The sequence below is a fragment of the Vipera ursinii genome, assembly GCF_947247035.1.
Source record: "Vipera ursinii genome assembly, chromosome: 2".
NCBI lineage: Eukaryota > Metazoa > Chordata > Lepidosauria > Squamata > Viperidae > Vipera > Vipera ursinii.
In genome coordinates this window covers 171,281,080-171,425,258 of record NC_139513.1, presented here as the reverse complement: position 1 = coordinate 171,425,258, position 144,179 = coordinate 171,281,080, and the positions used below count along the sequence as shown (strand labels likewise).

Genomic DNA, 144,179 nt, shown 5'->3' with positions numbered 1-144,179 from the left:
CTTGGCAGATCCACTTTAAATCTGGACTGAAGGGGATGTCAGGGGAACACAAATGAACAAGGGAGCATTTTCCAAAGCTCCCCAGCGAAGTGATCAAGTGGTGGCCAATTCTGGTGCAAGAGGACATGTAGAAAAGCAGCATCAAAGGAAGCGTGCTTTGCCATTTTTCATGCAACTTCCTACCTTATGGTATCTTACTGTATGGTGCTGAGTAAGGCAGCCTGGTTCATGGGGAGAGGAAGTGAAAGACTGCAAAGTTCAACAGAATAGTGAATAGTGTACATTCATAGCAGCCTACTCATTAAAAGAAAACCGATGATGTCATCAACAATTTCATGAACTTTGTTTGGCCAGAGGTACTTTAGGCAATCAGAATGTGCGATACGTGGAAATGCTGGGAAAGGCATTACTAAGAATAATTCCAACATTACTCAGAATGTTAGGTAAAAAGTTCAATTATTGTTGCTATTATTTTGATCATGATTATTGTTGATGAAGGTGGTTACAGATAGTCCTTGACTTACAACCATTGGTTTAGTGACCATTTGAAGTTACAACAGCACTGGAAAAAAGTAACTTATGACCATTCCTCACACTTACGACCATCACGGACTCCCCAAGGTCACATGATCAAAATTTGGATACTTGGCAACCACAAATAATCACAACTTTTGCAGCATCCCAGGGTCATGTGATTGCCATTTGTGACCTTCCTAGCCAGTGTCTGAGAAGCAAAATCAGCGGGGGAAGCCAGATTCGCTTAATGATCATCTGATTCATTTAATAAATGTAGTGATTCACTTAACAACTGTGGCTAAAGTCATAAAACAATTCACTTAACAACTGCCTTGCTTAGAACAGAAATTCTGGTCCTAATTGTAGTCGCAAGTCGGGGACTTCTCTATTGTTCTTTAGTATCAGGAGTTAGAAGGCACCAACTATTAAACCATCAGAGCTGAGCACGGTGTACCTTAAGACTTAGTCTAGAGTAGGGGTAAGCAACCTTGGCTCTTTTATGACTTGTGGACTTCAACTCGCAGGATTCCTGAGCCAGCCAGCTCAGGAATTCTGCGAGTTGAAGTCCACAAGTCATAAAAGAGCCAAGGTTGCCTACCCCTGGTCCAGAGAGTTATTTTCATTGCCAGAGCTTGGATTTTGAATATCGCAAAGAAAGAATATATGAAGAATGATTTTACGGTATTATTACAAGCAATTTCAATGATGATGGGAAAAGATTTAACAATTGCAGGCCAGACAATTCAAACTTTTTTTCCCCTTCATTCACTCATGTCCACATCTCAGAGACTACCTGGACAAGTGCCTGCAATATTTTTGGCGAGGTTTTTCAGAAATGATTTGCCATCGCTTTCTTCCTAGGACTAAGAAAAAAGAGACTGACCCAAGGTCACCCGGTTGGCTTTTTGCCCAGTGTAGACCTGGAACTCATGGGCTCAAGTCCTCCTATTGGCATCAGAAGGGTCATGTAGTTTTGGGATGGTTAGAAGAGGGAAGGTTGTTGTTGTTGTTGTTAGTTGCGAAGTCGTGTCCGACCCATCGCGACCCTATGGACAATGTTCCTCCAGGCCTTCCTGTCCTCTACCATCTTCTGGAGTCCATTTAAGCTCACGCCTACTGCTTCAGTGACTCCATCCAGCCACCTCATTCTCTGTCGTCCCCTTCTTCTCTTGCCCTCAGTCTTTCCCAGCATTAGGCTTTTCTCCAGTGAGTCTTTCCTTCTCATTAGGTGGCCAAAGTATTTGAGTTTTAGCTTCAGGATCTGGCCTTCTAAAGAGCAGTCAGGGTTGATCTCCTCTAGGACTGACCGGTTTGATCGCCTTGCAGTCCAAGGGACTCGCAGGAGTCTTCTCCAGCACCAGAGTTCAAAGGCCTCAATTCTTTGATGCTCAGCCTTTCTTATGGTCCAACTTTCACTGCCATACATTGCAACTGGGAAGACCATAGCCTTGACTATACGCACTTTTCTTGACAGGGTGATGTCTCTGCTTTTTAGTGTGCTGTCTAGATTTGCCATGGTTTTCCTCCCCAGGAGCAAGCGTCTTTTAATTTCTTGGCTACAGTCCCCATCTGCAGTGATCTTGGAGCCCAGGAAAATAAAATCTGTCACTACCTCCATTTCTTCCCCATCTATTTGCCAGGAATTGAGAGGGCCGGATGCCATGATCTTGGTTTTCTTAATGTTTAGTTTCAACCCAAGTTTTGCACTCTCCTTCTTCACCCGCAACAAGAGGCTCTTTAGTTCTTCTTCACTTTCTGCCATTAGAGTGGTATCATCTGCATATCTTAGGTTGTTGGTATTTCTTCCGGCAATCTTAATTCTAACTTTTGATTCATCTAGCCCTGCCTTTCTCATGATGTGCTCAATACAGGGACTAAAGACCTGCAGAAGTCAGAGGTATTGGCAATTAAGGGGAAGGGGATGGATAGCTTGGGCAAAAGAGCTGAGCATATTTTGTGTTGCTGGTATTTCCTCTCTTTTCAGTATGATAGAAGAGAAATATGGTTAAAAATGCACAAGCATATGTCTTTCATTAGAGTACAGAAACAATGTCTTTCTAAATTAGATTCTAAACTGCGGTGGCTGCTTATGAGATCAAGAACAGAAGCCTTTGTCTTTTGAAAGCTCTTGTGCTGCTTCTTGCTGTCTCTCCTAACGAAGGCATTCGGTTCATTTTAGCATTTCAGTTCCTTTTTCCTACTTAGCTCAGCCAGTATTGTTAAAGGCTAGAAATCTGAGCTATCACCACATGCCAGCAAGTAATATTCTTGCACAGACATAAAGTATCAAGCCATTTTGGTGGAGCAGTGGGCTAATGCCTCCTTAAGTAACACCAGCTGCCTGCAATTAGTGCAGGTTCGAGTCCCACCAGGCTCAAGGTTGACTCAGCCTTCCATCCTTCCGAGGTAGGTAAAATGAGGACCCAGATTGTTGGGGGCAATTAAGCTGACTGTAATAATGCCGCTTGGTGTGTGTGTGAAAGCCCTAATAAGCAGGCGTATACATAGAATGAAGGCTACTGCTAAGCTTGTAAGCCGCCCTGAGTCTTCGGAGAAGGGCGGGATATAAATGGAATTAAAATAATAATAATAAAAAATGTTTGTGCTTTCCAGCCCTCCTCATCTCGTCCTGTTCTCGCCAAACATGAAGGGATCCAAAATTGCCATGACATGAGGACCTTTCTGGTAGTTAGGCTCAAACCTTGAGGGAGAGAAATGAAACTGAAGAAAAATAAAACCACTAGCCATTTGCAAAACCCAGAAGGGAAGCTATGCCAGTGAGGCGCAAATAACAAAACAACAGAAGAGTTTGGGGAAAACGCAAAAAACTACAAGTAGACCTCAATTGACAACCGCAGTTGGGATCAGACTTTCCATTACTAAGCAAGGAGGTTATTAAGTGAGTCGTGCCCAATTTTATGACCATTTTTGCCACGGCACAGTCGTTAAGCAAATGTGGCATTGCTTTTTGGAAGACAGCTAGAAAGGTTGCAAATGGTGATCACATGTTCTCAGGACACTAACTATCGTAAACCACATACCAGTTGCCAAGCGCCCAAATTCTGACCATGGGGATGCCGTGATGGTCGTAAGTGTGAGGACTGGTCGTGTCACTTTTTTCAGTGATGTTGCAATTTTGAAAGGCCGCTAAATGAATGGTTGTAAGTTGAGGACTACTTGTAATGCATTGGTAGTAAAAGAATTCATAAGCCACACAGCCTATAAAGAAGCACCTGTTACTGTGGGTTCAGCTATATATATGATTATGGCAGTATGTGAACTCTGGCTTATAAAAGTTTATGCCACTAAATATTGGTTATAACACAATCTTCTGTCTGTCATTTCAGTTGATTTCCCCCATCCATATGCTATCTAGTGCCACTCTGCCTCCCCCCCCCCCCCACTGCTAAGCTCTGCTCAGTATTGGCTAAAAGTGAGGTCCCTAAAAATTGAACAGAACAGATTTCTGGCTAATCATATGTAGGACTGTAAAACATGTATTTAGACATTCTTAATATATCAGCTAAAACAGTGTTTTTCAACCTTGGCAATCTTGGCTGGCTGGGGAATTCTGGGAGTTGAAGTCCACGTTATTTAATTGGTGTAAACATTTATAAATCTTATAATTATTAGTTCTGTTATATTATCAACATACATATATTCACTCTAACCCAAAAGTTAAACCAGCTGTTGGTGGATTTGTTGTTTTTTCTGTATGGATTAGGTATTACTAATAGTTGCATTATCTTTTATTGGCTTAATCCATTTTGTGCTGCCCAGAGTCCCTGCTTTGAGATGGGCAACCTTATAAATTGTTTAAATAAATAAGTAAGCATTCATTTCCTTATTGCCATTTAATCAGTTATACTATCTGTTTATTGCAGGGATGGGGGCAGAGAGATGGGCATAGACTGGCTTAGTCCATGTTGGAAGGTACAGGGTGCGTATGAGGTATATGTCAACAAGTTCTTAAGTAATAATACAAAAGAAAGAAATGCCAGCCACGGGCTGAATATTTTTCATTCACATCACCAACAATAACCAATGCTTACTTCTGGAGCTATGGCAGTCCTCTGGTTCAGTTACCGAGAATTTACTTCTGAGGAATTATGTATAGAATATCCCACTATAGGCTGACTGTGGGACAAATCATTATAAGGAGTGGCCCACTTTCTACATCTGTGTGTTTAATGCCACAAACTCCTATACTTGTTTATATACACGTAAATATGCCTAGATAAATTCAACGGAGAAGGGGTATGTTGACAAGACCCAGGTTTCAAGAGATAAAGCTTCTAAATGTATTCATTTAAAAGGTTGCCGCACCTTAAAGGGCACATCTTTCAATCCAGATGAATGTATCCCCAAATGTTACACTTTAGCAAGGGGTATCATGCAACAAAGCAGCATTAGGAACAATCCCCCCCCCTCCATATAGCCAAAAGCCTTCTCCCGCAAAAGAAACTTTGTTTTGAAACTGGCAGCGAAAGAATAAAATGTTCTGAGAAAACAGTGGGTGGCTAGAAGAATATTCCATCAGCGGGTGCCATCACTAAAAAGGCCCTGCTCCTTTCTTCTCAAGAGGGTCCCTAATGGAAACTGGGACAAATATAGAGGACTTTATTAAAGACGGTGCTTTCTCGGTTCCAAAACGTTAAGTATTTTATAAGTTAAATCCAGAATCTTGAACTGAGCTTAAAAACACGGGACACTATTTATTTATTTATTTATTTATTTATTTATTTATTTATTTATTTATTGATGGGATTTATATCCCGCCCTATCTCTTGAAGGACTCAGGGTGGCTAACAACAAAACATATAATAAGTACAGAAATCAAGATAAAAGTAAAATTGAAATCATCTGTGCAATAAATTAAAATTAAAGATTAAAAATAAATTAAAAATTCTAAATATGCCGTTGCTGGACTTTTTCAAAGGGAATCTCCCCTTCCCTCCCTCCCCGATAAATTCTACCTTACAAACTTCTGGGCTTCCAAATCCAGCAATACGATAGCCATATATTATTATTTTTTTGGGGGGGGGGCTCTTGTTAATTTGGGAGGCGGGGAGGGGGGAGATCTTCCCAGCTCGCTCCTTCCCAGCTGAACACGTAACACAAAAAAAAACCGCAACGCGCCGCTGACACTTCCGTTGAAGTGCGCGCATACAGCGGGGGGGTCACCGACGCAGGAGGAAGGAACTGCAGCCGAAACGAGGCTCCGACTGCGAACCGCGTGAGTGGAAACGTCCCTTTTTCAAGGCAAAACTCCCAAGTCGAGTCCAGAAAGGCAGGACGGAGCATTATTACAGAGCAGCACCCAGGGAGGGAACAGGTGCGGGGGGGTGGGGGGAGGGCGGAATGGGAAGAAAAAGAAACGGCGGCTGCAATTGCTCCACACACACACACACACACGTACACACTCCTCTTGCTCCTCTGCCCGCGGGCTGCCGTCTTACACACACACACACACACACACACACTCCTCTTGCTCCTCTGCCCGCGGACTGCCGTCTTACACACACACACACACACTCCTCTTGCTCCTCTGCTCGCGGACTGCCGTCTTACACACACACACACACACACACACACTCCTCTTGCTCCTCTGCCCGCGGACTGCCGTCTTACACACACACACACACACACACACTCCTCTTGCTCCTCTGCCCGCGTACTGCCGTCTTTCCCTGCGGCTGGCAGTGCTGGAGCGCGAAGGAGGAGGGAGGGAGGGGGAGCAGTCGGCTAATCCCAGCGACGGCGGCGGAGAGGGAGGGAGGGAGGGAGGGAGGGAGAAAAGGGGCCGGGCCGGCTGACGTCACGCGGGCTCTCTCTCTCTCCTCCAGCAGCCTCGAAGGGGCGGCGATTGCGAGGAGAAGAGCGGCAGCCCCCGAAGCGGCGGAGCCCAGAAGCGAGCGGAGCAGCGCGAAGGCGACGGACGGAGGCGAAGGGCTCGGCGCGTCCCCTCCTCCGCCCCGACCCCGTGCCCTGCCGTGACTCCGGGCGGGGTACTGCGGGGGTGTCCTCCCCGCGGCGGATTTCGCCGACCTCCTCCGCCCTCCAGCAACCCCCTTCCCCGAGTCCACTGAACACATGAGGTTTTTCAGGTTGACCTTCAAGTGCTTCGTGGATTGTTTCTGAGTCTCTGCACAATCCCAGCCCTTCCCCCTCCGAGCCGGCTACCTGCCCCAGCCAGCCCCAGCTCAGACTCCGCTCTCCGCCGTCTGCCGCTCGCTTCTTGCGAGGGGGGCTTCTGACTGCACCACCACCACCAACCCCCCCCCCCCTTCGCAGCCCTTCTTTTCTCTTTTGAGCATCGTCTCGATCCGTCTGGAAGGGGGCGACCGGGACTCGGGAATCCCCCCAGGCACCATGGCCAAGGGGGCTTCGTCGGAGAGCGGCGGCGGCGGCGGCGGCGGCATTTACAGCGTCTCGGTCGAACCGCAGGACAAAAAGACGGGATCCCCCGCAGCCGCCATGTGCCAAGGAGCCTCAGTCGGGAGCAAAGGGGAGGCCGTGGACTCCTGCAAGTCGACCCTGGCCTTGCCGCCCCGCGAGAGAGAGACTTGGACCCGGCAGATGGATTTCATCATGTCCTGCGTGGGCTTCGCCGTGGGGCTAGGCAACGTCTGGCGCTTTCCCTACCTGTGTTACAAGAACGGGGGAGGTGAGCAACCTGCGGCCTTGAGGTCCGGATGGAAGGGTTGGGGGGGGTGCGCAGGGGTCGCCAGGATCCTTGTAAAAGGGGGTGGGAGGGGGTGAGGGTCAGCCATTCTCCAGAATTGCATGGGAACCTTTTACCATCTGGAGCCTGCAGCTTTCACCTTAAGGAAGCTTCAAGGTCCAGGCCCATTGGGAGGAACAGGGACCTAAGAAAGCCTTGGAACAGTGTCTTTCTGAGCTGACATCCTAAACTCAGGAGGACTTTGTAAGGCTATCCGGGACCTAGAGCTGGCAGCAGCAAGAACACATGATTAAAGGTGCCCTGGAAAGGAAAACGATCTAGCCTGCTCTCTTCCCAGAGTGGAATTTGGACCCTTTGGCTTAGCCTCCAGGCAGTGGTGGGATTCAGCCAGTTCGCACCAGTTCGGCAGAACCGGTAGCTAATTTTTTGTTGCCCAGGCCCAGAATGGACTTCCGGAAGCGGCATCCACGCAGAAAACCGGTTGTTCACCTATTGGAATTCCACCCCTGCCTCCAGGGTCTTTTAAAAGTTAGGGCTGGATCTGGGAATGGGGGGTTAATATGCTCTGCACGAAGGGCCTTCCCTGTCTTCTTCAATAGGCGCATTCAGTCCCACGCCTACCTGGAATCTAAAAGCCTCAGGCCCGGACCACACAATTTAAAAACAAGACTTGAAAATGAGTCAGATCATCACTTAGGAAATTTTTGTTGGCTGAAATCTTGGGCACAATAGATGGAATCCAGAAGTGAGATTGGAAAGGGAGAAGAAATCTTGGTGGGAGATGTCCTGCAAGAATCCCCCAAAGCCTCATTCCTCCAGGAAAAAAAATCCCACAGGAGAAGGTTAAGCTCCCTGGAAGATGCAAGGAATTTACTCAGGCTGAAATATGAGCAAGGGTGAAGATAGAGCTGTGATCAGATAGGGGAGAAATCCTGCATTCAGTGGGAATGTTGAGAGGCAGAGAAGGATACAAGTAGTTGGCACCGTGGTTGTCACTACACACACCCGTGGCTAGGCAGGGAGCAAAGGGCAGCTGCCAGCTTATAGAAAGGAGTGCCGTCTGGGCAGAGGGTTGGTTGTCTTCTCCCATCAAAGTTGGGAGAGAGTCATGGCTGCTGCACTGAAGGGGGATACGATATAGTCACCTCCCCATCCTGCTACTTGTGGATCCCAAAGTCCCTCAAGAAGGAGCACATTGAAGGGAAGTAGGAAAGTTTTCCTAACCCAGTTTGACTGTGGGGACTCACCTCCTTCCAATGTTTTGGGGCTCTTGTATCACTTGCCATCTCTTACCACAGAGGGACAAGAAAGAACTTACTCTTGTCTTTTTCCCACTGCAACACGTTAAGCAGGCCACGTGGTGAAATGAAGACCCAAGCCTCTTTGAGATTATGTTGGCACTTTGTTGAAAACCTAGAAAGATGTTGCGTATATGCACATGCTTGCCCGTGCGCTCACACACATACACTGAGAACAATGAGCCACACTCACAGGGCATTTCTCCTGGGCCCATCCTGAGTTACCCTGCAGATTCCATGCTTAGATTCTTCCAAATCTCTCATTCACTTCCCCCTTATATAACAACAAGTGAGCCTCCAGAGTTGCATCTTCTTTCAGGACACCCCAAGTCAGGTGACTCACCTATTTCAAATTTGGGCTGCTTCATCTGGAGATTGGAGTTGGGGGAATAATTACAGGGGAGAACGGGACCATGTGGGAACACCAGAGGGGCAAAGAGAAGGCATAGCTGGCTGAAAGGAGGGCCATGGTAGTCCTTCCTGGATGACTTGAGTCTCAGTGGCAAAAATCTTGCCTTCCTCAAATTTTATTCAAATAGTGCAAAATAAATCTAGAGCAAATTGTGAAAGGGCATTTTATGTGTGAATTGGTCAGAACAGAAACTTCTAGCACCTTTTGGTTCCTTTCCAATCCTCCCCAGTAACTGCTTTGTCCTCCTATTTTCTGTATATTGGGAAACGTAATTGCAGAAAGCATGTAGTTCATCACGTTTCACAATATAACATGTTTGGATAGCATCCAGCTTGAAGATTTAAATGTGACAGAGCATATGCACTGAGGGAGGAGACTGTTTACATGCTTGTTGTTACATTATTTCTTGCCTTCTTTCCAAATAATTCCTTGTGGCATACATGGTTGTTGCCCTTCTCTCCCTTTGCCCTCACGACCCCGAAGGGTAGGACAGGTTAAGAGAAAATGGCTGGCTGAAAAGCATCCAGTGAACCCCATGGGTGCCAGGAACCTGGATTTCCTGGGCTCTCCTGTGGCACTGCCCTTGAGTACCAAACTTAGCTGGCTTCCTTAAAAATATGGGTGTCATTTTTTCCCCATGTTGTCTCAATAACCTACCGGCCCTGGAGAAAAGCAGTAAGGCCATCTGTGGTTTAATAAGTCATAAAAGTTATATATGGAAAGCAGTTGTGCTCTTGCAGGAGCCAAGGTGCACTTGGCACAGCGATTGCTGCCGAGAACTGCAGAGAATCCCGGAAAACGTGATCTTTTCACCAGGCCTGTTTCCACCATCCCATCTCCAAGAGGGCTTCTCTGGCATTCTCCAGGCCACACAGCGCATGTGAACCATTCTGGGATCGATCCCTTTTCAATCTATGAATCTGTGGAGGGATGCAGAGGGCAAAGTGAGTGAGAAGCCAAGAAGTGCGCATTTCCTCTCTGATGTGTTTTAACTGGTGCGACACCATGCCTGAGCACTTTGCCAAAGGCCATGGGAAGGACAAATCTACTGGGGACTGGATTGGAGAAGAGAGGAGACCCACGTCTCTTAGGCTTAAGCGAAATTCTTTCTACCAAAATGGAGCTCAATCCCAGAAAACAAAGGAAAAGGAAGTGAGTACTAGAATACCCTTAAGTGTGTATGTTCAGGGGCCCTGCCCCCTCTGTAAGATTACCATGGCCAATCCTTTGCACATTCAAAGTCCATAGCTTTTTAGGCTTGCCCCAATCCTACCCTAACATCTCTTTAATTAGCAATGAAGTAAGGGGGCGGGGGGGGCTCTCCTCCTTCTACTTTAGAATTTTATGACCTTTGTAAATGGGGGTTGGGATCCCACTGTCTCCTTATCGCTCCCATTTGATTCGTTATCTGTACAGCAACAAGGCCAAAATTGTATCTCGTTCTCCCTTAAGGATAGGTGTTTTTCTCCTTGACAATTTTAGGAGAGGAGAACAGAAAAGCAATAATACTGTTAAGGACTGCCGTCGGCTGATGTGATGCACATTGCGTCACACTCACATGCTGCCTGACTCTTGGGTAAAACAACCAGGTCCAGCTGACGCTTTTGTAACTATTTCTTTCTGACAAGTGTTGTTAATGATACTTGCAGTCTTGGGGCTGGTGACTTGGAATACAATTTCCATTCCCGTTTGGTGATCTTGAACTAGTACCTATTTTTAACCTTACCTAACTTCAAAAGTCAAATTAGAACGTGGTGAGAATTAAGTGGCAGGTTCACCATTTTGCGAAGCAAAAAAACATGCAAAGGCAGTCTTTTAATACCCAAGGACAAGTGTCTCAGTTTAGCAAACCTTGCAAAGGACGATAATATCTTTTTTTTTTTTTTGCAAACCTTGCTGTCCAAGGTCCTCCATCACGGATGGTACTCTGCCTTTTTCTCCTTGCATTTATTGATTTAGAATGCTTCCTTGTAATCTGCCCTTTCTGTTAAGACTGTTGTACGTGCAAATGAAAAAAAAAAGTACCTTGGCAGACTACAGAAGAACGATAAAACTCTCAGCTGCATCCCTGGAGCCAGTTTTCATCTGATATTTGCATGGGACAAATTTAGCAGGTATCAGTCATTACAAGCCCTGGCTGTTCCTTTTTCAAGATAAAGGGACAGAAAGTGAAAGGAAAAGAAAAAAAAATCACTTGCTCAATCCAGACTTGAGATGAAGAAGTAGAAACTGATTAGGCACAATTGAAAAGACAGGATTTGGACAACCCTACTGTTTTAAATTTTCTGAGAAAGATACATTTATTTCCTCTTTCTCCATTGAAAAGTTCTGGGATCTATTGTTCCTAAAAGGGTTGGCATTACTGGTCAATCTTGTTATGCTAATAAAGAATGGATTCAGCCTGAGTTAATAACCAAAGAGATTGCCAAAACTTTGAACTTGACAAGTGGGTTAGAGATGCTGTTTATATTTTACGTGTTTTTGGAGTGGCACGTGAGTTGAATAATCCCCAGTGGGCTCCAGATCTTATCCAGCAACTGATGCTGGGGGGAAAAAATAAGGAAAAGATTGCTTTCCACCCTCTAGGCCGGCAAGGATAGGCATATGATCCAATCTCATAACCAGGATGTCTTAGTTGCCTATCAGCTCTTATAGAGCATGGAGTTTAAATTGTTCTAATAAAGTTTTGAAGCTTACAAGGAGCTTAGAAAGGGCAGAAAAAGCGATCCAAACAATCAGTGGGGCTGGGTGGCCAGAAAAGTTAGGTAGGAAAGAGAAAGTTGGAGAAGGCAGTGTTTGGTGATAAAGCATATTGTGAGAATGGCTGGGGAATAGTCCAGGGTTGAAATGGAGATGCATTCCTGCCTGAGCAGGGGGTTGGACTAGATGACCTCCAAGGTCCCTTCCAACTACTACTACTACTACTACTTCTTCTTCTTCTTCTTCTTATTATTATTATTATTATTATTATTATTATTATTATTATTATTATTATTTATTATTATTATTATTATTATTATTATTATTATTATTATTATTATTATTATTATTATCTTTCAATTTCTCCAAACCTCCTGGAGTAGAATCAATTTTTTTTCTTTTTCCTTTCTTCTGGGGAAAGTGACTTGGTTGCCTTGTGCTGAGGCTGAGATGATCGCCTGCCTCCCCTTTTGAGACCCTGAGAACTTTCCTCTTTGTCAGCCGGGAGAAATTTCTTTTGTATAAAAGCCACAGCATGGCACAGAGCAGGCCACAGCTGCTGGGGGGCAAATTCCCGGAGAAGACGGTTGCCTCATTCAGTGGGGTGTGTGGGTGGAGGGGTGGAAGCCTCCACTATCAGAGGTTGTACCCAAGCTGGTGTGCTTGGAGCATTGTACCTGAGTCTGCCCATTCACAAGTGTTGCTGGTCACTGCATTTGTTAGATATGCAGCTGCAGGCTCGCATGGGCGAGCTGAGATGGAGAGCCAGAATAGACTAAATCCGTGGGTTTGTCGAGGAGTGTGAGGAGATCACAAGGGATGAATGATTCAGTCTTTCTGGCCAGGATTGGAAAGAGAAAAATGTCAGTGCTTTTCTTCAGGTGTGAAAAATTGCTGTGGACAAAACAGTGACCACTTTAATTCATGAGATTTCATTTTTCCAGTTACCCCCTTGCTTCTCCCTCTAACTCTCCAAGCATCCCACTCTTCAGGCAGCAGTCAACACTTTCTCATCCTTGTAAACGTTGGTCTATGAAAATATGGTGAATTCAGAAATGCTCTTCGATCGCCTCTCATTCCTACCTTGAAGGGGTCACTGAGCTATATACATAGAGGCAACACTGAAGACATATTTATACTGCAAATGTCTGTGACAGTTTTCCCCATTTTTGTATATGGTCATCTGGCCTCACCGGCTGGGGAAGATGGGAGCTGTAGTTTAACTCCTGAGGGAAGGCTGTTATATTAATTGCATCATAAATTAATTTTCAAGCCTGATAGCTACAATTTGGAGAGATTGCTGAGAATTCTGTTAGCAATCTGTTTCCTTTGACAAATATTTCTAAAATTCATTGCACAGAGAGAATGATTGTCCAACCAATTTATTTCATGATCTAACCCTGATATTTCCATTCATTCACCGTGCCTTATGGAGTCGATAATTGAAAAACAGAAATAGAGAATATGAAAGCTGATAAGAAGCCATTTTTAGTCTCTTTATTTAATGGAACAAGGCATACACTTTGAGTGTTCCTAGAAGCAGCCCACATTTCAGACCTTAATTCGTTCTATAAAAGCTGTTCCAATAAAGGGTAGTTTTGACTGTGGGCTGATTTATAGGGATAAACTTGTGTCTGGTTGTAGGTATCAGACTGAAAGGAAGAATTGAGACTGACACCGGTTTCTATGCAAAACAAAACCAAGATTATGCCAGAATCATGCCAGAATCGTTTCCTCTGGATTGCTATCTTTCTGTATGCAGGGATTCAAAAAAAGAAAATGAAATATTGAATCATATGAAGCCTCACCAATACTTGGGAATGAATATCTCAAATGCAGGTTTACCATCTGAGAAAATGCTGGATTTCAGATAAATCCATGCAGATAAAGCCACACACAATACTCACACCCAAACACCCACTCATAGGCTTCATTCACTTGATATACTCCATCCAGTTCCATGTCCCGAGTTTGCACAATCCTTTGAACCATTAACTAACCAAAACCACAATATGCTGTCCTACCCAAATCCCAAGATTAATACTAATCAAACCTAGCCATATTCCAGGAATGTGGCTGCTTCTGTTTTTTTAACTGATCTGATTAAATGTGTAAATAGAGGCACGAAATCCCATATCATCTTCGAATCAGCCTTAGCACACACACTCTTGTCTTGCAGCATGGTGTGCCTTAGCCACTCCATGTGCAGAGGCACATATTCACCGCCATTTGCATTTCCTGGGTGGTAGATGTCCCTGCCTATATGCAGCAATGAATGGATCCCCCAACCATTACCTCGTTAATCCCCATGGGAAAGAGTTTATATCCCCAAGATTATCCTTTTAACTAGGGATTGGCAGGATGAGTAGTAATACTTGGGCCTTCCTTTAACCCAGAGAGCTGTACTATAAATAGAGTCCTTGAGGCGATTCATGCTGAGGCCCACGTGCACACATGTATTTGGGAACACACCAGCCTGTCCATCACCGCTGTGAGGCTGTCACACTTGTGATCAATGGTGACAGGAAAGTTGAGAACTGTTTGAGGAAAGAGGGAAACAGATCAAGATCACATGGCGATGACCAATATGGACAATGCAGGGAGGGACAGAGATCTTTTCTGATCGTGGGAGCCTGAAGAAGCACCTATGATTAAATGACCAGAAGACAAAAGTCAGAAGGAAAATAATAGAGAATAACAGAGTCTGCTTTTTATCTATCTCCTTTCCAGCTCCATAGCAGCTACCTTAGGGATCTGGTCTTCCTCTGTTTATTTTGCAGACATTCATACATAAAGACTTGCCAGCAAAATATCTCTAAATGGAGAGCAAGGATGCATTTCAGCTCAGCCAGCTTTCTCCAGCATAGCACCCTTAACACGTTTGAGGAAGATGGTCCAGCCAGCAAGGCCGATTCTCAATTGTGCAATCTCAAAATACTTAGAAAGTTGGAAAAAGTTAAGTGGTGGCAACAAATGAAGAGGTCTCAGAACTGGGAAGAATTAAAATACAATAAATATTACAATTCCAAGTAACCACCGAAGCCACAAATTAGGGTACTGATTGGGGGAAAAATACAGCTAACCTTAATTTCATTTCATTGGCTCCTCCCTGATCTGCAAAAACCTTCTGAAATTCTTGCATATTTTAAACATTATGACATCTGAGATTAAATTTCAAGGTGTGCCAGGATCTGATGGTATCTCAGAACCCCGAATCAATTGTATACTGTCTCCAGTGAGAAAGATTTCAGTTGACACCCTTGCACTCTTCTCAATCAACAAACTGAAGCAGAATAAATTATGGAAATGCCGCTGTCAACAGTTTATGGGGCAGGACTCAGCTTTTCCTAGTGTACAATTTAGATTAGATTAAATTGAATTAGATTTAGATGCTGTTTAAAAAAACTGTTTTTAGTATAACAAACCTATAAATCATCTGTACCTATGGGAAAGGCTGATGTGGTCTAGAATTGAAGAATGACACTGTTGCTTACTTTGTGTTGCTCACTTGGCTACAGGTGTGTTCCTCATCCCGTACATTCTTATTGCCCTCCTTGGTGGGATTCCCATCTTCTTCTTGGAAATTTCTTTGGGGCAATTCATGAAGGCTGGAAGCATTGCGGTATGGAACATAGCGCCACTTTTCAAAGGTAAGAATCTTTTCCCAACTAATCCCCCCTTTCTTCTCTTTATTGCTCTTATGAGTTTGCTTGTGGGGGGAAGTCGAGCTACTTTCTAATAGCATCTTCTCTCAACTTCCCAAGTCAGAACATCACTGTGGGATCTTCAGTGAAAACCAAGGAGATATCAAAAGGTCCAATAGATTGATCTCTGAGATGTGCCCAAATTAGAAGAATATGTGAAGTTGGCAAAGATTGGTCAGGAGGTATTAAAAAGATGTGACATACTTGGATGTATAGAGAAGAAGAATTTAAATATAGACATGATTCTCTTTGTGACGTACAGTACAGAAATAATCAGGCTGAGATCACTGGCTTTTGATACCCCAAAAGGTTGTAATCAATATGTCAATGAAAATCTACTTGAGCAGACAAGTAGATATGTAGTGTAAAATTACACACTGTAATCTTAGAAGCCAGGAAAAGAAGTCCTACTTTTTTTTAATAATGATTAGAAATGGGCCTTTTTCATTACTCTTTATCTTCTGCATGCGAAGCCAAATTAAATTACTGTTTGATGAAAATAGTGTTCAGTTTCCAGAATTTAAAATATGGACATTTAGCAAATGCAACTTATATTTCATATCACTCATTTTCACTGTGTAACAGTGTCATATCTCTGTCACCCTTTAGGGAAAATAGCCCATTCTTTCTTCAAGTAACTGAATTTCTCCAAACAGGACTCGGATTTGCTTCCATGGTGATTGTCTTCTACTGCAACACGTACTACATCATGGTACTTGCCTGGGGCTTCTACTATCTGGTGAAGTCTTTTACAGCCACCCTGCCCTGGTCAACCTGTGGGAATCCCTGGAACTCCCCAGAGTGTGTGGAAATCTTCCGACATGAAGATTGTGCCAATGGCACTGCCAGTAGCAACTTTACCTGTGATGAACTTTCTGACAAGCGGTCACCTGTCATCGAATTTTGGGAGTGAGTTATGGCATTTTACCCTTCTGTCCTAAGCTGACCTCCCAGTTCTCTGTTCTGAGCAGGGCCATGCTCACCTGCCTAGATGGAGATCTTCGCTCACAAAGCCCTCCCATTCAGGTGGTCACCTTTTCTCCCTCTGTTTGCAGGAACAAGGTGTTGAATATTTCAAAAGGCCTGGAGTACCCTGGGGCTATCAACTGGGAAATGACCCTATGCCTCCTAACTTGCTGGGTCCTTGTTTATTTCTGCGTTTGGAAAGGCGTCAAATCTGCAGGAAAGGTAGGAAGCTGTAGGGAGATGGTCTGAGTCAATCTGGAAGGGAGGAGAAGGTGGGAAGAAATTGTGAATGAATTGTGGCAGTGGTCACATGAGATTCCAGAAGATGGGTAAATTCCTTCTCTTCAGAGCACCCACTGGCAGTCGCCTGCTTCCTGAATCCTCTCTGCTAAGTGTTCAGCAGCCCACTCTGAAGGCTCTTACCTGTGGAGATGATGTGGCTCTTGAAGAAGGGGCAAGGAGGGCCAGGTGGAGGGTGAATGGAAACAGGTATATACACAGTCCCGGAGAGTGAAATGAGAAGAGAACGTTGAATGAAATGATGACATGGAAATAAATACATGGAGAAAAGTGCATTTTGGAAACGACTATGGATGAGGGGAGGTATGTGTGTCTGATGGGTGCCTGCAGCTGGAAGGATTGGATTGATCTTTGGAAAGCTGTGAGACATGCAGGCAGTGAATAAGCCTTAAGCAAATCTCTGGAGGCGAAGTGTTTTCAATTAAGGCAAAGAAGAATTAAGCACAGAACAACAGGTCCTCACAAAGGTCAGTCAGGAATTGGAGAAAGAGGACTCAAGTTAAAATTACAGTTAGGGTGGGGGGAGAAAGACGTCTAAACACCATTCCTTAGACTCCAGTGGCTCCTGATTTACTGAGTATTATCCTTTGTAAGATATCCTAGCCCCATCTCAACTGAGACTTTCTGAGGGAAATCTCTGCATGTTTTTGACATTTTATTTGCACACCATCCAGAGTCCCTCTGTGAGGGAGAAAATTTAGGCACATTTCAGGATTCCTGTTGTGAAAAGAGCAAAACAGAATTTCTGCAAAGTGGGAAGAAGGCCTCAGCTTCTAAAGGGGTAGTCATATGTGTCCACCACAGCTGAGACATCAGCCTTGTGTTTTGACTTCTTAAAATTAAACAGATCCATGCCTTGAATTTGTTCTCCAAATCTGGAGAAAATGTATAGTGGTTGGATATATAAAATTGCCTTGTCTAGTTAGTTTGTCAATAGTGTGTTCTCTGACTAGAAGCAATTCTCCTGGATTGCAGGGGAGACAGAGGCCTCTATATTATCAGGTCTGCCATTCCTGATTCTCCAAATACAAATGCAGCCAAGGAATGAATTCAATTCTTAGACACGAACAGTATGGCCCACAATCTATTATTTCTGAATGTAAATAGGGGCCTTCCTTTGCGCACATCAAAATTTCTCTCTGAGTCATATGTTCTGCCCACCCAGATACCTAATGCCTACTTCTCTTTTTTCCAACGCATAGCTAGTGCATCTAAAATCCCACTTGTCAGCAAGTTCCACGCCTAAAAAAGGCTGGCATTTTCACCAGACATCCACTGGAGTTGAGGAACCACAGCCCTCAGGCCTCAGCAGACAGGCACTGACACGTGGTGCGGCCTCTCACAGCTGGCCACGCTTGGAGTTCCTGTGGCCTTAGTGGGGAAAGCAGTGCTGAAGGTCAGCTAGGCTGCCTGTCCAGATTAGCATTCTTCCCCTTCTGGCTGCACAAGCCCAGAAGGTCCCTTAGGAAAAACGGGAAAGCTTCCAGAGACAGCCAAAAGCTCTTAAATATTTCTCACGATATGTGTTGGAAGACGGTTCTTGAAGTCGTGCCTGAATACTTTTTCAGGGACAAGCCATCAATCCTCCATTCATGGGTCTTTTTATATCATTGAATACAATTAAAATTAAGTTCAGCTCCTTGTAGCTTTTATCTTATATACAGCCTCAATATCTGTATATTCTTTCCATTGACAACAGAGGTTGCCTTATAATCTTGATATCACTCAGTGGTTCAGTAGACCTCTGCCTCTGAGCTCATAAATGTTAAGGACCTACAGGTCAGCATCTCTGAGAACATATCTGTAGCTTTAAATTTTCTGATGCTGCAGGAGATGAGTCAGCTGCTGATTCTTTAACCTTTGTCTTCTGTTCCTTGCTGCCCCCCCCCCATGAGCATATCTCTTGGATAGATACCCAGCAAGTGTTTGGGAGACCCTGATGCTAATTAAAGAAAGAAGTAACATATATACATACAAACATGATATTTCTTATAACCTATGTGTACAGCAAGTCCCCATATTAAGAACACCCTGGTTTAAGGATGACCCATCCTTAAGAATGGAGCCTACTGTTAGAAAATTCAAGTTAAACACACACTGGTGGAAGTTAAATACACAATGGTTCATTGCACATTACTGTTGTACAATAATACTATTCCAGCTTAAATACACTTAAGGAGATACTCGGGGAATGAAACATATTCTTAAACTGGGGACTACCTGTATTTACCCATCCAAAATAATTTGCACCTGAGCCAGATTGTCAATGCTTCTTCCTAAATCAGCAGTAAGCAGCATTTCTCTGCTTAGGGTATATATTTTTAAAAGTTTATTACTTTTAGATTCCCAGAGTTGCCTGGATTATATCCAGTATGATTTGTGACTTTTTGGGTGGAGAGGGGGAGTAAAAATGTTTGGCCCCTTTTTCCTTATTTTTTTCAGGTGGGTGGAAGGAAGATGCAAACAAGGTGGATTAAACCCTGCCAATAGCTTTGCATCTTTTGCAGACAAAACATTTGGGCCATGGAAAGTCAGTACTTTGGTTATGATGTCTTGTGAGGCTTCACAAATGAACTAGGCCCGTGGTGGCCAACCTATGCCATGTGTGCCACAGGTGGCACGCAGAGCCCTCTCTGTGGGAACGCGCGCTGTCGCCCCTGTCCTAGCCCTTCAGTTGGGTTTTATAAAACCTTTTCGCTTTAGGCCTCCACCGCTGTGTGCAAAAAAAAAAAAAGGTTCAATCAATCAATTTCAACTTCTCGTGGGGAAAAAAAAGATCTCGCAAAGTTGGAATTGATTGATTGATTGAACTTTTTAATTCCCACCCAGTCTACTGTTACCATCGCAGCCACACCCACCCAATGGGCCACACCCACCCGGCACCCGACGATACATAAGTCGGTTTTGGGTTGCAGTTTGGGCACTCGGTCTCTAAAAGGTTCGCCATCACTGAGCTAGGCAGTCTATAGTTTGACTGCCTCTGAGTTAAATTATGGAGCATGACATCCAGAGGCAGTCCAGATCATTAGAGTATCTGAGTCAGAACTTCCCATAAGAGCCTTTCTCCTTCTCCGAATGTCCTTTCAAGACATCCAGATTCCCTGTCAGTTACCTCCTTCTGATAAAGGAAGAGCTGACATTGCTTTCTCCATCCGTGCACTGTCTCCTACTCAAACGTTCCAAGAGGTATCAGTAGATGGGCTAACTGGTGCAGGGCTGTGTGTGCCATAAGAATAGTGGTGCTTGATGGGGAAAAAAACCACGCTGGTGCCACTAATTTCAAAAGTTTGTGCTAATTCTATGCAATTTCCTTTAGTCACTATTTTTTTCCTAAAGTAGCAAAGAGGGAAGACATTCCGATTTTTTCTACATCTTAGAACGTATTTTACATAAACCTGTATTCAAAGGAATTGGGGGAATATTGTAAGCACAGGGCACGGTTCCCAGAAGAGATTGGCCAGGACGTTTGCTTAGCTAAAAAGAGAAGCGCACACCTTAGAACACATTGAATGCTCCCTTGGGATGCACTCTAGTGTGGGAAAATCCACAGCAATTGTCCAAGGAGCAGGTCAGATGTCTCTTCGATGGGAATTCTGTAATAAACTTTAGAGGAGCGCCAAGGCTTTCCACACCATAGAGTAGAAAGCCACTCCCCTGACCCATTAAACGCCTCCTATGCCTGCAAAGTTAAAAAAAAAAAGTTCTGTCCAAAGTGAAAGGAAGATCTAGCTTTGCAGAGAATGTGCTATTGGTCACTTAGTTTCTTAAAAAAACTGATACTCTCAATTTTTTTCCCCTGGCCTCATATCTTTTACAGTGAAAAGCAGGCATGCACATGAAGCAATTCCTGGCATAAGGAAGAGGAAGTTTTGTTTAATAGTGACATGACAAGCACGCACACAGCAAAGGGGCAGGGACGTGAACAGTTTTCAACCCAAGAGGCTACTAAAAGTCCAGAAGGGAAATTGATTAGTCTTCCTCACTGCTTCTTTTTAAGAAAGTTGAAAATTCTGTGTTGCCGCCTGTGTGTGCTTAAGTGCTGGGCTGGGCTGCAAAACAATTTTGGCTGCTGCTGGTTTTAAATTAATGTTTTAAGTTTGATAGTTCAATTCGTAACTGCTGTTATTTCAGTTTTAACATTTTATGCAAACTCTTTAAAAATTGATTTTGCCCTTTTGGGGAGAGTTAGTCAGTGAGATGGCAAATTGCCTCCTACTTTGGCCTTCTAAACTGAATAGAAAGCAACAAAATAAACCATTTCCCATAAAAGCTTAATTCTTGCTCTCTTTTTTCCCCCCCAACATAGATTGTCTACTTCACTGCTACATTCCCTTACGTGGTGCTCATTATACTGTTTATTCGAGGGGTGATGCTGCCTGGAGCTCAGGATGGGATAATTTACTATCTCAAACCCGACTGGTCCAAACTGGCTTCCCCTCAAGTAAGTGAGAGGCATATGGGAGGGAAAGGTTTAATACACACCTGCCAACCGGTTAGCCAGCTTTTGTACTACAGTATCATTAGGAATTAACAACACACAAACACACAGAGGAGAAGCACTACAACTGTGAAATGGAAAACAAGCAAAAAAGTGAATAGGGACGAAATATAAATTGTCAAGATTTCAGCTGCAAAGTCTCAGTGCAATTCTGCAAAGGGTTCAGCTTCAGTGAACTGGGTTTTTATTAGTTAAAGCAGGGGTCCCCAACCTTGGCAACTTTAAGACCTGTGAACTTCAACTCCCAGAATTCTGGCTGGGGAATTCTGGGAGTTGAAGTCCACAGGTCTTAAAGTTGCCAAGGTTGGGGACCCCTATTTTAAAGGACTTGCTACCAGCAGTAGCTAAAGCTCTTCACCACATAGATATCAACTACACCCCTTGTTAATGGCAGCAGTGAGTGGCTGGCCAGAGTGCAAGGGGCGGTTGAAAAGTTGGCAGTTGTATATGAAGGGACGGAGGAAAGACTCTTGAGTTCTGGCCCATCGTATTTCAATCTTTCTCTCTCTTTTTTTTTCTTCTTCCCTCTCAGGTGTGGATTGATGCTGGGACCCAAATCTTTTTCTCCTATGCCATAGGACTGGGGGCACTCACTGCCCTGGGCAGCTATAACCGATTCAACAACAATTGTTATAAGTGAGACCCCATTTCCTACATCACCATAAGGGGGCATGGCAAGCAGGCACAGCATAGGAAGAAGAGGCTATGCCTTGTAGAATCGCCACCGTCTCCCTCTTTCTCGCCCTGGCAGGGATTCTGTCTTTTTAAAATACCTGCATGGCAGGAAGACACTCAACAGGCAAAGCTCTGTGCATCGCTTCAGTCTGATAGGAGATTTGCCTGATGAACCATGATGGCCGCAAAGCTGGGTGTTCACACAGTGGCAGCTGTGAGGCTCTGGCCAAACAGTAAAAAGGATGCCAGCGGATTGCTGCATTTCCAAAAGTTGTTGGCTAGGAAAAAGCCAGGTTCTCTTTCTTATTGTGTTGTGCTGGGTTGCCAGGACTAAGCCTGGTGATTTTTCCAGTCTGCAGATGAATGATAAGCAGGAAAAGCAGGGCAAGGCAGAGTCGGGAAAAGCAATGTTGTTGTTGTTTTTTCTTTTCACTCTGCCCTTGTTACATTCAGGTCTATCTTAAAAGATAAAGAATTTCTCTCTACACCACATACACACTGAACCCAGTGAACGGCCCCATGTATTGCCAACAATAGACCATGCTGTCCTGCATCGATGGGGTTTATGGTCCAACATATCTGGATGAGGGGCTCCAATTTCGGGAAAGCAGAGGCGAAATATTGTAGGGTGCCTTTTTCGGTCATCTCATCAGTCTGGGGATCTTAATTTCTAATAATAACTTTACTGGTTCCACAGTTATCCCTATTTCTGGGGGATGTGAAGGAGATCCTAAGAGATTTTATTCCTAGGAGATGAGTTGTGTTTGTGAACTGTGGCCTGAAAAGCAGGCATCTAGGGAAAGCAGAAACTGCAGGATACCTGTCTCATTAGCTGGGGAACCACAATCTCTCACAATGCCATTGTTGCTCTTCTAGCCAGCTCTAAAGTCCAATCCTACACAGCACTACATACCGGTGACACTGAGATCATGCGCAACAATTGGAACTTGTAACTCTAGAAGGAAAAAAAAACATTTTTTAAAGAATTCTTTTTGGTAAAACATATAATTTGTTACTTATTGGAAGCTGAAGTCCCAGAGTATCTGACGTTTGCAGGACACTGACGTACTTTTTTTTTTCTCATGGAAACTTTTCATACACATTAGCATAAGGGTGTGTCTTTTTAGCAGTGTTGGAAAAGAATAGCTGGAAATCTGGGATTCCAGGGGAATCTTGAAATCTCTTAATAAGCTACAGCAGAAAGACAGTATGGACCTGATTCTGCCTGGAACTGTTTAAGGGCACTCGCCGATTATATCATACTGCTGACTAAGTCAAACACTACAGTATAGGAGGATGTTTCTTTAGCAGCTACTTTTCAAAGGCTGCCATATGCTGTACATCTTGGAAAATCTAAGCTATTGCCCTATACATATTTATTTGTCTGGGGATAAATCACATTGAATGCACTGGGGTTTAAAACTTGCATTGTTAAGGGAAAAGTGTGATGGAAGAGATCTATTTAAAGAAGAACAACATCTCATGATATGTCTTGATTTAAGAATTGCTTCACTTGTTTACTGTACATACAAAGTTCATCAAATATATAAGGAGATGGCACCAAAGAGAAATAGCAAGCCTCAATGTACACATGTTGTACTTTGACAATAAAAGTTTATTATTAATAATATTGGGGATATTCCTTCCACCCCAAGATCATTTTATTTATTTTTTATTTTATTTTAATTCCATTTATATCCCGCCCTTCTCCAAAGACTCAGGGCGGCTTACAAGCTTAGCAGTAGCCTTCATTCTATGTATATGCCTGCTTATTAGGGCTTTCACACACACCCCAAGCGGCATTATTACAAAGTCAGCTTAATTGCCCCCAACAATCTGGGTCCTCATTTTACCTACCTCGGAAGGATGGAAGGCTGAGTCATCCTTGAGCCTGGTGGGATGTGAACCTGCACTAATTGCAGGCAGCTGGTGTTACTTAAGGAGGCATTAGCCCACTGCTCCACCAAGGCTCCTGGGGGTCATGGGGGTTGTTGAGAAAAAAGGTGGAGAGCTGCTTTGCTTGGAAGTTGCTTTCCCTTCTCTTCCTGGGCTCGGCTTCCTATTGCTTCTTCAGAAAGCTTTGTGGCCTCCCCTGCCCAAATTGTCCTGCTGCTAGTCCATAACATCTCCTTGAATCTGTCTCTTAAGATGCATGCATGGAATGTGAAATGCCCCCCCCCCCTTTCAGGCTTCTGCTTCAGGCTTCCCTTCAGCTGCTGCTTCTGCTGGGCTCCAAGGCACAGCCTGTCTTGTAAGCTCGCTCGTCCTGCAAAACAACAACTAAGCTTCCTCCCGCTTTGCCCTGCTTTCGCCTCCACAGTGAAAACCTCTCTGGTGCTCTTGCTTCCTTCCACAGCTCAGCACAAGCTCTTTTCTAACAATGGGTGGGTGCGCACAGCAAACAGGCCACCATATCTTGCTGCTGTTTCGTTAGAGCCCAGTCCTATGCAGGATGAAACATGTTTGTGTCTGATTTCACTCTGCAAGATTCTGTAAGATTGGGCAGTGCACCTGCCTCTCTTACCCTGAATGTCAAATGCGACCTAGGGAGCATGTTGGCCAACACTTGCCTATTGTATCGATTTCTGATCAGCTAGGAAGCTGCACTTGGTATGTTTTATGCTGAGGGATAACCACAACAAACTCACTTTGGTCAGATCACTCTTTCACAGTTGCCATCCTTTGCTTTTTCTCCCCTGCAGAGATGCCATCATTCTGGCACTGATCAATAGTGGGACCAGCTTCTTCTCTGGTTTTGTAGTCTTCTCCATCCTAGGCTTCATGGCTGCAGAACAGGGAGTTGATATCTCCAAAGTGGCAGAATCTGGTGAGTGCTCCTGAATTCAGGGATGGTAAAGCAGGTTGGATGAGATGCTTGGCTGTCCTCCAATTCTGGGAGAAGTACAATCTTAGGAGGAAATAAACGCATTGGTGGTCAGGTGCAGAACGAAGTTTAGTTGCCTTGATTCTTAAAATTACACCTACAACCACACCTTCTCCTGCAGCTGCTGTACCTGAATGGTTTGATATGCTCAATTTTTATCATTCCTTCCCACCCTATCAAGAAGATGATCGGCATAATCAGAACTAGCCCTGTGCATCCGGTATTTCCAGACTACTGCAAAGGCATGACGTGTCACTTTACGCACACAATTGAGAATCAGATTTGTAACACTGAACAGGGTTACATAGGGTTACATAGGGTTGCATGTGTGTACATTGGTGAGGTTTTCCTATTAGCGGTGTGGTGTCGCCAGAATGAAAGAGTCTTGGCTTTCATTCAAAGCAAAATTGTATTCCAATCCCTCCGAAACAGCTCTTGAGATGCTAAATGAAATCTTGAGACTGTCTCAGCGCTCTGTCCCAATGCAAAAATAAAATAAAAAACTGCTGCCTTTGAAAGTACGAGTTTACAAAATAAAGGAAGTATATGTTGCTAAGCGTTTTGGGACATTCTATTTCAGACAGCACCATGCCTTTCAGGATAGGGGAAAAGCTGGCTAGAAAAAAAGTAATAAGTGACCATTTGATTAATTACTCTTTAACCGAACTGGAAATCCAGAGAAGCTGTTCCTTCTTCCCTGAAGCAAGAGCGTCTCTGTGTTAAGATAACCTCATTTTGTTCCTCTTTTTTTTTCCTCCTCTGCAGGGCCTGGGCTGGCTTTTATTGCCTATCCAAGAGCTGTCACTCTGATGCCAGTCGCCCCTCTCTGGGCTGCCCTCTTTTTCTTCATGCTGCTGCTTCTGGGCTTAGACAGCCAGGTGAGAGTTTAAGGTGGAGGGGCAGAAAGCTGGAAGCGAATGAGTAGTCAATACAATACTGAGAATGGCGGGAGATTCATTATCCTGCCTTCAACATCTTCGCATGGGAGTTCTCCAGTCTCCAATGCTTTGCTTCTTTTCCCCTTCCACACTAGTTTGTGGGCGTTGAAGGCTTTATAACTGGGATCCTGGACTTCTTCCCATCCGCCCACGGCTTCCGATTCCAGAGAGAGGTCACCGTGGCCATCTGCTGTGTCATCTGCTTCTTCATTGAGCTGTCCATGGTGACTGAGGTAGGACCACCACTGAAGCACCCTTAGAGGGACGGAAGGGGAGGGATGAGAGGAAGGCGGGTGAAGAGGAGAGCTGAACAGGTCTGAACAAGCCAAAGAGAGAGAGAGGTTTGGGACATTGTGGAGGTGACCAACCAAGGCAGTAGATTCAGATCTCCTTCTGAGACAGGATTAACCCCAGGTTGACAATTCCTACATAAATATTGTAGTGAATGGGAAAGTCATGCTTGTGGGTTTGGTAAGAGGGATTTGTGCGGTGGATCACAATGCTGTCCTTCATGGCACACCAAATGTACTGTCCCAGCATTGTTCAGACTGCTTAAAAAACAGCAGATTATCTCTATCCTCCATCCTTACTTCTAGAACTACAATAAAAAGCCAACTGCGAAATAATGTCAATCTTTTCATTGTGGGCAGAGAGAATCTGCTCTTAAAACACAGGCTTAAAACAAAAGCACAAATTAGCATGCTTCATATTCCACTATATGCAGGCAACATATATTAAGCTTTAGTCCTTTGGATTAGTCAGTTCCAATCTAGACATTCATGTTTTCACCTGCTAGTAAATCAGCTGCAATTCTCCTTATAAAACTTCAGATCCTGCCGATGTAACGGCTTAGATTTAGCATAGCTAGTATTTTTTTTGCTGGCTGTTTCTTGCAAAACTGTAACGTGTATAAATGTACGGGTTTCCCAAGCATCAGGCATTCATCGAAGTGTAGGCTGCAATGCCATGCACATTCATCTGTTAGCATGAGAAGTCTCAGACTTCTCAGACTATGTGCTTACTCAGACACATAGGATTTCATTGTTAACTTTTGGGAAAAGAGAGAAAGGTTTTCTATGAAATGAATGCTGTGATCCTAAAGACCTTTCCTTTAATCCTGGTAACAGGGATAATTGTAAATTATTCACTGTTACTTACACTGCATGAAATGGGCAAGTACACCTGATAATAGTTACATAATGTGAAACTATTTATATACGGCAAAAGCAGAACAATACAGATAGAGGAAAACAAAGCATTCATAAGAGGTGTAATTGCCAATGGAAACTTATTTGAAAAGACTTGGTAACTTACAATTACTTCTCATTATGACTGTCTCATTTAGCAACCATTTGCAGCTATGACAGTAATGAAAAAATAACTTTACACAATCAATCCCCTCATTTATGACCTTCACAGGTCTCAAAGCAAAGGAAAACTGAAGTAAGATTGATTGTAAGCACAGTTGCAGTTTCACTGAGTGACTGCTTTGCTTAACAACCAGATTAAAGGTAAAGGTACAGGTTCCCCCGCACATGCGTGCTAGTCGTTTCCGACTCTAGGGGCCGGTGCTCATCTCCGTTTCAAAGCCGAAGAGCCAGCGCTTGTCCGAGGACGTCTCTGTGGTCATGTGGCCGGCATGACTAGACGTCAAAGGCGCACGGAACGCTGTTACCTTCCCACCGTAGCGGTCCCTATTTTTCTACTTGCATTTTTACGTGCTTTCGAACTGCTAGGTTGGCAGAAGCTGGGACGAGTAACAGGCTCTCACTCTGTTACGCAGCACTCGGGATTCGACCCGCCAAACTGCCGACCATCTGATCGACAAGCTCAGCGTCCTAACCCACTGAGCCACCGCGTCCCTTGTAACAACCAGATTACCAGTCCCTAAATTACTGTGGTCACTAAATGAGGATGACCTGTATTGTTTCAAGCGGCAGTTGAGATAGTTATATCCTTCTCTCTGGATTAAGATTAAACTCTATTTGACATGTTGTGTTTTTGTGTTCAGGGAGCTCCCACTTATATAGTGTAGACCAATATTTCTGATTCTATTTGGCACAATACCTACTGAAGCACCCAAGATCAGGAATAGGGTTTCAACTTCATTAGCAGAGCAGGCTGCTGGCAGCAGTGTTTGGAGGCCTTAGATTTCCCATCTCTGTTCCAAATAAAATCCTACAATTTCTCTTTTATAGGTTCCCATCCTAGATTCTGGAGCTTTATGCCATTTACCTGTTCCTCTTTTTTACTAAGGGCTTCTTTGTAATGTGCTCCCTTTGTGTCCTGACCGTTGAGTTTGCATTAATCAGATGTCCTCTGTTAAAGCATCCACAGAGTAGTGACTGCTGGACTTACTCTCTCTTTTCAGCACCAAGCTCAGAGAAACTCTTCAGTGAAGTAGATATAGGAGCAGGTTCTACACAGCATTGATTGGCCTGAGGCTGCGATGTCATAATTGTACTTCCCCTCTTGTCCTGACGGGGGAGGGGGGAACTGTTTGATGGGCGGGGGGGGGGAGGAAACGGCTAGTATCCAAAGAATATGCTATATGAGTTTTTAATTGCAGAACTGGTATTCATTAAACCAACCAGCAAGAAGCAGTGATTTAAGACTGATGGGGAACTTACAGTTTGAGGCAGATGCAATTGGGTGCCTTGTGTGAAAGGAGACGATTGGGGCAGGGCCTCCTCTGTTTAGATAAGGGCCTTTACTGGGTGATTTCCAACCAGAAATTCATTTATCAGAGGACTGTAACTGTAATCACAGCACATGACTGAGGCTGAAGTGTGCCTTGAAAAGTTCATTAATCAGGGTGAATGCCACAACTGTTGTGTTTGTAGGGCAGGGAGACCTCTCTGCCCTTACTGAAACGCCTCTCTCTCTCTGCCAGTATTTGAGCAGTGACATCATCCCGAAGAAGGAGGAAAAGGCTTGTTGGGATTCCCAGATGCAGCAGCCTGCTTTGCAGCAGCTGACAGGTGTAAGGGAATCCCTGAAGCCTTGCCATGGCCTAGAAAGTGCCTGAACCAATCCCTGATTGGTGGAGGAAGCAGAGAGGGGGTCACAGAGAGACAATCTGAACCGAGCTCCTTCTCTTCCCTGGCTGGAGAATACTTGCCCTCCCTCCTGAGAGCTGACCGAGAACATGCTGTGAAATGTTATCTCCAGTTGTAATCTGGGGAGGGGCAACTCATCTCTTGCAGTGTTTCTGATAATGTGGAATCTCAAGCAGAAAGGGCTGTTTTTAATAAGAGTGACCTTGTGCCTACTTTATCTCATTTGGGTATTTAACGTTACTAGAATTTCCAGGTGCTAGTTCTTCCTATGGCTAATCCCCAGTTACTCGGCTCTACATGCCACTCACTATCCCCATACACAGACACTCTCCTCTCTCTTTCCCCTTCTGCTTCGGGCACAGCACTCCCGTTGCAAAGATGGGGAAGGGTCATGCCCTTTGGCAAAGAAGGATGTGAATGTTTGTGGTAGGGGAAGAGCCTTGGTGGAGCAGTGGGCTAATGCCTCCTTAAGTAACACCAGCTGCCTGCAATTAGTGCAGGTTCGCATCCCACCAGGCTCAAGGTTGACTCAGCCTTCCATCCTTCCGAGGTAGGTAAAATGAGGACCCAGATTGTTGGGGGCAATTAAGCTGACTTTGTAAAAATGCCGCTTGGGGGGGGCGAAAGCCCTAATAAGCAGGCATATACATAGAATGAAGGGTATTGCTAAGCACATTGGTTTGTGCTTAAATTGTAAGCCACCCTGAGTCTTCGGAGAAGGGCGGGATATAAATGGGATTTTAAAAAAAAAAGTTCCATCCGTATTGGGACAAGCCTCTTTCTGCTGTTTTGAATGTGTGTCCAGACAGTAAGAAGGATTTGGATTAGAAGACTTGAAATGCTCCTAACTTTCCCTACAGGACCTCTCCATTTTGGCCAGCAGAATGAGAAAGCCTTTTGCGGTCCGCTCAGGCCTCCCTCTTTCCTTTCTACTCATGGCGTTCTCAGGAACCGTCATACATTTTTGGGTTACTCCTCCAGCTATTTGTTAGGAATTGCCGTGCTGTGGGTTGGCTTATAGAGAAGGTATATATGTTGGTTTACGTTTGATGAAAAGTTCTTAACTCTTCCATTTTATGGTAATGCTGCCAAGAAGTTTGAGGAATCCTTCGGTGCTAAGCTCACCAACTTTGCTCAACCTTCCCTTCCCTGCTGTCCCAACCTTCTTGAAACCTTCAGAACTGCTGGTCCTTTTTCTTCTAATCTTTTTCCTGCCTCCTGGGAAGAGAGCAGAAGGAAAGTCAACTCTTCTTTACGCTCAGCTTGACTCATTATAGAAAAAGCATAAAGGCAGGAAAAGACCTCGTGGTCCGTTGAGTCTGCCTTTTGAATATTTTGGGGTTTTGTTTTCTTTTTAACTTGTGTATGATATTATTAGCATTATTACCATTATTATTATTTTAAATTTTTATCAGATGATGGACATGTGTTTGTCCCAAGAATGTTTAAACTCAGTTATTAAAGTGTTTTCTGTTCTTCTGGATTTGGTTTTCACAACCATGGGGTTCTCTAATGGTCTCCCATCTACGCCTTCACTGAGCCTCGCTCTGCATACCGTAGTTTCCCCATCCACCAGGTGCTGCTGCCTACTCAGAAAGTAAAGCTCCCAGATTTTTTAGCCACTGCCTTCCGTGATAACCTGCTTAACGAGGCAAAAGAGCACGGTTTAGGAGTTGCCATGTACTCCTTGTCTTTCACTCCAGTGAAGAGTGTGGGAAGTGGCTTTGTCAGCTCTACCCTTTGTGGGAAGGAACCTCCCATTTTCCCTTCCTTCTCTCTCTCTTTTTCTTTTTCTTTCTTTCTTTCTTTCTTTCTTTCTTTCTTTCTTTCTTTCTTTCTTTCTTTCTTTCTTTCCTTTTTTTTCCTTTTCTTTTCTTTCTCATGCAGCAGAAGTGGGTTCGATAAAGCAGGTTTAAGGAAGGAAGGAATGTTGCTCCTACTGTCTCATGTGAAAAAAAGGTGCTGTGCTGAGCAATTGTTTTGTGATATGGCCAACCTGGGTTAGGGGAACTAATTTTATGGAGGTGTCCTGAGTAGGGAAGAGGAGGAGCCTACAGCCGGGCAAGGGAGGCCATTTTGAAAACGCCCTGTTGCATCCTGCTGTCTCACAGCCAGCCCCTCTCCTAGGGGGGCATGTATGTCTTCCAGCTCTTCGATTACTATTCAGCAAGTGGCACAACACTACTATGGCAGGCCTTCTGGGAGTGCGTGGTCGTCGCCTGGGTTTATGGTAAGAGAGAGTTGCATGCAGATTAAGGAATCACCTGAAACAAAGCTGGCAAAACAAGAGGAGTTTTGCCCCAAATGTTGACACTAGATACAGATCAACCAGCATGTTAGCCGCTTGGCACAAATCAGTAGAGCAAGCAAGACAAAAAAAAAGTTTCTAATTCTCAAAAGCACAAATGGAATAAATTGACATTTAACCTGCTTCTGAGGGTGAATCATTTACTGTATAACATTTAGTAACTGAACATATGCTTGCAGACAGGCAACATATTGTAAAACAGGCAGTCCCATGTTTATGTTTTAGCAAGAAAGGTGCTTGGGTTAAGCCTTCCTGAGAGTTTTAAGACTCTGTTCTAATCTAGGGGTATTGGCTCGTAGCCAAGAAGCACAACCTATCTCTAGTGCTTCTAGTGGGTGCCATTTAGTTAATGTGAGCAGCTCAGAAGTTGCTTAGTGAATAATCAGTAGAATTAAAGAGGAGACTTAAAAGCAGCCATCTTGCTCTGGAACCTTATGGCTTTCCCACATCACACTGGCTTGCCCTTTTCACATTTAAAGTAGGATGAGATCATGGTTAAAGGAAAAAGGGCTATATGGACTGAGCTCTCCTCCCTATCCTCCCCATGAAAAGAGTGGGTAGGGTGAGTTTAGGACCTGGGTGACAGGCAAAAGTATGATTTGGAGATCTAAATCACATATAAATCACAAGCCGGCCTGGCCTGATAGATTCTGGGGTTTCATTTGTTTACTATTGTTTTACTGTATACTTGCCTTGCTCTGTACACCGCCCCGAGTCCTTCGGGAGAAGGGCGGTATATAAAAACAAATAAATAAATAAATATTTGGAGGTCTAAATCACACATCAGATTTCATTGTCCTTTACAAGTTAAAAGAAGATGATCAAAGACAGAGGAGTTCCGCCCACTGGGACCTGATTCCTTGCATTGAAAATTGGCATTGCAGGGACCAAAAAATTATTCCTCCACTCCAATTCAGTGTGGTGTTTTAACTTGCACGACCGATTGGGCTGCTGCTATCATCTTACTCTTATCTATACATCACCAAATAGTAGGGCAGAGATGAAAAGGATCCTGGCTCCTTGCCTGGCCCTAGCAGTCTCCAGGGCATTCACCTTGCTAACAGCCTGAACTGCTTTTTTTGGCAGCCCTATACTTTCCTTAATGTAGGTATGAGTGGAATGTAAGTAACAAAGAGGTAAATGATAAGAGCTTCCCTCTACCTGCCTTGATTTATGTGGAAAGGGCAAAGGAGAAGGCAATCAGAGATCTTCTTTGCAGGAGTGAAAGGTTTTTAGCTTGGCCCTGCACGTGCTGCCTTGACTGGGCTGCAGGCAATGGCACCACCAGCAGCAGGTGTGTGTGCATGCACACACACGCACACACACACAAAAAGAGAGAGAGAGTTAACACTCCATAATGTCTTTTTAAAAGTTGGTTACAATTTCTCTTGTCCTTGATGGTTATGAGCGCTGGGCTATGGGATGGGACCCATCTGGTTTATGAGCACTGCATCCAGTTTGGAAACACTTTAGTCCAAGTTCCGTGTGTCTTGAGATACTTTCTCTCATGGCCTTGAATGTTGCTCTGGCTTATTCGGCTTCAGGTGTCCATATGAAATAACTGTGTCAACCCAAATGCCCATTTCTATTACAGGTGCCTCAGTTTTTCTACACTGCCTGCTGAAGAGACGCCAAAGGCCTTTAAAACTCACAACAATCTGGAACTACCATACAAATTGTATAGCTGAGTAATGCATCTCATTAGCAGGCCTGTGGGACAAGGTCACTAAGCATAGATTACTTTAAGGGCATGTGATGTGACAAAACAGTCCTGGATTTGCCATTTTAAATTCCTAGTGATGCATTGGGGAATTGGAAAATTTCTCCATATTCCCATATGGAGAAAAAAACAACTTGGTGCTTTCTGAGCTTGGTTGTTTTCTTGACAAGCCCAGAGAGCACCAAGGACCCCTCATTTCAACCCTCAGCTACAAATATTCTTCTTTATTGTAGAGAAATTCATGTGAAAAAGTAGTCCGCCAGATTATTCTACCCTGGAGAAATTTAAGAAAAAACAGAGAATTGCATTATCACCATTCATACATGCATGTTTGCAGTCTGAGATAGGAAAGTCTAGGAACAAATCTGCCTTATGATCAGTTGCTCAGACCCTTTAGCTCAGGCATGTCAAACTGCCGCCCTGCGGGTCAGATGCATCACGTCAAAACCGCGCCCTCCCCATTGCCGACAATGAGTAAAAAAATCGCAATATGTTGTGCGACGTCACGTGACGTCGCGAGTTTGACATGCCTGCTTTAACTTTAAGCAAAAGACCCCCCTTAAGTCGAACAGGACTTTTGGGAATAAATCCCTGGAATTTTCTTGCAACATTAGAAAAGTAATACGCTGTTGCCTTTTTCTGAGATTTTTCTATTCAGTCTAACCAGCAGTTCTCAGTTGTCCCCTCCAAATAGCAATCAAGCATGGCCTTGCTTAGCATCTGAGATCCCCGGCCCACTCACCCTCCCTCGCATGGCCAAAGAGTAATTAAAGGGTGGTTTTTTTCCCCTTCACCCTGTCAGTACATGCTCCAGCAGGGAGGCAAACCCTACCCAGCATGACACACACACCTCATTTTTAATTATCACTTTCCAGCTTGGAGCTGACAATAGTAATACAGTTTAGATTCCACTCATAGCAGATATGGGAACTTGGAAGGGGCAGAGGATCCTCCCATTATGTCATTCTTTTATCCTAATAAGTGAGAACGCAGCAGCATTTAAAAGCCCCCTCGCCATGTTCCCTCTCAAGACTGTAGTGCTCCAAGCCAAAAGAAGGTGTTATTTCAGTTTTAATTTGTCAGGAGTAAAACAAAAAACAAAAACAAACAGGTGTGGACTTGTGTACGTAACTAATGTGGTGAAAGGCTGGACTTTGGACATTCTGTTACATGTCATCCTCAGTCAAGGGCGCCTGTGTTTTCCCCTCCCTCTCTGGGCTGCTGAGACATAGTTGTGTCCTTGAAAGGTCCCCATTTAATCTGCAGTCACTAAGAGAGGAAGAGCAGACTGGCTGGGCTGCTGAGGTGAGGTAGAGGCATGCAGAAAGCTTCAGCTAAAGACGCTAAGGGCCCTTTTGGCCTTGTCTCACAGGGATTCTAGTACCTCGCTTAGCCCCCGTCGGGCACTGTCAGAAATAAGCTGAATGGATATTATACTTCTTCACACCTCAGAAATTATTCATAAGAGTGGCTTTGCATGTAGGGCAAGCATGGAGACTGCATTCATTAAACACCCCAGAGGTTCTGTGATCATGCAAAATCCAAGGCACTAATGTTTGAAGCAGGCCCAGCCTTTCTGATATCCCTCTCTGGTCTGATCCAGCCAAGCTCCTCTTACCTTCTTAGAAGCCCTTCTCACTCTTTCACTGCTTCCCGTCTCTTTCCAGGGGCTGACCGTTTCATGGATGACATTGCCTGCATGATTGGGTACCGGCCTGTTCCTTGGATGAAATGGTGTTGGATGGTCATGACCCCGCTCATCTGCCTGGTAATTTTGGGGTGGAGTTCTTGAGGATTCTTAGTGGGAGGAAAAGCTAGACATTGGTTCGTTATTGTTTAGTTCTTGGAGTTTCCCCACCAGTGCAGGGCCCACTTTTTTGGATCAGCTAAGTGTTGATCCATTGGTTGCAACTGGAATTAACCGACCAGCTTGCTGCCCAACCTGGACTGAGAGAGTGACTGGCCCCAAATCACCCAGCTGGCTTTCATGCCTAAGGCGCGCTGAAAGCTCGCAGTCTCCTGGTTTCTAGCCTGGTGCCTTAAATCTCGAATCCACAAGTCTTCTCCACCAGCCCAGAAAAAAGAAAAAGAAAAGTTGTTCAAGTTCCTAACTCCGCCCAAGTATGTAACAGGCAGAAATTCAGTAGGGAAAAATCTGCTGTATCTCTAGGTCAGCTGGACTGTGGGGCAAGATAACTGGGAAGGATCAGCAAAAAAAACCCAGAATCATAGCCGAAGTCTTTCCAGCTTAGGATCAGGGGCTGCCAATGAGCCTTCCAAGGTAAATCAGGTTGAGAAATTGGCATGGCAGGAATTTAATATTGATATTAAATATTGATGAGGACCCAGATTGTTGGGGGCAATTAAGCTGACTTTGTAATAATGCCGCTTGGGGGTGTGTGTATGAAAGCCCTAATAAGCAGGCATATACATAGAATGAAGGCTACTGCTAAGCTTGTAAGCCGCCCTGAGTCTTCGGAGAAGGGCGGGATATAAATGGAATTAAAATAAAATAAAAATAAAAAAATATTGTAGTGAGGTAGAATAACAATCTTACAAGTCTGTCCTAAGTTCTCTCTGTCCTATCATACACTAAAGAAAATCAAGGCAAAATTACTTGTAATTTCCCCCACCCCCCCACCCCCTCTGCTTCCAGTTATTTATTTATTTATTTAGGACGTGCAAATGACCCACCAAATCAAGACACTGGGCAGCATACAAAATCATGAGAAATACAGAAGGAAAACAATACATATCCCTCAAATAAACTAAAACCATTAAATGGTGAACAGGACTATAGTTGTGCACTGCCCAAAGTTACTTTTGGGGAGATGGCCAGCTACATAAATTTGATAAATAAAGAAATCAAGATTAAAATATACCACTTTTCAACAAGTGGGAATCTACCTAGTCTGACCCCAGATACTAGGGAAAGAGCCATTTCTTTGATCCTATTTTACTACCTTTTCTGAAGCCCCTCAGGGTTGGGCCCAGTCATCTGTCCCAGGATTGTGTAATCTCTTCTCCAAACCCCTACCTCACCCCGTTTAATTACTCATTCTTTCCTTTTCCCTTAATGGCTCCCGCCTATCTTTCCCAAGATCACTCTTAATTCCTTTACATGGTTTTTTTAATTAATGACCACATTCATGCCCCTTTAAAACTAAAAAATCTGTTGGGGCTCTTTCCCTTCCTTTGGCTTGCTAAAAATAATCATAATCAAAACAGCTGTGCCAGCTCAAAGGTATATCGTGCCCCTAGGCCCCTTTCACTAACTACCCATGTGAAGATGTGCTTTTTTAGAACCATTCAGAAGGAATGGCAGCTTTGGTACCTCCTAAACTTTGATATCCTAGCCCAATGCCTACTCAGCCTGCAAGCTGCCCTGCAAATCAGGTATAAGGCCCATTGCTTTCCCCAGAATACCAAAGTGGGCCTACATATCCAGATGCATTCTCATTCAAAATCCCAGCACGCATACGCTACTAGCCTCTCCAGAGAGCATTGCCAGCATCCTGTTCCTCCCTCATTTCTAAAAGATGCTGCTGCTGTCAGAAGCAGCTGCTGAGGTAGAAATAGCTGTGATGATGGCAGGCAGCATGGCCTACAAAATAAAGAAGTCAAACAGTGTGGATTATTTTGACAGGCTTACTAGGACTTCTAGGGATTGGAGTTCAGCACACTTAGAGGGCACAAGGTTGGGGGAAGACAGCTGTAGAAATATTATTTCTTTGAGAAAGCTTAAGCCAGGGGTGTCAAACTGCGGGCCTGTGGGCCAGATGCGTCACGCAGAAGCCGCGCCCAGCCCAGCTCCAGCAAGGGGAAAAAAGTCACGACACGTCGCGACATATCACGTGACACAGCGAATTTGACATCCCTGGCTTAAGATGTCCAAAAAGGACCAAAGAGAGAGGTTCTTTCTCTTCAAAGGAAGCAAAAAAGAGAGGGAGAGGTTAAGCAAGTATAAGGTCACTTTGTCATATCTGGGATGCACTAGAAGAGTATCAACTGCTCTAGGGCTACAAATGGGGAAGAGGAAGAACTGGCATATTTTAACCTATTGGTAACTCTTTTCCAGGGTATCTTTTTCTTCAATGTTGCCTACTACAAGCCATTGATCTACAACAATAGCTACGTCTACCCCTGGTGGGGAGAAGCCATTGGCTGGGGCTTTGCACTATCTTCCATGCTATGCGTCCCTCTTGTTGCCCTCTACAAATTCATCCGTGCCAAGGGAACACTGGCTGAGGTGAGGCTCTCTCCCACATCACAAGAACAGAAGGGTGGGATGTAGGTCCTGGGGCTGAACCTCTGTGCATGGCTGGGGAGACCCTTTCTAACTCAAAGGGTCTTCCAGGAAACAATAGCAGGAAGCAGAGTTTGCTACTGCCACCCACTGGCCATCATCTGCACCAAACATATGGATGGGAGCATTAGGAACGTCAGGATTGTAGGCATGTGCTGACACCGCGCCTAGGACCCTCAACCTTGGCATTCCCACCTGCCAGAGCTGAGAATGTGGCAGCCATTGCAATGCCTACACTAGCATTTGCCCAAGCTGACCACAAGGAAGCTAGGTAGCAGCCATCTCTTCTCTCCCTTAGCGTAGTCCCCTGGTGCCCAGACAGATTGTTAGTTGGGCTGCTGAGGCTGTTTCTAGGTGTGAGGGCCCTCCAGGCCATCTTTTACAGCTAGTTCTCAACTTACAACCACAGTTGGTCCCCAGATTTATGTTGCTAAGCGAGGCAGTTGAGTTGTGCCTTATTTTGTGACCAATTTTGCCGCAGTTGTTAAGCGAATCACTGAAGTTGTTAAGTGAATCATGCGGTCGTTAAGCAAATCCTGCTTCCCCCATTGACTTGGCTTGTTGGAACCTGACTGAGAAGGTTACAACTGGTGATCACATGACCCCAGGACATGGCAACTGTGATAAATACATGCCAGTTGCCAAGCGCATGAATTTCGATCACGTGACCGTGGGGATGCTGTAACGGTCATAAGTGAAAAGCTTATCATAAGTCACTTTTTTCCAGTGTTAACTTCGAATGGTCGCTAAATGAATGGTTGTAAATGGTCACTAAATGAATGGTTGTAAGTTAAGTACTTGTTTTATGGACAGAAGTGTTGTGTGTGTGTGGGGGGGGAGACATTTCTACCCTGCTGAAATATTGGCTTTCCTTTCCCCCCACAAAATTGCCTGCCTCAGTACTGAGGAAAAGGGAGGCAGTGACCTGGAGGAGGGGGTCCAATACTGTCATCCATCCCATTCTTGACAGGGTGGAAAATCTCTCAGTTGACAAGAATGCTTTTCTTCTCACTTCTCTCTGTGGGTAGAAAGGGGAGAACCTTCTTTGACCCCCCTACAACAGGCTGGATTCTGTCTTTTCCCTCCAGCCCATGTGACCTTGGCAGGGATCTGGGGCCATCACACGTTCTGAGAAGATGAGTAGGATTGCCTTGCCTGAAATTTATCAACAGTGCATTTTAAAAATAATAATGGGCTACTATATGGGGGGGGTGGGGTAAAGACATTAAATATAAAAAGATATCAGCAATATGGCTGAAAACATTAATCCCTGAGTATGTTTGAAAGAGAGAGGGAAAGAAAGAGAACGTGGGTTTGATATGAATGAATCACAAGGATGAGGTGTGTCTCGTATGCTGGGAGGAGGTGAAAGCAAAATTGAGTTGGAGGAAAAATAGTATTTCTGAAGTCTGGTCTGATCCCCACCTCTCTTCCTCCGCTTCTTCACAGCGCTGGCACCATCTCACTCAACCAATCTGGGGATTACATCATCTGGAGTACAAGATGCCCGAAACAGATGCTCTGACCAGCCTGTCCCCTGTCCTGGATGGAGGTGCCAAAGTTGTCATCTTTGAGAGCGTCATGTGACCCAACGCTCCCCCCGCTGCAAGAGAAGCCCTGTCTCTGCCCTGGTCTGCCAATGTAGGAGGCAGGGAAAGGATGCCATCTGTGAAGTTGGGGGGGGGAGTCCTCCCTACCAGTGGGGAAGAGTTATTAGGGATTCTTTATCCATCTCCACCTTTTTCCTCTCAAGCACTAGAACGGCTGAGAGGTGGATTGACTAGTTCCCTCCGCTCTTTGATCAGAGGGTTGGAGTACTAAAGGCCATAGGGGTGGGGGGGGAGGGAAGGGGGGAGGGGGGAAGAGAGCCTTAGATTTACATTTTTTTAAAAGAAGTTATTTTTTAAAAGATGAAATATTTTAAATTTCTATATACATTATAAATTATATGTATGTGTGTGTATATATATATATATATACACACACATATATACATACTATATATATATATATATATATATATATATATATATATATATATATATATATATATATATATATCAAAAAATAAAGGGAACAGAAAATAAGACATCCTACTATTAAATACAGTACATTGTGTTGTTTAAGTGTTCCCTTTATTTTTTTGAGCAGTATATATATATAAAATCTCATGTGTATATCTCTTTAGCCAAAAGCATGGAACACAGATTCCTTCCCATTCAGTGGACGACTACTTTGGGATCCAGAGCACTGCACTTTTATTCCTTGCTTAAGTGTGGGGAGGAGGGTTGATCAGGTTAGTGTGGGTTCTGTATCTGGCCCCTGTCTCTGGTTTTGTCAAGGAAGCAGAGTCTGGCATTGAGCAGAAGGCTTTAAAAGGGAGCTACTGAAAACCCAGGTCTCTGGATGCCTACTACAACAGCCAGCAAGGAGACATAAAGAGCAATTGCAATTAGCATTGGGGACTCTGTTCTCAGCTCTGTCCCTCTTACACTAAAGCAGCATCTCTCCTTTTTCCTGTCCCCCAGATCTAGGAGGGTGATGCCAAAATGGCAGCCTTCTTGGCCTCTCTGTATCAATACTGGGCAATGGGTCTAAAAGACTTTCTCTCCCTAACCTTCCCATCCCTTGCCAAACCAGGTGTCAAACCAACCAAATAACTTGAACCACAGGAACCCTTTGTATTAAGAATACATGATGAGTTTCGCAGTGTTATGAGTTTCATAGTATTACAAATTTGCCCAAAATGAGAATACAGGGGAGGGATCATGTACTATAACCCAGGCCCTGCTTCTGGAGAACAACACATAGCCCTCTCCTGAGATGTCTTGGATTTTACAGATCGTCTCTCCCACTCCCCACCAAGATAGGCAACACTATTTGGTACCAATGTTTAAAGTGCCTCCTGTGTTGCCACTGTGCTGCCTCATCAACCCATAGCTTCCAAAACCTACTTTGTGAAATGGTGCAGCAGTGGCACTTACAATTTGCAGGAATTACCTTCTGGATTGGGGCGCATTGGGGAGAGAACGCTCATAATAATTCTTCACAGATGTATTAGGAAAAGAGTCCAGTGGGGGTCCTGTAGGATCTGTAGCCAGAATTAGAATCCAGCGGGCTTGGCTGCCTGAATAAATCTTGCCAAAGTCTGCTTCCATGTCAAGAGCAGAACAGCTGTGGATATGCAGGTGTTATTAGACTACAGTTCCCACCATCCTTGGCTGCATATTGTGAAACTGATGGAGTTTGAAGTTTAAGAACATTTGAAAGGCCACACATCCCTCACCTTTATTTGGCATCAAATCATTGGTGCCCCTCTATGCCAGTGTTTTTCGAATTTGGCCATTCTAGGAGGTATTGACCCATGCTGGCTGTGGAATTCAGAGAGTTGAAGTCCACACCTCTTAAAGATGCCAAGTTTGAAAACATTGCTTTATGCCATCCTTTGCCAATCTGGTGCCCTTTGACAGATGTGATGGACATCACCCCAGGTTTCTAAGCCACTACAGTCAACAATTGTGCTGGCTGGGAACAGCCTCTTTGTTGAAAGCACCAAATTCAGGAAGGCTGTTGTAATGCTTTATGCAACTCCCAATAAATCTTCACTAGTTTTTTTATTTGCACATTTTCTAAGAAAGAAAAAAATGTGTTGTGTAAATATACATTTATTCACATATCTAAATATCCAAAAGAAACAGAACCTTAACTGTTGTAGAAAGCTTCGTACTTGTCTATTTTTAAAAAGAAGCACTTATACAGGAGATAGAAATATTTAATTTTCATATATTTCTGCAGATTGTACAAAACAGGATGAATAAGAAAGAAATTACAGATTTTTATTTTGTGACAAAAGATATAAATATTTTGTCTATATTTGTTTAAAATAACAACCCAACCTCATGAAATAGGGAATTGGATGTTTTTGAAACTGTAGGATTAGTAAATGGGATGATCATGTAACAAATAAGCAGCAATTTGGGAAAAATGAACAAGATCTGGCAGGGAGGGTTGAACTGATCTGCATTAACTTAAGAATTGTGTGATTCATTTCATCCGGTGCATGTAGTTTGTATTGTCTGTACCTAATACTGTTTTCTGGTGTGATCAGTTTTAAGGCTTCTGATGTGTTTACCTGCTGCTTCACAGAACAACTGTCAATCACCAAGCCAGGCATGACAAAATGCCTGCCTGAAAAGCTAAATAGAGCCACCATAACCAGTTATTGTGTAATCTTTGAATATCATCTGCCATGGAAACCTATGGAGGAAGACTCATGCTTGATTTGTGAGCCCCTAGAAAGCTTCTGAGCTGGTTGCCATTGCAAACAAAATGCTTGGGCTGCATGGATACCAGATCAAATTCAGCAGAACTCCTTAAATTAATTTTGTTTATTTGCAAGTCAGAAACACTATGCAAGATGCCGGTATAGCATCACATCTAATAAACAAACCTATTTTTTCATAATGCTTGGTTCAGAGTTTAGTGCATCACATGCAGTTGTTAAATGTGGCAATCTGCAAGCAAACTGCATGTGTTTCTTTCACACTGCTTTCTTTTTTTAAAAAAAAATGCATTGTAGGAATTATTATACTCCTTTGGTCATTTTGGGGCTATGTAGCTAATGTATGGGGACGCGGTGGCTCAGTGGGTTAGGACGCTGAGCTTGTCGATCGGAAGGTCGGCAGTTTGGCGGGTCGAATCCCGAGTGCTGCGTAACAGAGTGAGCGCCTGTTACTCGTCCCAGCTTCTGCCAACCTAGCAGTTCGAAAGCACGTAAAAATGCAAGTAGAAAAATAGGGACCACTACGGTGAGAAGGTAACAGCATTCCGTGCGCCTTTGGCGTCTAGTCATGCCGGCCACATGACCACGGAGACGTCCTCGGACAAGCGCTGGCTCTTCGGCTTTGAAACGGAGATGAGCACCGGCCCCTAGAGTCAGAAACGACTAGCACGCATGTGCGGGGGAACCTTTACCTTTACCTTTTTAGCTAATGTATTAGACATGTCCATTCCATCTGAATTCTTCCTCAGTTTATCCCTTTCGGAAAATGGGCATTTTCATTGGAGTTCTTCCCCACGTTTCTTCCAGCTGCCTCCAACAGATCACTGACTCTTTTGATTGATTCGATTTAAATATAGTGAGCTATTACCAAGATCTCCACATAGGTGTCATTTTTGAGAACCACATTACCTTGTAAGCAAAAATAAATTTGTGACTCAGTATTAAGACTGGAAGGCCATTTTTCAGTACATTTCCTATTAATATAGAACACAGAAGCTAAAATCCCCTTTAGAAAGCATGTTGCTTTCAGCCACAGTTTCACATCCCTCCCTGAAGTTAACCTTTGCAGGACTATTTCTCCGGCTTGAGACTGGGTAACAAAAACCCTCTTTCATCCTTTTGCACACAAGAGCTACTGTCTTCTTTGCCATCTTTTTTTTTTTTTAGAATTTGCCTTCCTCCTTAAACACACTAAAAACATTTTTAAAATATTGATGACAACAACAAGGCACATTGTGTGCTAAAGAAAATATTAATTGATGAAGGGGCTCTGCAGGAAAGAAATGATAGGAAGACCCACAAAGTGTCCACAAGATGAGGCCATGTTGCCTCGACAGAATTAATAATAATAATCAGTGTCCAAGACCAGCTGTTCACACCTTAACTGCTTCCTTGGACATTTCTGCCCCGCAGACTCTAGTCCCACTGTAAATGTGTCAGCTCGATGGCAGAGATTGCTTTGGGTGATGATTTGCCAAGTGTCATAGTTCACAAATCTTTGCCCTTTCTAATGCCTTTGCTGCCTGAGTGACTAGGAGTTTCTAGGAAAGCAGGATGGGAAGAAGCAGGAGGAGGGAACGATGGATGATGCTGCTTGATGATTTTGACTTGTGCCTGCCCAGAAAACTTTGCCTTCATGCAGGCACCCACCACCTTTTCCTGCTTCATTTTTCATGTTTCCATCCAGCTGAGTTAGCAGTGAGGCCCTAGATTGTGGGGCTCAGATTTTTCACTGGGTGGTTCCCATCTCTGACCAGTCCTTTCCTCCTGCCTCATCTCTTCCCCACATTTGTCTCCCCAAGTAGCACTGCCTGGCCTTCTCACCTGGAGGCAGCCAGTCCACACTCTCATCCCAAACAAGCCACAAACCAGAATGGTGTCCTAGGTTACAATATTGATGGAGAGCTGAAAGCCAGCAAGATTTCAATTGGTTTATCAAAGGCCATTGGCTACTGACAGAGTTTGCCAAAATGAGGCCATGACAGTTTTGTCCCAGAGCAAAACAAACCCAGATGAGCTCATAACCTTAGTTGCCTTCAAATAATGATTGACAAGGAATTTGCAGGCCTCGGTCAGTGATCTCAATAGCCTTCTGTTTGTTGCTTTTGCCTGGGAAATCCCTGCCTGCTAATCTGACACAGATAATCTTCGTACAAAGGTCTACGCCTTTTTCATCTTCCCTCCATTAATTTGCCAGCCAGAGCTAGAAAACATAGCCAAAAATCTAGTACTGTCAAATCTTCAATTTGGATAGAAGAAATGAAACAGCATAGATAGAACATTCCGATGAAAGGCACTCAAGAAATATTAGTTCCAGCAGTAAAATAAAATGTAACCTGGAGATTTCCGACCACTTCCACCAGCACCCATGTGCAAAAGACTTGCTCCATAGTCACTGGTCCAAAGCAAAGGATTTCCACACCACCAGCTGCTGCCATTCAAATACATTGCCGCATTCTTTTCTCCACTTTGCAAATGGAGGGAGAAATGGCAATCATCAGCCTCTGCTCAAGGCCAAATGTGCTCTAGATTACATTCATCACACACATCAGGGCACGCATATACGTACACACCACACGTCCCAGTCTTCCAACATTGCAGCTTTAATCCCAATTGCCAGTATTAGCTCAGGCCCAGGAGATGTTGCAAAACTTCTTCAAACCCCATTCCTCTGTAATCAACTGCAGGTTATATACTGTCTGTAATTACTTTTCATGTACAGTATGTGTGCGTGTGTGCGTGGGTATGCTCGCTGTATCATGGAACACAGCAATAAAAGGAGCCATGTTGACCATCCACCCAGATGTATGTGTCTTTGTTTATGAAGTGTGGCTGGGCTGGGGGAAGGGCAGAAGGAAAGGGCAATTTCGGCTACTCTTCCTCTCAACCTTGGCAACACAGGCTGGCTGGGGAATTCTGGGAGTTGAAGTCCACATACCTTAAAGCCGCCAAGTTCTAAAGCAATAGTTCATCAATTATGGAAATGAATGTGTGCAAAGATGGGCAGGCACAGACCTGCACCCATCACATCTCCTGGAAGGATCCTGGATGTGTTGAAAACGAAACCCACATATTTTTGAGAAACTGGAGGTGCGACTAAATTCAAGTGCAGTGAATATCCTTAACTTCACAACCTCTCTATGAGGTAGGCATGGGAGGTCCACTTTGTCCTGTTTCTGTTTGTGGATTGACATTGTCACAGAAATAATTCCAAATATTTGTTTGCCATTACAATTTACCTGAGAATGACAGGAAACAAACCAGGATTTCTTTTGCAGCTGAAAACTATAAACATTTGATTACATGCGGTGCTTCGCCAGCAACCCAGCTGAGCAAAGGGCCTCTAATGCAAAACCACCCCAACACTTACACCAAATATTACAGAACTAAAATTGCATCCTGGTTTCCATGGTGAAATCAGGCTATCATGAGAAGTTAGTTTTCACTACTGACCTTAAGATTTCAAGGCTCCTGGTATACATCATGAACTCACTTTTATATTTTGCATAATTTGCTTAATCTTTTTCTACTCAGAAGTAGCCTAGCTAACAATGCCTTGACATTTGTCTTACCCGTCAGCGCCATCTTTGTTTTGCTCTTAAAACTAACAGACAGAAGCCAAACAATGTATGGTAGAGTTGCAGCCCACTTTACCTGCCTCTGTTTCTGAGAGATGCAGCCAGATACTAATGCAAAGAGAAGGGGATCTTATGCCCAGGGCAGAGAAGTAGTCTATGCTAGAGATTGGCTGAGAGGAACTTGCTCTTCCTTTCTCTGCAGTCAGTAAAACAGTCCTGCAGTCTGTTCCCAAAGCAAGGTGAAAACCTGAAAAACTAAGTACCTGGCAGGATGAGAAAAGTTGCCCCCAAAGGATCGTCTCTGGAATACAAGTAGGTCTCAGTTAGAGTGGTTAATAACGAATCCTGTGAAAGGGTTGCGTTATTCTAATTAAAGCTATTTGAAGTGATATTTCTATGGAAAATAGGGCAATTGGTTCCAGCTTAACAGAAAGAGACAATGAAAACAAATTTTAAACATAAATTTTATTAAATATTACAATAAGGATAAAAAATAATATAAATGTACAGTTAATGAAGTCAGAGAGATTAAAATAAGAACAAAAAACAAATCTATCATAGACTCTGCCAGTCCTACATCTCCTCCTTTTCTTGTGTTGCCATGACCACATTCATGTCATTCATTAACATTACATTTTGGCTCTAGTGTAATATCAAGTATTCTTCTATTTTAAACTCGTACTGTTTTCCTTTGATGGAATCTTTCTTTTCTTCATTTTGCACACACCAAGATTAGCAGCATCTTAAACTCCCAATACGATTGTGCATGCGTTATCAATTGCACACAAACTAGCCTCACGTTAGTTGAATTTGGGGTTGTGTTAAACATGACCTGGTATCAATTTACAATTTCCACTAAATCAAATATGTTATTTGAACTTGCACTAATTGCGGCCTATCTGTATACAAATAACCAACATAGGAGAATCATCCCACAGCATGATTGATTATTGTTACCAGTAGATAATATCAAGATCCACTTGCTTTAGAAACTGGGAGGTCCAATTACATGTGTGACATATATAAGCCTCAGGACTGGCTCTTTGGCTCCTACGTAAAAATTTGAATGCTGGCATTTCCTTCAAAGGAGTATTGGCACTTCCTTCAGAGGAGCATGCTTGGTGGGAGCTGGTGCAAAATGAGCAAAATTGGATGGCTTTGCACAAAAGGAAGCTGACTAGCTGGTGGCTCATTGACCTCAGCCAGTGGAGTTAAATTTATGGCTCAGCATGGAGTGAGAAAAAGCAAGCAGAGATCAGATCAGTTCTGGTTCCAGGTGGCTGAGTCTGCTCTGCAAACAAACACACAGAGTGTTAGAGCAGGTCCCCATGGGTTGGTGCCCTCCTTGAGAGGAAACAGAACTAAGGAGCGGAACATGTGCACATGTGTATGTGCACAGTAGGTGTGAGTAGGTGGATTTCTTTGCTGCAGCCCAAATAATATCTCCATAGAACAAATATATATATAGGTTAAAGGTAAAGGTAAAGGTTCCCCCGCACATGCGTGCTAGTCGTTTCCGACTCTAGGGGCCAGTGCTCATCTCCGTTTCAAAGCCGAAAAGCCAGTGCTTGTCCGAGGACGTCTCCGTGGTCATGTGGCTGGCATGACTAGACGCCAAAGGCACACGGAACGCTGTTACCTTCCCACCGGAGTGGTCCCTATTTTTCTACTTGCATTTTTATGTGCTTTCGAACTGCTAGGTTGGCAGAAGCTGGGACGAGTAACAGGCGCTCACTCTGTTACGCGGCACTCAGGATTCGACCCGCCAAACTGCCGACCTTCTGATCGACAAGCTCAGCGTCCTAACCCACTGAGCCACCACATCCCCTTTATATATAGGTTGCTACCCTGCAAAGGCAGACAAAACCACCTGGGTTTTCACTTCAGAATTTAGCAGAACCTCAAGGAGGAGTAAATATGGGGATATTTACTCCTCCTTGAGGTTCTGCTAAATTCTGAAGCGAAAACCCAGATGGGTTTTGTGTCAGTGAAGATAAAGTGTCAGTGAAGATAAACTTTCTAGACTTTCTAGACAAACCTAGCTAGTGACAAACTATCTGTCTCTACCAAGCCACACCTTTAGAATTACTAACTATGTAGACATCCAAACAATTAATTAATTAATTAATTAAATGTATATGCCCCCCCTCCCCATCTCACTATCTATGTGGCTTAATGCTAGGATAGGGTGGCACTGACCAGAATTGAAAATGACAATTATAAGACTATGAAAAGCCTGGGAAACAAGGTGAACAAAATATAAATACTATGAAGTGTTTTATAGCAAGGTCTCATTGTCCCGTGTCACTGCCACGGCTTGTAAATTCTACAAGCCAGTTTGGGAAGTTTCCAAACATTGCTCAGGGGAGTCAGAGAGAATGCAAGACCAGAGGGCGATTTCAAAGTTGGGAACAGAGCAGAGCAAGCTTCAGCTGCCAGTGGCTTGTCCTTGTTCCTGCCTGGTCTTCTCCTTTGCCAAGACTGACAGCTTAACTGCAGCTAACAGAGATCCGAGAAAGTCAGGCTGAAAGAAAAGTCAGGCTCAGGAAAAGCAAGAAGAGATCAGTTCCTCGAATCTGCCAAGATTGCCATTTTCCTTTGTTTTATTAAGTTGCAATAGTGCGCCATTGTCAAATGGCAAAAGCTGCACTGAGGAATTTTATCACAGGTGGCTCGGTGAGACAGAAGGAAGACAAGAAATAGCGAGTTTATAATAGTGGATTAAAATCTTCAAACCTCAAATAATATTGGGACCTCCTTTAAATATTCAGCCATTGCAACCTGCAGCGATGCTGGCAAAACCAATATCCTCAGCCTCAAACAGGACTGTTCAATTTCTAGTCAGGCACTATGACCTCTCCTAGCACCTAACCAGCTATAGGTGAATAATCTAATGCTAATCTTCAACTTTGGCAGCCGCTGGTGAGTAGCATTGACATTTGCAGCTCAGCAACCTCAGGGGAGACACAATTTCCCTTCCCATAAACTGTCAAAGATTCAAGTGGGACGATCTTCTTATGTCCATTTTTTCACTTTTATTTTGAAGGCAAGCACTCAATACGGTGGTGGTTTTTGGAGGCAACAGAGGATGTCCTGCTTAGATTGAGCTTTGAGAGTTTTGATTTCTTTCTTTTTAAAATTTTGGCATACCTTGGGGCTCAGAATATAAAGCACAAAATGAAAAAGCTAGCGTTTTTATTTGGTGGCAAGCCTAAGTAATTAATCATAATTATACAAGAAGGCATTTTAAAATTTGGAACAATTAATGTTTTCAGAGCCATTCAGTACCATCCAGGGTGACTCATATTTTTGTTTGAGTAATCCATTTTCTACATAATAAAAACTCTGCAGCATAAATGGCAAACAGCGCACTTGCCCGATTCTAGAAGTTCCATCTTAAACATCTCTGCTGCAAGGGTGGGGTGGAAAGGAGGTGCCATTGAATGTGAATGACAAAACAGCGTATATAAAAAGCTAATCTACCATGATAGCGACCAATTTTTTGTTCTTCCTCGGCTGGTGTCAAGTGAGACTATCAAGATTCTGTCCTAGTGCCTAGAGGCTATGTGGGCTTGGCTGGATATTCCATCTTTGACATTGGATGGTGGTGAATTCCCCATCCAAGAGTAATGCACAGTCTGGGGATCTTTCTGGGCTCACTCTTCCTCCTTAATGAACAAGTGGCAGCTGTAGCCAGAACAGCCTTCTCACAGCTTAGAATTAGAATAGAGTTGGGAGGGACCTTGGAGGTCTTCAAGTCCAGCCCCCTGCTCAAGCAGGAGAACCTATACCCTTTCAGATAAGTGACTGTCTAGTGTCTCTTCTTAAAAACCTCCATCTTATTCTGGTGCACACCTTTTCTGGATCAGGAGGCCTTTCGGTCACTCATGTCCTGGTTACTTCACAACTCAGCAACTGCAATACATTCTACATGGAGCTGCCCTTGAAGATCAACTGGAAGCTCCAACTGGTCCAGAATGTATTGGTAAAGGCAATTATGGCCATCCCTTTGGTTGCTTGCATGACATCTCTGCTCCACAAGCTGATCGCACATTTGTTTCCAGGTGCAATTCAAGGTATTGTTTATGACCTATAAGGCCCTACATGGCATAGGACAGGGCTTTTCAACTTTTTCACCCATTGTACCAGTTTTAGGATACGGCAACATCCGAGTACCACCAGTCGCCTAGCAAGGTGTCAAAAATTTGATGACCAAAAAAAAAAAAAAAGGAAAAAAGTGATGAAGTACAGGTAGTCCTCGACTTACAACAGTTCACTTACTGACTGTTCAAAGTTACAATGGCACTGGAAAAAGTGCCCCCCAAGCCACAGCTGAGCAGGACACCTACCTGCCTTCCCGGTGGCGCTCTTCCTCCTGTCTGAGCTTTTCATTGTTGTGAACATTTCTGGTGAGGATTGGCAGCGGGGGTGGGGTGGGGGGTGGGTTGGTTTTTATTCTTCCCATCTGCTGGGTGGTTGCAGCAGGTTTTGGTCACTTCACATGACCCTGGGACACTGTGACCGTCATAAATATGAATCAGTTTCCAAGCATCTGAATGTAAATCACAAGACCCTGGAGATGCTGCAACATTCCAGCTGATCGGCGCTTCTTCTGGGCTCAGCAGAAGCGCCGGGATCAGCGCCGAGCTCCAGCTGGAGCCTGGCGCTGATCCTGGTGCTTCCCCTGAGCCCTGACAGCCCTGCAGCTCCAGCCGTCTCTCGCTCAGGCTTGTGCGGTGCTGCCACCGGTTCAGCTCATTCCCCTCCCCCGCTACCAATCTTCTAGGATGGTCACGTACCACCTGCCAGGTGCCAATGTACCACAGGTGGTACCACTGGTTGAAAAGCCCTGGCACAGGACCCAGTTAGTTGAGGGACCACCTATCTTCTGTGGATCTACCTGGCTGACTTGAACTGACAGGATTGACGCGCTCTGGATTCCTTCAGTTAAAACTGGGTCATCTATCGTCTTGTTTTGCTTGTCTGCCCTGTGGAATGAGGTTCCCTCTGAGATCCAGACAACCCTCAATCTGCTGAAGTTTTGAAGGGCCTTTGAAGACCTGACAGTTCTCCCCCACCTTCAAATAGCCATCTTAGTTGGATGTAACATTTTGATAGGACGTTCTGCAGTTTGCTTGCTTTTCTTTTTCTTTGCCCAAATAATAATAATAATAATAATAATAATAATAATAATAATAATAATAATAATAATAATAATAATAATAATAATAATAATAATAATAATAGCAACAACACTAAAAAAACACCACGTATTTATAGCATATTTCCTGGAACATAATATGCAAAATAAACAAGCAGCTGCTATATATCCCTATATGAATCTATGTTGCATTGTGAGCAGCATATTTCCAATTAGCTGAACCCATCATTTTTTTCCCTAAAAAGATGCAGCATCCCTGCTATTAGATTTACAGTTGAGAAAGCATGATATTCAAGGGAAATGGGCAAGGGAGGGAAGAGGCAAAATGTGAGCTCGGGCAGCCATTTCAGATACCAGGTGGGACTAAAGCAGCTTGGGTAACAGGATGGAAGAGTTACTAGTGTAGCTACTTTTATTTATGTATTTATTTTTTATTTTAATCCCATTTATATCCCGCCCTTCTCCGAAGACTCAGGGCGGCTTACAATTTAAGCACAAATCAATGTGCTTAGCAATAGCCTTCATTCTATGTATATGCCTGCTTATTAGGGCTTTCGCCCCCCCCCCCGCCAAGCGGCATTATTACAAAGTCAGCTTAATTGCCCCCAACAATCTGGGTCCTCATTTTACCTACCTCGGAAGGATGGAAGGCTGAGTCAACCTTGAAACCTTGAAACTGAAAAGCCAGAGGCAGCCAAAGGTCTAGCTGTAATGATCAATGGCATCGTTCCTCTTTTGTAGGGGGGATCTTGCAACTAATTGTATTCACCATCCAAATGTGAAGTATCAGAATTATGTTTGTGTTAGAACATTGTTTTTTTGGGACAAGGCAACAGAGCCCTAATTCTTTCATTTGCTTCTTTTCTCTCCCAGCTCTGTAACAGGAGAGGTGAGTTGCTACAGCCAGCCAGATTTGTACCGTCTCCATTTATAACCCTAACGTTTGTTAACACCTTAGCTTAGCATGGCAAATGAATGTGCTTTGTAAAATGGTGAAGAGATAAAATTATCTAACACTTGGCAACAGCCTACAAAATATAGTTCAGAAGGATCAAGACTGACAAAGGGCAAAAGTCACTTGGCATATCATTAAGCTGTAAAACTGTGATATGATAGGCACTAACCTGCATTTTAAAAATATTTTCCATAAATACAGAGATAATCAACGTGTTGAAGGCTGTTTATTAGGATAGACATTAAACAATGGCTCTTGGTGACAGCACACAGGCTGCATCTTAGCTAACTCTTGTTCATTCCTTCTGCATTTACCTAGGAAACCAACGCTTATCAGCCATCATGTCTTGGAATACTCACAGGTTGAGCTGTACAGAATATAAGGCAGACCAACTTCTGCCAGACTCAGGTGCTCCAGATATCCTGGACTTCAACTTCCACAATCTGTGACGATGGAGTTGAAACCCAAGGTATTTGCAAGTATCACATTTGGATCTAGAGTAGGGGTTCCCAACCGGAGGTGCTCGCACCCCATGGGGGTGGCAAGACGATATTCCATGGGGTGCAAAAACTTGGGTTTCAAAGTTTCAAAATTATAGTGCATATGCATAACCAGGTCTTACTTTTGTAAGGGGTGAGAGAATAAATCAGAAGCGTTCTAGGGGTGCGGGGTATAGAAAAGGTTAGGAACCGCTGATCTAGAGAATTCTGGTTTGGGAGTGAGGGTTGGGGACAAGAATATAAACCCCTTTACGAAATAGAAACAGAATTTGTGTAATGTTTACATACTTTTTTTAAAAAAAAGCACAGAAAGATCAGAAACTTTTGGAAAGAGATCCAGTGTAACAGTTTGTTCACCATGTCATAGTTATTTTGAATCTCCAAAAAGCATCAATAATTATCCACTAGTACCCAAGGAACTACTGGTCCCAGAGCTTTCTGGTCTTCCTTTCCTTTACTTCAGCTTCTCAGAAATATGTTTGAGTCATAGAAACATTCTGAGTCATATCCCATTTGTTCAATAAGAGAAGCTCTGACAGGTTTGGATGCTATTTCACCCATTTTCCTTCAGATCAGGCAAAGCGGGGGGGGGGGGGGGAACTCCTGAGAAATCCAAGATATTGTCAGAACTGTGATGAGGCAGCAACAAATCCATGCACGAAGAATGTGTGTTCTTAGGGCTTATGTCACATGAAGTGTGACTTCATAGCTATTTAAGAATTATCCTCCCAAACCCTAACGTAATCCCGTTTATGCAAGAGTCTAAATGCAAGTCTAATAATAGCCCTGACATACAGCCCACTAATATTGCAGGTAGAAAAACAACTGAGGCTAGTTTGGATTTCCAGCAAAACTTCCACATTTGGAACAGATCTTGGACCATCAACATTTATTCTGTGGGCGCCTGACCTTCGCTCCTTCCGACGCGGTCTGAAGACCTATCTATTTGAACAAGCCGGCCTGGCCTGATGGGGGATGTGCTGGGGGTTTTATTGTGGATTTTTATATTATATTTATTTATTTATTTATTTATTTTAATTCCATTTATATCCCGCCCTTCTCCGAAGACTCAGGGCGGCTTACAAGCTTAGCAGTAGCCTTCATTCTATGTATATGCCTGCTTATTAGGGCTTTCACACACACCCCAAGCGGCATTATTACAAAGTCAGCTTAATTGCCCCCAACAATCTGGGTCCTCATTTTACCTACCTCGGAAGGATGGAAGGCTGAGTCAACCTTGAGCCTGGCGGGATGCAAACCTGCACTATATAATGTATTATTTTTTATATTACTATCTATTGTTTTAGCTCGGGCTCCTATTTAATTCTTTTTTAATTTTTCTACTCTGTATTTTTATATGTGCCCTGTTCACCGCCCTGAGTCCTTCGGGAGAAGGGCGGTATACAAATATAATAAAATAAATAAAAATAAAATAAATAAATAAATTCCTCCCCTTTGATTCGTTTGCCTTTACCCAAGTCTGGTTCTGCTTCGACAGCTTGACTTCAGGGCATCCTTCATTTCCAAGTTGTGAAACAGGAGTTGGCGTCATGGCGTTCCTCTGTTTCTGAATGCACTTCCCAGGGAATTTCTCCTGTCTGTGCCTAGCCGGGTTTATAAATCGTCGTCACCATCTTAGCTGGAGACCCAGAAGCATGACAAGTTTGAATTCTTGGGTTTGTTGCAAGGTTGGAACCCTTACCAGTTTGGTCAAGACACTAATATATATTCTAATCACTACTCCTCGCAGTGCTCCAACTTGTTTTTATTAATTAAACTCCTGCCTTTTTCTGGATTTCATTCTGATGGCACTTTTTAAAATTGTGCTAGCTTTAGCTTCTCGGTCATGTGGGGTTTAGAATGGTGTTTAGATCTTGTATTTTATTCCCATCATTTTAAAATCATTATATGTCCCGGTCAGTGTAAATGGGTCTTACATCGTCCTCTTGCACACTGAAACGTAAGGTCCATGGCTTTGCCTACTACTGTGAGGAAGATCTTAAAGCGAATGCCTTCTACTTTTTTCTTCCAACACAGAGCAGTCTCAAGTTTGAGCGTAAGATAAAGCTCATACTTTTTCTCCATTATTTAGTAGGGGCTAGCTGTGATTCTGTAACTTTCACAACAGATCCATGTCACAAAAACTACATCTCCCAGCTCCCCATTGTGCCATGCTTCAGTTTGCTGCCTGAGCTGATCACGCAGGTCACCCACAACCTACCACCCAGGGAGACCACAGCAGAAGCTCGCAGACTATTCTTGCTGAAGGCCGAGGGAGCTGCCAGCACTAAGAGCTCTGCAGCTGCTGACCCAGGCTGGTATCCATCCCCACCCAGCCCCTTTGCTGCTTGCAGTCTTTGTGCCAGGCACAAACGGTTCCAACAGAAAGGCAGCTTCTCCAGCTCTTCAACACACAATGAGCCAGGGTTCAATCTTCTGGCCTTGCAGGAGTTCCAGATGTGGACTCCCGTCTCCTATTTCTAATTATTGGGACTAAGAAGCGGGACCGATCAGTTTGTTCCTTGGCGTGTTCTTGCCGTAAACATCCCGTGGTTTATGTTTGTGAATCGGTAAGGGGAGAAAGAGGTAACTGCAAAACAAATGGATAAAGCAGCAAAGGGGATGATGGATGGAGGAAAAGGCAGGCTAAGGTCACCCTTGTGGATGCCAATGAGGAGACAAAAAGAAGGGAGACCGCTCAGAAGCCGTAATTGCAGATCAGTCATTTTGAGGGCAGGAAGGGGCAAAGGTAAACAGAAACAGGATTATTTTTTTAAATCTCCACTCCCATAGAATATGCTCCTTAATACATCCATTCCTCAGAGGGGAAAACACACCTCCTGTGGTGTGAAAAAGCAGAGCGAATCTCCTTGCTCCCAGGGCTGCAAGCCAGGATCCTCCTCTTACAGAGAAAGAACAAGCGTGCAATTGAGAATGCTCTCCTGCCTCACCAGGAAGAGATTTTAAGGTTTGTGACTTCTGGCTGGGCCATTATTGCTCATGCCATGATAAATCACCTGGCAGAGCCTGGGAAAACAGATCAACTTGCACACAGATGGAGTCAGAAGGAGGAGAGAGTCTCCAGAACTTTCCACTGGAGTTGTATGTTTTGGAAGACTAGGTAGCTCTCCTGCAGTGCTGCTGTGCTCAGCCTTAGGGCTACTGCCTCCTGCAAGTAGAAGTTACTCGTTAAACCAACCCTGCGTTTGCAGGAGAGTGAATTAGAACAGGTCCTTGGGGCACTTGGTATTATGAACATGGAGCAAAGGTAGGGAAATTCCTTTCTGCCGAAACCCTCATGCGACTGATGTTCGACAACAGAAAACAAAGACGATGAGGACTAGCACTCAGGAATCCTGACCAACTGCTCTCAAGATGCTTAGGTTCAGATGATGTCTAGGAGATACCAGCACAGCCCTTATAAGTCAACATGGTTAATACTTGACTTCTATTACAGAGGTAGAATAATATCCCTTTAAAGAAGACAAGTCAAACTAATCTACTGTCGCTTGTTTCAGACATCAACTAATATCAAAGACAACCCCCTTGGGCTTAAAGTCAAGGGCAACCCTTTGACTTCTTGTATCTTAATTCTTAACTTTAGCCTTACTGAAACGCCAGATGTATTGGGACCTACAAACCTACAAATCCCCAGGCAGTACAGCTGTTGCCTTACGTATTTGCTATGAATAAATGCATCCCATCTACTGATTTTCGAAAATACCGTCTCAAATATTGCAGAACGAAGCAATATTTATGCAGTTTTGCAGTTTATGCAAAACATAAACTGCACTCTCAGGGAATCATAACTCTAGAACTACTGTACCATAAAAACTCTACGGGAGAGGGGTTTTTCCCCCCCCCAAAGACGCAACTGAAAGCTTTATTATTACTGTACTTTTAAAGTCCTCACAAAAGCTCAGAGAGCACCAAGGACCCCTCATCATAAAAACTTCCAGAATTGAATGGGACAAAAATAAAACCATTCATCCTGGAGGAGTTACAGGTACGTAGCTCCTTATATATGGCTTCAAGCCCTCAACCTCCCTGGGTGGACGCATAAATGCAGAAGGGCAACAGTTAGGAAAAAGCTTTCATAATGTTTTCCCTTGCTTTTTGCATAGGAGCAATCGGAATATATGACCGGTCCAAGTGATTCATAAGGGCAATCAATGGATCCATCATACTCATCTAAAACAAAGATGGACAACTTTTGGTAGCCCTTGGAGGATATCTTTTATTATCATCATCATCAGAAGGCCCTGGAGGGCCCAGCATTAGGCAAGGCAAAGGTAGAATGTTCAGCCTTACTACTGGGAACTGTGGAAGAGTAAATGTTACTGTGCTATTACTTTTGTTTCATGTGTTTGCTCAAAATTGTTGGAAAAGCATGTTGCCACTAATTTTTAGCATCATGACCTTATACTTTTTCCAGTAGGCTTTTCATTTCCCTACAGTTCACCCCATCACCAGTTATTTCTCAAGTCTTATCCCTATTTCCTTTTAATTATCTCTGACCCTGATAAGAGAATGAGACTCAGTTGAGGTTCCTCCTACAATATACCTTTTATATTAGATCATTTACTTAGGGCAGGGGTGTCAAACTCAATTTCATTGAGGGCTGCATCAGCATTGCGGTTGCCCTCAGGGGGCCGGGCGGGTATGGCCTGGGTGGGCGTGGCCTACTGGGTGGGCGTGACTAGACGGCATATGGCCTCCTGGGTGGGCGTGGCCAGCTCTACATCGTTTGCATCGAGGGTGCCTATGGGGGCCTGGGCAGGAGTGGGACAGATCTGGGGGTCTCTGGCAGAAGGAGGGACTCTGGGCCAAGGCCAAGGCAGTGGGGGCCGTTCCCTCACTGTTTCCAGGATGGCTTCGCGGGCCGCATGAAACCACTTTGCGGGCCGGATCCGGCCCTTGGGCCTTGTGTTTGACGTGTCTGACTTAGGGTTATATAAATGGAGATGTTCTTGGGAGAACATCTTAGAGAAAGGCTTCCATAAATGCTCCAAACTTTCAATAGGAAGTCTCCGCCCATTAATTAGTACAAGTTGAGAATTGCTTTTTTTTTTTTTTTTTACAAATCCTATAGATTCTGATGCCTTCCAGATTGGCTACCTGTAAAGAATGAGATTAGGGAAGTGATCCCATGTACCATGTTTCTACTCTAGGCCAGTATTTCTCAATCTTGGAATTCTGGGAACTGAAGTCCACACCTCTTAAAAAGTTGCAAAGGTTGAGAAACTGCTTTAGGCAATAGTACTGGGAAAGAGCCAAACAGTACTTTGTTTTGCCCTTGTCAGGAAGCGGAACAGAACAAAAGTTTTATACCACCCTCCCAGCACACCTTGTTGTTTGTTGGTATAAAGGAGTTCTACAGGTCTTTCATGCCACATTCAGAAGCCTTGAAGTCCCACCCCACCTACATGGGACATTGTTTATTCCTGAGAGTTTGTATTTTTCGTCTCCCTCAAACTCCTTCCATTATGGCCTTAGTTAAATCCCTCAACAGCAATTATCTCCACTCCCACCGCACCCCAGATTTTGCCAGTTCCCCCTTTTTATTCCCCCTTTGCCAGAACTTCTAGAGTTCTCCTCTTTATTAGTCTGGGACTGAATTGCTTTTCTTTGCATACAGGCAACCTTGTCACTTAGGTGGGCACCTAGCCAAAGACTATACACAGTAGCCCTTGTGGCTCTGGGGCATGATTAACGGCTGGAAAGCCAAGTAGCAAAGGCTCAGGAACCAAACCACAAATGTAACCTGGACAAGACCCAGATGACAACACAAACAATGTGGCCAAGGCTGCGGGTATGATAGGGAGGAGGAAGGCAGACTCTTTTTACCTCCAAGGAAGTCAACAGGGGTGGTTTGAGTTTAGCCAGGAAGAGCAGGCCAAAAACCCAGTGGCCCCACAGTTTTCCTCTCAAAACACACCTTCATACCCGCAAGGTAACACACTTTTTAGGGAGTGGAAATTCAACTCCCCCCACCCCCCAACACACACACAGAACACACCAAGAATACTGTTTCAAAGATTTAATGAGAAGCTTTGTACAGTCACCTTATTTCGCACATTTAAAAAAAAATAGAGAGAGGTATGGACATACGGCCAATCTTTCCTCTTTCCATTCAGGCACATAAACTCAACTCAACGTGAACTCTTCAGCCTGGAATGGTGCAGAGGAATGGCCAATGCATGGCAATACAAATGCAGCTGAAAGAGGCAGACTCTGTTAAGGGTGCATGCTGAAATAGCCGGGCAGCCTCCCCAGCAGAGCACCAAGACATGCTGCTGGTTCAGCCTGAACGGATTCTCCTTTTGCCCCCTGCCCCTTCTCTACCCCACCCCACCCCACCTCCTGGAAAGCCTCCCACGGATACAGTGACAGGCATCAGTGGGATACAGTGACAGGCATCAGTCGTCTCTTGCCAGCAGGCGCAATAAAGACCACTGTCTGCTCAAAAGCTATAGCAGCATTGGAGGGGGGGGATGTTTGGGAGAGGGGCAGGAGTGGATAAACACAAAGGGCTCAGTTAGGTCCCACCGCCAGAAAGAGACAAATGTACAAGAAGGAACAGGATGGAGGCTAGGCAATCCAACTGAATCATTCATCCTTCTTATCCTTTTGGCCTTCACAACTTGCCTGAAGGGGGGGAAAAAAGACAAAACATTGATTAGAGCAAGAAAGACCTTCTCCTAGTTTAGTGCTGATGGTCAGCACTCAAGGTATCTAAGGCTGAAATTTTACATGGTTTATTCTGCAATCTTTCTTAGTAAGGAAGAGGAACCACTGCAGGGCTCCATTCACCACTGCAGAGCGACTCCGAGGTGCTTGTACTCTAGTCAAGCCTCCATTTCATTTTCTGAGACAACCTCAAGCACCCAATAAGAGGCATTAAGAATTTCCAACTTAACATCTTCCGAAAGCTGAATTCTGCAGTAACCATCCTGTTTAGCGTTTGTTATACTTTTTCAGAATCAAGACAGGGATAATACACTTGTGGTTAAAATGTTCCCTGAACTCCTCAACCAAGCTAGGTAGTTAGTGGATACTCTGCACCTAGAAACTAAATACAAGCCCAATGTCATCTCAAGCAGACAATAGGCCAGTCATAAGACTCTGCAAGCTGAAATATACACAACAGAATGACTCCCTGCTGGCCAATGACGCAAGGTCTCCATTCAAATCATTGTTCTTTGTATGCTGCAAGGTCATGAGTTGTTCATTCTTGGGTATATCATTCCTAGTGTGTCACTCTGGCTTGTCTCCATGAAATACGTGCCTGATGGTAGTTACTGCAAACATGACTTACGAAAGTGGTGTTGTTGCAGGATATTCCCATCAGCATTTCCTCAGCAATGCCAGACACGCTGAGAAGACCTGCCAGTTCAAAAATGACTCAATACTAAGACCATGGATGCACAAACACCACATTATTAGGCACAGAGGTTAACTTCTTGATCAAGCCAGTTTTTTCTCTCATCTTTAAAGAAGTTCCTGTTCTTTACAGCTTAGAAACTAAAGGTGGTCCTCACTTAATGACTGGTCACTTATCCTCCAGAAGTTACTTAGGACCTGATTCTGGAATTTCAGTGGCTGCACACAGCTCTGAGGTCTCATGACTTATGTTTTGGGCATTTCACAACCCACACACTTTACAGCTTATTGCAGAAGTCCCGCACTAACGTGACCACGATTTATGATTTGTTTTTGCCTGTTTCTGGCCTTTTCTGGCAAAAAAAATATTAGTATATGAGGTGGATGATCAGCTTCCGCATCATATATACTTTGTTTCTTATCACCTCCAAAGAAAAAGTAGACAGAACTATAAAGTTAGGCAAAACTACTCAGTTTACTATCACCTACATACCTATTACAGAATGCAATTAATTAGTCCACACACAACTCTAACAGGAATGGTGTCACATTCATAGAAACCCATTGCTACTGTATATTCCAGTGGAGAATGGATTACACTCTGATGGGAAAAATCCAAGGTTTATACTGTTCTCCACTAGATGAAAATCAAAATAACTAACGTGTAACGCGGTGGCTCAGTGGGTTAGGACGCTGAGCTTGTCAATCGGAAGGTCAGCAGTTTGGCGGGTCGAATCCCGAGTGCCGCGTAACAGAGTGAGCGCCTGTTACTCGTCCCAGCTTCTGCCAACCTAGCAGTTCGAAAGCACGTAAAAATGCAAGTAGAAAAATAGGGACCGCTACGGTGGGAAGGGAACAGCGTTCCGTGCGCCTTTGGCGTCCAGTCATGCCGGCCACATGACCACGGAGACGTCCTCGGACAAGCGCTGGCTCTTCGGCTTTGAAACGGAGATGAGCACCGGCCCCTAGAGTCGGAAACGACTAGCACGCATGTGCGGGGGAACCTTTACCTTTACCTAACCAAAACAAACACTAGCCCGATGTTCAAAAACAGCCTGCATTCTCCAAGCACTCACACTAAACCTATAATACAGACCAGTGTTATCCTCAGATGGTAGTGTGGGATCAAGGCTAAGAGAGACAAAGTAGACCAATTGTTGCCAAATTCATGTCACAAACGGGATTTGGTCTACAAACATCCCAGTTCCGCAAAACAGTCCTTTTGATAACGTGCCACAGGAGCACACCCTCATTAAATCATATTTGTGAAGCAGACAGTTCACCAGCCGTACCTGTATGCACATTCAATCGGATCAAATGATCACGTCAAGAGTGTGTGATTTTAAGGTTAGCCCTTTTCACATGCTACTCACTATATGCATCATTCTGAACAATGAACAAGCATCTTTAACGATCCCTTTGAAAAAAGTCTGAGAGGTTGCATCAAGAGGAAACACTCGCTGGATGACCAGAAATACTTGAGGCAACCCTATTTTTCTCAAGTGTTAAGCTCAGCCATGCAAGAACATGCCCGGCCCAGCAATTGCTCAAGGAGGCTAAAGCAGCTGTTCCCGAATTCTCGACTGACAGTCTTGACTACTGCCACCTATGACTACTGCAATCTTACTCCGCAGGGAGAGATTTATTTACATTGCACAGAGGGGCAGGAAGACCCTCCAGGTTCTATCTGGGAGTGTTCCTAGGCAACTCGGGAGACCACAAGAAGGAACAGCCATTTTTTAACTATATAATTTTATCCTGATTGGGATTTCCATTTTGGTTTTTTTCAGACATATTTGTTAGGATTTTAAAGTTTTAATGCTGTAAGCCAAGGGTCCTCAAACTTTGCCAACTTTTAAGACTTGTGGACTTCAACTCTCAGAATTCCTCAGCCAGCAAAGCTGAAGTCCACAAGTCTTATAAAGTTGCCAAGGTTGAGGACCCCTGCTGTAAGCTACCCGGAATCATTTCATTATGAGATGGGTGGCAAATACATTTAATAAATGAAGTATAAATAAATAAGTGAACAAACAAGCTGCCACTTGTACAGCTCATGGTATTTCTTCCAAGTTGGCAGTTATGAGAGCAATAGCTGGCTGTTGCATTTCAGGCAGTATCTTGAACCATATAGCAACCCAACCAGAATCCAACTCTCTACTCTTCCCCCACCCCACCCACCCCCCAAAAAAGCTCTGAAACACACTGTGGCATAACTGGGACACAATGCCCTGTCTCTGAAGCATAGTCGGTTTCTAGTATAAGGGCAATGAAGAAGGGGAATGGGAATAAAAGAGAGTATATAGTTCATAGGATATTCAGCTGTTATAGAAGGAATCCCTGTGAGGCCACATGTAGTTTCCTGCCACTCTTACTTAGCTCCCGCGTCCCCACCACCCCAAGTTTCTAACAGAACCCATACATATGAACCAAGGAATTCTGCTGGGGCTAGAGCCAACCTTGTGCCTCTATAGCCAACACCATGGGTTGGTATTAGAACAAACTGGCCTGCTTCATACTAAGCCATTGTGGCTTATTGGGATGATCCACCAAGGCTTTCTAATTCCATGAAAGAAGTAATCATTACCAACTACAGCAGACATATCAGCATTCAGTGTGAACCAACTATCTAGGAACAACAGTAAATGGAATGTAAGTTGTGGGTACAATCAACAATATCCTAGGTAAGGGAGTCTTCTGGAATCCCTAGCATATTTGCCACTCTAGGTTATTAAAAGCAGAGCTATGTTCTTCAGGGCTGCCAGTCTTCAAAGACATCTGAGTATCTACACACACAACACACACACACACTCTATTTTTAAGCTTCTGGCAAAGCAAAGCAACACTCAGATTTGGAAGCCAAATTAGATGTGCTTTGGGACCACAAGGGAGGGAAGAAAATAATAACAGGTGGCTGTAGCAGATACAGTCAAGACAGCAGCCGAAAAAGATCTGCAGAGAGGATTTATACAGAAAATGCATAAAAGTACTAACTTTGCTCACAACAATCCTGATGATACAGTCTTTGGGATCAAGACTTTCTGAAGGACTAAATATTATATGGTTAGAGGAAGGGGAAAAAAACCAGCCCTGAAAATGAACTCCTCTTAAGACTAAGAAGTCAACCAAGCAATGATCACCCCTACCCAGTGCTTTTTTTGTATAAGAAAAAGGTGCCGGAACTCACACATGTCATACAACCCGCCTTGCCTATCCTACAAGGCTCCATCCAAAAAAGGTGCCGGAACGCCGTTCTGAGCGTTCTATGAGAAAAAAAGCCCTGCCTCTACCTATACAAGTTTGATGACTTCTGTAGTATCTGCAGCAATCCAGGTAACCAAAACCTCTATGCCCATACGATAGGAGAGAACCAGAGTGCGGTAGTTCATGAGGTTAGAGTGATCGGCTGACAATCAGCAGCCTTGCATTCAAGACCTGTTGTTGCTGCAGGGTGGGGTAAGCTCCTGTCACACACTCCAGCTCCAGTGGTTCGAAAGTGGGTGACCGCAAGTAGATAAATGGTTACCACTTTGGTGGGCAATTTCATGGGGACATGAAAGGATCCCCCAACTTGGCATCCCCTGGGCAACAGTGATGTCATCAGCAAATCCTTTCATCACGGACGCACTTCAGTGCTTCCAATATGGAAGTATTTGTAAGAGCAAAGAATCGAACCAATTAAAACTCCTAAGCCAACTCCTAGACCCGCTCAGCACATAACCTCAAACAATTCACACAAACAAGGCCAAGACTCCTCCCACCAGTTGTAACTCTGAAAGAAGGTAAATGAATCAAAAAGGACAAGAGAAACCTTCCAAAAGGATGCTTCCAAGGATCCAAAGTCTCTTGTTCGACAAGAGACTATGATCCCAATGAAACAGGGGTGAGACTGGAGAAGAAACCCTCAAGTTTTTTTTTTATAGGAAATAAAGCCTATCTCAAAGCTTCAAAATCAGGAATGGAGTGGGGGGGGAGGGAAGAGAGAGAAAACAGGTATTATCTTATTGGAAGATGTATTCAGCTTTGTCTTAACATTCTTGGACCCCAATTTAAAAACAGAGTGAAGTCCTTCTATTTGAGTCAGGAAAGTAGCACGAAGACTACTTGCCAACTAACCATTGTGGTCAACTAGCCAGCCATTTGCTTTCCAATTTAAGTCTAGCCTCAGTACCTTCCACTCCTTAACTTTTAAGCCTGGACTCTCGCATGCTTTGTTCCCCTCCGGGAACAAAAGAAAACACCTAACACTCCTCCTCAGGCTCCTCCTGCCTGGTTCTGCTGCTCCCTTACGTGCCCTTAGGGTTGCACTTCCCCACCCACTCATCTTTATCAACCACCAGGTGTGGCAGCATCTTATGACTGCTTACGTGCTGCCAACCACGTGGATGTTTACTGGGCCAGATTCTCAGGCACTCCCCACCAGGTTCCTCCCTCTGCAGTCAAGGCGGTGTTGCATCTGCTTTTCCTTGTAGCCCCTGTGTGGGGATGAGGTTACCAAGGCAACAGAAGCCTGGTTTCTCTTTCTCTTTCTTTCTTTCTTTCTTTCTTTCTTTCTTTCTTTCCTTTCTTTCTTTCTTTCAGCTCTTTACAATGCTGGATCTGCAGTTTAACCTTGGCTAAAATCAACCTCTTGTGAGTGAGAGAGAGGGAGAGGGAGAGGGAGAGAGAGAGAGAGAGAGGAAGAGAGAGAGAGAGAGGAAGAGAGAGACAGAGAAAGAGAGACAGAGGAAGAGAGAGACAGAGAAAGACAGAGGAAGAGAGAGGAAGAGAGAGAGAGACAGACAGAGAGAGGGCGGGAGGGAGAGGAAGAGAGAGACAGAGAGACAGAGAGAGAGAGGAAGAGAGAGAGGAAGAGAGAGAGAGAGAGAGAGAGAGAGAGGGAGAGGGAGAGGGAGAGGGGGAGAGAGAGAGGGAGGGAGGGAGGGATATTGATTGATTCACAGTACTCTCCAAAGAGGACAGGACAAAAAAAGGCTTCCACAAGAACTCCTTTTTGTCTTCTAAAAAAACCAGCAATCCTTCTGGTTGAAAAGGGACTTGATTTAGGAAGCAGGGGGGAAACGAGGCATTTAGGAGTCTCACTGCAGGAGGGTTGTTCCCGAAAAAGGGCCAGTTAAAGCTCCCTGTCTGGGACACCCACCCCCAGCATTTGGGCTGTCTTGGGATTTGGAGGAGTTGACCTTCAGCATATCTGGAAGGCATGTGCAACAGAATGACCATGTCTGAGCAAGTCGCCCCTGCTTGGTCCCTGATTAAAAAGGCCACTGCAGAATCCCAAGGTTTTTAGGCTAGACCAGCAGTTGAAAAAGAACCTCAGGGAAAGGCAGTCGGGAGCCTGTTCTGTTCCGTAGGGCACAGATTTTAGGACAGGTTCCGCTCAAAGGCATTTTACCTTGGAGCAAGGGAAGGCTAGTTGAGGAGAAGGGGTGAAAACTCAGAAAGCAGAGCTGGGAACAGACAAGGTTCTTAAAAGGAAAACTGAGGAGAAAGCAGGAATCCAAGACTCTGGGGCAGGGGTAGGCAACCTCAGCTCTTTTATGACTCATGGACTTCAATTCCCAGCATTCCTGAGTCAGCATAGGTTGCCTACCCCTGCTCTGGGGAAGCTTAGACATAGAGGGCTAAATGATCCACAAGGTTCCTAACTCGGTTCCCTTGAAACCTTGAAATCCAGTCAGCCTGCATTCATTTCTAGACAAAGATAAAGTTGCCGAAGGCTCCTTGATGCTAGAGAAGAAGGTTCATTTATATGAAACCTTCTCCTACATCAAGGGGCAGGCAACAAAGCAGGGAATGCATTGCTATTTGGGATATCTATTACCCCTCCCCCAATGGGGTTAATAGCTGTCTCAGTGTACTTTACTCACTGCAATTGATAAAAGATAGTTGTAATCTCCCATATGTCACCTACAGTCACATTACCAACCAACCATTTATTTATTTATTTATTTAAAAGATTAAATTTAAAACACTTGAATAAGATGGACTTAAAGACTTAGTAAAAGTAAAGGTAAAGGTTCCTCCGCACATGCGTGCTAGTCATTTCCGACTCTAGGGGCCGGTGCTCATCTCCATTTCAAAGCCGAAGAGCCAGCGCTTGTCCGAGGACGTCTCCGTGGTCATGTGGCCGGCATGACTAGACGCCAAAGGCGCACGGAACGCTGTTACCTTCCCACCGGAGTGGTCCCTATTTTTCTACTTGCATTTTTACGTGCTTTCGAACTGCTAGGTTGGCAGAAGCTGGGACGAGTAACAGGCGCTCACTCTGCTACGCGGCACTCGGGATTCGACCCGCCAAACTGCCGACCTTCGGATCAACAAGCTCAGCGTCCTAACCCACTGAGCCACCACGTCCCTTTGCGACTTAGTATATGAGGGCAAATATAACCTTATTGCCATTACCGAAAGGTAGTGGGATGAAACCCATGACTGGAACGTACAGCTAGAACAGGCTGCTGACAAACCTAGCAGACAACTCTCGTCTCCCAAAAGACAGAGAAGGGAACTAGTGGGTCAGCAATATTGGACTTAATTCTTACTAACAGAGATAAAATGATACAACAGATTGAAACTGAGGGAACTGTGGGAGAGAGGAACCACATCATATTGGAATTCAACCTAATCCAGATACAAGCAATAGAACAAAGTCCAACTAGTGTCTTAAGACTTTAAGATAGCTGATTTTAACCAATTTAGAGACATCTTGGGAAGGATTCCATGGATGAAAATCTTAAAGGAGATAACAAGTTGGGAAAAATGATATTATAAAAGTCTAGAACAATACCACTGAAAAAGAAAATAAGAGATCCTAGAAGAAACTAGCATTCTTACAGAAAGAACTCTCTGATAAACTGAAAGACAAAAAGGACACATATAAAAAAATGGAAAAACGGACAAATAACTAAGCCAGAACACCAGCACATAGCCCAAATCTGCAAAGATGAAGTCAGGAAAGCTAAGGTTCAGAATGAACTTGGACTTTCAATAAATGTCAAAAATAAAAAAAGTTCCTTTTAATGTGTAAAAAGGAAAAAAAAATCAGTCCATTAATGGGAGAAGACGGCAAAGAGAAAGGAGAACTGCTAAATTCGTTCTTTGCACCCATCTTTATACAAAAGGAAAAACAGTCCAACCTATCGAAAGCAGATTAAGAACGTAAGTCAAAATAGGCAAGAAAATAATTAAGACAGTATCTATCCACGCTAGACTAATACAAATTAGCAGGACCAGATAGATTACATCCCAGAGTTCTGAAGGAACTGGCAGACGTGGTATCAGAATCATTGAACCGTAATTTTCAAAGATCCTGGAGCACTGGGGAACTACCAGAGGACCAGAAAAGAGCTGATATGGCTCCAATCATAAAAAGGGGGGGGGGAATTGGATCCAGAAAACTACAGAACAATCAGCCTGACATCAATACCTGGGAAGTTCCTGGAAAAATAATGAAGCAATCAATTTAGAAACAACTAAAACTATTATTAGAAGTAACATGGGTTGTCAAAAACCATGCCAAACAAGCCTTATTGCATTCTTTGACAAATTGACTAAATTAGTGGAGCAAATGAATGCTGTAGATCTAGTATACTTGGAGTTCAATAAGCCATTTGACAAACTACAACACAACTAGTTTTTGTTAAGATAGAAAAATGTGGAATAGACAGCATTATCACCAAATGGATTTGCAACTGGCTGACCAACCACAATCAACGTGTAGTCCTCAATAGAACTACATCTATATGGAGAGAAGCGTGCAGTGGAGTATTTCAGGGTTCTGTTTTCGGCCAGTACTCTTCAACACCTTCACAAATGATTTAGATAAGGGGATAGAAGGGAAAATCAACTCTGCAGGCAACACCAAATTGGGAGGAATAGCCAACAATTTAGAAGATACGCTCAAGATCCAGAAGGATCTTGACAGACTTGAACACTGGGCCCTATCCAACAAAGTGCAATTCAGTGGTGGGAAAGTTTTACAAATAGGCAAGATAAACCAAATGCAAAAGTACAGAACAGGTAGCATGTGGCTCAACAGCAGTAACTGTGAGAGGGATCGTGGTTGTCCTAATGGGCAACCACTTAAATATGAGGCAACAGTGTGTTGCAACTGCCAAAAAAGCCAATGCAGTCCTAGGCTGCATGTACAGTATCGTTTTATACTGGTTTGGTAAGACACACTTGGAATTCTGCATCCAGTTCTGGTCACCATGATATTAAAAAGATGTTAAAACTCTAGAAGGAATGCAGGGAAGAGCAACAAAGATAATTAGGGTCTGGAGGTTAAAACATGTGATGAACGGTTGCAGGAATTGGGTATCTCTAGTTTAATAAAGAGAAGGGGGACACATCAGACAATCCAGCATTCTATAGATCCATCTAGTTCTGCTCTATTTGTGCAAAAGAAACAGCATTCTCTATGAGGGAGGACCTCTGCTGCAGCCTGCCCAACATCGCTTCTCACTAATGGATTGGATGGCAACCAGCATAGCCACAGGGGACACTATAGGCTGGCGTGGAAGGCTGCTGTAGAGAAAGCTAGGCAAATACATCGATAAGGAATTCCCTATGAATTGGGGGAGGAGGAGAATAAGATTTAAATTTACCCAAAGAAGGGACTACAGCCTAGCATTTTTGCTAGTGAACCTTGTATCATTGCTGCCTTCATCTCCCTATTATCCAAGCCCCACAATCTTTGCAACAGTTGAAATCAAACTTAAACACTGACAGTATGGGGGTTGTTAAAAATAAACAAGGATGGAGTACAGCTTTGAAAGACCGTACAGGTACAGAGTAGTCTCCTGCCAATACCAGCACAGGCCTTCTCAGCTTGCCCCCATCTCCATATTCTTGCCACCCTATTTTCTTCCCTGGGCACCTGAAGTTTGCCATGTTCCTTCAGCAGTCTGTCGTACTCCACTGTCAATCCTTCAGCCTGTTTGCGCATAGCCAATGCCTCGTTGTCTGCCTTATTCAGGGCTGGGTGAAAAAGAGAGAAAAAGCACCGTATCAGTACAGTTTCAGCATCCTCACGCATCTAGTTATTAGAGCAATCACAAGGCAAGGGTGCCAATGAATCTCTCACTGAAAATAGGTCGTTCCGTATCACAGCTTTTCTCCTGCCAAATCAAAAAACCCAGCAGCCTGCCTTTTCTATTATGGGATTCCAAAAAAACCCCCCACCTCTTTCGATTTTCGCAAAGCTCCTACAAGTAAAAGATTCAGGTGACTAGTTGTGCCCAGCTATATAGGTGACTACTAGTTTGCACCAGCTCATTATTTAATGAAAGTGTCACAGCCAATTAATTTGTCTTTTTATCAAGGGTAGCAGAGCTGAGATGATTACATACGGCTAGTTAATTAGCTACCGACTATTTCCTCCCTGGTGATTTTATCCTGAACCAGCAATAGGTTGGGAGTTAACACTTCCATCAAAAATCAAGATGACTTTTAAAAACAGTTACAGTGAGATGAAGTTTGTGAACCCCATAATACTCTCCTTAACCCTAGAGTACTGTGATCTATAATGTGGTCAACGTCATCTAAATTCTGTACTAGAAACAAAACACATACTAAAAAATGACCTACTGTGCCATGTTTTACTGAACCCACTGAGGCAACATTCACTGTCTTTGTTAAAAAAAAGTATTGTGAAGCCCTAGGACAGGGAGGTCTCTTAAAGAGGGAACGTTTTAACCAATGAGATGACGGACAAGCATGATTCGAGGGTCCCTCTACTATAAAAATAACCCCACAGATCATCGTTGAAGTTTACTCTTAAATGGAACACACTGTGAATCAGAATTCTGCACATTTTACAGAAGGAACTGAGATGCTTTAAAGGCTGAAAAGGGACTATAAAACCACTGTCAAAGACTTCAGTCTCAATCAGCCCATGGCAAAACACATATTGTAGTAACAAATGGGGAAAATGCAACATCACTGTCACTTTTCCCAAGATTGAGCTTTCAACAAAAATCATGACAAAAGCGAGGCAAACAATATTCCAGGTGGTCAAAAAGAACCGTTGGGTAATGGAAAAAAAAAAAACACCCTGTAGCCAGTCTTGTATTGTTTGATGTCAATGTCCGTGAGTCTTCCACACGGAAAACATTAAGAGGGATTGGCATGGGAGAACACCGAAGATAAAGTGTGTCTAAAATTTACCAAAGACTACCTGGATGATCCTGCAGGTTATTATTAAAACCATGTTCTGTGGAAACATGACATGAAAATGGAACTCGTTGGTGTTGACGAGAAACGTTATGTTTGGAAAAACCAAATACTGCATTCCAGAAAAAGAATCTCATCTCAACCTTAAAGCATGATGGTCTCCAGATCATGTCTGAAACTACTGTGCAAACTGTCCGGATCCTGAGGTTGTGAGTATTTGTGGAAACAATCTACTACTAAAATTCTCATGTCTGCAACCTTTAATTGGGCAAAACGATGCATGATAGAATAACAATTTTTGGATAAAAGTACCTCAAATGGGCCAACTTACAGAATGTGTCTAAAATCCAGGAACCATGACTCCTATGTGAGATTGAAATTTGGCAAATTTGTGGTTGCTTCAATGCTGCTGTGCTATTACATGGAAGTTCAGTAGGTTGGTCCCACTCTTTAGCCCTCTGGAAGCTGAGTAGACCAGCCCCTCCTTCAGCCACTGGAGGTCGGGTAGACTGCCCTAGCTCCTTGTTGTAATTAAGCTGGGCTGGAAGTCACTCAGACCACTCCTGCTTTTTTTTGACTATGGTTATTTTGTTTCTGTTTAGGTAAGGAAATATCTCTGAAGCAATGGCCTAACACAGACAGGTCAAACACAAGGCCCGGGGGCCGGATCCGGCCCGCGAAGTGGTTTCATGTGGCCCACGAAGCCATCCTGGAAACAGTGAGGGAACGGCCCCCACTGCCTTGGCCCTGGCCCAGAGACCCTCCTTCTGCCAGAGACCCTCAGATCTGTCCCACTCCTGCCCAGGCCCCCATAGGCACCCTTGATGCGAAGGATGTAGAGCTGGCCACGCCCGCCCACCCAGTAGGCCACACCCACCCTGGCCACGCCCACCCAGCCCCCCTGAGGGGGTTGAAATTGAATGAAATTGAATTTGACACCCCTGGCCTAACAGGTCATAGGTTCTAGTTTCTAAATTGTACCAGCAATTCTACAGTGAAATATCAGAGCATTCATCCATGAGGTGATGCTTAAACAAATGTAGGTCAATAATTCCAACCAGAACAAATAGATTTACAAAAAAAAAATGGCTGAAACAGAATAATTTTTCTATTTTGAGATCTTAATGAAGGACATTTCAAAAATAACAATGAGTTGAAGCAGTTTGTAAAGAGGAATAGACTAAAATATTACCAAATGAATGTGCAGGACTGAGCAACAAGTTCAGGAAACATCTGGTTGAACTAATCCTAAAGGTGTTTTTTTTTTCGTTTTTTTTCCCTAACACATTGTATGTTAGCCAAGTATATTTAATAAAGAGACATGGTGCACTGTTTTACACATTGCTTGTTAAAAACTTTATAAAACTTTATAAAATAATCTCTTTAAACATCAATAGGCTGTAGATGAAGTTCAGATTATACTGTAGATCGTAGTACTGCAGGATTATGGGTAGTTCTAAATTGTGGAAATCTGAAATAAGCAGGCAAAATGTAATTTTCAAAATGAGGCAGGAAAGCATTACTATTTTGGTTATTTCAAGATTTTTCTTTGCTTTTTGTGAAATGAGGTGGGAGCAAAATGAGCAGAAGATAACGTAATCCATGGCAATTGCCAATATCAACCAAGGGGTGGCTGTTCTACCAAATAATACTTCTTATAACATACTTGATAGAAAGTTGTTGTTGTTGTTAGCTGAGAAGTTGTGTCCGACCCATTGCAACCCCATGGACAATGTTCCTCCAGGCCTTCCTGTCCTCTACCATCTTCTGGAGTCCTTTTAAGTTCACGCCTACTGCTTCAGTGACTCCATCCAGCCACCTCATTCTCTGTCGTCCCCTTCTTCTATTGCCCTCAATCTTTCCCAGCAATAGGCTCTTCTCCAGTGAGTCCTTCCTTCTCATTAGGTGACTTAATAATAATAATAAAGCTGGAAGGGACCTTGGAGATCATCTAGTCCAACCACTCGCTCAGGCAGGAAACCATATACCATTTCAGACAAATGGTTGTCCAATCTCTTCTTAAAAACCTCCACTGTTGGAGCACCTACAGCTTCTGCAGGCAAGTCATTCCACTGATTAATTGTTCTTACTGTTAGGAAATTTCTCCTTAGTTCTAGGTTGCTTGTCTCCTTGATTAGTTTCCATCCATTGCTTCTTGTCCTGCCTTCAGGTGCTTTGGAGATTAGCTTGACTTCCTCTTCTTTGTGGCAACCCCTGAGATACTGGAACTTACATATCTCTTAACCCAACATGCTTTGGGTTAAGATGAAAGCTATTCCATGTCTCCCTTCTAGGAAGGAATGTAGAAGTAAAATAAGATTCTGAATCAACACTGTTCAGATTTTTAATTTTGCACAGTATGGTAAACAATGGAAGTAGATCTCTCCAGCATCTTCACTTTTTCATTTTTCTGCAATATTCAGACCAGCTTTTTGATCTTTTTATTGTGATGTGAGTTTTTGTTTTTGCTTGATTGCTAATATCTGTTTGTTGCTTGTTACCCAGAGTCCCCTGCGATGGAGTGGTTTGTAAGAACTGTTAAATTTATTTTATTTTTTTTAATTCCATTTATATCCCGCCCTTCTCCGAAGACTCAGGGCGGCTTACAAGCTTAGCAGTAGCCTTCATTCTATGTAGATGCCTGCTTATTAGGGCTTTCGCCCCCCCCCCCAAGCGGCATTATTACAAAGTCAGCTTAATTGCCCCCAACAATCTGGGTCCTCATTTTACCTAACTCGGAAGGATGGAAGGCTGAGTCAACCTAAAGATCCAAGTTAAATTTCTATAAGGGAGGTGGAAGATGAAATCCTAGTGAAGCCTTCAGCAATTCAATGCCTTCCAGGATAGGCTGGGCTACAAGTTTCAGAGTTCCCAGCAGCAAGGCTAAGACTGCCCTGGCTAGAAATTTTGGAAGTTCACCTGCCATTCACTACCAACGATCTGTTGAGGGGTGGAAATATTCTAATCTGAGTAAGATGTTTGAAACGGAGCTTTTCTAGTTTGGGCCATGATTGGAAACTGGTTCTCCTTAACCCAGTCCTTTCAGCCATTCCAAGAAGGCTTCACACCTATTTGCATGACTCAGGTGACCCTGAGGACACAGATAAACTTCAAGGTGGCCTCAAAGACTCTCTGAAAGAATGCAAATGACCAGCTGCCTGCAAGGAATATAAATCCTTCTATTCGCCACTATCCAGTCAGAGCCGAAGAAGCTTCTTAAATGAAAAGCGAAACGTCTTCCAAGAAAAACAAGAAAATCCAGTTGCTTTTGAAAAAGCACCTTTGGGACAACCATGAAGGCTCCACACCTGAAAGGACTGTGTTGTGCAGCTGTGCTTTCTGCAGGATGTTTTCTACCCTGTGTCCCTTTCGCTGTTGAACACAGGTGCAGGCTGTTGTGGATGAGTCTGGGTTGTCTGCATTTCAAACTGAGGGCAAATGGTTCCTGTAGTCTGCAATGTTTTCTGGAATTCCGTTCCTATTCCCGCACCATTTGAAGGGTGTCCACCCCAAAGTGCAGAGTTAAATGTCTCCACAACACAGTCCTTTCAGCAGTTCCAAGAAGGCTCCACGCCCATTTGCACTTCTCAGGTGCAGGACACAGATAACCTCCAGGTGGCCTCAATGACTCTCTAAAAGAATGCAAATGACCAGCTGTCTGAAAGCAATATAAATCCTCCCATTTCCCACCACCCAGTCAGTGCCGAAGAAGATGCTTGAGTAAGAAGTGCAACATCTTCAAAGAAAAACAAAGAAGTCCAGTTGCCTCTTCAAAAAGCATCTTTGGGATAACCTTAAATTACTACTGTATTATCAAAAAGAACCAAGTAGGTGCTAACTAACTGAGTATAATCAATTTTACTCAAAGCTTGGCCAGTTTGGCCAGGAAAAAATAACAAAGACCTTTTCAAAAGACTGGAAACATTTATATGGATTTTTTTTGTTGAAAGAAGACAGGACTGAACTGATGGTTTGGGGATTTAAAAAGGGTTAAAGGGAAGGGAATTATATGATAAAAGGAAGGAGAAAAAGAGGGAGAAGAAAGAGTAAGATGGTAATTACTGGATGGAAAGAAGGGGCAGAAATAATTCTACATTTAATTTTTCTTATTTTCCTTTAATTGTTCTTACTTAACAGTTGAAACATTTCTTGCAATTCTCATTGCCTTATCTATTTTAAATAGGGCATGGTACTCTTATCCACTGTATTGGCTTTTTCTCCTCTTCTCTCTTTTGTGTAAATTACTCCTGCTTGTACCCCACTCCCCATCCCATACTATAAAGCTGTTAAGAATTGTACCTACATCTGGTCATTGAATATAAAAAAATATTTGAATTTGAGTACTTATATACTGCCTTTTATAGAGAGCTCAAGGCAGCAGACATTGTACTTCCTCCTATTTTTCCCCCAAACAACCCTATGAGGTAGGTTGGGCTGAGAGAAAATGACTGGCCCGAAGTAACCAGGTGAGTTTATGAAGCTGAGAGTGGACAAGCACCTGTGTTTCCCTGCTCCTGGAATAACACCTGCACGCTAGACCCACCCTGCTGCATGTGAGAAATTAGCCCATTGTCCAGCCTGGGACTGAGAATTGACTGTGTGCATAGGGCAGTGATGTGCGGGGGGGGGGTGTCTTTCAAAGGGCTGTCAAAATATGAAGCTTTTTGGTCTCTGAATGACAGAGCCCTAGCTGAGGGATCAGCACCAGGTGGAAAGCATGCTATCCTCTTTGACAGCTATAAAAGGCGATGCTGGAAAAAGAGACATGCCACTTCACGGGGGCAGACACAAGCAGCTGTTCTACCTTACTACTAGATCACCCAGCGTCCTAAAAATAATGCAAAAAAGCACACCCATCTGGAAGACCTCAGGAATGCTGCTTGTGGCTACAACACAGCATAGTGCCCAATCTGGTACTGTCCATCTGCCTGGCCACCATGCCATTTGATCAGCTGGGGTGGGATGCAGAGGGAAGAATACACCAAAGGGTTATGCAAACCCTCTCAGGATTGGAAAGGTCAGTTGCCACCCAGAACTTGCTCAGTCCCAGGATTCCTCTAGGGCTGATGTCAACCCATTCCATTTGCCAACCCCTGTATATGGGATCCAGAGGAGCTGTTCAGTTGATACTGCAATAGAGAAGACTAGTCACATGTCAGGGAGGAGAGGGGGAGGGAATGCATATACTATAGCGCTGCAAGGTTTGTGGACCACCTGTCTCCAACTTCCCCTGGCTGGAAGAATAGACATGCATGTATTTTAATTTATATATCAAATTTAGAAACCACCCATCTCACTCGCAGAGCAACTGTGGACAGTGTGCAATGATGAGGTGTATTAATGAGCAGTTGGGGCTGCGAGCTGGCCAGATGAACATCGCAATGTATGCTCTATGGTATCACAAACAGGCCCTCTAAAATACTTCTATATGTTTTGGTGTTCGAGACATTGCTTGTGGGAAGCAACAACTGAGTTACAAGGCCACCATTGTTGGTCTTTGAAGCAGATGTCCTTGTCACAGGGAACTCTCCTGCTCTCTCACCTTCTCTTTCTCACATTCATATTTGTACTGTATTATTTCTGCAAGCATGGGAATGTCTTTATTAATTATCTGGGGTTTTCTAAGAAGAATGTAAACAGAAGACTTCAGCGAAACAGTGTTATTGTCCTTGAACGTGGATGTATAACTAAATATACACCACAGAAAAGCAAGAAGATATGTAGGACCAGAAAGGGAAAAATAGTCTGGTGGTAGGATGAAGTGGCCAAAACACTTTCAAATCATGATTACCAGAAGCGGGTGGCTTATTCTGCCACACAAGTATCTTTACCATAAGCTCCATGATAGTAATATTTTAATAATTTAAGCAAAGGAGAAAGCAGCTCTCTCAAAAAGAAAATGTAGGGAAAAAATGGAATATCCTGGACATGTGTGATATACCAGAGTCTGCATTATTCCTAAGACTGACATCAAGTTTAGCCCTTGACAATTGAAAAGTTGCCTTTCCTTGGTCTTGCCAAAGAATAGAAATAGAAGCACGTAGCTATTGTGTTCTTGCGAATTTTCTTTCTGCAGAAAAAGTTTTGTTCCCAAGTTTTATTCAGTTGGGTTCCACAGTTCAGCTTCTTTCAGCCGAGATTTGTGGCTTTGCATGGATCCGTGTGAACAAAGGAAGTTACTTCATCTCAGCTGGAGAAGAGGAAGAACAAACTACTTGCAGAAGAGACTGGCATATTGTTTTAGGCAAATAAACTTGAAAAAGCCCCCGTTTCTTGCTGGGCATTCACACTGCTGGAAGAAAAATTACCATATAGAGCTGGAAGGAGGTATCTCACAAAGTGGTCCCTGCTCTTAGGGTCAATTTAATCAAAAAGCGAACCATTTTACAACTGGACGAGAGAAAATGCTAACTGCATGACTCCAGACAAAGACAGTGTGTGTACAAACAAATGTTCCAGGACTGGCTCATTGATGCCCAAAGTTTGATGCCAAGTGGATTATTTATAGCCAACAGGAGGAACAGGTTCAAGATTGTACATGAGGAAGGCACATGGGTATACAGTTCTACAGTTATAAATAGATGCTAGGTCACCCCTTAGGTAGCTTCCAATTAAGAGCCAACTGTGCAAAATTTGGAGTAGGGTATAAAGAGAAAACAAGAGAGTTGCCCAAGCAGGTTATTCCTTCTTCCTCTGGACTGATGGAAAATGGCACCTGTCAGGTAAAAGTATATAAGCACCAGGGTGATCTACGTGAGCCCTTTAATGCCTGAAGTTTCACCTCTCACCTTTTTTGGTAGAGGTCAACTCATCCTGTAGTTTCTTGATTTCAGCCTGCAGAGTTCGGTTTTCTTCCTCTGCCCCAATGCCTTTGATGTCCAGGTCAGCCACTTCTACCCCTGCCAGCTTCAATTCCTGCAAGTGAAAGGAGGAGTGATATTGAACCGGTGGACAGCACGAAGAAGTCGGGAGAAAGGAACTCTGACCATCTGAGATCAGGTTCGCCAAATGAGGAATCTCCTGACCTTTCCTGTAACCATTTGAGCTAATGCAGGGGAACCTAGAACCTAGAATCAGGGGTAGGCAACCTTGGCTCTTTTTTGACTCGTGGACTTCAACTCCCAGAATTCCTGAGCCAGCCATGCTGAGGGGAAAGGGAGAGCTTTCCAAGCTGAGCCATGCTGGCTCAGGAATTCTGGGAGTTGAAGTCCACGAGTCATAAAAGAGCCAAGGTTGCCTACCCCTGATCTAGAGGAACCCAGTCTCTCTCAAAATAGCACCAACCTTCAGACTCACATGCTGTTCCGTCTTTTTTTTCTGAGGCTCCCAGAAACACTTACCGATGAAATTTATTTATTTATTTATTTATTGATGGGATTTATATCCCGCCCTATCTCCCGAAGGACTCAGGGCGGCTAACAACAAAACATATAATAAGTACAGAAATCAAGATAAAAATGAAATTGAGAACATCAGTGCAGTAAATTAAAATTAGAGAATTTAAAAAATGAATTAAAAATACTAAATATAAATTAATTAAAATGCCTGTCAGTCCAGGTCAGCCTGGTGGAACAGGTGTGTTTTGAGGCCGCGGCGAAAGGATTGGAGGTTTTGGGCCATCCGAAGCTCAGGGGGGAGCTGATTCCATAGGACTGGCGCTCCCACAGAGAAGGCCCTCCCCCTGGGGGTCGCCAGCCGACATTGCCTAGCTGACGGTACCCTGAGGAGGCCTTCTCTGTGCGAGCGTACTGGACGATGGGAATTTGTTCCCGGCAGCAGATGGTCCTGCAAGTATCCCGGACCTAAGCCATGTAGGGCTTTAAAGGTAAGTACCAGCACCTTAAATCTCACCCGGAGGGCAACTGGTAGCCAATGCAGCTCACGCAGGAGGGGTGTGATATGGGAGTATCGGGGAGCTCCCATCACAACCCGTGCAGCCGCATTCTGCACCAGCTGACGCCTCCGGGTGGTCTTCAAGGGCAGCCCCATGTAGAGAGCATTACAGTAGTCTATACGGGAGGTGACGAGTGCGTGGCTGACTGTACGTAGGGCATCTCGGTCCAAAAAGGGGCGCTATTGGTATATAAGACGAATCTGTGCAAATGCCCCCCTAGCCACGGCTCCAATGTGATCTTCAAAACTGAGTCGTGAATCTAGGAGGACGCCCAGATTGCGTGCTCTATCAATGGGAGGTAACATCTCTCCTCCTATAGTCAGAGATGGGACCTCTTGGACTATTGACCTGCATTTATTTGGTTTGTCAAAGGAAAGTGAATATGCCTTACATACTTCCAAACGAGTGTGACACCTGAACAAAATCACACAGAAATCATGACTGCCATCAATTACAATTACTGACTGAACACACAGTGCCTTCCCCTCCCCCCCTTCCTCCCCACCACTGACTGCATCCTCCATTTCTTCCGATCGGCATTCCTGCCAGTCCCTCTTCAGATACAGCAGATGCCCTGAAAGGCCACAGGCAGATAAATCTATAATAAAGCAGCAATTCTGGAAAGCTATGAATAGATTCCTTTAGAAGTTTTGCAAGAGTGTACAGCTAGGTGGTATCTTTTTGTACTCTCGGCCAAGAAAGCTATTGCAGGCAGTACAAAGGGACAGTAATTGAATCGATGGCAAATTGATCGGGGAAAGAAGCCCTTAAGTGTCTAGGCCAGGGGTCGGCAACCTCGGCTCTTTTATGACTCGTGGACTTCAACTCCCAGAATTCCTGAGCCAGCTATGCTGGCTCAGGAATTCTGGGAGTTGAAGTCCACGAGTCATAAAAGAGCCGAGGTTGCCGACCCCTGGTCTAGGCCGTCTCTAAGTGCGACTCTGACCAAGTTCATTTCAGGAGGCACTCAAGAGGTCACAGTACAGGCAGTCCTCGACTTACTATCACAATTGAGCCCCCAAATTTCTGCTGCTAAGCGTGACATCTGTTAAGCGGGTTTTGCTCCATTTTATGACCTTTCTTGCCAGTCGTAAAGTGAATCACTGCAGTTGCTCAATTAGTAACACAGCTGTTAAGTGAATCTGGATTCCCCCACTGACTTTGCTTATCAGGTGGTCGCCAAAGGTGATCACCCGATCCCAGGACACTGCGACCGTCATAAATACGAGTCGGTTGCCAAGTGTCTAAATTTTGATCATGTGATCACGAGGATGCTGCAATGGTTGTGTGTCATTTTTTTCAGTGCTCTTGTAACTTTGAATGGTCACTAAATGGGACTGTCATAAGACAAGAACTACCTGTAGTTCATGCGCACGGTACTACTCAGTCATCCTTAAGCTCCTGTTCAAAGCAGACTCTGCTAACACTTGATGTTGGACTACAACCTTGTTACACACCAGCAGCTGACACAACAGAAATAATGTCTGGAGTTGAAAAGCGAGTTAGAGAGAAAGGAACGTGATATGTACTATGTAACATTGAATACATACTAGTAAGAAGACTATTGAGCGATTAACTAACATATTATGATAATATAGAAATTAACTTATTGTTTTTTAAATACGTGAACCCAGAGAATATGCTGCTTGCTAAATATTAAGAATGTTATTTTAAAAAAACCCCAACCCTAACCCTAACCTTATAAAAATTAATAAAATATATACAAAAAGAAAAAAAGAACAAATGTCTGGAGTTCTTGTGGAAACAGAAGACTGTTTAAAAGGCAAAATCAATCAGATTCTCAAGGTACAGCACCAATGTTTGCAATGGCACATGCAGAACCCTCTGGCAAGACTCAGCTTTCTTTCCATCCTTTATTGCAGACATGTCAAACACAAGGCCCGGGGGCCAGATCCGGCCCGCGAAGTGGTTTCATGTGGCCCGCAAAGCCATCCTGGAAACAGTGAGGGAACGGCCCCCACTGCCTTGTCCCTGGCCCAGAGACCCTCAGATCTGTCCCACTCCTGCCCAGGCCCCCATAGGCACCCTTGATGCGAACGAGGTAGAGCTGGCCACGCCCACCCAGCAGGCCATACGCACCCTGGCCACACCCACCCAATAGACCACGCCCACCTGGCCCCCTGAGAGCAACCACAATGCTGATGTGGCCCTCAATGAAATAAGAGTTTGACACCCCTGCTTTATTGCATTAAAATCTCCTAGTAAACAAATATTTTGATACTCTATTTCTATTATTTTTCCTATGTAAATTTTTATAGAACTTTTCTTGTCATTTGGTGCATAATTTTTCACTAATAATATTTGCTTTTGATGCAGATAAATTTCTACCATTATTCACTAATAATATTTGCTTTTGATGCAGATAAATTTCTACCATTAATATTCTTCCTTCTTCCTCTGAATATATCATTTTCAAACTTATTGTCTCTTTAATATATAGAGCTACTCCTCTTTTTTTCTGTCGTGCTGACGCATAGTAAAGTTTTCCGATCTATGAATATTCCAATAGTTGATAACCTTGTGCTTTTATATGTTTTTCTTGCAAACAAATTATATCCAAATTCAGTTTCCCTAGTTTCCTAAAAATCTTGTTTCTTTTAATTGGGGAGTTCAATCCATTTATGTTTACTGAAAAGATTCCACTTTCTTTATCCATTTCCATTTACTTCTATTTCGGCCTAACCGATCTAGTAGTTCTTCGTTCTCTAGCTTTCTTTCCAATTAACCCGTTCCTCCATCTTCCAATAATAAACCTATCTATCTGCCCCTGGACCTGCTAACCATGGGATTTGTATAAACCTGTTGGGGAGGGTGAAGATTATAGGGTCAGATGCACACCAATTATCTAAGCAAGATGTCTTCAGAAGTTTTTAAAAAAACAAAACAAAACAAAAAACCTAGGTGCCTACTTGAGGGTTTATCTTCATTTGCATTTCCTTGGTGGAGCAGTGGGCTAATGCCTCCTTAAGTAACACCAGCTGCCTGCAATTAGTGCAGGTTCAAGTCCCACCAGGCTCAAGGTTGACTCAGCCTTCCGAGGTAGGTAAAATGAGGACCCAGATTGTTGGGGGCAATTAAGCTGACTTTGTAATAATGCCGCTTGGGGGTGTGTGTGTGTGAAAGCCCTAATAAGCAGGCATATACATAGAATGAAGGCTACTGCTAAGCTTGTAAGCCACCCTGAGTCTTCGGAGAAGGGTGGGATATAAATGGAATTAAAATAAATAAAAAAAATAAAATTAACTGATCTCAAAACAGCAGAATATACTGTTGATTTTCTGCAACTGCCTGCAAAAACTGCAAAAAAAAAGAAGGAAAGAAAAGGGCTGGGGTGTGTGTGTGTGTGTGGATGTTCCTTAAGTTGTCCACTCTTGTTCTACAGCAGGGTTTCTCAACCTTGGCGACCTTAAGAGGTGTGGACTTCCAACACCCTAATCGCCCCAGCCAGCATTACTGAAGTGGAAGAGTAAACTGAATTTTCAAGAAGAAAAGATGATTAACCTGGATGGTGAATTTAATGGAGTTGGCGGAGCAGGTGAAACTGTCTGCTTTGATTAAAGAAAGCAGTCTTTATCTAGCTCGCTTCTACTGGGGAAACTTCTCTTGGGGTTGGTTGGTTGGTTGGTTGGTTTGAAACTTAAAAGAAATGAAATTTTAACCTTGGGTTTGGATGATTAGACTTTTTTTATAATGATAGTAGTACTATTTGTTATGGCTTGTTCTAGTTCAAAATCTCGTCAATGTTTGGTTGTTTATCTGTACTGAAGAAAGGTGGACGTTACTTTTTTTTTCTACAACCTTTTCTTCTCCTTTTTCCCCACATTCCCCAAGTTTGCTTTTTCCTAGCTTTCCTATTTTCTTTTTAATTATTTTTTCTTTGCCTTTTTGTGCGTTAACACTTTTTTTTTTTGAAATCTAATAAAAGTTTTTTTTCGGGGGGGGGAGGGAGAAGAAAGAATGGCTAATGGAGAGGGCTGGATGAGCCTTTTTAAAAAAATGTTTCAACTGAGAGAGGGGAGAAAAAGCTTTTAATTCATGGGTTCAGTTTGTGTGATACTAACAAAAGCACAGAAGTGAAAGCTGAATTTTTGCAATGCTATGTGCCGGGGGGGGGGGGGGGAAGGGTTATTACCGTATATAAAATTCGCACCAGAGTTTCACATCCCTATGGAAAGTCCCAATTCTGCCTGTATCCTTTGTCCTTTTATTTCCAAGAGCCTGGCATTCCTCCCGCTCCATTACTAATGTGCAAGTCACGGCCGATAAGTGATGGAATTCAGCCAATTCTTCTACTAGCAATTTCCCCAAAGTACCTGATGGCTATACAGGTGTTCCAACAAAAATGTACTGCATAAATCCATTTTACGTGGCCACCACACACACACACACAAAAAAAAACAAGAAGTCCTCGGTCTTGTTCCAGTGTCTTATAAAAGTTACAAAAGGATTTTATGTTGCATAGGATAAAACTGTAAATACGAGAGCCAGTTGGAATAGACTAAATGCCCAAATAAGCCAGCTGTTTTGCACATCATTTGTAGCAGACATAATTAAATAAATTATAAATTATTTCTAAACAAATAGTTCTTTTTCTACCACGATTAATTAACCAGATGCTATTAGGAAAGCAGGACAGGAGGGCAACAGACTTCCACTGGAGTTCCCCAGATTACTCTTGACTTGAAAACAGCATACAGCTATTGTGATTTGTATCTACTGCTAGCATTTTATCCATGCGCTCCAAAGTTTACGCTGTGTATTTTGCATTAGCATTAGTTCAAGCCAGTCTAGACAAATTACTAGTCCTCACAGAACAACCTGCCTATCAACACAGAAAAACAAGTAATCTAGAGAAGAAAGGGGAATTTTTTTTTAAAAAAAAAATTATTTATTTTATTTAATTTGTATACCGCCCTTCTCCCGAAGGACTCAGGGCGGTGTACAGGGCAATAAATACCAAAAATACAGAATACAAAAATTAAAAACAGATTAAACCATTGTGCCCGAATAGAATAAATTACTTAAAAACAGTAATTAAAACCCCAAACCCATCAGACCAGGCCGGCTTGTTCAAATAAATAAGTTTTTAGATCACGTCAGAAGGAGCGAAGGTCGGGAGCCGTCCGGAGCTCAACCGGTAAACGGTTCCAGAGGTCAGGCGCGCCCACAGAGAACGCCCTCCCCCTGGGGGCCACCAGCCGGCATTCTCTTGACCGGTGGCACCCTGAGGAGGCCCTCTCTGTGGGAACGCACTGGGCGGAGGGAAGTTGACGCTGGCCGCAGGTGCTCCCTTAGGTACTCCGGACCCATGCCATGTAGGGCTTTATAGGTCATTACCAGCACCTTGAATCTCACCCAGAAGGCAACTGGAAGCCAATGCAGCTCACGGAGGAGAGGTGTAACATGGGAGTATCGGGAGACCCCCAACACAACTCGCGCGGCTGCATTCTGCACCAGTTGGAGCCTCTGAGTGGTCCTCAAGGGCAGCCCCATGTAGAGAGTGTTGCAGTAGTCTAACCGAGAGGTCACGAGCGCATGAGTGACTGTACGCAAGGCATCCTGGTCTAGATAGGACCGCAACTGGCGCACCAGGCGAACCTGGGCGAAGGCCCCCCTAGTCACAGTTACTAGATGATCTTCCAAGGAAAGCTGTGAATCTAGGAGGACTCCCAAGTTGCGAGCCCTATCTACGGGGGGTAATGACTCACCCCCCATAGTAAGAGATGGAATGATCTGAATTTCCCGAGATGCCGGCACGCACAGCCACTCAGTCTTGTCAGGGTTGAGCCGAAGCCTGTTCCTCCCCATCCAGACCCGGACCGCCTCCAGGCAACGGGACATCACGTCGAGGACATCACTGGGGTGGTTTGGGGTCGAAATGAAAAGCTGGGTATCATCAACATACTGATGATACCCAACTCCAAAACCACGAATGATCTCACCCAGAGGCTTCATATAGATGTTGAACAGGAGAGGTGAGAGGACCAAGCCCTGAGGAACTCCGCAAACGAGAGGCCTTGAGGTCGACCTCTGTCCCCCTGCCAACACCGACTGCGAACTTCCCAGGAGGTAGGAGGAGAACCACTGAAGGACCGTGGCTCCCACTCCCAATCCTCTGAGACGCCGCAGCAAGATACCATGGTCGATGGTATCAAAAGCCACTGAGAGGTCTAATAGGACTAGGACAGAGGAACATCCCCTGTCCCGAGCCCTCCAGAGATCATTCACCAGAGCGACCAATGCCGTCTCCGTGCTGTGCCTGGGCCTGAAACCCGATTGGTACTGGTCCAGATAGTCCGCTTCCTCCAGGAACAAAGGGAGCTGATGCGCCACCACGCTCTCAACAACCTTCACAAGAAAGCGAAGGTTGGAGACCAGACGAAAGTTGTTTAATACAGCTGGGTCCAAGGCAGGCTTCTTGAGGAGAGGTCTCACGGCGGGGAAACTACCCTCCCTCAAGGAAGCAGTTATCACTGCCTGGAGCCAGCCTCATGTCCCATCCCGAGCCGCATAAACCAGCCAGGAGGGGCACGGGTCCAATAAACACATGGTGGAGCTCAGCTTCCCCATGATCCTGTCCACATCATCCAGAGTCACAGGATCGAACTCCTCCCAGATAACATCAACAAGACCACCCATGTCCTGATCGTCAGACTCTGCCCAGTCGGAGTCCAAACCGGTCCGAATCCGAGCTATTTTGTCTGACAGATGTTGGCTAAACTCGGCACGACCCTGCAAGGGCTCCTCCCTCACCTGATTAAGGAGGGAGCGGGTCACCCTAAACAGGGCGGCCGGGCGGTTATCTGCGGTCGCGATGAGGGTAGCAAAGTAGTTAGACCTTGCCATCCTCATCGCCGTGAGATAAGACCTTGTAAAGGACCTTAGTCGTGATCAGTCGGATTCAGACCGGCTGGATCTCCAACAGCTCTCTAGGTCCCGTCTCCGACGCTTCATGTCCCGGAGCTCCGCGGAGAACCATGGAGCCCACTGGGATCTGCACCGGGTCAGGGGCCACAAGGGTACAACTCGGTCAAATGCCTCCGTGGCTGCCTTTTCCCAGGCTTCCACTAAGGCATCGGCCGAGCTGTGAGCAAAGGAGGCAGGTGGGAACCCCAGTGCTGCCTGGAACCAGTGCTGCCTGGAACAATTAAATTGCTTGTCCTAAGGCAAGATTTAATTACCTGATATGCATGACTGCCAGAAAAGTGATGGTAGAGACTCTATCCAGTTCCCAATATTTTTAAGAAATATAACGCCCATCTATTTCTCAAGCCTCACAAAGCTAGAGGCCTAGTTCTCAGGTCAGCCTCTTTCATCCTATTTTACCCTTCTCATGTTGGTTGTAACGAAGGCCTGCTTCTAGAGGGAACATCAAATCAAAACCAACAGGCAAAGAAGGGCTGGGAGGGCCTTATTTGCCCATCTTGGCCAATGCATGAAATCATTAAAGAAGCTAGTGCATATATAGCTGAGAAAACCTCAAAACAATTTTCACAACCAGATGTGCCCTCCCCCCCGCCCCACCAGATATGGTTTCTTGGGAACATAAACTAGCATTTCCTTCATATGGCGTCCAACTTAATTTCTTTCCATGCAAAAGTGTTTCCTACAATATAAGGGGGGTGGGGAGGCAATAAGAAAAAGACAAGGAAATATGGAGTTGGGCTCTATTTAATCAGAATTTATGAAGGAAGAGCTGGCTGGGTGACCTGGGGCCAGTCATTCTCTCTCAGCCCAACTCAGCTCACAGGATTGCTGTTGTGGGGAAAATAGAAAAAGGAAGGGACGTTAACATTTGTTTGCCGCCTGGAGTTACTTATAAAAATAGTAAAGGCGGGATATAAAATAAATGTCAACTAAAAGCAGCACTTAACCTGGGTGCATAGCAAGGCGTGCTGGAAAGATTCCTTCATCCCTTGGCTCCACACCAACCTCCGCCACCATCTTCAATTATAATAAGAACAGGCAACGCAAGCAAAACACCTTTCCAAGAGCATCAACTCTTCCACAGCAGATTCTCCTGCCCCCGGACAGTCTAGGGCAGGGTTGGGCAATTAATTTCCCCAAGCGGCCGTATGAAGAACTGGGACAGTTTGTGGAGGACTGAACAGATGTGTAGGTACACATACACGTACATACGTAAATTAAAAAAAAACACAGCAATCGCCTTCAGAATAAAAGCAATGCAGTTATACTGCACGCATGGATCTCTAATTTCCAACTGACCTCACGTGAGCCAGACAGGAATTGCCAAAGGGATGGATGTGGCCCAGGGCCTGTAAAATGCCTGGGTGCGGTCTACGGACAGCCCTTTTTTCTTGTGACCATACAAAAATACAAGACATAGCTCCAAAGGATACTATGTGACTTCAGTCCCAAATGGGAAGCTTCAATAAGGTAGTCAGAAGAGCATAACCTCTTTGTCCAGGCTAAGAAAAGGCAACAGATGTGAGAAAAGAGCTATTAAAACTTCTACCCGAACTCCAAATGGCTATTTCAAGCTTACAAGACAAAATCTATCTGAAGGTTTCAGAAAAGACAACATTTACAGAAGGGAAAGGGAACAGAAGAGATATAAGCCAGCGTCCCCTGTTATCTCTAGCTCTGCCAATCTGAAACGTAAGGAACAGTTTGCAGTAATCACCAACCTTGAACAACATCTGTATGCAGTTATACCTTGTTTACAGCTACACTTTATCTTTACATATTTACAGCCACAATGTTCAAAGCTTCTTGCTATCCGGAGGTCAAGGCTATCAGCTACGGATGTCATTTTAATTAACTTCATAAAAAAAAATCCTGCCATGTTGAAAGACTATGCCCTTGCGGCAACTAGAGATATTAGGTTAGGCTGCCCTCTGGAGGTTTGTCTACACACAACTTGAATATACTGAAATGTTAAAAGGTGGGCAAGTTGACTTTGAGTAGACACTCAAGGGAAAACGCACAGATCAGTGTCCAGAATCCTACTAATTCTTCCATTAAGCCTGTCACTAATATTGTTGTCCATCCTAAAGCAAACACTTCCATTTTTATAGAAGAAATAATAGAAACGCCAGACTGAGGGTAACAACTGGACAATATCTCAGGAGGTGCAGCTACAGCCAATTCCTAGTGAACCTAACACGGCTGGAAAGGGCATGGCAACCTGTTGGCAGAGCTCAAATGTTTCATTATTATTGTATCCACGTAGAGGGGGAAAGCTGGCATCAAGGCTTTGCAGCTGGATTTCAAGCTAGTCTTCTTTAGCAACTTTAGCAACAGCCTTTTCTCAGCCTGGTGCCATCTAAATTTGTTTGATACAGAAAACAGATTACTGGCATTTTTCCTTCCATGCCAGCTACAAAGTACCCTGTTGATCAGGGAGAACCATCCGCTGCTGTATCAACATTACAAATCAAAAGAGCTCAGCATAATTCAGAAGCTTAGACGATAATAAACCCAGAGGCTCAATCAGAGGCTGCAGTTACCTGCAAGGCACAAGGGTTTGCTGCCACATCGGTTAAGGAATGAGCAGAAGAGTGCAGTAACTTCAGGCAAGTGGAAAAAAAAGCAAGCAGAAGCTTTTGAGCACCAGTTCACTTGCCCGGTTTAAGATTTTTAAAATTTTTACAATTTAAGATTGCAAAAAAAAAACCCCACAGTGATAGAAATTCCAAACTGATCCTCATTACCCAGAGTTTGTCTGTGTCTCTACTATTACTGTAAAGCATGGTTTCCCAATCTTAGGAGCTTTAACAGGGGTGGCCTTCAAGTCCCAGAATTCCTCAGCCAACAAGGTTAGCTAGGGAATAATGGGAGATGAGGGACGTGGTGTCTCAGTGGGTTAGGACGCTGAGCTTCGAATCCCGAGTGCCGCGTAACAGAGTGAGCGCCTGTTACTCGTCCCAGCTTCTGCCAACCTAGCAGTTCGAAAGCACGTAAAAATGCAAGTAGAAAAATAGGGACCACTCCGGTGGGAAGGCAACAGCGTTCCGTGCGCCTTTGGCGTCTAGTCATGCCGGCCACATGACCACGGAGATGTCCGCGGACAAGCGCTGGCTCTTCGGCTTTGAAACGGAGATGAGCACCGCCCCCCTAGAGTTGGAAACGACTAGTACGCATGTGCGGGGGAACCTTTACCTTTAATGGGAGATGAGACCCGTTCACCCTAAATACTGCTGTAAAGCATGAAAATTCGAAAAATAACTACTTCTTAAGGTTCAACCCCCATCACTCCTCTATCCCTAACAAGAGTTTCCACTGCGCAGATTCTGCTCCTCGGGGAAAGGCATGACTCCCAGCATAAACAGGACTCAACTGTTTCGTCTGCCCTTTTCCCTTGCCTAAAATTTAATCGGCTCCAGATATTGGAGTTTTAACTCCGAGATTTCTCGGCACCGGCTATGGGGAAAGTTGCCTTAAACTTCACTTCTTTGCAGACAGGCCCAGCGTTCAAACCTTCACCACCGTCGTAAAACAGAACGCGAAGACAGAACGTGCCGTCGGTGAAGACGGAGGTGTTTGCTTCTCTTTGGTTGCCCTGTCTTACAGGTGGTGCCGTGCAATTCTACGGATAGGTGCTTACAAAAAAAAAACCAAAAAAAAAACGGATGGTCTGTGATGTGCTCCATTGCCATTTGCCAGGAGAAAAAGCAACTGCCGAAAGAACAAAGCAGGCAATTGGAGCAAGATGCATTTGGATAATTAGAACTGAAGGAGGAGTCAAAAAGCTGCAGAGCCGAGAGTGGCTCTATTCTCTCTCCGGTGAATCACTCTATACCTGGATGCAGAGAGTCAGCAAAGTCACTGCCTGCCAACCCGTTGCTTTTCTGCTTCCACTGGAGCACAATCAGAATCGCAAAGCGATCACGGCTAATCGATAGGCACACACTCTGGCAGGCTCAGTCCCCAGAGCCTCTGTTTCAAAAGAATGATTGGAAGTGGATTCTCTTAAAAGCCGTTACCACTGGGAACAGACCATGTCCCCTCTTCCACCGCAGTCATTTTTCCTCCCAACGTATCCTCTCATTTACCAAAAAAAAAAAAAAAATGTGCGGAGGTGTAAAGAACGAAATAGGTCCCAGTGTCTTAGCAGCTCAGGCAACACCGTCTTTAACCCTTGTACGAAAGAAACGATCCCGTTTTCCCATTTAAGGGTCCCCGCGGGAAGAGAGACTGCCATGCCAGCAGCTCTGTGTGCTTGACATTTGCCTCTGCAGCAATCCTAGAGTCAGATCGCCCACAGAGTATTCTTGGAAGAAAAAAGGACGGAGGTCCCTGGCCAGTGATTAACCCCAATGGTGAGGTTATGGCCATAAAAGAGCCTTGGTGGAGCAGTGGGCTAATGCCTCCTTAAGTAACACCAGCTGCCTGCAATTAGTGCAGGTTCGAGTCCCACCAGGCTCAAGGTTGACTCAGCCTTCCATCCTTCCGAGGTAGGTAAAATGAGGACCCAGATTGTTGGGGGCAATTAAGCTGACTTTGTAATAATGCCGCTTGTGTGTGTGTGTGTGTGTGTGTGAAAGCCCTAATAAGCAGGCATATACATAGAATGAAGGCTACTGCTAAGCTTGTAAGCCGCCCTGAGTCTTCGGAGAAGGGCGGGATATAAATGGAATTAAAATAAAAATAAAAAAATAAAAAATAAAATAAAAAGGGACAGAAAGACTCTTAGCCTGATAGGATTACAATGCCAAGTGGAAAGTGAGCCAATAAATCAGGCTCACTCAGGGCAAGATCCCTCTATGTGCCACTTGCTGCCCAATAGGAGCACCACACTTGCATTTCCTTAGTGCAGAAAGCCTCCTGGATGGACCCTGACAAGCCCCTTGGTCAAATGAGGGACCCTCTCAAAGGAATACCGGTATCACAATCAACCAGGCAGATTTAGCTTTCCCAGACCCAAAAACTCAACACTACCTGTTCCCAAACAGCAACACATTTGCAACAGAGTTGCCCCAAAGAAGAAGGGGGGTCCACCTATTCTCCAGAGCACCTGAAAGCAGGACAAGAAGCAACGGATGGAAACTAACCAAGGAGAGAAGCAACCTAGAACTAAGGAGAAACTTCCTGACAATTAGAACAATTAACCAGTGGAACAACCTGCCTCCAGAGGTGGTGAATGCTCCAACACTGGAGGTTTTTAAGAAGAGACTAGACACTCATTTGCCTGAAATGGTATAGGGTTTCCTGCATGAGCAGGGGGTTGGACTAGAACAGGGGTCCTGAACCCCAGGTCCGTGGACCGGCACCATGCCAGGAACCTTTCGTGCAAACAAGCAAAGCCCCATCCGTGGGATGCAGACAGCACACAAAACCACGCACCCTCCGGTCCGCGGAAAAACATCTCTCCACAGAACCGGTCCCTGGTGCCCAAAAGGTTGGAGATCTCTGGACTAGAAGAACTCCAAGGTCCCTTACAACAACAACAATTAACAGAAGCATAAGAACTGAGACCAATCCATGCATATGCATTTTTAAACTAATTTTAAAAAGCTCATCCAGCCCTGAAATATAGCAATGGAGTGCTTGCCCACCAGTAGACTATAAATATTTCAAAAACCCGGCTAAAAGTCTATGGAGATTCTCAGTCATCCAGGTCACGGTTGTCTCAATGGTGTTTTTTTTCAAAAGGCAACTGGACTTTGTTTTTCCTTGAAGACGTTTCGCTTCTATTCCAAGAAGCTTCTTCAGTTCTGACGGCAGAAATGCTCCTACTGGGCAGCAGGTGGCATACAGGGATCTTGCCCTGGGTGAGCCTAAAGTCAGAACTGAAGAAGCTTCTCGGATGAGAAACGAAATGGCTTCAAGGAAAAACAAAGTCCAGCTGCCTTTTGAAACACCACCATTGGGAGCCTGGCTAGACCTGAGCAAGTCTACCATATTCAAGTCCCTAATGCAGACATGTCAAACACAAGGCCCGGGGGCCAGATCCAGCCCGCGAAGTGGTTTCATGTGGCCCGCAAAGCCATCCTGGAAACAGTGAGGGAACGGCCCCCACTGCCTTGGCCCTGGCCCAGAGACCCTCCTCCTGCCAGAGACCCTCAGATTTGTCCCACTCCTGCCCAGGCCCCCATAGGCACCCTTCATGCGAACCATGTAGAGCTGGCCACGCCCACCCAGTAGGCCATACGCACTCTAGCCACGCCCACCCAGTAGGCCACGCCCACCCTGGCCACACCCACCCGGCCCCTTGAGGGCAATCGCAATGCTGATGCGGCCCTCAATGAAATTGAGTTTGACACCCCTGATATAGCGAGACTTCAACAGTCATAATAAAAAGTAAACAAAACAGTTCCAAAAGTATATGACCCTATTGCTCAAAAGCTATACAGGTTTTTATACTGCATACATACCCGTTTTTGTGTATGTGTGTGTGTGTGTGTGTGCAAATGTATACACACATATGCTGAATTTACATACTCTTGTTCAAAAACAAAAACACTTCAAGCAACTACATCCAAAACTGTACGTGAGCCTTTGGCTAATTTATCATTTATGGAAACTATATTCATGTTTTCTCTATCAAAGCCTTCCCTATCTCCCCAGTTCTTATCTCGTTGTTCCATAAAGCACAACATGAAAATTAAAAGCAATAATCTCTAGATATTTTGGTGCGCAGCATCCATCTACCACACTTCCAGCATGTAATGAGCTAGTTAATGAATGGAAATGCTTGAGCGAGCTGCCTCTGCTCATTAAAACACATTTTTAATGTTTGTTATATCCATATATTGTCAAGTTGCCATTTCATACAAGATTCCAATCTCGAGAGAAAAAGGGACAAACTATGTAACTGTGTTGTATTTGCACCATATATTTGAACGTGGAGAATTTCTTCACATTTTTATCTAAAAAGGCTTTGCTTTTCCCTTTCATTTTTTTGAGTAGCCATTGGGGATGACAAATACCATGGGTCTCCAGATCCTGCCATGACACTCGTCCAGGATGATTCAGTCCACAGGTCAAATATAGCATCAGATGATCACTGTGACCAGAAACTTACAATAGCTCTGTTTCCAGAAAGCAAGAATTAGGGCCAACCTACTAATCACTAAGCATTTAGACAAGTGAAAAAAAACACTACATAATATGTCCTTTGGAATATTTGAGTTGATACCCCAATTAAAGCTATCTATTTGCGATGCATGCTTTTTTCTTCATTTTTAAATCGATTTGTGCAGTGTTCCATCCTAGATTGCTCCTAGAGCAGGGGTGTCAAACTCAATTTCATTGAGGGCCGCATCAGCATTGTGGTTGCCCTCAGGGGGCCGGGTGGGTATGGTCTGGGTGGGTGTGGCCTACTGGGTGGGCGTGGCCAGAGTGTATATGGCCTACTGGGTGGGCGTGGCCACCTCTACATCCTTCGCCTCAGGGGTGCCTATGGGGGCCTGGGCAGGAGTGGGACAGATCTGAGGGTCTCTGACAGAAGGAGGATCTCTGGGCCAGGGCCAAGGCAGTGTTTGCCGTTCCCTCACTGTTGCCAGGATGGCTTCGCGGGCCACATGAAACCACTTTGCGGGCCGCATTTGGCACCCGGGCCTTGTGTTTGACATGTCTGTCCTAGAGGAACAGTAGAATCTTATTATTAAAAACTAAATAATAACATAATAAAGAGATGATTGTAGTATTAAAAATGGGATAATGCTCATGTCATATGACCAAACCACGCAGGCTCCTGTCTTTCTTCTATTTCCGTTCTCAGGATCTCAGAGTCCTACCTTTTTCAGTTTGTCATTCTCCTCCATATATTTCTTGGCAGCATCACTTGCTCCTTCTGCCTGCTTCTTGAAGGCTTCATTAGAGGCCAGGATGGTAGCATGCTGAGAAATTAGGGTAATCAGTCGTCTCAGCAGGCTGTAAAGATAAAGCAACTGGTTAAACCAGGGGTTCTTAAATTGACTTGACACAACAGAGAAGAAATAATATTAGATCCCTTCTGAACCTTTTTTTTAAATCCCATTTATATCCCGCGCTTCTCCGAAGACTCAGGGCGGCTTACAATCTAAGAAGCACAAATCAATGTGCTTAGCAATAGCCTTCGTTCTATGTATATGCCTGCTTATTAGGGCTTCCGCCCCCCCCCCCAGCGGCATTATTACAAAGTCAGCTTATTGCCCCCAACAATCTGGGTCCTCATTTTCCTAAACATGCAATTGTTATGTGAGTTATAGAACTACCTTCTTATTGCAAAACAAAAATGACAATTCTGAATAGATCCTTGGATTGTCTGAAGGTATAGCCTGGACATTTGCGTGCTATTTGGAACTAAGTCAATGATTCTTTAAAGTTTTGCTAGACATAAAGAGGTCCAGCTGGTCTAAGGGATGAGATAATGAGTTCAAACCTCAGCTTAAGTCAACCTGCTGGGAAAGCTGTTGCCTTGACTGCCAATTTCCAACACTGAAGCATTTCTCGAGACAGGCACTATATTGAAAGAACAGGAAATGAGGAGCAAGACTTGCCTCGATCAACATCATATAATTTTAGATCTGAATTCAGTGCTGTGTCTGTGAAGTGTACATTATCCACAGTCAGAATAAAATGTGCACACTGCATATATAAATAAGACAAGAGAGCTTCCTGGGCGTATTTCTGGAAGGGACTGGAGGACAAAACAAAATAATACAGGGAATGATACTTATCATTTACTACTGGATTCCTGGAGTGTACTTACTACACTCCAGGAATCACTAGAAAGGGCTTCTGAGAATTTGATTCCTGTTCACTAAGCAGAGCAGAGAAGCAGGTAATTCCCACTAGGGACCATATTTCCCAAACTTATGTGATAAGCTTGCATGGCACTGGACTTGGCTTCATGACAGTCAGCTCTCACCACCCTTAGCCTACAGTGAACAACATCGGCACTCTCTCTCCTTCCCAGACCTATCTGGAGAGATCAGGAATTGAGACTTTGAGACCAAGCAGGTGCTCTTCCCTCAAGCTACATATAGCTCTGCTCCCTTAATGGCGTACAGGTGAGAACCAGAGACATGTTTGTACCCAATCAAATCAATCAAACCTGAGAAAGTATTGTTGAACAGCAAAGATCTTTTAACCCTCACTGTGCTAAAACGTGTAACCCTGATCAACAGACTAAGACAGGGGTCTTCAAACTTGACCCTTTTATGACTTGTGGACTTCAACTCCCAGAATTCCTCAGCCAGCGTGCCTGGCTGAGGAATTCTGGGAGTTGAAGTCCACAAGTCATAAAAGGGCCAAGTTTGAAGAACCCTGGACTAAGACAATGGGAAGTCTCAACCAAACACTATTTCAAGAAAAGACAGCACCAAACTGGTGCAGGACCAACTCTATGGGAACAAAGTTATTCACATTTTGCTTACGTTGATACAGTTGCCAATCGGAGTCTCATCCAAGGAATCTGAAAAGCCTCCCAGTTTTGGCAAGTCCAAACTCAATAGGCAACTTCTCTGATCTTCCCAGCAGTTAAATTGCTGTTGTAGTTCTTCCCCTTTAATCAGGATTTACTTCCAGCTGTAAAATTCATTTCATCCAAGGAATATACAGTGGTATGCATGGTTTTTGCCACTCTCCACATATTTTATCCTCACAAAACCCCTGAAAAGTAAATTATGTTGAGAGATAGTGCCGGTGATGTGCTTTATGGCTGAGTAGGGATTTGAACCTCAGAAAGAACAAAGTAAAGTCCTCTAGCTGAAAAATAAGAGGAAATGCAACAAAAAATAACTGACCACCTAGAACAGCAGAACAGAATAAGGTTGCCTGCATTGAAGATTGTAACACAGAAACAACTAGCACAAACATTAAAAGATGCCACGGCTGTAATATGAAAGATAAGTACCAGCTCACTGCAAGAACCAAAGCAACTGATGTACAGCACAGCTGCAGATTAACTGAAGTTCTTGTATGCAAAATTAACAAACAAGAAAAAAGCTAGGGTATCACCAAAATGGAAGATCAAACTGGCAAATAAGATCAGCATGCTAAGATCAGATGTAAGCAAGCTAGAAGAGATAAAAGAAAACCAAACATATCTGATCAAGAAATATCGCTTAAAGACAAAGATGATCAAAGAAGCACTGGAAATAATAAATCAGCAAATAACGGCTATAGCCAAAAAAGTTGACAGATATGTAGCTCCAATTATGCGTTATAGGCAGACGATGTACTGAAGATGGTATATGATGAACACTTAAAGGTAAAGGTACAGGTTCCCCCGCACATGCGTGCTAGTCGTTTCCAACTCTAGGGGCTGGTGCTCATCTCTGTTTCAAAGCCGAAGAGACAGCGCTTGTCCGCGGACGTCTCCGTGGTCATGTGGCCGGCATGACTAGATGCCAAAGGTGCACGGAACGCTGTTACCTTCCTACCGGAGTGGTCCCTATTTTTCTACTTGCATTTTTACGTGCTTCTGTTGGCAGAAGCTGGGACGAGTAACAGGTGCTCACTCTGTTACGCGGCACTCGGGATTCAACCCGCCAAACTGCCGACCTTCTGATCGACAAGCTCAGTGTCCTAACCCACTGAGCCACCGCTTACTTACTCACTTACTGAACACTTACTGACTACCAAAGTGATCAAACTGGCCCATAAGACCAAATGAAGAAAAAGAGACATGGAATGGCAGAATATAACACGGCCAGTACAGAAAAAAACTAGCAGGCAAAGCATGTAACAGTAAGACCTGGCAATGGCTAAGAGTAGGAAAACTGAAAAAAAGAACAGAGGGGTTAATCGTGGCTGCACAAGACCAAGTCTTATAAAGCCAGAATTGAGAAGACTACAACAGGCAGCAAACGCCATCTCTGCAAAGGACCTGAAGGAACAGTGGGCCACCTACTTAGCTGGTGCAGGAAGATCACACAGACTAACTATAAACAGGGTCATGACAAAGTAGCAACAAGGGTGCATTAGAATATGTGCAAAAAATACCTCTTGCCTGCAAGCAAAAGCTGGTAGGACCACAAAAGAGATAAAGAAATAGAAAATAAAGACACTAAAGTGCTCTGGGACTTTAGAATTCAAACAGACAGGCAACTGCCACACAACAGCCCAGACTTAACAACTGTTGATAAGACAAAGAAGTTTGGACAGCACACACTGCAATACTGGAAACAGCAGACTAGAAGAGAGAAAAATGGAGAAAATCCACAAGTATAGAGACCTGTAAATTTAAGTAGTACGATGGTGGCAAAAGAAACCAAAGATAGTACCAATAGGAATAGGAGCCTTGGGTAAAATTCTTGGGGTACCACTTCGTCACCATCACCATGGACAAAATCACCATCACTCTGGTTCCTGTGGGATTTTTTATTTATTTATTATTGGGACTTATATGCCGCCCTATCTCCCGAAGGACTCAGGGCGGCTAACAACAATAAAATACAGTAATACAAAAGTTAAAAAGAAATTAAATTAATGGCCCCAGTAGAATAAATTAAAATTAAAATTAAAATGAAGTTAAAAATTAAAAAGATAATTAAAATCCCTGTCAGTCCAGTTGTTGTTGTTGTTCTAAATGTTGCTTGTATCTTTGGATTGTAAGCCGTCCATTAAGATGGGTGGCTATACAAATGTTTTGAAGGAAGGAATGAAAATAGATGCCACACATAGGCCCAACCAGCCAAGACAGATGGTGACAAGCGAGTAGCACAACACTCACACTCTGGTTTTAGAACAGCTTCTCTCCAAGAAAGGAGGGGGAGGACAGGCCTTTTGATGGTCCTGTGGACTCATGAAAAGGCTAAGAGTAAAAAAAAAACAGGCAGAATGAACTCGGATTAGGCCAAGAATCCTGTTGTCCCTCTATGATTATTCTGAAGAGATCTGACACTTCCCCTTGCAACAATAAGAGATTGGTACAGAGCAGAGAAGCCATGTCCAGTCTAACAGCTGGTGTAAAGACAAAAAACTTTGCATCTCTGACCAGAAAGACAGCAAGGAGATGGAATTCATAGCTAGCACTTCCCTTTTCCCCCCATCCCAATTGCATACTCTGGAAGATCCTCTTTGAATGCAACTGCTTGCATTCAACACTGCAGTCAGGCTGATCTACATGCCACAGGCATTGTTAGCAACCTTCTTACCGGTCTCTCCAAGCCAAAAGCGGCCAATTAAACCCAAGCGTTGGCCAGGCAACTTCCCAAGTGGACATAGGGATTTTAAAAACACAATTCCCTGGTTCACTTTGGGTTATGAACAGCAGCAATCACGGTAGCAAGGCCGCAAGAGCCTGAAAGGCAAATAAATGTTGCTTTTCTAAAACAAGGGTGGTGGTGAAGAAAACTCTTGATTTGAAATCTCATTTACACGATGCTTCTTGTCAAAGGCAGCAATTTCTATAAACTGACTAGACCCAAGCCTAAGAAACTGCTATCGGTACTCCAAATCACCTCATCACATATATGCAGTGTTAGGGTTACTACTGAGAGAAAGCATTCAATATGCTGGCTGATTCAGCTCAGAATTCCGGCCTTTCTTTCAGAGAGAGGAAGAGAGAGATGTGGTGCTCTAGTCTGCCACCTTGTGGCTTAATGGGGACACTTCCACAGCTATTTCATGGAAAGAATGGCAATTAACCGGCAGACAGAAATATAGCAGGGTTTGATTGCAGATGTCTTCCAGGTAAGGTCACAATGAGGAGTTACCATCTGCTCTCTTCCCCTACCAGGACAATGTGGCATGGTGTCTACTGTTATGCAACGGTCATGTTTTTGTCATTCTGCACAACGTAGCCTTTGAACAGCATGATGGGGACACTTCAACTAGCACCGGATTAAACATAGATAACCTTTATTGCAGACATGTCAAACACAAGGCCCGGGGGCCGGATCCGGCCCGCGAAGTGGTTTCATGCGGCCCGCAAAGCCATCCCGGAAACAGTGAGGGAACGGCCCCCACTGCCTTGGCCCTGGCCCAGAGACCCTCCTCCTGCCAGAGACCCTCAGATCTGTCCCACTCCTGCCCAGGTCCCCATAGGCACCCTTGATGCGAACGATGTAGAGCTGGCCACGCCCACCCAGTAGGCCATACGCACTCTAGCCACGCCCACCCAGTAGGCCACGCCCACCCTGGCCATACCCACCCGGCCCCCTGAGGGCAACTGCAATGCTGATGCGGCCCTCAATGAAATTGAGTTTGACACCCCTGCTTTATTGTCATTTTTTATTGTGGGCACACTGGCACGCGTCAAAAATGGAATTCTACTGCTTGCTCTCAAAAGGGTACACATACACAACACACTTATAGAGATGCTATATACGTACATATATATATTTATATATACCTACACCCTTACATATAAATATGTATAAATATTAACCACTGTCCATCTTGAATACATACGGTAGCAGAAAGAGGAAATTTGAGAGTTCACGTGGTTGATACTATATGGGACAAAACTGTGACTGAATCTGGATGTTCTGCTTCGGATATCACGGAGCCTCCTCCCAGAAGGTAACAAGGAAAACAGGTCGTGAAGAGGATGTGTAGTGTCCCGGACAATCTTGCGGACCCTGCTCAAGCAATGCTTATTATTTATTTATTTATTTATTTATTTATTTATTTATTTATTTATTTATTTATTTATTTACTTTAATTCCATTTATATCTCGCCCTTCTCCGAAGACTCAGGGCAGCTTACAAACTTAGCAGTAGCCTTAATTCTATGTATATGCCTGCTTATTAGGGCTTTCACACACACCCCCAAGCGGCATTATTACAAAGTCAGCTTAATTGCCCCCAACAATCTGGGTCCTCATTTTACCTACCTCGGAAGGATGGAAGGCTGAGTCAACCTTGAGTCAATCTTATGTGCTATGTCATGGATTGAAGGGAGGGAACTGCCATAATCTTATCTGCCAACCTCACCACTCTCTGCACTGCCTTCCTGTCTGAAGCAGTGATGCTTCTAAACCAGACAGTAACACTCTTGAGCGTCCTTCTATAGAAAGGGAAGAGGTACTTTTCTCATGCGACGCAGAAAATGCAGGCGCTGCTGTGCCCGCTTCACCAGTGTCTTGCTGTTGAGCGACCAAACATAAATATGGCAATTCCACTCACTTTTACTTTTAAAATAGTAGTGTTTCTAATATTTCCCAATCTCACGTACTAAAAAAAATCCAATAGTAGCGTCTTAAAAGCTTTTGTGCCTACACCCAAGGTTTTCAGACTACATACTAAAGAACTCCAGAAAAAAAATAACTATGCACCGGTAGTCCTCAACGTATGACCTCAATGGGGACCAGGACATCTGTCACTAAGCAAGGCAGTTAAATGAGCACTCATTTTAATGATCTTTTTTTGCTATAGTTGTTAGGCGAATCACCATGGTCATTAAGCGAATCATGCAGTCATTAAGAGAATCCATCTTCCCACATCAACTTTGTCAGCAGCTGTCTGGGAAGGTCACAAAGGGCAAGCCACGTGCCCCAGGGAAGCTACAATTGTAAATAGATATCACATACCAACTGCCAAAATTTTGATCACATGACCACGGAGATGCTGCAACAGTCATTAAGTGAAGGGTGGGAGGTCACTCTTTCAGGGCCACTGTAGTTTCAAAACAGTCACTCAACAAATAATCATAAGTCAAGGACTATCTATAGGGATCCATTCGCCTCTGGTTTATTTTTCACGCAACCTAAATATGCACCAATACTAGAAATTCATCTGAACTAAAAAAAAAGTACAATTCCAGGACTATGTGCATTAATTATTGCAATATGTCCAAAAAAGAATGATAAAGAGAGATGGCGTCATATTAAAATTAAAAGTTATAGGAAAGTCTTACCATGATTGGCAGCAGGCTTCCATGCTATCAGAAGGGCTCTCATGACCGAATGTACTATTTGAAACATTATTTAGAATTCCCCAAGCGTGACCGCTAAGCAACCAATCATAAACTGAAGACTATTTGCACAGCAAATTTAATGGCAAAGATATTTTAAGTGTTTATAATCTGATTTACTCTGCAGTAATTCTTTATTTATATCCCACCTTTTTTTATAAGTAACTCAATGCAGGGAATATACACAATACCTCTTCCTACTCTTATTTTCCCCACAATAACCGGCCTATGAGCTGAGCTGGACTCAAGAGTGACTGGTCCAAGATCACCCAATCAGCCCCAGAATATGCAATACATAATTTTAAAAACAACAACAACTGCCTCCTACTGCATAATGTTCCATGAAACTGCAAATTTAACTCAGCACAAAGAAGTAGGCCAGTAGCGTTCCAACGAGACTTTGGCATCAGCCTTACATAAGGGGCCGGCAATCTTTTTGCTGTCAGGTACAGTAATCCACTCTTTTAGAATTATTTTTGAAACCCAAGGTAACATTCCATGGTCCTGCAAAGAAACGGGTTTGGAAAAACACCAGCACCCCTCCTTTCATTTGTTCCCTGAATCTTGCGAGCAGCTCACCCCTCGCCTTCAAGCTACTCTCTACACAAGGCATTAGAGCAGGGGTGTCAAACTGCCAGCCCACGGGCCAGATGCGTCATGCCGAAACCACGCCCACCCCATTCCCGGCAATAGGGGGGAAAAAAGTCACAATACGTCGCGACACGTCACATGATGTTGCGAGTTTGACACCCCTGGATTAGAGGGACCACCTCCAACAGAGACCCCTGTATGGACGCAATAAACGTTCTGTCCATGTTTCAGATGGTCCAATTCCAAATCAAGTGTGTATATTTTAAATCCTTTGAAACGTAGAATGAATGAATCAATTCCGAGTATGGACCGAACCATAGTTGGCTTTGGCAAAATTTATTTGGGGAAGTAAGAATAGGAATAGGATAATGCTAAAACGGCAGCAGCAGCTGAAGGGAAGAAGGGAATGAAGATACTGGGAAGAGCGGGTGAATGGAGGGGGATGTGCTTGGCAGCTGGGAGCCTGTTCCAGACAGCCGGGACCAAAGCAATAAAGAACAGGTGCAAAGGCCATAGATGGACAGCAGACGAGAGAAGACGAGAGAAGGATGGGCTGGGAAGACTGGGCGTGCTGGCGGAATATACGTGCTGATGGGGAGAAGAGAAAGAAGACAATGCAAAGATGTCTTCTGGGTGTTGTGATTCAGGGTCAGCCTGTGGGTTCGGCAGTTGGGTCGGACGATTCAGAGGAGGAGGAGGGGGGTGTTGGAGAGCTTGCTGAGAATAATATTGAGGCTCCGCAGAGCCCTCAGCCAGGCCCCTCCCACCTGGTTACGATGCAGACCCAGCTGTGTGAGCCTGACAGCGTGGATGAAGATGACCCACAGCTGGCCCTGTTCAAGGATGCCCGACGCAGGAGGCAGTCAATCAGGAGTAAAGAGGAAGGCAATGGGGCACCTCGGAAGGAGGCAGAGAGAAGCCACGCCCTGAACTGTTTAAAAGGGGAATGCGTGGGAGGGCTGGTTTGCTGAAGGCAACCGTTTGAATAGCTCGTTTCGTGGTTCGTGTCTTGTTTTTGCTCTGTTTGCTTTTGTGTCCATAAATTTGGCAGGCTTAGTTCCAGTCTCTTGCCTTCTTGTAAAAGAGGTTGTCCCTGCCTTATCTGCAGGGCTGGTAGTAGGCTGGTACAAAACACTGGGTTAGGACAACAGGCCATGCTAGGAGAACAGCAACAATGCAAGCTGCAGCTAAGGTGGAACATGATGGGGATATACTGTCCTGGAAACTACTGAGCAAAGGAGAGAAAGGGGGTAGATGTCCATTAGCCTTGACCTACTTGCTCTTAACATTTCTCTGGGACCTTCTAGATCAGGGCTCTTCAAACTTGGCTCTTTTATGACTTATGGACTTCAACTCCCAGAATTCTTCAGCCAGCATGCCTGGCTGAGGAATTCTGGGAGCTGAGGTCCACAAGTCATAAAAGGGCCAAGTTTGAAGACCCGTTCTAGATTTTGTTTCGTGCAAAACATGGAACAACCCCATTTTGAGTTCTGTTTCTGCCACATGACAACCAATCCAAAGTGGTTCAGCAGAACTGCCAAAGCGCAATGGTTTGCTAGCAGTTTCCCATTTGTGCATATTCCTAAAACCAGATGGCTTTCCCGTGAACCTCTTTCTATCCTCTGGAAGAACAAGAATTCCAAATAAGGTTTCTTTGGCAGCCTTCACGAATAGCCAAGTCACCTGAGATCAATAGGATTTATAGCATCTGCAGGACTGCAGGTCAAATAAAATGGTTCTCTGACCCTACTAAAAAGACAGTCCGAGGAATGAATGATAGATAACTAGATGTGATGTAGCGTTATTCGCTGCATGTTTTATAGCTGTGTTATTCCCAATGCTGTTCCAATTCCTCCCTGCTAAATGCTTTGCTACCGCCACCCAAATTAATCCAGTTCCTTCAATCTGGTCTACTTTAATGTGTCGGACATTAGCAACCACTAGCTAGAATGCTGGCTGGGTGATGATGGCCCCAAATATCTGGGAACTGCAAGGTTGTGAAATGAACTAATTATTCAACAGTGCTCCTTTCTGGTACTCACAAGGCCATCAGTAACGAAAAGCCAGCAATGTACAGGTTTCTTTGGGCCCGGAAGAGCTTCATATGAAAATGCTCCACTGCCCCAGGATTGTTCTGCAGGTTCACTTTCTCTGTCACATCATCGTATTTCCGGATCTCACGAATGGCATCTGCAAGTTATCGAGAAACAATCAAAGCTCTGAATACTTAAGATTCATTTGCAAATTCCAGCCAGCTTGTAAAAGTACAGCCCAACATCCCTTGTGGCTTTTATATTTGTTTTTTTTTCATTTTATTAATTATAAACACTACAAAACAGGGTTCCCAACAGATCCAGTTCACCAGCAGCGCAGATATAGTTCAAACATGTTTCTAAGTTACTGTAGTGGGGATCCACTATCCAATGGAACTGAGATGCAGAGGTCTGCTGATGCTAAACTACTAGCATTTACTCCAAAATACTTGCTCCTATCTCTTGCTGCCAAGAAAGTAATCTCAGTAGCGAGGCAGACTAGTTGCTGTTACTGCCACTTTTTATTACTCTTCGACTGTAAGTCACAGTTAAGAACAAAATTATATTATTTCTAATTGCTGGTTAGTTTTCTGAATTGAGACAGAACCTCACGGCCTTCCTGCAGAGATCGCCTCGCGCCCTTCTGCAAGCGGGCACTATTCTCGCAATCCTTAAAGGGGAGCCTCCTCAAAAGGGAATCTCCTAAAGGACTGCAAGAATAACACCTGCCTTCAGAATGTGGCAAAGCGGCCTCTGGAAAAAGCCATGTCTCACTCTGGCTGGGTGCATCTGTCAAAAGCGGCAGAAAAAAGAGAAAGGTTGTGCACTCTGGGTCCTGGAGCCATCCGAGGGCTCCCATGTATGGCTGAGCAAGAGGTAGGCTAAAGCAGGGGTCCCCGACACCCGGCCTGTGGACCAGTACCGGGCCCCAGCATGCTAGCAACCGGGCCACACAAACAAACAAAGCCCCATCCGCAGGATGCAGGCAGCACACAAAGCCATAGCCCCTCCGGTCCACGGAAAAACACCTCTCCACAGAACCGGTCCCTGGTGCCCAAAAAAGTTGGGGACCTCTGGGCTAAAGGGTCCAGGGTTGTACCAGCTCCACACATGCCAGTAAGCCCCTGGAGCTGGCTAGCCCATAGCAGTTTCCGCATACCGGAGTCTCTGACTCTTCCCTGCCCTCCAAGGAAATTTGCCACTCTATTGAACAACTGCAACTGCATGACCCAGAACCAGGACTGCAGTTGTTGAATGAAATAGCCATATGACATCTCGCTTAATTTTTTAATTTTTTTTAAAAATTCCATTTATATCCCGCCCTTCTCTGAAGACTCAGGGCGGCTTACATGCTTAGCAGTAGCCTTCATTCTATGTATATGCCTGCTTATTAGGGCTTTCACACACACCCACCCAAGCGGCATTATTACAAAGTCAGCTTAATTGCCCCCAACAATCTGACCACCTCACTCAGCGACAAAGAGATTCCAGGGGCAACTGTGGTCTTAAGTCGAGGACTACCTGTACTGCAGCAAGTCGTTATCCTCGTGAAATTTTGAAGGAAGATGAAACTCAGTTACTACTTCAACCTTTATTGTGCGTTGGCATTATCTTAGGGTTCTGTTTAGTACTGAGCAGCATACTACTGGCTGCTGCGCTTTCTTCTTTCACTTTCAAGAGATCCCTCAAGTCTTCCTCATTTCTAACCTTCCGGGCAGCGGCAGCAGCAACAGATCTGAGGCAGTTTTTTTTTCCCCAGCAATCCTATTTCTATTTTTTTCTAGATTTTCTCATATTATATTTTGCACGTAATTAAATAATCGAGCTTGGAACGCTCCAATTCTGAACCGTTTAGTCATTCTGTATTTCATTCTAGTTGCTCCTTCCTGGTCATGAAGTAAATTCTTCAATAAGCAGATGGGGTGGCTCAATACAGGTGGTCCTCAACTTACAACGGTTCATTTAGTGACCGTTTAAAGTTACAATGGCACTGAATAAAGTGACTTATGGCTGTTTTTCACACTTACAACTTTGGTAGCATCCCCATGATCGTGTGATCAAAATTCAGATGCTTGGCAACTGGCTCACACTTATGACCGTTGCTGTGTCCCAAGGTCATGTGATCATCTTTTGCAAACTTGACAAGCAAAATCAAAGGGGAAGCCAGATTCACTTAACCACCTTGTTACTAATTTACCAACTGTGGCAAGAAAGGTCATAAAATAGGACAAGTCTCACTTAACCAATGTCTCACTTAACAACAGAAATTTTGGGCTCAATTTTCGTAAGTCGAGGACTACCTGTATATCTGAGGAACCGTCTCACCCCAATGGGACTAGCCTGCTCCACTCGAGACAGTGGAAGTGGCCTGCTACGGATCCTGTCTCCTAAGGAATTCCAGTGGGCGGGATCAGGACCTTTGTGGCCCTGTGCCTGTGGAACACTCTACCACTGGAAGCGAGGACTGATCTCATCCTTTTGGTCTTTCTGTAGGGTATTAAAACTTGGGTTTGCTGCCTGACTTGGGCGGGGGGGGGCTCCCTACTGGAGGTGGTTGATGGGATAAGAAGACCTCATCCCTGTGCCATCCATCTCTTGATTTTTTGCATAATTTTAATATTTTATTTATTTTCCTACTTGTCTTTTTATAATTTGTTAAAAGTTGCCTTATAGGGGAGATGGGCAGCATAAAAAAATTAACAAAAAATAAAAATAATAAAATACTCATGTTTTTAAGAGTTAGCTATCCATAATCAAAGCCAAAAGCAAACATAAATAAGCTGACTTTGTAAAAATGCTGCTGGGGGGGGGGAAAGCCCTAATAAGCAGGTATATACATAGAATGAAGGCTATTGCTAAGCACATTGATTTGTGCTTCTTAGATTGTAAGCCGCCCGGAGTCTTCGGAGAAGGGCGGGATAAATGGGATTAAAATAAAAAAATAAAAATGAATATCCTTGCTTTTTCATTATCCATTGGATATGAGTGATTTGCTCTTTGGTACTCTGCTATTTCTGAATCCACCTTGTACCTCTTGGTACATGTTGCATGTACTGTTGAAGTACAAAGTACAAAACCTTCAGCATTATTTTAGATCTGAGAGAAGTGAAATTGTTCAAGAGTTGTTAAAGCTACTTCTTCTTCAATATTGGAATAAAAACTGATTGTTTCTAGATTCTTGCCGCTGCTTGTGTTTCCTATGGCTGCTTACAAACTACACAAATGATTTTATAAGATTTTAAACAGTATGTTGCTGGTATTTAATCATTTAGGAGCAACATTCTAACTTCACTTCCCAAACTGCCAGTTCAGCAACCAAACCTTAATACATATCCTTGATTTGGAGGTATTTTTGTAGAGTTTTTCATATATCTGCACAAGTCTTTCTTTAGTAGATCTTTGGCTTGCCTTTTCTCAGCCCATCTTTGCATAAAAGGTCCTTTGATTTATGTAAGACGCTTAAATAATTCTTTTGTCCTTCCCATTCAATTTATCCTCAATTCATTTGTGTTGTTTATTTAGATGTACCATTTTTGGTCTTTGCAACTCAGTAGTTGGGCAAATTCTCCTCTGTCATCCTTTGCCCTTTGTTTTCTTTCTGTTCCCAACTTATCATCACATAGTCTGTGTGTCTTATTTGTTTTTTTTTGCATGTGGTATATTTTTGTCTCATCTTTAAAGATATCACACATTTCACCCAGAAATCTTCTGTAGAAGAGCTCTTCAACTGCTATTTCATTCTGCCTGCAATTAGTGCAGGTTCGCATCCCACCAGGCTCAAGGTTGACTCAGCCTTCCATCCTTCGGAGGTAGGTAAAATGAGGACCCAGATTGTTGGGGGCAATTAAGCTGACTTTGTAATAATGCCGCTTGGGGGTGTGTGTGAAAGCCCTAATAAGCAGGCATATACATAGAATGAAGGCTACTGCTAAGCTTGTAAGCCGCCCTGAGTCTTCAGAGAAGGGCGGGATATAAATGGAATTAAAATAAAATAAAAAATAAAAATTTGCATCTCTGATTGGAGCACAGAGGCTGCTGTCACCAAGTGGTTTGCCTTGGGTTCATTTGAGATCATTTTCCAATGTGAGGCACTGACCTGAGCCCTGACTGTGATCCTCTTTTCCTGAGAGCTATTCCATTTCTTTTGTCCTTTTGTCATCCACAGCAGATGATGCAATGCTTTGGCATTTCAGTCCATTCATTCATGTTCAACTCCTGATGTTTCTGCTCAGAAAACATCAAGTTGAACTTGGTTCATGGATCAGACATTCCAGGTACCAATGGTACATGGGACTCTGGAGCGTCAGACTTTCCTTCTGCTTCTGGATAGATGAGTAGCTTCACATCTTTTCAACCCAGCACCAAAATTAGCCATGCTCACCCTTCTGCTCTTTCTCAGTAGCTGGTTGGGCACCTTCTATCCTGGGGGGCTTATCTTCCAGCACCATGTTGACTTGGGAGCATCCATTTGGTTTCCCTGGCAGAAATCTGGGGCTAAATACTTTCTTCCCCATTCCTTTTTATATTTTCCATAAATACATGCCAGTTGCCAAGCCCCTGAATTTTGACCACATGACCTTAGAAACGCTGCAGTGATCACACGTGTGAAAACTGGTCATAAGTCACTTTTTTCATTGGCGCTGTAACTTCGAACAGTCACTAAATGAATGGTTGTAAGTCAAGGATTACCTGTATGCCAACAGGCACACCTTTATGAATAAGTGATATTAATAATACTGTCAGTAATAATTTTATTTTTATTTTTTTTTATTTTAATTCCATTTATATCCCGCCCTTCTCTGAAGACTCAGGGCGGCTTACAAGCTTAGCAGTAGAATACTGTCAATACCAATTGCATAGACTTCTACTTACCAATAAACAACAAAACAAGGATGATTATAAGTACGACAAAGAAAGTGTTTCCATAAATCACAAGGAGCTTCACCAAACGGGACTTGAAGATTTTCTGCCACCTGTAGAAAAAAAAACTCCAATATTAAGGGGGGTGGGGGGTGGGGAAAATGCACCCGTTGGGCTGCAATGCACGTTACATCATGGCTTAGCAAACGTTTTAGATATTGGGTGCTGCCTCTCAAATAACTAAAAAAAAAATCACTGTAACCTCATGATGATGACAATTATATTGCCAAGGGGGGGAAAAAAGAGCAAAGGAGCAAAGACATAAAGTCAAACATCACCATGCCTGACATACATCAATTCATCATTTCTGACTGTGGTTGTTAAGCAGGGCGTCACATGCTTGCCATTTGCAACCTTCTGCAGCTTCCCTGTTGATTTCGCTTGTTGGAAGATGGGCATGGTGGTGACAAACGGCAGCTGTGTGACCACAGAACACTTAAGGCCGCCATGCACGCATGCCCACTGCCAAGCACCCAGATTGCGATGTCACCAATGGGATGTTGTAATGGCCATAACTTCAAGGACCCAACTGTCTCCTTTTTTTAGTGCGGTTGTGATTTTGACAGGTCACTGAACAAGTGGTTGGCAAGTGAGAATTACTTGCACTGTGCACTGTTTTAAAACTTGTAAGCCATTCACAATCTTTTCTGAATAAATAGAGTTAGTCCTCGACTTATGACCGGTCATTTAGTGACTGTTTAAAAGTCACAACAGATCCCGAAAAAAGTATCCACAACCCAGATTTGAAGTTCCAACAACCCCACCCCCTTGGTCACAAGACCATATTTCGGGTGATTGGCAGTTGGCATGCATGCCTGAATTTATGGCTGTTGGCAGCATAATATAGTCACATAACCAAAAATTTACAGTTTTGCTGGAAACTGGTATGTACTGTACTTCTGCTTTCCAGCAAAAAATCTTCCAGCAAACAAGGATTCGCTTAATGCTTGCTGCAAAAAAAGATCATAAAATCAGGCATGATCATTTGACGATCTACTTAATGACCATAAAACCTTACAATCGTAACTGCAGGCTAATAACTGCGGTCATACATTGAGGACTGCCTGTAGCCTCAGAATCTGAGTAATTAATACAAACTTGAGCAACTCTTTACTTTTAACACAAAAGCATATCCCAGCCTCCTTCGGATTCTTGGCCTTGGTTAAAAATATATTCTCCTGCCTGCTTTGGGGTATTAATTACTCTCACTCATCATCCCAGGTTCCGGAGTCACTCCCTCTGCAATCCTCTGGAAACCAAGGCGAGTCTTGACCTACATTGTGTGGCTTTTGCATTTCTCGGCAGCCTAAGCCATCACGATTCAGGACCCACCCCCATCCCACACTCACCCTAACCCTAGCTCCTCACCTAGTGGCAGAGATAAACGGAATGCAGAGCAGAAACACAAGGAGGACTTCAGCATAGAGAAAAGTGGCCACAGCTGCCCACTGGAGACTCATCATGGAAGTATGGGAAGGAAACGGCTCCAAGAAAAGCTGAGATTCACAGCTAGACAGAACTTTTGGCTGAAAGGAGGGGAGAAAAAGTTTATTAGAATACAAAATACAACACAAAGTGTCATCCAATAATAATCAAAGGGCTTAACTGAAAACCAGTGCCAGAATTCAACAAAGGAAGATGTTTTAAACAAGGCAAACCTGGGTGTCCGAAAAGAGAAGAAACGACCCAGCTAGACTTATGAACCAGAAGGTATCATAGTTCCAAGGCATTCTGCTAGCCCCTCAGGACGAGCTCTACAGCAAGGGTGCCCAACTTTCAACACCTGTGCCCTTCAATTCCCAGAATTCCCCTGCTTTCTGGGAGTTGAAATCCACAAGTCTTGGAAGTTGTCAAGATTGGACACCCTTGCATCTACAGCAGGGGTGTCTTCAAACTTGGCCCTTTTATGACTTGTGGACTTCACCCAGAATTCCTCAGCCAGGCACGCTAGCTGAGGAATTCTGGGAGTTGAAGTCCACAAGTCATAAAAGGGCCAAGTTTGAAGACACCCCTGCTCTACAGCATCACCTCATTTGCACATGTTCAGTGCAAGGTCAGAGCCAACAGAAGAAGGGTGCTTTATTACACCATGCAATAAAAGGAGAGTAGCAGCCCCTTTTTCAGCCAGAAATGGGGTACAAATAACGCTCCAAATCTTCTCAGCAAGCAGTTGGGAGGAGGCGGAAATGAGGAAAAAAGGGTTGAAAATCTGTGACAGATTACAAAGTCTCAGTTCCCACAGAGAGAGGTGCAGTTGCAAACAGAAAGTCTGATGACTGCTCAGACCAGGGGTCTGCAACCTTTCCAACTTTAAGACTTGTGGACTTGAGCTCCCAGAATTCCTCAGCCAGCATAGGCCCCTGGCTCAAACATTCCTCTCAGATTAAGGGCAGAAGAAGCACATACTGTTCCCAGTAAGCCCCCACCCCCCCCAACTGCTCTTTTCCTCTTCAGGAAGCAAGCTCTCCAGGTATCTCTGTGAAGATCAATCTGTCAGCAGATCAAGTTCTTTCTGTAAATCACACGTGACCACGCCTGCCTCTCACCAGGTGGATTCAAATAAGATGCAGAGTGTAACCTAGCTTCAATGCTCCCAGACTCAATACATTCGTTGCTGCTTTATGATGATTATGATGAAATTAAGGAGTTAAAAAAACCTGCCAGATGCTGCTGAACTGCTACTCCCAGCAACCCCTCTGTAAGTACTATCAGTGGAAAAGATTCCTGGGAGATAATAGTTCAGTACTATAGGCGAACTGGTGTGCAGTCCCTAAATTACAGTAATGTCTCTGCCTTTTTTCCTATGGGTTTAAAATAACTACTAAGAATTAAAAGAATTCCAAATACCAACTTAAGAGATAAAAAAGAGGTAGCAGGACGCATGCAAAACAAGTTATGAACTCAAATAAAAAAATAAAGCCTCAGGAAAAAGAAAAGAAATCTTGTGCCATAATGAAAATAACCTGAGGAGGAAGAGTAATCATTTCTTTTGATCCAAGGCAAAACTGTTCACACAGCCTCCTTAAGGTATAACGGTACTTGGCAACCGGTCTGCATTTGCGGTGGTTTGAATCCTCTCACAGTCACATGATCACAATTTATGATGTTTTTGCCAGAAACTTCAGGGTTGCAGCAAAAATGCCCCATAGCAAATAACGGGTTCCACAAAAAAGGTAACAAGATGACCCGCTTCACAATTCTTACTATTTGCAACTATAATGGCCAGGCTTCGCTACAGTCATAAGTTGGGGACTACATGAATAGGATAAGTGTAAGATTTGTGCTTTAAAATTGCTGCTATCCTTCAAGAATTAGGAAAGCAAAAATAGTGTTGCTCCTCAAATGACAAGAATATTTTTTCCGTAGTCAAGAATACAACCTTGAATCCAAAGTGGTTACCCCAAATGTTGTGGCTTGATGTGGGCATAAGTCATCAATTACGTACAATAAATGAAATAAATGAATGAAATGGCAGTTTACTTATATTTCATTAAAAAGTGTTAACTATGTATAAAGGAAGGCATCCAGAAAGTTGGAAAATAAAGAGGGGGAAGTAGGGGGGGGAAGGGGAGGGGGAAGAAGGGAGAATGTAGTTGCCAGATCCAAAAGTGCTTTTTCAAAAGTCTAGTTGCCTTTTGAAAAAGCACCTTTGGGACAACCATGACCTAGATGACAAACATGTAGTTGCCAGACTGCACAGAGCATAAAAGAGGGGAAAAGAAGACAGTCCATGTTAAAAAAAGAAAAAAAAGGGGTGGGGGTGGGGGCAAAAGCCACAAATAGCCCTTATAATGAAGACCTCTTAGAGCAGGGGTGTCAAACTCATCACATCATGTGATGTGTGGTGACTATTGCGACTTTTTTCCACTGCCGGCAATGGGGGAGGGGGCAGTTTGACACCCCTGTCTTAGAGGATTTGTCATTCACATAGTAGCCAACATAATAAACACATTCAGTTTCACAGCAAGCATTCATCAAAAGGCTAGCCACTACCTGTTCTACCTCCCCTCCTACAGGGACTCACATCTACCCCAATATTTTCCTTTTTAATCTGTTAAAGAGTGGGAGAATTCCAAGAAAAACTGAACTAAGTCATTCACTTTGCTATTTTTGAAGAAAACTTAGGGGGCCCACTTAAAGCCCCAAAGCATTCTGGGGGTGGTAGTGAGAATGCTAAAAGAGGCTCACTCTTCTATAGTATTTTAGTTTTCCATTGAATTATCTTTTCAATGTAAATAAGGTGGGAAATTTGATAGGTATCAAGGAAGCTATCTGCAGAATTTTGTACACTTGTGTACTACAACAGAGTCCCAGAATGACCATCTTTTTTATTTGTGCCTAGTGTGTTAGTCTGTCTTCAATGAGTTGAGCATCTTAGGAATGTGAATAACCCATAATCACAAATATTGAAACACAAAACATATTAAAAGGGAATATCTCACTGACAGAACTACATTGTAAAAAAATGAAGAACCAACCATATATTTGTCCCACAAAATTATTTGCACTAATTCACTATTTGTGGATTTACCGGTAGTCATAATCATCATTCATCGTGCATCTAAGGTCCCTTTGTTACTGACCTCATCAAGAAAAAGCTGTCAGCAAAAAAGTAGCAACTTTGCAAAAAAAGAATATAGGATTATTTGCCATCTTTGTACAGGCTAATGGTATTTTTTATTCATTTCATAGCTTGGTTTGAAATGAAAAATTATATGGCTGCTCTGGATTAATTACCAAATCATCTTATATGGGCTTCTGAGCTTGAAACACAAATGCAAGTAGTCCTTGGCTTACAACCAATCACTTAACCCTTCAAAATTACAAGCCTGGAATAGGTGCTTTATGGCCCATAAAGCACTTCTGGCCATAATAAAATATTATGCCCACTGCCGATCACATTACTGTATTTCAAGGGCTTGGCAATCAGCTTGACTTTACAACCAATTGCAGCATCCCACAGCCTTGCGACCATGATTTGCAGCAGTTTTTGATGCTGTCTGGTAAAAAAAACACTCATTTGAAGGAATGGGTTTTCCACTTATGATCATGCATTTGCTTAATTACAGCAGTGACTTGCCTAACAGTCATTGTAAAAATGTTGTAAAATTAGTTCTGGTCATGTGGGTGCCTTACAACCAGAATGCCTTAGGACCCAAAATCTGGTCCAACTGCAGTCATAAGTCAAGGACTACTACATCTGTTATGTCTGTGTTTGTGGGCATATATTTAAACTGGGTTGTAGAACTCAGCTGAATGGCAATTCTCCTATATTTACTATACAGCATGAATGCAACAAGGTCACCAGCATCCATTATCTGATCCTCATGCCACCACAAGTAAATAAGACCAGAGAAATTGGGCTTTTTGAAGTTTGGGGATAGGACTTGGGGCAAAATGGATAGTGATGCTTAAGATTTCATTCCTTAGGTCCCCCAAACCATACACCCTTTGGATTGCAGCTCTTAATTTTAAAAAGCATGTACATAAAACTAAAAACCCCTTTCAAGTAGTAAGTTATGCAGTTTCCAAGAGTTTTGCAAATTGAGCAAGCAGAAAGGGAGATTAAAAAGCACATGACTGCCAGGGACAGCTGAAGCACTGCAACACTTGCACAATTCCACTTAAACATTTGGTGCATCAACAAAATAGAGGGAGAAATTTAAATCGGCCTTTATTCCAGGTTGGGGAGGCCCGCTGTACTTTCTCTCTGCTGCCCACCTACTTTAAGGAAAACCTGAGAAATATTTTTCATCGGTTTCTTAGAAAAACTATTTCAAAGGCCACAGAGATAAGATGACAAGATAAAATCCACTTCTCACACCCCCAGAGATTGGAAGCAAACTCATATTAAAGTTATGTGCTGCCTCCCCCTCCCCCCCACCCCGCCCGCAAACTTTCCAAATAAAGTGAGGAAAGCTATATGCAAACCTCAGGCATCGGCATATCTAATACCTATTTAATTCAATTCCCTAAGATTTTTTTTAACATTATGCCAAGGATGAATTCGCTTTCTCAAGAGCCCCGTGACTGACAGCCAGGAAGAACAAGTCCGACTACCACCCCTTTTGCAATTCCTTCGGAGACGGGCAGGAGGTTGTAACGCTGCAGAACAGGCCCGTGCCTGTTAACACACACACTTTCGCAAATACGCACCCGCTCGGGCTCTATAAGGCCCTATAGAGTGCATCTCCCTCCCGCTCAGATAACCCCATCCTCGTTCGCGCAGCCTCCTCCATATTAATGGCCCCTTACAATATTAGTCCTGCTGCGCCCCGCCCGCCCGCAAATCCTAGACTTTGCAATCGGGAAAGAGGGGTGGGAAAGGTAGGCTGCTTCTATCTAGGACACGAAGAAAGCTGGGGAAAGCAGACTACAGGTAAAACCGAATTACGTCCAGGCGTACTGTGGGAAGACGGCGCAGAAATGTGGGGATTAAAAAGCAAAAAGGTGCTTCGCCCACTCCTTGCAGCCAGGAGAGGCTTTCCCTTCCTCCCACCATCATTCTTTCGAAAGGCAGGGGACAACGCGCCCCGTGGAAGAAAGGCGCCAGAACCAATTTCAAGGCGGGAGCGCCTTCTTTTTTTAACAGCCTTTTGCTTTCTTCCCGAATGACCAGGCTCGCTCGGCGGGAAGGAGGACCCCGATACGTACCAAACAAGCCCCCAAAAACCAGCGCCCGCCTGCGGAAGGCTCAGCCACACGCAGAAATAGAGAACTGCTCGAAGCCCCGCCCCGCCCCCTTTAACCGGGCGTGGCCTGAATGCGCCCTCCGCCCAATCGCGAGCGAGTTTTCTAAAGAGAGGCCCGGGGGGGGGGGGAGGGTAAAGGCCGAGGTTTGCTCCGTCAGGGTCAGAGGCGTGGCCGCGTCGCAGTTTTCGACGTGGCTATTAAAAAATCAGGGGAGGGGAAGCTTCATAAGGACGCACCGCCGTGGCGGGAAGTGTAAAGGAAGTAGCTGGGTTGCAAAGGCGTTGGACTACAGCTCCCATGATGTCTAGAGAGGATGGCTAACAGCCCCGCCTCTCGGGGTTTTAGAGGAATTGCAAGCGTGCGAGGCTCGGATGGCGGGGAGGCGGGGCTTCTTTTGCCCTTGTTTTTCCTAAAAAAGGCTGAGCGAATTAATTCCCTGTTTTCTTTTTCCAGATAAAACTATCCTTTCCATTCTCTCCCTATTTTGTTGGTTGTTTAGGCTCCTCCATTCTTTCCTGTCATCCGTTGCTCCCGTTTCCTTTCTTTAGATCAGAGGTCTTCAAACTTGGCCCTTTTATGACTTGTGGACTTCAATTCCCAGAATTCCTTAGCCAGGCACACGGGCTGAAGAATTCTGGGAGTTGAAGTCCACAAGTCATAAAAGGGCCAAGTTTGAAGACCCCTGCTTTAGATACATTGGGCTTAAAAAGTGCTTTCGGAGAAATGACTGGTACACTTGCCAATTCAAAAGCAGCGTTCGGCTGTAGCTGAATGCACCCTGAGCGTCTCCGTTCTCGTACATATCAGATTGGAGTTAAGAGGGTAAAAGCCTGGTTTTGCTTCATGGCTTTTGCAGCACAAGGTGTGGAGCAAAAGCCATACTGTGTTTTAGTTGACGTTCGGAACTTCTGCATTTTTTGCTCTTAACCGCTAGAAAACCACCAAATTTGACACAAACTGGTTTTTTTTGTTGCGCTCGTGACACGTAGGACAGACAGTATGCAAACTGGAACAGAAAGTAAATTAGGAAAAAATTATGATACAGCAGTATGTTTTTTTCCCCCTATCTCTGATTCCTCCGCTCCTGTTCAGAACCAAAGGCCCGTTTGGCTCTTTAAAGGGATACAGTGGATAAAGTGGAATAAAATGGCATATTATTCATATAGGCCAGGGGTCAGCAACCTAAAACAGTGAAAAAGCCACTTGGAACCGGTTCCCTCACAAAAGGAAAAACTGGGAGCCGCAAAAAATATGTGCGCATGCACGTACATGCGCACATGCGCAGAACAGGGTTTGACTGAAGAGTGGAGCGAAGGCAAGATATGCACCTACCCTGCATATTTGATTTGATTGGTTGAACTTTTTTAGTCCCACTTTTTTTTGGGGGGACTGCACATGGCAGAGGACCGGGAGCCGCAGGAGACGGCTGAAAGAGCTGCATGCGGCTCCAGAGCCGTGGGTTGCAGACCTGTGATATAGGCCAATAATACCTTGCATGTCTGTATTTCCATAATATGGATGGGTGGGGTGGGATTATTTAATTACACTTGAGGTCTCAGTATGATCTTTAGTAAGATAATCTTTATTGTCATTTTTTTACTGTGGGCACAATGGTGCACATCAAAAATGAAATTTAGTTGAGACACTTTACAAGTATCTCCAGCGTTAAACAGATGCTATTCTTTTAATGACCAAAAGGATTTTCCTTTTTGAGAAGCAATTACAGTGGCCTCTTTCAAATTGGCACAGGAAGTTAAATTGTGCAACTCTAATTAATAATGTATTTACTAGTTAGCAGTGCTTTTTTTGTAAAAGAAAAAGGTGCCGGAACTCACACGTGTCATACAACCCACCTTGCCTACCCTACAAGGTTCCATCCAAAAAAGGTGCTGGAACTCCATTCTGAGCGTTCTATGAGGGGAAAAAAGCCCTGCTAGTTAGAATACTGACATAAGAGGCCAGGTTGCTAGAGTGAACCTCAATGAAAGACTTCAGGTTCCTGTTTGCAGCAGATGGCAGCACTCAACATAAGTTCAAAAGAAACAGATTCACAACAATGTTTTCTTCAATGGGAGGGTGGGGTAAAATGTAGGAGCCAAGTCACAGATTGAAGATCCTAATAGGAATTATAAGTATCTTTGGGAAGAGATGGGCACTTCTGTGTCTAGTATATAATACATGGACAATAGTGCCTCATGCTCTGCCCTCTTTCCTCCATTGGCATCATAGCAACCAATTTTAGGCATACATTTGGAAACTGCCTCCTGAAAGCCCATGTAGTGTTCATGGTATCAGAACCAAGAAGACCTAGTTGTAGCTCACCCTCAACCACTGGGTGTTTTGGGGTCTGATATTCTCTCTCAGCCTGTCCTACCTTGCAGGTTTATTTCTATAGGATGCAAAAAATAACTTTAGATACACTGCCTTCAGTTCTTGCAATAAAGCTGGATTATAAATTTAACAAGTAAAAACAGCTCTAGGAGCTGCAGCTTGAGGGCAGCAGATGCTTTCAACAACTCACAGTTGCCACAGACTACACAATCACTTAGCTTTTAGAAGATGCTGTATCAAATAGTATCAGGGTAACGAAGCCTGGCATATCACTCAGTTTAGAAACACACCTGGAAAAAACAAATCATATATGTATTAATGGATAAAATATTAATCAGCCTGTGATATTTCTTGGCAAACCTATTGGTGAGCCTTGCTTCAAAACAACTATTTTGCCCTCTGGCTATTGGTTATTATAAGATTATGTATAAAAGCCTACTAAGTATCGATACAACTGTTTGCTGAAATACATTGTTATGAAATCCTGTTTTTGGAGCCAAAAAAACACCAGCAGTTGTGTTGAAAATGATATTTCAAAATATAGTATCAGGAGTCACCACATACTTTGAAATAATAGATTTTTCTCCTGGACGTTTTAATGAGATAGCTTCAGAGCAGTGCTGCTCATATATGAGTTTTTCCTGGGCTGCTTTTTGTTCTTCGGATTCCACAGTGATGACAGAGTAGATTCTATTTTTAGTCTTTTAATATGTTTTGTACTCTGTAATTCATTAGACAAATTATTCCTAAAGCTTTTGGATAGTTGCATCTTAATTGAGTCAGCCACCAGCCACTCAAATAATTGAGTCAGCCACCAGCACACAATTAACAACAACAAAATCCTCCCACACAAGTTTCCTTTTTGTGTCCCTTCTTGTAGCTCTGATGAAGTCACACCTTCTGTGTGGTTTGTTGAGACAATATTTGAGCCTCGGTGTAGGCAGGGACAACAGTGTCTGCCTTCTGTTAGCTCTACATGGGCTCGATGTAGTAGCTGCATTTCTCCAATCTTGCAGAATAGTAGTAGAGATAGTTTGGAGACAACTAGCATTACCACATGTTGATTAGCAGGCTGTTTCTGTAACGCGATATACTGTCATGTGATCCAGCGATCTATCCCGCAAGCAATTGTTTTTATCCACAGACGCGTTACATACAAATAACCACTAATATACTTGAGCCAATGAAAATCATTGATATGGTATTACAACTACAGTCATCTGATAACCTTCTCCATTTCAGTTTATTATTGGGGGGGGGGAACCGCGATTCCAACCCTTGCGGTATAATGGATGATTCCTAGCAATGCCAAAGCATTTGCAAAACTACTATAGCGGATTTATTTGTTTGAGGATATTTAAATCCAAGGCTCTGGAGAAGCGGACCGAAGAGGAAGAGCGAGGGCAGGGTGAAAACGTCACGTCACGGGACCGTTTTTGGAAACTTCGCGTTTTTGTTTTTCTCGGAACGAAGAAGCAACCGCCCTCGCCCTCTACCGGCCACCTGTAGAGACGCCCTCCCTATCTCGTCATCTCTATGGTCTGAGGGAATGGCCGTTCTCCAGTCCCCTCCCTTCTTGTCACTCCGAGGGTTGGGCGTTGTGGACTGAGAGCTGACTCCGGCTAAGCGAGTCAGCCCCGGCTACAGTTAGTCAGAGGACGCTGGCTTCTTAGAAGCTGGAAGAGGAAGAGCAGAAGCCGAAGCGGAGGCAGTGCCTCCACCCCGGTGGGATTATGCCCTTCACCACGGCCAAAGTGGCCACACGGCTGAGCCAAGGAATCACCGCCAAAAGAGCAGCCGTGGCACTACTGGTGGCAGCATATGGGGCCAGGAAGTTGTACCCCATCCTACGAAGACAGTGGGCTGCCTCGGTCCTCCAAGTGAATTCAGAGACCACCAGTCCCAGAGAGCCAAGAGCCAAGTGGAAGGAACTCGAGGAGGGCACCACATCACCGCCTGGTGTGAACAAGGTGTTTTTTCTCCGTCTCCTCCGTCTCCTGAGGTTGTTGTTCCCTGGGCCACTGTGCCGGCAGACAGGACTCTTGGCCTTGCATTCGGCTGCCCTGGCTAGCCGCACCTTCCTCTCGGTTTATGTGGCCCAGCTGGATGGACGGTTGGCCCGCTGCATTGTCCGTAAGAACCCAAGGGACTTTGCGTGGCAGCTTCTTCAGTGGCTTCTCATTGCCCTGCCGGCCACCTTTGTCAACAGTGCCATTCGGTACCTGGAAGGGCAACTGAGCCTGGCCTTCCGTGGACGCTTAGTGGATCATGCCTATCAGCTCTACTTTGAGGGTCAGACCTATTACCGGGTCAGCAACATGGATGGACGGTTGCGTAACCCGGACCAGTCACTCACAGAAGATTTGGTGGCCTTTGCTAATTCTGTGGCCCATCTCTACTCAAACTTGACCAAGCCTGTCCTTGATCTCATTGTGACTTCCTATACCCTCATCAGTTCAGCTAGATCAAAGGGGGCTGACACAGTTTGGCCCTCAGTTATTGCTGGTTTGGTAGTTTGCATCACTGCAAAGGTGCTACGTGCCTGTTCACCAAAGTTTGGCCAACTGGTGGCTGAGGAAGCACGCCGGAAAGGAGAGCTGCGCTACATGCATTCTCGTGTGGTGGCCAATTCGGAAGAGATTGCCTTCTATGGGGGGCATAAGGTAAAGTAGGAGGCAGAATGTCAATATTCTTTAGTAGAAAAACAAGATTTAGTTTTTGGGAAGAAGAAGTCTGTAGGCTGTTTGGACTCCTCTGATTCTGAATGAGGAATAATAATATACGGTAATCTAATTAGAAAAGTAGAGAGAAGATACTTTTTTTATTTTCTGTGTTAGTAATTTACCATTTTCTCCTGTAGAATTTCGCCAGAAGCTCAGCAGCTAACTCAGTTTCAATTCCACCTTAGGCAAAAAGAAGCTGTCCCAAAACAGATTTAGACCAGCACCCTTGTTTACTTCCTTCCTTTGTTGTCTCCTTGAATTTGTCCTGAGGCACAGCTAGGGCTCTAACCTTGATTATAATCTGTCCTCCTTGCTAACTTCAGTCCTTTCCAACATCCTGCAAAAATCTTCCTTGGTTTCTGTTTATCCTACCTAATTCAAACAGTTGAGGTAGCCCCAAGGCTGTCTTAAGTTTGGCACCCGCCTGTCTTCTAGTGTTTCCTGCATTGCCAGGCAGAGGAGTGAACTGAAAGGCAGTAAATGTGTATGGTATGTGGAATTTCTGATTCCCAAATATAGAAATGAGAAATACCAGCAAGGAACATAGGTGTAAATCAAAACTCCTGTTGATAAAGAATGGAGAAAGAACACTGGGAAAGAGAATTTGATACTAATAGTAATATCCTTCACATATTTTTTTTTATTTTTCCCCATTCTTCAGTGCTAATGCTGCCGTGCAAAGTGTCTTCCAAGGCCCAACATCTCTCTCTGTGATAACTTCTTTCCAAAATTAAGAGTAATTTTAGGTCATATTTACACAAAAATCACAAGCCAAGAGGAACAAATATTTTCCGTCTCTTTCAAGGTTCACTGAACTTTTTTTTAAAAAAGGATCAAAATGCTAAGCGCATTGATTTGTGCTTTAGATTGTAAGCCGCCCTGAGTCTTCGGAGAAGGGCGGGATATAAATGGGATTAAAAAAAACAACAGTTTCAATAAGAGGATCAATAATATCCCATGACTAGCATTAGACATAATAATATTTGTTATGTGATAGAAGTCTGCATTGAGTCAGCTATTGGATTTTGTAGATGGCATAGGGAAGTTTAAAGCAGGGGTCTTCAAACTCGGCTCTTTTATGACTTGTGGACTTCAACACCCAGAATTCCTCAGCCAGGCATGCTGGCTGAGGAATTCTGGGAGTTGAAGTCCACAAGTCATAAAAGGCCAGAGTTTGAAGACCCCTGGTTTAAAGGTTTCTTAGAGGCATGTATTTATTCCATAGCTAGTCCTTTTCTCCAAACTAATCAGTTAATCTGCACTTTGTATTACCTGTTTGCATATAAAAGCTACAGTAGATGGACTGTAATTCAGAGTACATGTACAGTACACATACATCACAGAACTAACCTACCGTAATTATTCATTTATGCTATGCTTGATATGGATCAGGAAATGTAGATTAAACTGCATTAGGATTCAGGGAATTCTGATCCAAAGTGTGATAGAGTCCAGGCTGTATGCTTTGTGCCACTGAGAGATTAATAAAGCCTGTATGAAAAAGGTGTAGGACAGCTGAGTGAAGATATATATTAGATAAGAACATCTATATCAATTAGAGACGATAAAAAATGTACAAACATGGACAAAAAGGCTGCAATCTTAAATTCTTAACTAAAATTGGGATGGAGAGAGTTCCACTGAACTCAAGTAGAGATTTTTAGAATTTTGCTGTAGAGCAACTAAAGTCTAGAATTCTTATCCTTCAGTTTCATTTTCTCCTGTTTACATGGTCTATTAAGGCCATCAGGTATACTACTGTGGGCAAGAATCCCTCAGAAGAAATGGAGTAGCCTTCATAGTCAATAAAAGAGTAGGAAAAGCAATACTGGGATACAATCCTCAAAATGACAGAATGATCTCAGTTCGAATCCAAGGCAAACCATTCAATATCACAGTAGTCCAAGTCTATGCCCCAACCACCGGTGCTGAAGAGGATGAAATTGACCGGTTCTATGAAGCCCTACAGCACCTTATAGAACTAACACCCAAAACTGATGTCCTTATCATCATGGGGGATTGGAATGCTAAAGTAGGAAGACAAAAGATAACCGGAATAACAGGCAAGTTTGGCCTTGGAGTACAAAATGAAGCAGGGCACGGGCTGGTAGAATTTTGTCAAGAGAATACGATGGTCATAGCAAACACTCTTTTCCAACAACCCAAGAAACGGCTCTACACATGGACATCACCAGACGGTCAACACAGAAATCAGATTGACTATATGCTCTGCAGCCAAAGATGGAGAAGCTCTATACCAGACATGTCAAACACAAGGCCCGGGGGCCGGATCTGGCCCGCAAAGTGGTTTCATGTGGCCCGTGAAGCCATCCTGGAAAAAGTGAGGGAACGGCCCCCACTGCCTTGGCCCTGGCCCAGAGTCCCTCCTTCTGCCAGAGACCCTCAGATCTGTCCCACTCCTGCCCAGGCCCCCATAGGCACCCTTGATGCAACGATGTAGAGCTGGCCACGCCCACCCAGTAGGCCATACGCACTCTAGCCACGCCCACCCAGTAGGCCATGCCCACCCTGGCCATACCCACCCGGCCCCTTCAGGGCAACCTCAACACTGATGTGGCCCTCAATGAAATTGAGTTTGACACCCCTGCTCTATACAGTCAGTAAAAACAAGACCAGGAGTTGACTGTGGCTCAGACCATGAGCTTCTCATTGCAAAGTTTAGGCTTAAACTGAAGAAAGTAGGGAAAGGCACTAGGCCACTCAGGTATGAATTAAATCATATCCCTGTTGAATATACAGTAGAGGTGACAAATAGATTTAAGGAATTAGATCTGATAGACAGGGTGCCTGAAGAACTATGGACAGAGGTTCGCAACATTGTACAAGAGGTAGCAACCAAAACCATCCCAAAGAAAAAGAAAAGCAAGAAAGCAAAATGGCTGTCTGAGGAAGCTTTGCAAATAGCTGAGGAAAGGAGGGAAGCGAAAGGCAAGGGAGAAAAAGAAAGATACACCAATTGAATGCAGAATTCCAGAGAATAGCTAGAAGAGATAAGAATGCCTTCTTAAATGAACAGTGCAAAGAAATAGAAGAAAACAATAGAATAGGGAGGACCAGAGATCTTTTCAAGAAAATTGGAGAGATGAAGGGAACATTTAATGCAAAAATGGGCATGATAAAGGACCAAAATGGCAGGGACCTAACAGAGGCAGAAGAGATTAAGAAGAGGTGGCAAAATTACACAGAAGAACTATACAAGAATGAGCTTAAAATCCCTGACAATCACAATGAGGTGGTCACTGACCTCGAGCCAGACATCCTAAAATGTGAAGTGAAGTGCGCCTTAGAAAAGCTGAGCAACAACAAAGCTAGTGGAGGTGACAGTATTCCAGCTGAGCTATTCAAAATCTTAAAAGACGATGCAGTAAAAGTTCTACACTCAATTTGCCAGCAAATTTAGAAAACTCAACAGTGGCCACAGGATTGGAAAAGATCAGTTTACATTCCAATTCCAAAGAAAGGCAGTGCCAAAGAATGTTCAAACTATCGCACCATTGCACTCATTTCTCATGCTAGTAAAGTTATGCTTAAAATCCTACAAGCTGGACTCCAGCAGTATGTGGATCGAGAACTACCAGAAGTACAGGCAGGATTTCGAAGAGGCAGAGGAACTAGAGATCAAATTGCCAACATACGCTGGATCATGGAGAAAGCTAGAGAGTTCCAGAAAAACATCTACTTCTGCTTCATTGACTATGCTAAAGCCTTTGATTGTGTGGATCATAACAAACTGTGGCAAGTTCTTAAAGAGATGGGCGTACCAGACCATCTTATTTGTCTCTTGAGAAACCTATATGTGGGCTAAGAAGCAACAGTGAGAACTGGACACGGAACCACTGATTTGTTCAAAATTGGGAAAGGAGTCCGGCAAGGCTGTATACTGTCGCCCTGCTTATTTAATTTATATGCAGAGTACATCATGAGAAAGGCAGGGCTAGATGAATCAAAAGTTGGAATTAAGATTGCCGGGAGAAATATCAACAACCTAAGATATGCAGATGATACCACTCTAATGGCAGAAAGTGAAGAAGAACTAAAGAGCCTCTTGTTGCGGGTGAAGAAGGAGAGTGCAAAAGCTGGGTTGAAACTTAACATTAAGAAAACCAAGATCATGGCATCCGGCCCTCTCAATTCCTGGCAAATAGATGGGGAAGAAATGGAGGTAGTGACAGATTTTATTTTCCTGGGCTCCAAAATCACTGCAGATGGGGACTGTAGCCAAGAAATTAAAAGACGCTTGCTCCTGGGGAGGAAAGACATGGCAAATCTAGATGGTACACTAAAAAGCAGAGACATTACCCTGTCAACAAAAGTGCGTATAGTCAAGGCTATGGTTTTCCCAGTTGCAATGTATGGCAGTGAAAGTTGGACCATAAGAAAGGCTGAGCGCCAAAGAATTGAAGCCTTTGAACTGTGGTGCTGGAGAAGACTCCTGCGAGTCCCTTGGACTGCAAGGCGATCAAACCGGTCAGTCCTAGAGGAGATCAACCCTGACTGCTCTTTAGAAGGCCAGATCCTGAAGCTAAAACTCAAATACTTTGGCCACCTAATGAGAAGGAAGGACTCACTGGAGAAGAGCCTATTGCTGGGAAAGATTGAGGGCAATAGAAGAAGGGGACGACAGAGAATGAGGTGGCTGGATGGAGTCACTGAAGCAGTAGGCGTGAGCTTAAAAGGACTCCAGAAGATGCTAGAGGACAAGAAGGTCTGGAGGAACGTCCATAGGGTCGCGATGGGTCGGACATGACTTCGCAGCTAACAACAACAACAACAATTAAGGCCATGAGTTTATGAGTTCTAGTTCCACTTTAGGCATGAAAGCCGGCTGAGTGAACTCTTTTATATAAATATGCTGCAGAAGGCACTGATGCTAGTGGGGGAAATAATTTAGCTATAACTTCTCATATTTGTAGAAATAGTAACAAACTAAATTCTTTATCTGGAGTTCTCTGAGTTTTAGCTTTATTTGCCCGGCAACCTAATTTGCATATTATACTAACTCATGGTATTTTTCATCTTGGTTTATTCAATAAACGATGTGAACACACCCTAGAACAAGTGTCTCCCTCAATCTAATTGTCTAATTCATTTGGTTTTTATTCCTCTCTCTGATCTGGGAACACATCCATTTGTCTTCATGCACAGAAGATTGTTTGGTGCATTTACATTTTTGAAATAAAAGCTATATATGGAGATCCCTTTATCCTTGTGGTTGTAAGCCTCAAGTCACTTTGTTTCTGCTACTCTTTTCAGGTGGAGCTGTCCCTCCTGAGGCATTGTTATCATCAGCTGGCCTCTCAAATCAACGTGCTGCTTCTGGAAAGACTCTGGTATGTGATGCTGGAACAGTTCCTTATGAAGTATGTGTGGAGTGCTGCTGGGCTGGTCATGGTGGCCGTACCAATCATCACCGCTACTGGTTACTCCGAGACAGGTGAGGATGGGAGAAGAAAGCAAAAACTGCTGCTCTTCTGGGAGCAACATGGCCCAAAATAATAAAATGGGCATTTAAGATCACATGTTAATGGGCAGGAGCTGGGAGAGGATCAATATGGAATCATTAAGGATGATCATTAAGGGTGATGGCTGAAACACTAATTGCTAACTCACTGGAAGGCTTAGGGAAAGCAGAATAGCCAGGGCACCTTCTCACTGGCTCATGTCTACCCATCTCATACAGGCCATTTCCATACTAGTGATTAATAGTGTTACCCAACCATTCCTCTATCTGTATATCATGATGAGGGTGGCTGGGTGATCTTGACATCTAGAGATATAGATTCATAAGCATCTGTATGAATCTATAAGCACCTATAAGATATTATAGAGGCACAAGCATCTATGTAGCATCGTGTCAGTACCTCCTTAAAGCTAACATGGTTTTTTTTATGATCGCAGGGCAATAGCTGCATGATCCCAAGTAAGGACATACTTGTTTAAAGGAATTGCTATGTGCACTTACACACAAACTCCACATATTCACACTATCCTCTTCAGATCCAGATGTCTAGAATCACCCTTCTCAGGGTGCCGCCGGCAAAGGATTGCCGGCGGGCAACACCCAGGGGGAGGGCCTTCTCTGTGGGTGCGCCTGCCCTCTGGAACCAGTTACCCGTAGAGCTTAGGACTGCCCCTGATTTTCGTGCGTTCCGCCGGGACCTGAAGACCTGGCTCTTTGAGCTTTCCGGCCAGGACTGAGGATTTTTTAATCTTTTAACTTATTGTAATTGGGTTTTAAATCAGAGATATACGGGTTTAGATTTTAATCAAGGAAAATTTAATCTATTTTAATTGCTATTAATTTTTGTATTGTAATCGACTCCGAAATATAATGTTATCATATTTTATCTATATCTTAAATTTGTATTTTATTACTATTTTAACTTAAATTGTATTTTAATTCCATTTTAAATTGTATTTTATCAAATTCCATTTCGGATTGCTTTTATCAAGTTTTGGTGACGGTTTGTTGCTGGAATTTTGTACTTTGATATGGCCCAAGGGCTAATCAATAAAGTTGCTGTTGTTGTTACTTAGCAACAGAGATTTTGGGCTCAATTGTCGTATTGTAATGTTGTTTTAATTGCCTTGTGAACCGCCCTGGGTCCTACGGGAGAAGGGCGGTATATAAGTTTAATAAATATAAATATAAATATAGTATAGAAATAGTCACAGGAAAATGCAACCAAGCACAGAAAGATGCACTTGTGCTAGTACAAGAGCCGTGCTGCAGACTAACTCACTGCTCGCTCCAGGAGTTTGATTCTCACCTGCTCAAGGTTGACTCAGCCTTCCATCCTTCTGAGGTCGGCAAAATGAGGACCCAGATTGTTGGGGGCAATATGCTGACACTGTAAACCCCTCAGAAGGGGCTGTGAAGCAGTACATAAGTCTAAGTGCTGTTGCTATTGCTAGAAAACTGAACAGATAGGAGAGAACTGCAACAGCCAGTGGTTTTATTGTGCAACACCTGAGAGCAAAAGCAGGTTGAGCACTGAAGGAAAAAACAGGAATGACTGTTGAGGGAAGGGAATCGAGCTTTCCCCTCATCAGCTGGTTCTCCACTAGTTTCCAAATATTACGGCTTCCCATTAAAAGCCTAAAATCATTCTTCCCCTGCTGATGGTTCCCTCTAGCAGTTTATATAAACACAATTACCTCTTCATGGAGACAGTGTACAGGTAGTCCTCGAATTAGAGCTGAAATGGAGCATGCCCATTAGGGTTGGAGTCAGGAGGGCCTTTAAGTGAAGTGCCTCACTTAACGACACCCCCCCATCACTGCTCTTCCCACTGCATTTGTTAAATGAACATGTTTTAAACAAACAGGTTGTTAAGTGGAGCATGGAGAGCCTCAGGGATTGGGGAGAACCTGAAGATCCGGGTGCAGGCACAAGTCCACCTGCCTCAGATCTTCCAAAGTCTCCCCCATCTTCTGAGAGACCCCATGCTCCACTTCCCACCCCTTGGGGTCCCCACACCCTGTCACCTATTGTTCACTTACCTTTCAATGATCTCCAGAGCTCAGGAGATCTGAGTAAGGAAAGATTATAGGCCACACCACTCCAGGCCACGTGGCACAATCCTACAAGCAGCCACCTGCAGTGGACATAACTTCAAGACTGGGTCATAAGTAGCTTTTCGAGGGGGTCTGTCATAACTTTGAACAGTCACTAGGTGACCTGTCTTAAGTCAAGGACTACCAGTATTAGCTTCCTTCAGGTTATAATTTTTTCACCTGCTAGTTGTCGCAAGTACATGTCAGGAAGATGATTAAACAATGTCAAGTCTTTCTTCACATTTCAGAGTTCAAATCTAATGCCACAGATTTTTGGAGGATTAAGGGAAACCTAAAGAATGAATAGGTGTCTTCCTCATGATGCATTACCACAGAACATTTATTTAAGGCAATATTTGGAGGATTATTTGTTTAATAGTTTCATGGAGGGATGCCTTTTTGTTGTTGTTGTTCTGGCCCTCATCACTGGAGGGTTCCCATGCTGGTATTTTCAACAGGTGCCAGACTGCAGCCTGAATAAGCGACCTCAGGTCAGGGTTTCAAGGAAAGTGATTCCTAATGAGAAAATGGGATTTGAGACTGTAGAAGTTAGTGGAGGAATGGAGATATGTGTTCCAGCTTTTCCTCCCGGTCACAATTTTGTTCCACCAGATTCAGAGGCACTGAAACAAGCTGCACTGGAAATGGAAGAGAAAGAATGGATAAGCTTGAGGACTGAAGCTTTTACCACAGCTCGGAGTCTTCTGTCTGCAGCAGCCGATGCTACAGAGAGGGTCATCTCTTCCTACAAAGAGGTACAGATGCTCAGTTGCCTGGGTAAGAATTGGGTCAGTCTGATCCTCCGTTGAAGGATGCAAATAAGCCTCTGTGTCTTTATAATCTCCTGAGGTATAATTCTAAAAGGCACACATACTTTGTAACCTGCATTCAGGCAGGGCTTCGCTCTTGCAGGTTCTGAGAGCAGAAAGACCTTGTATCAGCTATTAGTTGCTTCTTAATATCCTTAAAATGGGAATTTTTAGTAGTTTCCAGGAGCCATACCCATGACCTTTGAGCTTACACTGCTAATATTTCATAAGATTAGTTTTCATCTCTTACCACCCAGACAGACACACTGAATCTTATCATCGTTTATGTTCCTCTCTTCAGAATAAGTCCCATTTAACTAGTATTCATACAGTAATCATTTCTGAGTAGACATTCACAGGATCTGGGTAGATCTTTCTTACCTTCTCTATGGCTATCTGATCAGGTTGCAAAAATCTAGATGGTCATTAGGTGACAGCAGAGAGATACAGAAACCTTTCTTTGCCACCATCTAGTGGTCATCTGGATGTTCAGCCCAGATCTAATAACCAGGCCAACTTTGTCTATGTTTATACATTATATGCTATCACCAAAGCAAATACACATCATTGTGGCTTAGTGTTATGTAGAGACTCAAGCCATCTCCCAGGCTTCACCAATCCTATTGATGTAATCCCGACTTTACCTCTTTTCAAAATAACTCTGATGTGATCATTCTTGTCTTGCAAAAGAAATTTAATTTCACAGATGAATATGAGAGTGGTGAAGATGCTGGCCTAGAAACCAGGAGACTGTATATTCTAGGCCTCCCTTACACATGAAAGCAGGTTGGATAGTTCTGGGCCTGGCTCTCTTTCTGAGCCCAACCCATTTCACAGAATCGTTGTGGAGAAAATTGGAGGCGGAAATATTAAATATATTCACTGCCTTGACCAAAACATATTCTAAAAGGAAGGATAAAAATGTAATAATAATCCAAGATCCCTTCCCTACCACAGCTCTACAAATCAGTTTGGAGGATCCTCAGTTACTTTTGAAATTAATTTATGAAGTCCAGATACAGACAGCAAGTTAGTTTCCTATATCACAGTCAAAATAATATGGCATCTTTAATTTGGCTAGCATGTTGTGCAACTCAATCATTGGGCTTTATAAACTCTGTATCTTTTATCCTTGCAAATCATTCTTCCATCCATCCATAATGTCCATATGCTGCTTTCTATATTGTCTTTTTTTTTAACTTTAAATTTCTGGCATATTGGTTTCTCAGTAAACTCCATCCAACCGTAATTTTCTTCTCTTTCCCTTTTATATTTTATTTATTATATTTAATTAAATTTTTATACCGCCCTTCTCCCGAAGGACTCAGGGCGGTGAACAGGGCATATCATAATACTACAAAAATACAAAAGTTAAAAAAAGAATTAAATTATTTCCCACAGTAAAAACAATAAAAAATATATATATAAATATTAAAACCCTAAGTAATTCCCCATCAGGCCAGGCCAGCTTGTTCAAATAAATGGGTCTTTAACCCGCGCCGGAAGGAGCGGAGATCCGGTGCCATCCGGAGCTCAACCGGCAGCTGATTCCACAAAGCCGGAGTGCCCACAGAGACACATTCATTTTTCCTCATACATTTGCTTTGTAGTTTGGTCCTCATTCATTCTATCTATATAAAAAAAATATTTCAAAATACTTCTTTCATATGGGTCACTCATACTTGCATTCACTCCAAATTCGTTCAATACCCATTCAGTCTTGCCCTTATTTCTTCTTATTTTATAATACACACCTCTGCAGTATCCCATTCCTGCTGCATTTGATTGACTGACTGATTGCATTTATATCCCTCTCCTCCTTAAGTTTATTTTACATGAGAGTCCTAATTTCACTTCACAAAAACTGCTGTTAGTCTCTTTCTGAGACTAACCAAAACTAATCAGTGAACTGCATAGGTGAATTGGACTTGAACTTTAAGTCTAGAACAGGGGTGTCAAACTGCCGGCCCATGGGCCAGACGCGTTATCTGGAAGCCATGCCCACCCCATCGCCAGCAATGGCAAAAATGCTCCGATACATTGCGCGACGTCATATGACGTTGCGAGTTGTCTGGTCTAGAACCATAATCAGTACATTGGGTTTCTACTGCATACCATCCAGGCCCTAGAGCAGGGGTGTCAAACTGCTAGCCCACGGGCCGGACGCATCGCGACGAAACCACACCCACCCCATTGCCAGCAATGGGGAAAAAGCTCCGATACGTCGTGCAATGTCACGTGACGTCGCGAGTTTGACATGCCTGCCCTAGAGGAATCTGACATCAAAATTGCCTTTTTATAGGTCTGGCTTACAAATGTAGCAAGAAAAATAAACAGCTGATATGGTTCAGGAAAGAGGAAACTTTTCAGCTTAATTGCTGATGGTCAGAGACATATTGAATGTTTTAAATTAGTTGCCGTAATTGAACAGTTTATTATTCCTTAATAGTAAATATGAGGCGCTACTTAACTCTGTGGGTTGAGGGAGATACTGGTTACACCCATTTGTCTTCTGATTGCTACAGTCCTGATTGTTAGTTTGATTATATCTTATGGATACCATTTGCAAATACGATCTGTGTGATTTCATATATGTCTCCAGCACAGTAAGAGCTGGATAAATGCTTTGAAACTTATTATTCTGGCCTGTCAGACCCAGATTTGAGAAAACAACCATCAGTGAAGGCCCACTACCCCAACCCCTGGCAAAAAGTTGATATGTGGATTCCCATTCCACATGTAAATGAATTGCAGTTGTGCCTTTCTTCCCTAGGCAACTGAACTAGCAGGCTATACTGCTCGTGTGTATGAGATGTTCCAAGTGTTTGAGGATGTGAAATGCTGCAACTTCCGACGTCCTGGAGAGCTTGATGAAGGCCAGGCTCGGGCTGGAACAATTATGAAACATGGTATGCGTGTCGAGGGCTCACTCCAGATCCAAGGTAAAGCTTTTCAGCAGATGTCTGGCTGAAGTAACACACATACCTCCACCTACCTATCCCTGCAGCTGATTTTGCAACTGTATCCTGCTAGATAAAGGTTTAATGTCAGAAACTGACAAGGATCAAATTAAAACTATAGCCTTGGATAATCAGGTTTAATTAAATATTTTGTTTATTAATGAAAGAAGGTTTATGGCTGCCACTCCTGTTTTGTGGCTGTTTTGTAGTTCCGGACATTCAGAAAGCAGACATCTTCTAAACAGGCTGAGTCTATGCTGTGGATTTGCTGAAAACATTTATACCTTGCTGTTTGGCCTGAGTGACTCCCAGAAAAGCTTACATAAGAATAGAAATAGTCAATCCCTGCCCTCAGGCTTTCAGTCTAAAAATATATGACACAGGAGGAAAGTAAACAGTACACACCCTCTCTTAATAATTCACCATTCCTGTAGTGGCCAGTTGTGATGGGGTACTCCAGAAGGCCTAGATCAGGGTCCCCAACCTCTGGGTCGTGGACCAGTACCGGTCCGCAGCCTGTTGGGAACCGGGCCGCACAAGCAGCGGGTGAGTGAGCAAAGCTTTATCAGTGCATGTGTGGGATCTAAATTGCATGTGAAACCATTCTCCCACTCTGGTCCATGGAAAAATTGTCTTCCACAAAACCAGTCCCTGGTGCCAGAAAGATGGCGACTACTGGCCTAGACGATACCTTCAGCTCTCCAGAAGGTTTTGTTGCTCTCCTCCCAGTAGACCTTATAAGGGGAAGAAAAGGCCTCAGCAACAGAGAGGAGAAATGCTGGCTAGTCTCACACATCACAGTGAGCCAAAAATGTGGCTTATTTGATATTGGTTTGCTATATTGCATGAATACGAACCCTGCCGCTGTGGTTTAAAAACCATGGTTAGGATTACTTTATGAGGTTGGGGTATATTCAGCAAACTAGTTAAATAAACTATGTCTTAGCATAATGCATAAAACAGATTTAAGGCCGGATGCTTTTACTTTTATTTTATTTTACTAAATTCTAAATTGTCTTAAAAGAATCAGGGAAAGTTTCTTCTGGTGTTTTTTTTTTAGTGCCTTCACATTTCCTGAATGTTTAGGCTGGTTGCAAGCCATGTAAAGTTCAGACAGTCTATTTTTTACTTCCAAGTGCAGTCGGTGGAATCCAGAGATACTTATACTGTATAATTTAAGCATAATATCTGCGAAAGAGTCAAATGATTTTTCTTGATCTGCTTTTCTCCAGATATCTGGGACTCTTTTTCCAAACAGCTCCAGCCACATTGTATGAAAGCAATGGTTGTTCCAGTCTAGCTTGTCCAGAGGGAACTAATTTAGGGAAGACTGCAGTAGATTCTTTCCAGTTTTACCTGTCCTTCACTGATGCTGGCCAAAATTGGAGAATTTGGGATGATCATCCTAGTTCCAAATACTCTGGAACTTAGAATTAGTTCTTAGTAGTTTGCCAATATGCTTTAATCTGCCAAAAACAATCCCTGCACTATAAAAATAATGCATATTTGGTTTTGATCATTATTCCTTTTGTTTTTAAAACAATGCATATAGAAATTAATTTCTAATGTTTTTATTTATTTGATATTTTGCTTTAGGTCAACAAAAACTTAAAATCAATCAGCAAGATGGTTTTCATAATTTTTTTTTAAAAAAGCTAATAAAGAAAAAGTTTGAATGTTTTGCCTTTACATTCTGATAGTTGTATAGGATGTCCAGTTATGTCGTCATACTTAAACTGAGATGGGTTTACTAGACCTTGCTACCAACTTGTCAGAACTGTCTTGGGTTGATCAGCCCATATTACCTGATTTTTTGATGTGCCTTTCTCTAGAGTCTATGCCAAACTAGAAAGAAATGAGAGATGTAGTCTCCAATCTTCTTCAAGTTACGCTTAACTCCACACCTCTGCATAAATTATACAAGGTCAACGTATTTGAAGGATATAAATTTCATAATCTACTTTGTGAGACTTCCTCCTATGTCGTTGGTGCTGGTTTTGCTTGCCTATTCCAGGAAACTGTAGCAATTTCCTGCCAAAGAGTTCAGCTGTCATTACCTTGTTCAGAGATACATCTTTACAGCCTTTCCCCCCCTCTTCTAATATGCCTTGAGAGGTGATTTCTATAATATTCAATGTAGTTGTAGATGTAAGGTGATGTAATGCCTGCAGGTTTTCCCTGCTCCTTGTTAAATGTTTTAAGGATCTACCTTTTTCACTTATTTGGCGGAGAGGGTACATTACTATATTATAGGATACCTCTTTGCTAGGCTCAATTCAGATATGCTAAGCTATGGGAAATGTGCCAGGTACTGAGAGCCTGTTATCACACTTAATTTTTTAAATACTTTTAAAAAAAATAGGAAACAGTATGCAGCAAAGCATCAGATTTGATTGCCATTTTTATTTATAAGAATAGTTCTCACTTCTACACTAATTTTACAAAGCATTTTTAGAAACTAAAAAAAAAAGTCAGATAGCCACAAGGAAAAATAGACAAAATTTAGCAGAGGTTGCAAGGAACATCCTGCAAAGAGAGATAAGAAATAGATTGGGAAACAACTTTACCAGATCGCCATCTGATGACTGGCTATACTCTCTATCGTACCTGCTTAATAAACCGTAAGGCCTCAAGAGCAGCCACGACTGTGCCCACCCCGTGCTGTAAAATACATGAAATGAGTCAAAGAGAAAAAGAAATAATTGATAAAGGGTTAAATTTGTTTCTTTCTACTGAGAAGGTCAGTGTCGCTTGCAGTGAAATGCTTCTTTCATTGTGAATATAAGACTCTTGTCTTTTCTTCTCTTCTTTGCTTACAGGACGTGTGATTGACGTTGACCATGGGATTATCTGTGAAAACATCCCTATCATCACTCCTACTGGGGATGTGGTAGTCACCAGCCTTAATATCCGAGTAAGTGGTCAAGGCGTTATTATAGGGCAAGCTGGCTTTGTAGATCCTGATGAACTACAACCCCCAAGAGCCTCAACTGGCATAACTAATGGAAAGCAAAGCTGGAAATTGTACTTTGGCCACTTCTGAAGTCCACGGATAGGTAGTCTGAGTGAATAATAGGAAGACCGGGACTGGCTGGGATAACAGCACTTGAAGCACTGATAAAAATGAGAAGTTACATCTTCTAATCCAGGGGTAGGCAACCTTGGCTCTTTTATGACTCTTGGACTTCAGCTCCCAGAATTCCTGAGCCAACTATGCTGAGGGGAAAGGGAGAGGTTTCCAAGCTGAGCCATGCTGGCTCAGGAATTCTGGGAGTTGAAGTCCATGAGTCATAAAAGAGCCAAGGTTCCCTACCCCTGTTCTAATCTAACCGCATCAATGTGGGAAGCAATTTGAGATTACTTTCATTGTGTAAAGCTGCCAACTTTTGAACCTGGCCCTACGCAGATGTTATTTTAATCGGCTCCTGCTGTTCATGAATTAGTAGGTGGCAGCGCTGAGAAGCTTCCCCTCGGAACTCTGTAAGTCAGACTGCAATCCAAAGGCAGAGGAGCAGATCAAAACACTTTTATTTTCATGGCTAGTTGGTACAGTAGTCCTGTTGGCAAACATGTTGACTCTGTCTATGTCTTGCTGGCCATCGCCTCTCTGTATATTCCTGGACAAAGTACATTCCTGGCATGGAAAGGAGAGAGGGTGACAGGAGGCATTCTGTTGACTAGAATTAGGAGAACAGGAGATCAAGCAGCAGCAGCCATGGAGTACACAAGGGGAAGGGCTAGGCTAGGGAGTCTCGCCTGTGTTCCAGGGTCTCACCTGTGTTGAGGGGTCATGGGGGTTTTGATGGCACTGACAGGTAACTTCTGGTCTTTATGATTTTGCAAGAAGGCTGGGAATACAACAGGAGCCTGAGACCAGATTAAGAAGAGAGGTAGGGAGCCGATGGGGCTCAGAGATTGCTATTAGAGCACCAAATGGATAAAGTAAGTTGCCTGGATAAATACAAATTCTATTGCATACATTGTTGGATATTGGGGGAGGGGGGGAGCTTGGATCCTGAGAAACAATTAAAACTGCCAAGAATTGGGGGAAAAATGGGGAGAGAGAATTATTGCTATTGTTGTTGTTCTTAGTCACACAGTCAGCCAAACGTTCAGACTGGAGTTGGCATTTTTATCCACCTATCAAGAGCTTTCCAAGGACCTGGGGTAGGCAGGTGTTGTTGTTTGATGGTGTTAGAGGTATCATTGCAGGACATATACGCTGTTCCAAGTAAAGTTGCCTTTTGCAGTTGACTGATGGATTTAATCAATGCTAGTGATATTTAAGTGTTGCTTCAGATGCTTTGGGATATTATTGTTACTATTATATTTTTATTCTGCCTTTTTCATACCTTCCTCTGTGCTTCCCCCTTGCAGGTAGATGAAGGCATGCACCTACTGATCACGGGACCAAATGGCTGTGGGAAGAGTTCCCTTTTCCGGATCTTGGGGGGGCTTTGGCCAACTTACAACGGCACCCTCTACAAACCACCTCCTCATCGAATGTTTTACATTCCACAGAGGTAGAGTGGCCAATGTGGCAGGGGAGGGTGGGGAATTAGGGGCCAAACAATAGAGAGGCTGGCCCTCTTGGAACGCATCGGATTCAGTGAGGAATGGAATTAGAACTGGAAAACTCTGGATTCCAGAGATCGGTACTCTAGTGGCCCCAAGGTTCTGATCTCTTTTTCACATCAGAGAAAGGCAATTGGTGCACTGAAGAATGTCGTAGTTTGAATCTCTGCCCTGTCGTGAGATTTCTAGTTAAGTTCGTGCGAAGTGCCGTTGCAGCATTCTGGGGCTTTCCAGTTTGATTAAATACCAGATTTCATCATTCCACAATGGCTGTTGTGCACACTGGCTAGGCCACAGGTCTGCAACCCATGGCTCCGGAGCCGCATGCAGCTCTTTCAGCTGTCTCCTGAGGCTCCCAGTCCTCTGCCATGTGCAGTCCAAAAAAAAAAAAGTGGGACTAAAAAAGTTCAACCAATCAATTCAAATATGCAGGGTAGGTGCATATCTTGCCTTGGCTCCACTCTTCAGTCAAACCCTGTTTTTTGACTGAATTTTTTGCGGCTCCCAGTTTTTCCTTTTGTGAGGGAACCGGTTCCGAGTGGCTCTTTCACTGTTTCAGGTTGCTGACCCCTGGGCTAGGCTATCAAAACCATAATTGTGGGCAGTTTCAGCTGCTCTTCAAACGCCAATGATTTATTTACTTGGCATTTCACTGTAGACCATACATGTCTGTGGGCACCCTGAGAGACCAGGTGATTTACCCAGATACGGCCAAGGATATGGGACCGAAGGGACATACTGATTCTGACCTGGAACGGATCCTGGACATCGTCAACCTCAATTATATTGTACAGCGTGAAGGAGGTGGGTAGCTCCCTGGCATGGATGGAGAAGATGGCAATCAAACACCTTGACTTCCTGTGCCTTGTCTTCACTTTGGCTTACATGCAGCCGACGGGAAATTGGGTAGGTGGAAATAACAGTAGACCTTCTTTAATTATTTTCCAATCAGGTTGGGAAGCTGTCAGTGACTGGAAGGATGTACTTTCGGGTGGCGAGAAGCAGCGAATGGGGATGGCCCGGATGTTCTATCACAGGTTAGTGCCTGGAAGTGCATTTCCAATTGTACTTCACCCCACTCCCTGGCGATGCTGGATTAAGTCACACAAACAGCTTCCAAAGAGTGTGGGTTGGGAAGAAGTGGTGAGGATCAGCTCCAAATGTATCAGTTGATTTGATCATACACCATTTGTAATCACAAAGGATTAACAATAGAGACATAAAAACAAAATAAAACTCTAAGCAGCAGCAACCATAAAATAATTATAATAGCTTAATCCAAGCCAGGAATGGCCATTTCCTTTATTTCCTGAGCTGTCTTTGAAATGATTTCAATTTAAGTAGTGTTTGGAAAGCAGTCAAACCTGCCAAAGAACAAGATTGTTCCATAGGGCAGGTGCCCTTTTATGTTTCCAGGTCTCTGCTTCCTTCCTTTCCCGTGAGGTGGTTAGTGGATAATTAAGTCCAGTAGGAAGACGTATGGTCCTGATTCTGCAAGAGACAGGAATAAAGGAAAGGAAGGGAGCATCATGGCATGGGAGTGTTCTGTACCAGCCTGCTACCGGCCCTGCAGAAAAGGCAGGGACAACCCCTTTTACAAGAAGGCAAGAGGCTGGAATTACGCCTGCCAAATTTATTACCACAAAAACAAACGGAACAAGACAAACCAAGAAACAGGAGCTTTAAGAAACATGAACTATCCAAGCGGTTGCCTTCAGCAAACCAGCCCTCCCACACATTCCCCTTATATAGAGTTCAGGGCGTGGCTTCTCTCTGCCTCCTTCCGAGGAGCCCCATTGCCTTCCTCTGTTTACTCCTAATTGACTGCCTCCTGCATCGGGCATCCTTGAACAGGGCCAGCTGTGGGTCATCTTCATCCACGCTGTCAGGCTCACACAGCTGGGTCTCCGTGGTGACCAAGTGGGAGGGACCTGGCTGAGGGCTCTCATCAGCAAGATCTTCAACCCCCTCAGCAAGGTCTTCAACACCCCCCTCCTCCTCCTCTGAGTCGTCCAACCCAACTGCCGAACCCACAGGCTGACCCTGAATCACAACAGGGAGTGACAGATGGGATACTGGACTAGGGAAACAGGCATTTGGGATTGCTGACCTGGGCTCTCACTTCCTTGCCCCAGGCCAAAGTATGCTCTCCTTGATGAATGCACCAGTGCTGTCAGTATCGATGTAGAAGGCAAGATCTTCCAAGCAGCAAAGGATGCAGGAATTGCGTTGCTCTCCATCACACACCGACCTTCGTTGTGGTATGTTTTGTTCTTTGCCTGGGATATCTTAGCCTTTGTACCTTCTCTTCCTTGCTCAAAGACTTTTGTTGTTGTTTTTATTTGAATAAATATGTCACACTTGTAGCAGGTTCCCAGGGGTTCCTGATTAGATCCTCCAAAACAACAAGGTCTCTTGTGATATTAATCTCCAAAGGTATCACAAGAGTCTGTTATTTTGCATTTACTGTAGCATCAAGGGTCTGTGAATCACATTCCATTTCACAGAAAGAATTGTAAAAGCAGTTAGAAGTACAATCAAAATTTGGAAAACAAAAATATTAAGAGGTCGAAAGAAATGTAGGAGGTGCAGACATTGACAACTACAGTACCTATAGTGGCTATTCATGAAACTTTTGGTTTTGACACAATCATTCCTACTGTCAAATTAAGTGAAACTTACTGATTGGATTCAAACAATGTGCAAACCCATTAGGTGACTCACATGTTTCTGCTACATAAACTCACTCATTGTGGTTTTTAATATGATTTCAGGTTAAGTATGATTGGTGAATCAAGCTGTATTATATAATAAAAATCTTCATATCTATTTAATCCATGAGAAATAGCACTATGTTCCAGTGAAATTATAAGTAGTCCTTATTTAGCGACTGCCTCATTTAGCAACCGCAGTTAGGATAATGATGAAAAAATAACTTTATGACCAATCCTCACACTTATGACATTCCTGCAAAACAAATGAAAGCTGAAGTAAGACCATAAGCGCAGTTGAGTTGCAGTCCGGATTGTGGTTGCTAAACAAGGATTACATTTGTTTGCTTTTGGTTTAATACATTGTATAAAGCCATAACTTTCAAATTATGATTTATTGTTGTTCTAATCTTACGGTCTTTAGTAAAATATGAACAAACAAGCCATGGATTTGGTGTATGGAATGAGCTGTACAGGACGTTAAGAGTTTCAGTTCGCACATTCTCTAAGAACACTGTTGGTATTACAGCAGAGTTTTTCAAATTATCCATAATTGGATGAATTCATATTTCATGCTAAGCCACTCAGTATATCAGAAGTAAGAACTTGTGACATTCTAACATCAGTAAACTATATAAGTTCTTTGCAGCAGCCAATATGCTCTTTCTTCTTTTATAAGTTCCTTCTTCCTTTGCAATTGTCTACAAATGCTAGGAATAGTATTGTAATGAAGTGACAGCCTTTTTAGCTGGAAATCAAGGTTTACAAACCACAGTGACCAGATTTGCAGAGCTTGCTGAGACAAAACCAAGCAATGTCATACACTTTAGCATGATGTGCATACAAGTCTCATTTCTTTTATCAATTGCTCAACATCCCCTCTGGAATCTTCTGCGTCCTTTGTCTTCACGCAGAGATGTTGGGAAAGTAAAGAAGTTGGATCCTTCTTCGTAGGATCTTTCTTACTGGATCCTTTCCCTGAAATCTGGCCGTATATTCCTGCCTGAGAATACTCCTCATCTATTGTTGTTTGTGTCATTGATTTGATTAACAAAAGGAAGGAATTCCAAAAGAATATTACTTTTGCCTTCACTCATCTCTGGGATAAGCCTCCAGGATAGTGCCAGGGGCAGGTATATGATTCTTCCGGGAAGCATGTGCCAACTCAGTATTTCCCCTGATTGCAAATTATTTCCTTGTAATACTATAGGAATCTCTTTTTACCAAGTTTTCACCTACTTATACCCACAAGTCTCTCAGATGGGCAGGTTGGGAAAATGTTCCTAGGAGCCTGAAGGCAGAATTTGCCACTACTTTGCTGCCCAAGAGCAGCCATTATGGATCCGATTGCCTATCTGGTTCTTTTTTTTTCTTAAGCAGGGACAAGAAAGGAACTTTTTCTTAGGATCTTCTTCCCTAGGAATCCTGGGCCTTTAAGAAGCTTTGCACCAGGCAAAGAGGCACTTGCTGAACTCATTCTTTCAGTACACACTATAACAAGGGACAGGGGGCCTGTGTATTGAATCCGGCAAGCCTCAAGCCAGTCCACTTTCCAAACCTCATCCTTCCTCTCCCCCACAGCCCGCAGTTATACTTCCTTTCCCTCCTCCATTTCTAACTCTGTGTGTGTGTGTGTGTGTGTGTGTGTGTGTGTGTCATGTTGCTGGCTGCTCTCCCAAGCAGGGAGTCGTGTCCTCAACAGGAAACTGTGTGGGCAGGAGCACCATGGTCTCATCCCTGGAGACTGAGAATGGTTTTGTTTCTGACTCCCCTCCCAGGAGACAGCTTAGTGGAAAAACCCCTCCCCCCCAACCCCTCCTACACATAGGACATTTGTCTAGAGGAATGAGGAAGAGGAACAGAGCCAGTGTGGGTGAGGTTGACCTTGAGCAAGGAGAAAGATGGCAGGCTGAATGCAGAAGTTGTATCCTGGAATGCTCTCTCAATAGCCTTCCGTCCTTATTTTCAGGAAGTACCACACGCATCTCCTCCAGTTTGACGGGGAGGGCGGCTGGCGGTTTGAGAAGCTGGACCCTGAAGCCCGTCTCTCCCTGCGGGAGGAAAAGCAGCGCCTGGAACAGCAGCTGGCTGGGGTCCCTGAAATGCAGCACCGTCTCAGCGAACTCTGTCAAATATTGGGTGAAGATGCACCCTCTATCGTGGGATAGGTGGGTGACGCGGGTGCCTTCCAATCTCCCTTTCTTGCTGGCTTGATAAGAAGGATCCTAACTGTGAGACTTCCACCTGAGGAGCTGCACAAGATGGCCAGTTTTTGTCCCAGCCACCCAAGAAGCAGTTGAGGATACCCTGAAGGAGAGGCATTAGTTATTTCTGGCGCCCATTAATTTATTCTTCTGCCTCAGTTTCGGGCTGGAGGAAGAAAGGGGTTGCCCCACACTGCCAATATCTCTGAAGCCAGCCCTTTCAGTTCCGACACACATGGTGCCTCAATACCCCTAGACAGTACAAGAAGGTCTTCACTAGTGGGAGTTGCACTGCTCCACTGCCAGTCTCGAGCCTCTGTACTCATGGACTTTTGGGAGTAACTTCTCAGCTACTGCCACCTCACCAACACAGAAACTTCAGCCAAACCAATCACAGCCTTTCTTCACAGAAATGCCGCAGACATAGCATGAGTGAAAATTGTGAAAGAAGTTCTTGCCAACCTCTTCCTTTCTGGCCTCCACAGCTAAGGCTGCAACGTTTGGCTCCACTGGCAGATTTCTGGTCCCCAAATTGAGGGATGTCTGCTCCTTCTTGAAACAGCCCTGAAGCAAAGCAGCAAATTCACATTCTATTAGGTTGCTTATGTTGTAGATAAATGCACATATTTTTCAGGCACTTCGTCTCACTAAGAACCTCTTTGTGAGGTTCTTATAGGGCAAGTTGCCTAAGGAAGTCCTGGATCCATGAGACCAATCTTCTGAAGCTAAATTGGAATTTTGTGTCTCTTGTTCTGAGTATGCTTAGCTGGTGCCAGAGTTCAACATCTGGTGCCTTTATTGATGATTCAAACTGTATTGCTGACAGCACATCTTTGTAACCCTTGGGATTCTCCCCATTGCATTCAAAGGTTGCTCAGTAAACACAGACATGGGAAGGTCTTCCTGAAATGGGAAGAAAACCACTGTTTGGGATTTATTTTAATTTACCAAAATTTTGCAGCTTAGACTATCAAGCCATTTCCAAGAGTTTCTCTGCAAAGGGTTTCTCTATACGAAGGAGGCCTTCACTTTTGGGAGGAAATGACCAGTTATTGAGGGAGCTGTATTTCCAGGACTTTAGTATCACTTGCCAATGGAATTGGCTCAGTCAAATTGGAATTTCCTAGAGAGGTTACACCAGAATTTTCTAGAAATATTTCTGTTGTAAGTACTCATTTGATTTAGAGTTGTCCAGCTTTCTCATTTTCTGTAGACCATGAGAGGCTACGTGGGTTCCTGATTCATTTAGTCCCTTGCCTAAAGCAGGATACATAAAGGCATATTTATTTGCAAACTATAGAGCGTTGCCAATTTATTTGCATTGGAATAAGATCCTAGCCTGTCTTGATTGAAGATAGAGCATGGTAGCTCCTGTTTCACCTACTGTGTGCATATTATTTTATCCTGCCACTTTAACCGATAGGATTTGTAGAGGGACTACACTAGATAGGAAAAGAATAACTGGGTCCCTTTTATGAGACCTAAATTAGATTATTATTCTTACTATTGTTATGTTATTGTTGGTCTGCCTTCCCCCCCCCCAAATAAAATCAAGAGGGTGGTTGAGAATCTCTACTATCATGGTTTAAAGTACTGATATCAACTTTCTCCCTATGAAATAACAGGCCAACAAACTATTATTAGTGTTAGCTCCAAGATCCACCCAACGGTTCCTTATAGTTGCAACTCCATTAAACCTGATATCAATCCTATAGGCTGTCTTGGCCCATCCAACACTACACAATTCCATTGTTTTCCATAATTTCGCGTCACTCTGATCCCACTCATAACATCCTCCCGCGTATCCACATTTGGTTGAATCTGCCTGTGGAGAGTAATGAGTGGCTTTGTGGAGACAAAAAAACCTGGATAGGTTTAGATTTTTGCAAGCTGCTGTATTCTTAAAAAAATACTCCCTCACTTCTCCCTCATAATTAAACGAAACAAAAGAACAGCAAAACAAGGAAAACGCTTGAAGAACCTTTTCTCCCACACGTGCCCCTTGAGGAGATGTTGGATTGCTGCGATTGCTCAAAAGCCCAGTTCCTATCTCCCACCATCCATGCATGTAGTTTGAAGTAATACTGCTTATTCAGCTGGATGAGCAGAGGCCACCTTTATTTCCGCCTTTTTTGTGTAGACATGAGAAAGTCACAATCCCATAGTTGCTGCTTCCTGCAGATCAAAAGAGAGACTCTGAACAGTTCTCTGCTGCTGTCTGCCATCTCCTTCACTCCCACAAGAACTTCTGATATTTGCTACCAGTGACCTTTCACTGCCAACGACCCTACTGTTGTATTTTCCAGCCACGGGCCCAGCTGTCCCAATCTCACCAGTAAGGTCCAAGGCATTTACAGGGAGATTTTTTTAGTCTGCATCAAACCACTTGTCCCATTGCCCTCTAGAACAGATCTACAATTCAGATTGCACTAAGCCAGAATGGGATGGGGTTGATTTGTGATGTGGTGCAGTTATTGTGATTTGTAAACATGGTTCTTGGCGTGGCGTGAATTCATCCAGCTATCTTAATCAACAAAACGTGGTTTCGAATGAGAGTTTAAAATGATGTGTGAAAACTGCCAACCAGTATGTATATAAGAGCAGATATTGGATATTGGAGGGAGGTGACGAAGAAAATCTATCTTCTTCTTCTTTCCCTCCTTTTCCTCCGCTGTGCAAGTGACTAGTTTTATTTACTGTGTGTCCGTATTTTGTAAAGTACTTTAAAATTGCATTATCAGATCTTCTACGGGCCATTTTATGAGCCTGGTATGTACTATTTACTCTTCTAGCAAGCAAGCAAGCAAAACTGTTTTATTACTTATGGGGAGGGGAAGAGAACAGCAAAAGCCAAAGAGTGTGCCATTGAGATTGAGTGTTTGTCATATGTAAAATTCCCACTGTAGCACATAGCTATTTCCATCTATTAGCTTCGATGTCAAAATCATGCCAACTATGCAACAAAGATTTTCTTGGTGGTTTTGGACAGGCAGGACTACCCATCCCAGTCTTTCCTCTGTCCTCACAGTGCCTTTTATGCTGGCAAAGCCAGGTTTATTCAGATGATGTTAATAAATATGATGAAACAAACAATTGTCTACATGATTCTCTGTGATTCTGGGTTCATTAGCGTATGTCAGAAATGGGAATCAGAAAATCTCAGGCTCCAAAAGTTTGAAAGAATCCCAGATTATTATAACGCATGATCCTGCCTCGCTCACTACAAGAATCAGTTGGGTGTAGTGGTTAAAGTGCTGGTCTAAAAAACAAGAGATTGTGAGTGCCAGGCTGGGTGCCATGAATGTCAGCTGGGTGATTTTGGGGTCAGTCCCTTTCAACCCAACCCATCTCACAAGGTTGTTGCTCTTGTTCGGAAAATAGGAAGGGGAAGTAGTATTATGGTAGGTGTGTTCCCAGTCGTGAGTTACTTAAAAATTAGTAGAGGCAGGATACAAATATAGTAATAGGAACAGATGCAATCCCAAAACAACTGGAGCATCACTTGAACACCATCATTGACAAAACTACCATTGGTCAATTGCAGAACAGCTTACATCCTAAGACAAAACTTTTAACACCATCAAACAACACCTGTCTATCCCAGGTCCTTTGGAAGGATTCAATAGATGGATAAAAATGCCAAATCCATTCTAAACATTTGGCTGTGTGACAAACCATAATAATAATTCTGCCTATCTAAAGTCAGATGAGCAAGATGAAATCATAAGTTAATGAATTGGGTTGCAGGGGGTTATCCCACCCACCTTTCTCTGATAAGGACCTGTCAGAATCTGCAGAGACAATCAAGGTAGACAATTTGCTCTCATCATTACAGTGTAAACATGAAAGTGAGCTCTTATCATGGTTGCCATGGAGGCAACAAGTTCCTGAGGCCTTCCAGAGCTCACCTTCTGGGCCATGGACTCCCAGAGAGAATTGTTCCAGCAAACCTTTTCTAATTACTTAATCTACCTGGAACAGACAAAACGTGATCAACAAAAGATCTATCTATAAAGCCAAATTTTCCAGGCAGATTTGGGGCACTTTTCAGCCACTTTTAGTTCCATCATCTGCTGCTAAGGAATGTTTTGCCTCACCCCTAAAGAATTTGGTAATTATTTTATATTCAGAACTGGGGGAAAAAAATCGTAAGTTACAAGTTTAACACATGGGCCTGGCAGATTTGAGTAATTTAAATGATACTGCATTGTGTTATGATATATTTAACACCAGCAGGAGACGTTCCACCTTTTATCAATTGGGAGAACAGCCTTCTCATCAGTTCCTGCAGAAACAATGAGTCACAAGACCGAGAAGGACCCCTTCATAGGAATCAGATAATGTGAATTGCAATGGGGAAAAAATTCAGTTTCTGAGATTTCTGTAACCTTATCATAAACCTTTCAATCAATACTGCTAAAGAAACTCTGGGAAAGTCTTATTTTTTGTAAGCAATGGGGCACCCAATAACTTGGCATACCGGAATTTTTTTCTTTTTCTTCCATAATAGAAGAGATGAGTGCCAAAATAATTTCAGAAAACCTGCCTCCCTATACCACCGGTCATTTTCCTTTTGTAAACTCTTCTTTTTCCATCAATATTTTCAAGATCCCAGAAACACAGTTTTCTTCATCCTTTGCTGGAAACCCCCCCCCTCCCACACACACAATCTTTCAGTATTGTTGCTTATCCATATAGCTATTCAGGAGTAACTACTGTTAACAAAAGATAAACAGAAGAGATGAGACAATTAAGGAAGTATTCAAAATATGTTTGGCTTTCCCAGGTCAAGTTTCCTTTCAGATATTTTGAAAAACAAAAATCACCATTCAGTTCCACTACCATCCTCAGATAAGAGAACAGAACCACTGTTACCAAAAGCTCAGGCAAGAGGTCAATGTTACTTCATCAAGTGTTACAAAAAATTTAGCTCCCTGGATATATTTTTTTAATTAGTATATTTCATGTGGGTGGTTAGTTTCACTTCAGTAATTTTATTTTCAGCATTTAAACTAGTTTATGGTCATACTGCAATTAATCCACAGGGTTCATCTAATTTTTCTTTTTGTGTTTATTTATCAGGCTGTATCAGCTTTGTTTTTATTATGTTTCTGACATTCTATCTATAGGGTCCATTTGGCTTGTGTTATCAAGATTCTGCTGATGGCCTAGAGATGAAGCATTTACTTGTGGTGCTGATGTTACTAGATCTATTGGCCAGCTTTGCACCATCCAAAATTATTGTCTCATCTGAGTTCCACTAGTGTCACCAATATCATATTTCAGTGGTTTTAGTCCTAATCTCACTTTTTATGACGTGCAATGGTTAG

At 43.7% G+C, this 144,179-nt stretch overlaps 3 protein-coding genes across 5 annotated transcripts; 2 read left to right on the top strand and 1 right to left on the bottom strand.

Moving 5' to 3' along the window:
* The first annotated feature begins 5,703 nt into the window (after positions 1-5,703).
* Positions 5,704-38,789, top strand: SLC6A8 (solute carrier family 6 member 8). Of its 2 annotated transcripts, none has more exons than XM_083351588.1 (14): positions 5,704-5,752; positions 6,363-7,183; positions 15,130-15,261; positions 15,972-16,224; positions 16,371-16,503; positions 20,888-21,022; positions 21,612-21,715; positions 24,457-24,581; positions 25,404-25,516; positions 25,672-25,809; positions 30,763-30,865; positions 34,331-34,431; positions 36,742-36,912; positions 38,419-38,789. In XM_083351588.1, exons 2-14 carry the CDS (start codon positions 6,889-6,891, stop codon positions 38,554-38,556), a joined length of 1,941 nt encoding a protein of 646 aa, XP_083207714.1. In that variant the 5' UTR covers positions 5,704-5,752; positions 6,363-6,888; the 3' UTR covers positions 38,557-38,789. The 2 variants fall into 2 exon arrangements, with proteins under 2 accessions (XP_083207714.1, XP_083207715.1); XM_083351589.1 differs by having other exon boundaries at positions 5,742-5,851; positions 6,366-7,183.
* An 18,681-nt stretch (positions 38,790-57,470) lies between these two features.
* On the bottom strand, positions 57,471-112,994 carry BCAP31 (B cell receptor associated protein 31). Of its 2 annotated transcripts, XM_083353064.1 has the most exons (8): positions 112,920-112,994; positions 107,634-107,791; positions 106,218-106,318; positions 101,355-101,502; positions 91,613-91,748; positions 75,784-75,910; positions 67,701-67,801; positions 57,471-58,093 (listed from the first exon to the last, which is right to left on the bottom strand). In XM_083353064.1, the coding sequence occupies exons 2-8, from the start codon at positions 107,726-107,728 to the stop codon at positions 58,055-58,057; spliced, it is 747 nt and encodes a 248-aa protein (XP_083209190.1). In that variant the 5' UTR covers positions 107,729-107,791; positions 112,920-112,994; the 3' UTR covers positions 57,471-58,054. The 2 variants fall into 2 exon arrangements, with proteins under 2 accessions (XP_083209190.1, XP_083209191.1); XM_083353065.1 differs by lacking the exons at positions 57,471-58,093; positions 67,701-67,801 and adding an exon at positions 74,834-75,185.
* A 3,800-nt stretch (positions 112,995-116,794) lies between these two features.
* Positions 116,795-141,942, top strand: ABCD1 (ATP binding cassette subfamily D member 1). Its single transcript, XM_083353698.1, has 10 exons — positions 116,795-117,952; positions 123,287-123,467; positions 126,203-126,345; positions 129,173-129,341; positions 132,179-132,273; positions 133,737-133,882; positions 134,593-134,738; positions 134,887-134,971; positions 136,070-136,195; positions 138,615-141,942. Exons 1-10 carry the CDS (start codon positions 117,023-117,025, stop codon positions 138,811-138,813), a joined length of 2,220 nt encoding a protein of 739 aa, XP_083209824.1. The 5' UTR covers positions 116,795-117,022; the 3' UTR covers positions 138,814-141,942.
* The last annotated feature ends 2,237 nt before the right edge of the window (positions 141,943-144,179 follow it).

Bases quoted from the DNA above. Each gene is read 5' to 3' on its own strand.
- SLC6A8 (XM_083351588.1), top strand. From the start codon at position 6,889: ATGGCCAAGGGGGCTTCGTCGGAGAGCGGCGGCGGCGGCGGCGGCGGC. The intron at 24,582-25,403 runs GTGAGTGCTCCT...CCTCCTCTGCAG, and splicing joins CTCCAAAGTGGCAGAATCTG to GGCCTGGGCTGGCTTTTATT. The intron at 25,810-30,762 runs GTAGGACCACCA...CCCCTCTCCTAG, and splicing joins AGCTGTCCATGGTGACTGAG to GGGGGCATGTATGTCTTCCA.
- BCAP31 (XM_083353064.1), bottom strand. From the start codon at position 107,728: ATGATGAGTCTCCAGTGGGCAGCTGTGGCCACTTTTCTCTATGCTGAA. The intron at 106,319-107,633 runs GTGAGGAGCTAG...TTTTTTCTACAG, and splicing joins CCGTTTATCTCTGCCACTAG to GTGGCAGAAAATCTTCAAGT. The intron at 91,749-101,354 runs GTGAGTACCAGA...TTATCTTTACAG, and splicing joins TTTTCGTTACTGATGGCCTT to CCTGCTGAGACGACTGATTA.
- ABCD1 (XM_083353698.1), top strand. From the start codon at position 117,023: ATGCCCTTCACCACGGCCAAAGTGGCCACACGGCTGAGCCAAGGAATC. The intron at 123,468-126,202 runs GTGAGGATGGGA...TTGTTCCACCAG, and splicing joins TACTGGTTACTCCGAGACAG to ATTCAGAGGCACTGAAACAA. The intron at 134,739-134,886 runs GTGGGTAGCTCC...TTTTCCAATCAG, and splicing joins TATTGTACAGCGTGAAGGAG to GTTGGGAAGCTGTCAGTGAC.